General features: G+C 42.2%; 7 protein-coding genes and 1 long non-coding RNA gene across 25 annotated transcripts; 2 read left to right on the top strand and 6 right to left on the bottom strand.

Moving 5' to 3' along the window:
- Positions 1-1,794: 1,794 nt before the first annotated feature.
- Positions 1,795-2,612, bottom strand: LOC114554781 (uncharacterized). The gene is made up of 2 exons (XR_003692463.1): positions 2,555-2,612; positions 1,795-2,195 (listed from the first exon to the last, which is right to left on the bottom strand). It is a non-coding gene; the product is annotated as an uncharacterized LOC114554781 (long non-coding RNA).
- Positions 2,613-15,667: 13,055 nt separating this feature from the next.
- On the bottom strand, positions 15,668-21,672 carry LOC114554765 (potassium channel subfamily K member 15-like). The gene is made up of 2 exons (XM_028576788.1): positions 21,390-21,672; positions 15,668-16,818 (listed from the first exon to the last, which is right to left on the bottom strand). Exons 1-2 carry the CDS (start codon positions 21,670-21,672, stop codon positions 15,851-15,853), a joined length of 1,251 nt encoding a protein of 416 aa, XP_028432589.1. The 3' UTR covers positions 15,668-15,850.
- Positions 21,673-25,067: 3,395 nt separating this feature from the next.
- On the top strand, positions 25,068-28,395 carry LOC114554832 (opioid growth factor receptor). Its single transcript, XM_028576885.1, has 8 exons — positions 25,068-25,898; positions 26,219-26,281; positions 26,364-26,402; positions 26,497-26,551; positions 26,961-27,039; positions 27,119-27,185; positions 27,268-27,416; positions 27,497-28,395. The coding sequence occupies exons 1-8, from the start codon at positions 25,362-25,364 to the stop codon at positions 27,864-27,866; spliced, it is 1,359 nt and encodes a 452-aa protein (XP_028432686.1). The 5' UTR covers positions 25,068-25,361; the 3' UTR covers positions 27,867-28,395.
- A 794-nt stretch (positions 28,396-29,189) lies between these two features.
- LOC114554831 (death-inducer obliterator 1) lies at positions 29,190-46,086 on the bottom strand. 2 transcript variants are annotated; one of them, XM_028576884.1, is made up of 14 exons: positions 45,922-46,086; positions 44,826-45,207; positions 43,385-43,756; positions 40,593-40,818; positions 37,173-37,728; positions 36,894-37,053; positions 36,610-36,726; positions 36,378-36,491; positions 35,843-36,005; positions 35,288-35,753; positions 34,851-34,998; positions 34,666-34,755; positions 34,376-34,571; positions 29,190-33,163 (listed from the first exon to the last, which is right to left on the bottom strand). In XM_028576884.1, the coding sequence occupies exons 1-14, from the start codon at positions 46,071-46,073 to the stop codon at positions 29,343-29,345; spliced, it is 6,963 nt and encodes a 2,320-aa protein (XP_028432685.1). In that variant the 5' UTR covers positions 46,074-46,086; the 3' UTR covers positions 29,190-29,342. The 2 variants fall into 2 exon arrangements, with proteins under 2 accessions (XP_028432685.1, XP_028432684.1); XM_028576883.1 differs by having other exon boundaries at positions 36,330-36,491.
- LOC114554833 (death-inducer obliterator 1-like) lies at positions 46,064-51,603 on the bottom strand. Of its 3 annotated transcripts, XM_028576886.1 has the most exons (4): positions 51,455-51,602; positions 49,837-49,931; positions 47,330-47,448; positions 46,064-47,004 (listed from the first exon to the last, which is right to left on the bottom strand). In XM_028576886.1, the coding sequence occupies exons 3-4, from the start codon at positions 47,409-47,411 to the stop codon at positions 46,070-46,072; spliced, it is 1,017 nt and encodes a 338-aa protein (XP_028432687.1). In that variant the 5' UTR covers positions 47,412-47,448; positions 49,837-49,931; positions 51,455-51,602; the 3' UTR covers positions 46,064-46,069. The 3 variants fall into 3 exon arrangements, 2 of the variants coding, with proteins under 2 accessions (XP_028432687.1, XP_028432688.1); XM_028576887.1 differs by lacking the exon at positions 49,837-49,931 and having other exon boundaries at positions 51,455-51,603; XR_003692476.1 differs by lacking the exons at positions 46,064-47,004; positions 47,330-47,448 and adding an exon at positions 48,141-48,284 and having other exon boundaries at positions 51,455-51,599.
- Positions 51,604-52,639: 1,036 nt separating this feature from the next.
- On the bottom strand, positions 52,640-73,090 carry zmynd8 (zinc finger, MYND-type containing 8). 12 transcript variants are annotated; one of them, XM_028576089.1, is made up of 24 exons: positions 72,816-73,090; positions 70,120-70,176; positions 69,847-69,977; positions 69,348-69,470; positions 63,866-63,933; positions 63,461-63,612; positions 60,380-60,601; positions 59,767-59,880; positions 59,263-59,328; positions 58,977-59,069; positions 58,792-58,879; positions 58,406-58,461; positions 58,210-58,287; positions 57,218-57,333; positions 56,624-57,135; positions 56,412-56,546; positions 56,096-56,251; positions 55,333-55,866; positions 54,672-55,187; positions 54,304-54,488; positions 53,852-53,932; positions 53,686-53,764; positions 53,336-53,575; positions 52,640-53,138 (listed from the first exon to the last, which is right to left on the bottom strand). In XM_028576089.1, exons 5-24 carry the CDS (start codon positions 63,888-63,890, stop codon positions 52,963-52,965), a joined length of 3,624 nt encoding a protein of 1,207 aa, XP_028431890.1. In that variant the 5' UTR covers positions 63,891-63,933; positions 69,348-69,470; positions 69,847-69,977; positions 70,120-70,176; positions 72,816-73,090; the 3' UTR covers positions 52,640-52,962. The 12 variants fall into 12 exon arrangements, with proteins under 12 accessions (XP_028431890.1, XP_028431892.1, XP_028431891.1 ...); XM_028576091.1 differs by lacking the exon at positions 72,816-73,090 and adding an exon at positions 70,279-70,359; XM_028576090.1 differs by lacking the exon at positions 70,120-70,176.
- A 2,118-nt stretch (positions 73,091-75,208) lies between these two features.
- On the top strand, positions 75,209-113,004 carry ncoa3 (nuclear receptor coactivator 3). Of its 4 annotated transcripts, XM_028576143.1 has the most exons (24): positions 75,209-75,344; positions 97,864-97,931; positions 98,589-98,701; positions 100,519-100,614; positions 100,872-101,032; positions 102,130-102,230; positions 102,508-102,682; positions 102,851-103,042; positions 103,373-103,459; positions 103,836-103,979; positions 104,839-104,986; positions 105,101-105,645; positions 105,849-106,843; positions 106,940-107,063; positions 107,336-107,572; positions 107,734-107,940; positions 108,104-108,221; positions 108,369-108,540; positions 109,149-109,511; positions 109,709-109,999; positions 110,117-110,351; positions 110,449-110,641; positions 110,823-111,033; positions 111,189-113,004. In XM_028576143.1, the coding sequence occupies exons 4-24, from the start codon at positions 100,538-100,540 to the stop codon at positions 111,198-111,200; spliced, it is 4,788 nt and encodes a 1,595-aa protein (XP_028431944.1). In that variant the 5' UTR covers positions 75,209-75,344; positions 97,864-97,931; positions 98,589-98,701; positions 100,519-100,537; the 3' UTR covers positions 111,201-113,004. The 4 variants fall into 4 exon arrangements, with proteins under 4 accessions (XP_028431944.1, XP_028431943.1, XP_028431945.1 ...); XM_028576142.1 differs by lacking the exon at positions 98,589-98,701; XM_028576144.1 differs by lacking the exon at positions 98,589-98,701 and having other exon boundaries at positions 110,117-110,342.
- Positions 113,005-116,869: 3,865 nt separating this feature from the next.
- id1 (inhibitor of DNA binding 1, HLH protein) lies at positions 116,870-118,145 on the bottom strand. The gene is made up of 2 exons (XM_028576132.1): positions 117,648-118,145; positions 116,870-117,436 (listed from the first exon to the last, which is right to left on the bottom strand). The coding sequence occupies exons 1-2, from the start codon at positions 118,137-118,139 to the stop codon at positions 117,401-117,403; spliced, it is 528 nt and encodes a 175-aa protein (XP_028431933.1). The 5' UTR covers positions 118,140-118,145; the 3' UTR covers positions 116,870-117,400.
- Between the last annotated feature and the right edge of the window lie 24,719 nt (positions 118,146-142,864).

Here is a 142,864-nt window from a genome sequence, read left to right on the forward strand (position 1 = left end):
GAAAACAAATACACACACTCTACATAGTTAGGCCATTGATATTTCAGAGCCATGGTCTGGGCCATAGATCCTAACTTGCACAAACCTCAGTCAGAAAAAGGATCAATGAGTCAGGCAGACTCATATTTAGACTCAGACTTACATATTCAACTAAACCCTTCTGCCCTTGCACTCTCTAGGGGATGGAGAGGGGGGCTGGAGCAGGCATTTTGGTCATTTTGCTGACAAGGGGCATAGCATCCCCCTTCATCCCCCATCAAATCACTTACTTCATATAGCGTAGTAAGACAATGACATTTGAAACAACCGCAAACTACATACTTGAACAAGCTATAAACTTTAACAAAAGCCAGTCTACGTAGGCAGGTTGTAAGCCGATTTTTGTGTGTCCAGGGGGACTGAGTTCCAAAGTCTGGCAGTTACAACCTCAAAAGAGCGATTGCCTTTGATGGTCTTAAAGTCTGGAGTGTGATACATGAAACAAGCCCTGGTCAGATGACCTCACTCCTGGCGAGATACTGTACACCACCGTAGTAAGTCAATATTGTGAGAAGGAGTCAGACCATGTATAGATTCTATAGTGATAACATGGACTTTGCCGTTGTTGAATTTAATGGTGAGACAGTGTAAGAATATCAATATGTGGGATCGCAAATGTATCTGCGGAAACCATTTGTGAAGCGTGACGCTGCCACCATTTGCGACCTCTGTTTAAGCAGCGCTTGCTTTTGTGAGACAAGCCCCGGAACGAAGCCTCCCAGTAGCCCGACCACTCCAGAGATCACCTGCAGAGTCAAGTAAACAGAGCTGCAACTTAATATAAGGATAAGTGAGTTCTCGTTTGGAGCGATAATGAGCTTCATGATATTTCTCAGCTGTTAAAAACATAAGCAAATGTCCTATAATTTCACTGTGCTGCTAGTAATAAACATGGTATTCTAGTAAAAACAGTGAGCCAGTATGTGGGACGTGGGGTTGATATTAAGCAGAACAGTGACATACGTATTCTGCTGGACTCCAACAGAGAGAGACCTCTGGCTCTCAACTCTCTGTTTAATCACCTCTCCAAGGAATACACAGCTCTACTGAGCCAGTTTAGCTGCAGGTGTGACACACACACACACACACACACACACACACACACACACACACACACACATTTGAACCAAACTACACTGCGGTCAACAAAAATAAAGTGAAACTGACAACTTGAGTTCACCGTTACACTTAGGTGGTATATTCTGAAATTAAGGAACATGGCTCTTACATGGACAAATGAGTGATTGACAGTCATTAGCATTGTTTTTGGAGTTGTGTTGTCATGTCCACCTCCAATATTCACTCTCTTTTCACTCTCTACCAACTCCTAAGGAGAGTATCTGGCTCTTTAGCTGCTAAATGCACCACTGTGTTCACAAGCAGGAGGTGTATGAGAGCGGTGAGAGAATCTGAATTCCCGCTCCATATCACATCCATCCAGATCTTCAGCCATTTTTCTTCACCCCTTCACCACCTAGACTCTCATCGGGGGGATTCCTGTTCAGCTCATGGCATCAACACGTGCTTAAAATAATTAAGTCACAATGGGGTCTAATCGCCAAAGACTCCTATCAAATCTTCCACCTTTCTATTTTGCATGATGCCAAATAAATAAATAAAATTTCTCTTTAAGCCTTTTTTTAAATTAAGCAAGACACTACAGGCTAAAACTTAGTTTTTACATGCACTGGTCAATATTGAGATTTTGTCTATTTTGCATCTTCTTTCAAACTAGTGGAACAAAATCATCCAAAATACACATTTAGGGGTTTATTTCATTAAACTTTGTCTGTTTGTTTGTGTAGATTTCTCCTAAATTCACCACCAATGATCATTAGATAATGCCTAGTTTGCATATTTAAACATAATGTTTCAGAAAACACCAGACTGCATGTCTACAGTGAGTGTGAAGTTCAAGTTCCATTATGCCAAACATAAAAAACATGTATCACTTTCCCACACAGATTTAAAAACACAATCAGCATCCTCAGTCTAAATTACGAGATCTCAACTTTTTTGTGTATCTTGTGTGTTCGTCCACGTTCTTGTTAGAGAGAGCGAATGACTTAGAGAATCTCTGCAGGTGGCGGAGCTGTTTGGGGACAATGAGCGATGGTGTGTTATGGGCCCATCTTTAATTCAGATGTCTCGTGGTTCTGTGGTGGAGAGAAAACCAGAGTCTTAAGATTCAAGACTTGATGCTCAAGTGGGAGGCATGCACAGCCAGTGTGAGTCACATAGCTGAGGCATCATGCAACAAAACAAGCGGTAGATTTGCAGTTCCAACGTCATGCTATATATCGATCGACTGGGCTGTCTGGTTTGGTTGTTTTATTCATAATTCACATGAAATGTACTCAGTAAATTCAATGTTAATCTGCTCACTTTATTATGAGATGTCTTGTGTTTAAAGTTGACATTTTGAACTTATTGTTGGGGATAGTGGAAATCAGGGGTCACCAAAACTCAAAGAATCTCATTCAAAAAATCAGTGGGTGGGTATGTGGACACTTACCAACATGGTGTCTTGTATTCAGGTCTTCTTGCTGAAGTCTGGCCATCATCCAGCATTGCCTAACAGTCAAAACAAAGACATCCTTCAGAGGATAAAGGGAAGTGTAAGGAGTGGTATGAATGGAGTGGGACTACAGGTGCTTGAATTAATTGTTTGTACAGCAGTTCCCATGTTCCCCCTCAGAGACAGCCCACCTCAGAGAATCAAACACAAAGGAAGCACATAAGAAACACAAATCACAATAAAAGATTTAGTCTCATTTGCTAAACAGATTTCTGCCAGCGTCACATATGTTCACATTTTGGCAATCCCATTTAAATCCTGCTTTTTCCATGTCCATTTAAAAACTATTGTAAAAATGGATTGAACAATAATACAAGGGATATTGTGCCTATTTTAATCCTGAAACACTTTCAAAGCCACCATAAACTGATGTTTTTCTTTCAATAGATTACTGGTTAATCACTTTACCAAGCACTGTGAGGCCCCTTGTCTTAATTTTAATACAGTTTAAGATTCTCTTATGCTGCTGTTTTCTTTGATGCGCCATTGTGCCTATACTAACTACCCAGTTATTCTCTTTTATTGGAAGTAAACCACTGATGCTGCTGTTGCAAAGATAAAAATCTTCCATGAACTGGAATCATTACAATGATAAATTCATGCTATATGATATAAATATGAAGCCATTCATGATGATTATTATATAGTAGAGGAAAAGGGGTAGGATTAAATAAGCTTCCGCTTCTTCCTATTACTTTTTGGAAATGTTAAATTCATATTTTGTTTTGTTCTCTTAGTTTTTATTGTATTATTTTTTACATTTTCGAAATAAAGCATTCATTCATGCTGGGATATTGTTTGTAGTAATATTCATTTATATGATATAAAGATATAATGGAAGTACCAGGTTGGACTTGCTTTAATTCTTCATGGCATAGATTACACAAGATGCTGGAAACATTCCTCAGAGATTTTGGTCCATATTGACATGATAGCATCACACAGTTGCCACAGATTTGTCGGCTGCACATCAATGATGTGAATCTCCCATTTCACCACATCCCAAAGGTGGTCTATTGGATTGAAATGTGGTGACTATGGAGGCCATTTGATTAGTAAACTCATCGTCATGCTCAAGAAACCAGTTTAAGATGATTTGAGCTTCTGACATGGCGCGCTATCCTGCTGGAAGTAGCCATTAGAAGATGGGTAAAATGTGGTCATAAAGGGATGGACATGGTCAGCAACAATACTCATTAGGCACAGTTGTGGCGTTTAAATGTTGTCTTTCTTTCAGCTCAAACCAGGGCCGTTTCTAGCTTTTTTCCTATGTAAGATGCTGTTTGGGGGCTCCTATTTTGTCATACTACGATGGGAGGGATTCAAACCTTCAAGATGATCCGAGGAGATGCATCAATCTGTTACACTTAAGAAGGAAAACAGGCTAGATTTGTAAAAAAAACACTCAAATTCAAATTAAACATCTCAAGTTGACCCAAGCAATTTAAACCTACAGAAAATGATAATTAAAAAGTTAACTTCTCTACGTCAATAACAGGTTTATTTTAAAATGTTTCGAACAAAGAAGGCTACTTGCTAGTGGCTACAAATAAAGATTGGTAATTTTATTTATATATTGAATATAATATATTAAAGTGCTCATATTATGCTTTTGGGCTTTATCCCTTTCCTTTATTGTGTTAGAAAAAAAAAGCCCAAAGTCCACCCCAAAGGGACTCACCATCTCCAACAGAAAACACTGTTCACAAACTGCTCCAAACAGCTCTATTGTAGTCCAGACTTTATTTCCGTGACGAACGTGCATCACTTTGTAACACACGTTATAATGCTTGCCTAGCTGCTAGCGTGGCACGCCCTCATACTCTGCTTCTGATTGGCTAGTAGTCCTTACCTAGATGCTACGCATGTGTGACTCCCAACAAAGATGGAATAGAAGTTTGATGCCTCACTAAAGCTAAAACAAAGAGCTCAACACACATGAAACCATGTAAACCTGTCCTGGTACAACCTCTAAATACAATTATGAACCTGAAAATTAGCCTAATATGAGCACTTTAAGGCTGAACGGGCTGAACTTGCAGCTTAGGGGCCCCTGGTGGCTGTGGGGGCCCTATGCATCCGCATAGTCCGCCTATAGGAAGAAACGGCTCTGGATCAAACCGGTCTGGCCATTCTCCTCTGACCTCTGCCATCAACAAGGCATTTTCGCCCAGAGAACTGCCGCTCACTGTGTATTATTTTTTTTTTTTAGGTTTAAGACCTATAGTGGGGACATTTTGCAAACCTAATGATTTAAGGTATAGTTTGGATATAGGGAATAGCTGTGGTGGATTGTCTTTATAAGTAGAGAAATGCCAGTCTGTATCCACCTTTTTTTTTTTTTGTTTTGTTAAACTTCTCTTTAGCAAACCAATTTACTCCTGCCACCAGCACTCTTCATAGTTGCCTTGGAAACAAAACTTGTGAAGCCTTTCTGTTTAGTGAAAGTGAAGTAATTGATGCATTATATGCTAATCAGAAATAACAGTGTGGGTAGGATGATGTGGATGTTCACCCAGTTGGCATACCAAGCAGATGCAGATGAGTGTAAAGCTGTCTGTTTCCTGGGCAGACCTTTGATGATGAATGCCAGGCGCAGCTCTGCTGATGGAAACGTCTGCTTCCTGCTCAGCAGACCAGCAAAGACAGTCAATAGAATATTAAAATTATTATATCAGAGAATGGGAAAAAAATATAAAGTATAAGAAGCGGAAAATGGTAGTGCGATAAACAGCAGTGATTGTTCAAAAGGAACCATTTCATCTAACTGGAATTTCTCAGATGCTGCTGTGGTCATCACTGATCTTCCCAGAGCAGGTAAAATGTCTCTATTTATGCTGGACAATGACACAGTCCGCAGAAATTATAACTTGAATTGGTTGTGAGACTGAATAAAGGTCTTAAAGTGGCCATATTATGCTCATTTCAGGTTCATAATTGTATTTTGAGGTTGTACCAGAATAGGTTTACATGGTTTAATTTTCAAAAAACACCATGTTTTTGTTGTACTGCACATTGCTGCAGCTCCTCTTTTCACCCTGTGTGTTCAGGTCTCTGTTTTAGCTACAGAGTGAGGCATCGCTAGCCTGACAAGCCAGACCCACATCAAGATGTTGGGTCTGGGAACTCACCATTGACAGGGCCCAATCCGAGGGGCGGGATAAACGGTTGTCTTTCAAATTCCCTCTGCAGGCAATAGAATAGCGCTTTTGCCGTATCTGGTCGGCAAAACTCCGAACACATCTTCCTTTTTTTAAGAATGATTTCTGTGCCGTTCTTTGTTCTTTTCTCAAAGAAAGCTTGACTCCAAGTCTTCCAGCAGCAGCCATTATAAGCCCGCCCCCCGACTCTATACACGATGTGATTGGCCTGACTGCATTTTATTCTATTACTGCATTTAACCCACCCTAAGTATTAGGAACAGTGGATAGCTATACATACAGCATCCAGGGAACAACTTGGGGTTCAGTGTCTTGCTCAGGGACACTTTGACATGTGGCCAGATGACATGGGATTGATTCGCCAACCTTGTGGTTGTGGGACAACCATTTTACATCCGGGCTATAAGCCACATATGAATAAAAAGAAAATACAGCAGAGCCTCAAAATACAGTATCAATGATTTTGGCTCCTGACAATTGATAGGTAGAAAAAATATGAAAATGGAATAAAACTGAAGTGCAGTATTGTGAATTATTTAGTGCAGGGGCCGTAGCAAAGATCTGACTACTTGCTCATTTATGAAGATTAACAGATGTGGCAAATCACTCTGTTGTCAATCTTTTACAGTTCAGAGCTGAAGAACTATGAATAAATCAGATTTCATATCTCCAATGGGAACTATTCTTTATGAGTCTTTTCCTCTCTTCCCTGCACAGTATGTCTCAAAATAAAAAAAAGGATGCATTTGTCATCCAACCCGACTAAGTTGCATTTTTTTTTCTGTGGCCTTATCTTACTCATTTAAATTCTGCCCTGCCAGCAACTTCTGAATCAGTCTTTACCTACAGGAAGAGAAACATTTGTGCAATTTCTATATAGAGCTGCACATATTGAGAAAAAGATGACGCTGCTGGGCAGGAGATAAGTGTGACCTGTACGACACTGAGAGGCTACTAGCCAAAGATTTTGTAGGATAGACAATGTTTCTTCAAACTCAGCATCTATGCTGAGTACTTTTGCTGTCACGATAAGAGTCCCTCACCTAACTGAGGAGCACTCAGACCCAACTAAGGTGCTTTCACACAGACATTAATCTGCCACTGGCCACAGCCTTGATTGGGTGCAGATATACTGGAGAATGAGAACTTCACTGTGCCACCAGTTCCACCTCTCATTCTCCCATCTCTCACTCCATCTCCAAGCCACTGTTTAGACAGGAAGCAGTGTGCACAGAGAAGCTGTTGTCTTGTTAAATGGTACATCTGAGGCGGAAATGGATAACAGCCAACCTTGATCATTTTAAATCCTCTGCCTCAGACAACAGACTGAATCACTGGGAATGATTTGCCTCAAAGGCTATGCTGCCTTATTTGTTAGCACTGTCATGCATTATAAAGCTTTAACATTTAGACAACCTCAAAGTCAAAACTCAAAAGAGTCCATACCCCTGCTAGTGTCTGTGTGAGGCTAAATGCTAACATCAGCATGTTAACATTGACGATGCTAATGTGTATAGCAGGTATAATGGTTACCATGTTCACCATCTTAGTTTAAACTGTTAGCATGCTAATGTTTGCTAATTAGAACTTAACACAAAGTACAGATGAGGTTTTGAAGGTATTTGGTCGTAAACCAAAGTATTGGACGAATGTCAATTTTGAACTGATGATTCATTACATTTCATCATGAGGGGACCGTGATTATCTGTAGCAGATTTCAAGTCAATCCATCCAATAGTTATGGAGCTCAGCGCAAATTCTTTCAGGACGACTTCTTAAAGTGATGGTTCGGAGTAATTTCACCCTAGGGTCATTTGCACCATGACCTCGAGCCAAACACCCCCCCAGAAGCTTTTTTCAGCTGGGTCTAGCATTGGGAGAGTTAGCGTAGCAGCGTTATCAGCTGTAGCTTAGCGCAGGGGCTAATGGACCCACGTTTGTATCTCGTAAATGACCCCACTAATAATGCCTGAAATGATACCAAACTTCTATACTAGTACAAATAGGTTATGTACTCATAAAACGATGGATTGGAAAGTTTGTAAGTACACCAGAAGTTTATGAACACTTGCCTGCTCTCTTCTGCTCTCTGTTGCTGCTGCTGCTGCTGCTGCTGCTGCTACCTGCAGTTAGACGAGTGCTTAGGGCCGTCTACAAATTACTACACCAAAAAGAGATACAACAAAAATATTTATTAATTTAATGATTAAATAAGGTAATGTCTCCAAACTTACCTCAGTTATTACTTGTCCCCTGCTAGTTATATTACAGCACTTAGTTAAAAAAAAAAGTTAAATTAAAAAATATTTTTGTTGCATCTCTTTTCGGTGTTGTAATTTGTAGACGGCCCTAAGCACTCGTCTTACTGCCGGCAGCAGCAACAACAGCAGAGAGCAGAAGCCAGCAGGCAAGTGTTCATAAACTTCTGGTGTACTTATAAACTTTCCAATCCATCGTTTTATAAGTACCTAACCTATATGTACTACTGTAGACGTTTGGTATCATTTCGGGCATTATTAGTGGGGTCATTTACCAGATACAAACGTGGGTCCATTAGCCCCTGCGCTAAGCTATTCAGCTGATAACGCTGCTACGCTAACTCTCCCAATGCTAGACCCAGCTGAAAAAAGCTTCTGGGGGGGGTGTTTGGCTCGAGGTCATGGTGCAAAGGACCCTAGGGTGAAATTACTCCGAAACATCACTTTAAACATAATCACTTCTCACTCCCCTGAATGGATCAGCTGTAGAGGTGTTCACTTTAGTCTTAACCAATCAGAAGCGGCCGCGAAAATCACGAGCCAATCACTGCACGACATCCCTGTTTTAAACCTGTTCCCTCTCTGCTGCTCAGTTGTCATTACAGGAAGTGCACCGCCCTCCTCCTCCCCTGCTCCTCTGCTCTTCGCCCCTCTCGGCTCCCGGGTCCTCTTCCGGCTGGCCTCTACCGGCGGCTTCGGTGTTGGTCTTACGGCTCCTCACGCCACCATCAGTGTCTAGGCTCCATCGGGGGGTTCATATGTTGGCTCTACCCCTTTAAAGTTTCTCAGAATTGTTAAATGATGGTGGAGTCTAATCTCCAAAGACTGTACTGTACATTTCACGCACATGTACAATAAATCATTACATATCTGCAACTAAGTCTCTCCTGATTGAAATAGTAGTAGTGGTCTAGCAGTAGTAGGCTAGTGTCATCAGTAGGCTGACCAAACAATTGTCAAACATATCTGTAAAACACCTCGGCTTCTATTGCAATAGAACGTATATTCAGTGGGACATTTTGAATTTAAATGGAAGGACGAGGGAATGTTTGACAGTGTCTTGTTTGACCAGTAAAAGTCAAACACCCAGAGCACACTAATTTGGTTACTTGAAGGCTCAGGTCTACTACCTCTGAGGTGATGTGGACATTATGAGCAAACATTCATTTTCATTCATTGTATCATTCATTTTACTTAATTGCCAGTTTATGATTTCAATTTTTTTTTTATTGCAGAGGCCTGTTGAATAGAATCTGAATCATATGTATTACCACCATAAGTTTTCACTTGCAAGGAGTTTGCCTTGGTGTATTTAGTGCATACAGTACAATAAACATATTCAAAATACACAATAGGGCAAGGTACTGCTACAGTCACAAACATAAATACAGAATTACAAGAAAAAGTATGTAAAAAAAGACACTGTAACAAAATAACAATCATTCACAGTATAACTGTTTTTGAAAGGGAATGAAGGAAGGCTGTACGGCTTAGTGCAGGTGTGCCAAAATATTGATCAGGGGATGTGCAAAACTTCCAGTCAACACTGTGGAGTCCATCTGTTTCCTGGGCTCCATTGAAGGGTGATTAAAGACTTCATTTAAAGTGTAAGTACGGGGATCTCTTTGACACAAAATGTCAAAGAGACAGAGTGTGTCAAACACAGCTACTGATTGGAGAAGACAACCACGGAGTAAAAACAGCCTTTTCACACTGCTCTACACAAGCCCAGATTGCCTGGAAATTAAAACTAATGAGCAATTACCCCACCAATGAACTTCTATTAATGTCTGTTTTCTCAATGCTCTCCAACTGAATCCGTATTTCTACTTATTTAATCAATCTGAATAAACATGACACTTGTTTTTAGTTCCTTAATCTTTAAACTGTGTTCACTGTGAGCCACAGAGAATGTGCTTTTGCATTCTGATGCACATCCAAAACAATCAGCTCCTCCTGAAAGAATGCAGTGTACACAGACAAACATATTTCTCCATAATCAAAACCTGGCATCCACTATTGGTTCAGTTTATTTTACATTCAGAAATACTTAATTTGCATGCGGCTTCTATTGTGAACCTTTCTGTTCCTATTTCTGCCATCTAAAATGTATTATAATATACCCTTTGGAAAGAGAAGAGTTGCACTCTGCGTGAACTGACGGCTTGTTTCCGATTTAATCTGATATCCCCTACCATGCACATGAAAGACCCCTTCAACACAGGACAGTAATGACTTAACAGGGTGTGTTCGCAGAGCGAAATCTCTAACAATATAATCAATTATTCACCCTCTCACTCAGCCCTGAACAACTATGATACGGCAGAGGATCAGCATGTGTGCATTGCTTTGATGATGGAATTCAACACTGCAATCAATAAACGGTGAGGTAAACTGAAGGTTATTGTTTGCTTTTTTTATAAACTAAAGCATTGTTGTGTTGGTATTAACATTTTGAATTACAAGTTTATAGATTTGCAGTCATTTTCTCTCCAACAGTGCTGAGCATAATGTAACCTCAGCAGAGCTTATTGACGCACCTGTGTGGAGATTCATCGTTAAAGAAAACCATCACACCAAAATGACTGCACCTTCCCACAGAACTGCATTTTCGTAAACGTGAAAAGATGCTTGTGTGTGTGTGTGCGTGGAGACTGGACTCACCTGAAGAATGTGGCTGTTCAAAAAGAACTCTACTACCACCTGTAGCTTGAAGCCTGTAACAACATCCATTATATGAACATAAATTATATTTTCTTTCTTATCGTCCTCTTAGAAAACGGCTAAATGATTGCCACTCACTGAGCCACATGGGAAGCTTGAAAAAGTTTGACCTGGGTGGCCCTCTTCGCAGCAGTTGTGCATGAGATAATGTAACGGGACAAAATCAGCAAACAATGGTCTTTGTGTCGGAGAAAAGCTACTAATTCTGCATGTGCATTTCATTTTATATTAGCATTTGCCTCTTCTGTGTTATTGTATTTGTAGATAGGTCTGTGTAGATAGTTTTCAATACTTTCAGGCTCCGAGTGCTGGAGCAGCCACAGTCGCAGATATGAGGAGGCATCTGAGAATCATAACAGAATAAAGTGAAGCACCATTTGCAATATTAATGTGGTAATTATGCAAATTAGATACCAGCTTTCATCACTCACAAAATAGCGATCTTTATGTTCATTGTTCAGAATTCTCCTTTCTTGTTCATGATGTCGATAATGCTGGAAGCTATAATGTCTGTACGCTTGACTGGAAAGCTTGCGCTCGCTCATCTAGTATCTGAACATCTTTTTCCACAGAAGTAATCTGTGTCATAGTTCATGCTGACAGATCAAAAAACAAATTCCTGCTGTCAAGCTTTAATTCATGTACTACGCTGACGGCACGCAGGAGTTAAGCTCCTGTGCTGTGAAACACACACCGATAATATGCGTATGTCAGGTGTTTTTACACTAGTGTAATTCTTGAGGTTCCATAAATTCTAATTTTTAAACTTTGCCATACAAAGATTACAGCAAACATGCCTGTGTTGCAGAAGTCATCCTAATGTTTATGTAGACCAATGCTGCTCCCTAGTGTCAGAAATGGAATAAGAGGAAATTAAATGCAAGTCACCGTGGGTTACCACTAGAGGCTCCTGTTAATAATATAATATAATGCAAAACTTGAGTGATCTTTAAATTGACCCTCCACAGGGAGGTCAGAAGACAGGTCAGATACAGATTACTGAAATATTAACAGGAGGAGATAATAATTGCAAATGAAGCCATCTTGGGGAGCTGGCAGTGGGCAACCTTTTCTGACCTTTAAAATCAGCTACAGAGCAGCACTCCTGGAGCTTTAGTGTTTTTTGTCATGGGTGCTCATCAGGGTAGATGTTTCCAATGCATGACCATGGCTCCTCTGGTAAATGTACAGTCCCTAAACCACTGGTTCTTCTTCACAGTTTTTCCAAGTACAACATCAAGTGAGGCGTAAATTGGTCAATGATTTGTTTGCTGCATGCGTAATTGAGGTCAAGAATTTGAAAACGGCTGCTCTCAATACTGTGTCACCCTGCTTCAAGTAGAAATGAGAAGGAATGTGAGGCTTCAAAGGAAGATGACTACACAACCTGTTTAAATGTGTTTTACAGAGCTGAGATCAAACTATGAATGACATACTCCTCATATTCTGTATGTCTTGTGCCAGATTAAACTCTAAACTACAAGTGAAATCAGAGATTTAAAGGTGCTCTAAGCGATGTTGGGTGACGTTACTTCTTGTTAACGTTCAAAGTATTTTCAAACAAAACGGAGGCTGGGTATGTTTCGTGGGTTTGGTGGTGCAGGTCGGCCAGTTTACTTTTTGTTGCCGTTTGTGGACCCGAGGCTGTCTACAGAGACCGCGTTTTTTTTACAGTGTGTTCAGGGGACAGGCAGCGCGCTGATAGTGAGGAGATGTTTGCTGTATGTGACAAAAAAAATTGTAGCCTAAAAAACGACTGACATCGCTTAGAGCACCTTTAAAGGGTCACTCCAACAATTCAAGAAAGTCTGGTAACTCACAAAATTGAAGATGCCAAGATTTCCGATTTCCTCCCCCGAAAAATAAGTAATTTGTGCAATCAGCAATTACGACCCCTATTTAGGTTTTATTTGTTAGAAGGCGCTGCCCTCTAGTGACCGTAGGTAGCAAAGCAGGGAGTATTAGAGCGCCAGAGTCCGCATAAGGAAGTAGGGTGGGGTGGTGGGCCAAACAAACGAAGAATTTTACCCAGGAGACTGGGTTTTAACTTTGCGGAACAAATGGAACTACGTCACATGCGTAACCAGAAGTAAAGTAACAAATGATTTTAACTTTTTCTAAACTTAACTAAGAAGTTTTTGTTGTTAATCTAACCAAACTGTGACCGTTTCAAAACATGTTTCAAACCGCAACCGGTACGTTTAGATACGAAGACAGAAAACGCTCATGTGGGTCATATTTCCTACCACCACTAGGGGCACTAATTTATTAAAAGGTCCTGTGGGACATATTAGGGGTAGGAATAAATGATCTCTATTGTCGTATGATTTAGAGGACTTGTTCCAAAAACACCACAGCCTACATTTCCCATATTGCAACCAATTCCAGGCTTTCTGTTATATATTAGGCTCGTTCGAGATGATCCAGATCTGCGCAGCATCGATCGCCGCCCAATGCGTGCCGGTTAGATTTGTGTCCGACTTGATCCTGACAGCGCGGTTGCTTTTCACCGACTGCAAGACCCAGGCGGACCCAGGGCATGCTGGGAAACGCCGGCCTCTCAGCTGATCTAACATCTGATTGGTACAGAATCAACTCAACTTGATGACGCTTTATATAAACTTTTTACTGATTTTGATTTGGAGGGATTTTAATTGCTAGTTGTCTGATTTAAAGGCGTATTCTGTACAAACATTATGTGGCTGATGGTTACGTTTAGAAGTCAGAGAGACTAAATCTGTTCAGATTACAGATCATCTACAGTGTAAATCAGCAACAGATCGCATGTAGAGCATTTTGACAGCTACTCTGTTATAATAAAAACAACTGGAGACTGCGTAGGCGCTGATATATGGGTCTGATAACATTTTATTAAATCGGAATCGGACCACAGTGTTTCTGTCACTTCCTGTTCAGCCTGAAGGCTGCTGGAAACGGCTGGAAACTGTCCGACTTGACAGCGGATTTTTGTCATCGCCCCCGGCTGCTGCTGCCTGCTCTCGTCCACTTTACAGGCGAGGCGCAGTTCATCTCGAACGAGCCTATTTTCTAGTCTGAAGCCCAAGTCCCTGATGATGTCATCAGGGTAATTTTGTCAGACTTCAGAAAAGCCTCAGAGGCCATTATCCAACTGTTTTCACAGGCTGAGTAGTACTTCCTGTGACCTGTAAACTGACTTAAATGTGTAAAAGTTATATATATAATATATATATACAGTTTATTTTAGTAAATGTCTTATTTTCTACATTAATCAAATAAAAATGTTTTGATTTCAAATATTTAAAAAAGTATTTTTCTTGTCTCATGGTTAGTATGCAAATCTAATTTAAATAAATGGTGATTTAAATGTGCTGTAGGTAGGATTGTGAAGATCCAGGACTTAGCCAAAGAATTTGAAGATCAACAACTTCTCAGTCCCTCCCCCGACAAGGTAAAATTAATGTGTGTGCATGAGCAGAGATTGACACGCAGTTAGACCCCCCCCCCACCCCCCCGGTCTTGATTGGTGTAAATGAACAGGGAGCTGTGGATTTTTGCAAATCAAACTAATCATTTGCTAATTCTTTTTTTTAAATGAACTGCTTTATGTAGTTCTACTGGAACATAGGGTCAGTTTCAGCACATATGACAGAAAGTTAGTTTTATAAGGCTTACCTACTGCACCTTTAACCACACATCTTTGAAAAGGTAATTAAACACTCATTTGGAGACATTTCTAATTTGCCACTTTCTGTGCAACTGCTCATTTTCCATTCTTTGTTGACACACTCATTCATCACAGAGAACTTGCGGTGTGGACTAGATGCTGCCGTCAGACAATAACCACTCACTGTACTGTACGTGTCTGTCTCCAGTTTTCCACTGCACTAAGCAATGAGGATGGAAACGTTACCAAGGGAACCAGTCAGAGCCACGGAGTGTACGTTCCTATTAGAAGACACCGATAATTACTGACTGGAAATAACCGAAAGTCACAGAGACCCACAGTGAGTCATTCAAGTAGTTAAATTACTTTCATGCCATTTTTTGTGTAGTTAACTACAGAAACTACAAACAGTGTTTAGCCATACAATGAAAGGAGTGTTTTTATTTTTATTTTACCATTGCTTCTCTACTGTAATTGAACCCCTTTTGACCAGCACTGCACCTTTTTCTTTCATCCTCACCGCTGTGATGACAGGCCCAGGCCATGCATTCATCAGACAGCCATTTCTGTTAAGGACAGGTTTAGGTCTCAGGGGTATTACAGGAAGCTGGGATGTCAGCTCGCCTGTGAAAAGCATTTGGCTATAGTTTTTAATGTTATGAATCTGAATGTGGAAAAACTAAACTTGAATATATAAGTTGTTAATTAGTCATACATATTGGTTGCTATTTATTAACCAATGTTGAGATAAATTGCTGCATGCTATTTAAGAAGTTACCTGGCTAGTAATCCTGCTTGGTGTACTCACCCCACCTGGACTCTAGTTTCTGGAAGGCAGGTGTCTGACCAAAGGTGACATTCCTTGCACATTTCATTTATCTTTTTTTAGTGGCATTTTTTGCTGGCATGTGACTTTTTTGTTTTTATTTTATTATAATTTTCTAGTACATTTTCAATTTGATTTGTTTTTTACAAAGTAGTTTGAACTACTTGTTCTAAGTAGCTTTACTTAACCAAACTACATTTCTTTGCTGTATAGTTCAACTTCTTCCAGTGTGAAGTAATTAGTAGCTTGCAAAGCTTTCAAAGTAGCTTCCTTACAATTTTTCACATACTTCCTGTCAATGCCTTTTATATTACATGCAGTACATGCAGTATATATTGGGACAGTAATGGTCAATAACATGGGTTTATAGATATCACATACTTTAATTAGTTTTCAACATAATTCTCTTTAGCGGTAATATTTATTGTAGAAAAATACATTATAAACTGTAAAGGATGTTTATGGTATGCTACAATGTTTTTTTCCGGTAGCAAGTATTGCTACATTCATGACAAGGAAAGCACTGAGCAGCTTGTTCCACCAAGAGGAAAATCAGAGGGTTCTGTGGTGTGTAAAAAAAGTCCAAAACAAAGGCCACTAGGTCAAAGGTGCAGAGAGTTATAACGACTTCCTCCTGGTGTGACAATTGTTCTTGCCCAGACAGAGAGCTATGCTGCTGGGGGAGGCCTGTGACGACGCGGGGCAGGAGCTGCACGAGGCCTGGTCCACCCTGTAGGAGATGGAGTTGTAGAAGACGGGGTTGCTGTGGCCGCCCGCCTGGTTACGGTGAGGCGGAGAGGAGCTGTCGTAAATGTCCAGGCCACAACACATGCAGGAAAACAAGGCCCTGAGTCTGCTGGGTTCGGAAAGCTTTGAGTGCTCAGATAAAACAAGTCTGCGCTCCTCTACAGGAGAGGGGAGGAGATCCATACAGCTGGTGCCCCCCTCCATGGGAAGGCTCAGGTTGCACAGGCTGCCGTGTCCATCTCTGCGGTCTTTAAAGCTATCATCAGCACTTTCTGCTTCTGCCTCCGACACCTCCCTATCCCCCTGCATGTCCTTAGGCTGCGTTCCCAGCTCCTCTACCCTGGCCTCAGGCCTCAAGTCAGGCTCCTCAGTGCTGACAGTGAGAAACCTCAGGACCACCAGGTTAAGAAAAGCCCCGATGACTGTCAGCCCAACCAAAATGTACATGAAGCTAAATGCCACGTAGGGGGGCCGTTTCTGCAGAGCGTCTGTCTTCTGCAGAGCCACAAAATCCCCAAATCCAATGGTGGTGAGCGTGATGAAGCAGTAGTAGTAGGCATTAAAGAAGGTCCAGTCCTCAAAATGGGAGAAAGCTGCAGCTCCGATACACAGGGTGCTCGTGCACGACAGCAGACCCACCAGCACCATGTTCCCCATGGACACCTCCGTCTTCCGTAAACCCAGGCCCTGCTTTGCTCTGCGCAGGAGGCAGCGGACAAAAGTGTTGATCCTCTCGCCCAGGCTCTGGAACATGACCAGTGTCAGAGGAATGCCCAAGACAGCGTAAAACATACAGAAGGCCTTGCCAGCATCAGTGCGTGGAGCAGCGTGGCCATAACCTACAAAGTCACAGTATATTGCAGGTCACATAATGTCAAGTTTAATGTCTAGAAAGATTTACAGTCATCAAGATTACTAATGCTTAATGCTCACTAGCACCCACCGCAGAAGTCACGTCTCAAGTCTCTGGTTCTGAGTTTAAATTAGGTCTCAAACATTGGTTAAACCACAACAAAATAGGTTTACTGGTTTCCATGGTTAAACCTATGAATCAATATTTTGACATGATCATTTAATCACATGCCTCTGTTTAAAGTGAAACTGCTTATTGTGACAAAATCACTGAGAATTATCACCAAACTCTGCTGCTCTATATATCTATATACATACGCTACCGGTCAAAAGTTTGGGGTCACTTAGAAATGTCCATTCCACTCCATTCCAGACAGAATACCAGCTGAGATCAGTTGCATTGTTTTTTTAACCAGGGCAGCAGTTTTCAGATGACATTATGTGCTTACATAATTGCAATAGGGTTCTCCAATGTTTTCTCAGTTAGCCTTTTAAAATGATATCAGATTAGTAAACACAATGTGCCTTTGGAACATTGGATGAATGGTTGCTGATAATGGGCAGTGTAGATATTGCTTTAAAGATCAGCCACTTCTTTCTACAACAGTCGAGAACCCTTTTATCCCTTACTTTGGCTAATCCGACCTCTGTTCAGGTTGAAGTTGAGCAGGAATGCTGGAATTGAGGTTACCAAAAAACATAATAAAAATGAACAAATGGTGTAACCTCTCCCACCGTAAAGGTTCAGTCACGTTACACTTCCGTCCTACTAATATTTGCTCTGTCCCCATTCACTTCTGTCAAGGGAACGAGGGACTAATTCAATCAGTCATTTCCAGAGGTCACGTTCTTTTAACTTTTACTGATTGGATGTGGTAGGTTTGCCAATAGAAAAACTGATGCAAAGTGTTTGGAAAAAGTTATTTTTCTAGCATGTTTTATCACCGTGTTTAGTGCATTATCACACTCATTCGCTGTTCAGAGTTAGTGATCGATCTGATTAACATTTATTTATAATCCACATCAGAACATCACATCCTTTTTGCGTGTGGGGCAATTTCGTTGAATGGAAAGTGAAATAGTTGTATTTGGCTCAATTGTGTTGCAAACATATACGTGCCTGCTCTCAAGTTTGAAAGGGTTTTCCATGAGATGGGGAAAGTTTATTTTGCACCATATGCATATGGATGGAAAGCATAAAAGTGAAATGTATTAATGAAATATATATGAGATGTTTTGAGAAATCTTTTACTCATTTTCATGTGAAAGCTTATCACCATGAGAAATAATTGTAACTCTAACCTGAGTTCCTGTGCACATAACATTTTGGGGTTATATTAATTACTTAAAGGTCCCATGATATGGTGCTCTTTGGATGCTTTTATATAGGCCTCAGTGGTCCTCTAATACTGTATCTGAAGTCTCTTTTATATAGATCTTAGTGGTCCCCTAATACTGTATCTGAAGTCTCTTTTATATAGACCTTAGTGGTCCCCTAATACTGAATCTGAAGTCTCTTTTATATAGACCTTAGTGGTCCCCTAATACTGTATCTGAAGTCTCTTTTATATAGACCTTAGTGGTCCCCTAATACTGTATCTGAAGTCTCTTTTATATAGACCTTAGTGGTCCCCTAATACTGTATCTGAAGTCTCTTTTATATAGACCTTAGTGGTCCCCTAATACTGTATCTGAAGTCTCTTTTATATAGACCTTAGTGGTCCCCTAATACTGTATCTGAAGTCTCTTTTATATAGACCTTAGTGGTCCCCTAATACTGTATCTGAAGTCTCTTTCCCGAAATTCAGCCTTGGTGCAGAATTACAGCCACTAGAGCCAGTCCCACAATGAGCTTTCCTTAGGATGTACCATTTCTGTCTGTAGCTATTGAGGAGAGAGAGGGGGGGGCAAGGTGGAGAGTGGGGGTGTGGCCTTGACCAACTGCCACTTTGCCTGTTTGAAAGCCATGATGTCTCTCTCACATGGGTGGGCCAAATTCTCTGGGTGGGCAAAGCAGAGAAAGGGGAGGTAACCTTGCTCCTTATGACCTCATAAGGAGAAGATTCCTGATCGGCCCATCTGAGCTTTCATTTTCTCAAAGGCAGAGCAGGATACCCAGGGCTCGGGTTACACCTATCACCATTTCTAGCTACTGGGGGACCATAGGCAGGCTGGGGGAACCCATATTAATGTTTAAAAAAAAACTCATAAAGTGAAATTTTCATGCCATGGGACCTTTAAGTGTACCATACCATACAGACTTAGTAGTACTTACCATAGTTTAAATCAGTTTTTTTTTTTGTTAACCAGGTATTTTGTTGTTGTAATAAACAAGTGTCTTTTAAAGTAACAACGGCCAATAATTTGAATCCCCCTCAAATAAAAAAGTATCTAAACCAAGCCAAAGCCCTAATCTTGTTAAAAGCACCACTTTTGTGAATGTTTTAACTGGCACGCGACATGTAACAATCTAACGTCTTATTTATCAATAATCCACGCAACTAACTTTATGCACTCATAACAAAATGTTTGAGGCATGCGTGCATTTGGACTGAAAAAGGTGGTACATGATCTTGGTAAGCAATTTCAAAACATTGTAGTAAATATTTTCGGTGCATCAAAAAGCGTTCTCATTAAGGTACCAGCTAATCCAGCACAGATTAGTGCATAAAAGAGTCACTTCAAGTGGCAGGGTTAGCTCAGTTGGTAGAGCAGGTGCACATACATAGAGGTGTATGCCTCAATGCAGAAGGTCCAGGGTTTGAGTCCAACCTGGATGTTTTCCTGCATGTCTTCTGTTTCTCTCTAATTTTCTTTTTTTTTTAAAGTCACATAAAAAAGAATTTTATCCTCATAATTAAATACAAAATGAGGGAAAAACTGCAAAAAGGTCCACGTTTTGAAAACAAGAACCCCCCACACCCTACCAGTAAAGCCCGAGACACACCAGGCCGATAATCGGCCGTTGGACAGTCTGGCGAGGTCGGTGACTCGAGTCTGTTCGCTGTGTTCCGTGCTGTCGTCCGTCCGAGGGGCCGTCGGCGTTCATTTTGGCCGATTTGACATGTATAATCGGCGGGGCGGGCACTGCCGGCACTCGGACTCAAATGACCCATCTGATTGGTGGAGAGCTAACCAGGAAACGGGGAGCGGGATGAGCGTGACTAGAGTCTCTCAGAATCTGACAAAAATCTTTTAAACTGACCTTTGCTAATCTGAAATGAAGACAGATTCAGCAACTGCTCGGCCTATTTCTCTCTTTCAGAAACACGTTTCAGTGAACTATTTTAGTACAATATGAGATTGTATTCTGAACGAGCCGCCATGACAGTCTGGCTTTGAATTTCCGGAGAAACCAGACCCACGTGACGCGTTCGTCCAATCAGCTGCCGGTTTTCATTTTTATGGAGACGTATTACGTCTCGTCGCTTTGGTGTGTTCCGAGGCACTTTTTTGACCAACTCGGGGAGACTGATCAGTCCGACTGCCTTTTCTGCCTTTGGGTCGGCCGTCTGGCCCTTAACGTGTGCAACAGTTGAGTGGGCAGTCTGCTGTGAACCCAGAGAGAGTGAAGTTGGGTGTAGCCTACACTGTCTTGCCGTATTGGTGTTGATTAGCCTACAGAAGATTATTCAAACACAAAATTGTAGCTCACTTATTACCCAGACGAGAAGAATGGAGAACGCTACCAACCAAGAAAATAGGGTTACTGTATAAAATCATCTCTCTATCATCTCTTTATCAGGATGCATAGTATCCAGGATACTATGCATCCTAATAAAGTTCCCTTGGTCTTTGGAATTAAAATAGCCCCACATCATCACATACCCTTCACTATATCTAGAGATTGGCATGGTTTTATGTCGGTTAGCCTAATAGCTGGTTTGATTTGCATTGAGAGATGATTTTATGGAAAGTACCCCATGCCAATCTCTAGGTATGGTGAAGGGCATGTGATGATGTGGGGGTATGGTGAAGAGTATGTGATGATGTGGGGGTACTTTAATTCCAAAGGCCAAGGGAACTTTATCAGGATGCATAGTATTGTGGATCCATGAAATATCTGGCCTTTAAAAATAAAAATCTGCCTGCCTCTATGGGAATTTAACATAGGGGTGTACTGACTTTTGTTGCCAGCGGTTTAGACATTAATGGCTGTGTGTTGAGTTATTTTGAGGGGACAGCACATTTACACTGTTAGATGAAGGTTTTTGGTGGAATATCCCTTTAAGTGATTGTAAGTATGTCACGATGCCAGTTACTAAGTGGGCGTTTATTGTTTACAAGGTAGTTGAATGACAATGGCAAAGTTCAGTTCCCATTTGCAAAATCACACACGACAAGCATTTCCATGCAACACCACACGCTGCACCACAGCCCTGTAAAGTTCCACCTGTTCCTCTGATAAGTGACCCCAAAAGCTTTGGGGGCTATCACAGGGCAAAGCACGCCGGAACACATACACACACATGCAGTGACGCAGAATGCTGTTTGCTCCTATGTTTTTCACATAAGAAGCGGGTGTGGAGAAATCATAAAAAGTGTGTAGCCTACTTGCCAATTGTGGTGATAACAGTGATGGCGAAATAAAAAGAGCCGGCGAACTTCCACTGACTCCCGGCGCGGTGCGGCTCCGACTGGAGGACCACGCGCTCAATCTCTCTGTAGTCATCGTCGGTGAAGTCGTACTTGTTCTTCAGCTCGTTCAGCTTCTGCTCCAGCGCCCTTTCCCTTGAATTCTCGCTGTCCGACTCCAGTGCGTCAAAGACGACGGCTCCTATGAGCAGGTAGAAAAGGATGGAGAGGATGAGAGAGAGGGTCCTGATGTTCTGCGTCTTCATCCTCAACTCCGGAGTGCGCGCGGAGCGGAGGGAGGGAGGGAGGGTGCCGCCGCCGCCGCCGCCGCCGCCGCCGCTGCTCAGAGGTACGGACGCACACATGATCATCCTCCATCAACTCCATACATCTTTGGTGATGTGTTCAGGCCCCCCTTTTTAGCCTGCTAGGATTACAGCATACGACCAAAATAGGTTGTGTGCTGAAACTGTAGCCCGTTCTGTTGGCTCGTCATCAGGTGAAATGGCACCAAACCCGCGTGTCTGCACTGGTTGTAGGCCTGCCCGAGCTCAGCAGCTGGCAGCACATTGCCTTTCCACGGGACGCTAGTCTGACCTCGTTTACTGGATTTTATTTTAAGTATATCTTACAGGTGCACCCCTGTCTGCAGATGCAAATGAACTGAAGTCCCTTTCCACTCAAAAGTGTGTTTTCGCTTACTGTTACTTCACTTTGACTTCCATGATGTCTGTGCACTTTTGACACCAGGAGGCTGTTTCTACATGCATCTGCTGAAGAGGGAAGGTTTCTCTGTGCTCACTTTAAAATCTGACTTTGCACCAGCGTGATTTTGTGACATCACAACTGCCAGTCGTGATGTAATATCATCTTACACAGTGATGTCAAAACCTCCAGTGCACATACTGCTGATGAACTTTTCAGTATTATTTATGAATTTTTTTTTTTTTTTTTTTCAGGATTTGCCACCGAAGGAGGAGTACGAATTTTGAAAAGGGAATGTATAACTTTTTTTGTGGAGGGGGAGGGGGGAACATAGACACATTGTATTAGTCAGAGTAAAGGCGTTAGTTATCAGTTGTCATTGCTTTCCCTCCCTCTTTATTATCCATTTTTGTGAAGTATTTATGGTGCACACTTTCTCAGACTTACTCTCTGTTAATAACTGATTGTGTGTTTGGAGAGGTTTGGGATACAAAAGTGTCCCAAACCTAGTGTGTGCCAAGAGTGTGTGTGTGTGTGTGTGTGTGTGTGTGTGTGTGTGTGTGTGTGTGTGTGTGTGTGTGTTGTGTCTACCACAGAGCAGAAACAGCTGTGCTTTCCATACTCTACTCTCTTGATTATTTTGCCCGGTGAAGCGTTCATGTGCAGTCTATTCACAATACGCTTGGCTAAAGTATTACTCTGAGCGATGAAGCATTAGCTGGTGGCAGCGCTGACCTTTATCAAGCACACTTAGTCGCTGAGTGATCCAGCAAGCTTTCGTCATTAACTAAGTCCGCCACACAGACCGAGTGAGCGAGAGACAGTAGAGATGATCTGTGCGTCAGTGTAGCAACACAGAGGCCTGGTTCATGGAGCCTCGCGTAGGTTCCCTGTGGCATCTGCTGGGTTGTTTTTTTTTTGCTCGGTGTCATGCTAATTGGGTTCACAGCAGAGCAACCAGAAAATAGGCTGACTGCTGTATAGCTCCATACTGCAAGCTATTTCAGTTTCATATCCTTGCGTGACGTTTCCATCTATTTCAGGAGCCCATTCTAATTTGTGGGACCCATTCATGCACTAAACCAGGGCCATAAAGAGCCTGATATCTGTCATTTAAATCCACATTTATTGCCTCCATTCCATAAAGAACATATGGCTATCTCTACACCATGTTTTTATCTTCCAGAGACCGTACAGGACCTTATCCCGCTTTAGTAAGCGCAAATAACTCTATTGCTGAGCAGATGTTAACAATGTAACATGCAGACAAGTCTTGATTTTCTCCACTGGCGGTAAGAGCAATTATCTCCTTTTGAAAGGAGTCCCTGAGAGATAATAACCTTGCCAGAGTCCACCTAATGAGAGCACACAGAGCTTACAGTATTATCCAACATCAGTTCTTTATGTAGATTTCACATTGTATGTATAGGAAACAAATAACCCACAGTGCAAACAGCACTATACTGTGCAATCACTGTGAAGGACAATTGACTTCTTTCACCATGGATCCCAGGGTTTAACAACTCTCCGGCCATGAAATAATGATGCTGTATTATCTGATTTGCTCATCTCATATCTGTCTGCTCTACAGGACGCCTCCAGCATCCCTTTATCTTGCACAGGAAGACATTAAAAGCAGGATGTCCACTGACTGGAGTCGAGACACTCATCTGTCCAAGTGCCATCCCCGTAGAAAATTAGGCGGGGACATATACTGCAAACATGATGCTATCTTTACACTGATAACAAGGGGTGATGGCAGTGGAGACAAAGATGATGATCACATTACAGAGACACAGTGTATTTTGGTCCTAAAAAACAAAACTTTTTCAAAGCCGGTTTAATAAAAAAAAATAAACAAACTTTATATGAACTTGCAGGCGGGTGTCTCTTTGGTGACCTGTCATCAGTGTCACAGAGGGAAACAGGCCTGAACTTTGCAGCTAATGTGAACAGTCCTTTGAGCCTTATTAGCCAAAAGGGCACAGATGTGGTCTCTAAAATGTCACCTTCAGGGAGAGGCGCATCATTCTGGTTGACGCACCTGGTGTGAGGATAGAGTATTTTTTTTTTTTTTTTTTTTTTTTGTTATATGGATTACTGCTTTCTCAAATGATGGTAAATTGGAGCTGACTGCGGTCTTTGTTTTTTGAAATGATGGTCATTGTGTCATTTTCTGTGCAAGATCACAGAGCTAAAATAAAAAATGTCTATATTTCGGCACCTAGGTAATTTCCTCCTGTGAATGTCCTGGCGAGTAGACTACGTCGGCTTTGTCGCCCACATGTTATTGTACCAAATGAATCGGATAGGCAAAGAAAATCAAAATAAAATAAATTCAAATAGAATTCCTTTAACAAAGAACCTTGTTATTGTTATTATTTGGATATTTTGTTGATAATCTTGAAAAGATTAATTTCTGACCTGGGAATTCTTGGACGATGGATGGATGGATGGATGGATGGATGAGAAAAAGGGTACTTTGATGGCTGTCGAATACAATTAGTTACTAATTTCTTTTTACTTTTCATAAATGACACCCATGAAGTATCGTTTACATGCACACCCAAAAAAAACATTTAATAATACATAATAGACATATCTTTGAATAACATTTGGAAGGCTTGAGCCCCCCTAAAAAGGGTCTTAAATCGCCAATGGCCTACATTAAATTTACGGAATTATTCATGTGTAAATTAAAAGGAGTTTTAAGGTCTAATTATATGACAAAGCAATGAGGTCATGGCTGCTCACATTTCCTGAACTAATTGTGTTTGTTTTATCTCCCACTGTCATAACAACAATGATTTTCCATCAGGAGATGTCGGCGCTTTGAAAGGTTGCCCATTAATAGCTAACTCTTACATCCGCTCCTCCTCATGTGCTCCCTGTTTTAGACTAGGCTAGGCTGTTTTTAGCATTGACGTAACTGATGTATTAAAAAAAAAAAAAAAAAAAAGTGGGGTTAAGTTAACTTTTCAACCAAGTTTTGCCACACTTATAACCTGGAAATACCGATAACAAATTACATTGTTAAAATGTCTCTTTCAAACTTCACCCACGAGGGAGACTATTAGGTCTACGTATTTCTGTTTATTTCACTTTAGCCACAACATAAGAAAGCAGCCTGAACCGGATGATGTAGTTTGTGGGCGTTAGCTGCCGTAGAATAAGTTTCTGTTTTCTTTAAAGAGAAAATCAGAGAAAGTGAAAGTGAAACAGACGAACATGTACAGCACATAAATCGCAGATGAGGACCGTGTTGTATCCCCTCAGACGACTTGCTGTGGGTATCATGGCCAGGTTTAGCAACAACCGACCTTATTCTCTTGTTGAGTGGCTATGGCGCAAACTAGGTTTTCTATGGTGCTGTATGAGAAGAATAGTCAGATTTCTAGCGATACCTTGGCTTAAGAGCGTCGAGAGCCAAGCTGACCCTGAAAAAAGCGTAGAAGACCAACAAAATTGCCCCAAGGTGAATGTGGAGGAAAAGGTGGTGGAGGTGGTGGAGGTGGTGGAGGCGGAGCAGTCTCGCTGTATTGGTCAAAATGAGAATTCAGCCGCAGGTAAAAGGGCCGCAGACTTCAACCGAGATCTCGCCTGCAAGCGGCCGAGACTGGGCTCCGGAGATAGTGATGAGTTTGACAGCGACGACGAGGAGTATCGAGTTGAAACCACAGACGAGTTGTACTGTGGCTATGACTCAACCTGGGAGTCCGAGGGGGACAGAGAAGAGGCACAGAGGGGCACATTGATGAGGAACAGGCGACCAGCGGCTTCCAAACATGTGAGTTAAACCAGAGGCCTGCTGGCCTGTCGCCATGGGCCTGCTGCAGGCCTGCTGCTGCTGTGTGAGAGGGCCTGCATCATCACTTCTTATATTTTTTAGATTTTAGGTGTGATCTAACAGTGAATTAATTGTTGTTTATAATCTCCATCATCTCATATGGGGAATTACTTTACTGCAATTTTAAGACAGTTTTCAACATTTGTTTTGGCAAGGGTGACAATTGGCAAAAATAATTTGACCTTTTTGAAATTTAGACCTCATAACCATTAACTGTCCTGAGTTTAAATATTGACCTTCATTTATTTTCTGTGTACTAGTACAAGTTCAGCAGATTTGAAAATTCTGCAAGAGACATGCAGAACTACAGGCATGACTACCCTGTAAGTGTCACACACACACACACACACAGTCCCATGTTTTAAGCGTTAATCAAGCACACATTGTTTTTATATTTTGCAACAGAACCAGACCAGGCCGCAACGCTTCATAAATCCAGTATCTGTAAGTACACACATGACTGTGTGTTTATGTGACTTATATGATGTGATTATTATTACCAAAAATATCTTATGTGCAATTCTCTTCTCTTGAGTAGGATGACAAGCCTAATTTGAATTTCTACCTCGGATCAACGCCCTCTCTACCTGACGGTAGGCCTACAGTTACAAGCACATGGATATAAATTAAACAAGCTCTACATTGTCTTTTAATTTGTCTAATAAGTGTAAATGCAAGGATAAATCTGCATCAGAAAAAAAAGGTTTTAATTAGATTGAGGATTAATTAAAACAAAGTGATGTCTACATGTCACCCTTCATCAGAGGACGAGGAGTCCGTGAGCATGTTGACCAAAGAGTGATTTCTCACGTTTCATTTGAATAACATTTAGAGCCCTGAAGATGTGAAACTGTTTAATTTAATTTGAGGACAGCAATGACTAGAAAAGCAAGAAAAAAAAAAAGATAACTCTTATGTAGCAGAAACATTAGGCCTGGATTCATTTTAATCCGTGCAACTGTTTACAAATTGATCTACTTATGGTGTTTTTGTTGTTATCAGGTGTCTACATATACCAATTCCACAGTGAATGGTATGCAAAGTATGATCAACTGGAGTTTGTACACTCCTACATTCAATGGTAAGTAACTATAATCAAAGATGTAATTTAAAATGTTTTAGTTCCTGTTTATAACATTAGTGATTTGTTTCTCTCAAAGGTTGTTCCCACTGCAGGAACCAGGAATGAACCATGAGGCCACTACTCTGACAAAAGAAGAAATAAAGGTAAACTGCTGAAAGCTAAGGCCTTAAAAATCTTGAAAGACATTGTTACATATTGTGACAGAAGTCTTACCTTTCCTTTTAGGAGTTTTGCCAAAACCGCAACGCAAAGGCCAGTCTACTGAAGTCGTACAAGCTCATGTTGGACTTCTACGGTATCAGGTTGTGTGATGAAAACACAGGAGAAGTCAAGAGAGCATCAAACTGGAGAGACAGATTTGATAACCTCAACAGGTGATCTCTGAATTTTAATAACGTATTGTTCACTAAAAGTAATAAAAACCATCTAATGTCTGTTTGTTTGTATTCAACAGTCACACTCATAACAACCTGCGCATCACCCGCATCCTGAAGTGCCTGGGAACCCTGGGGTATCCTCACTACCAAGCCCCCCTGGTTCGCTTCTTCCTGAAGGAGACTCTCGTCCGCAAAGAACTCCCAAATGTCAAGGATAGCGTTCTAAACTACTTTGTGTTTGCCGTTCTTGATAAGAAACAACGCAGGAGTCTCCTCAAGTTTGCCTATTTCAACTATGACTGTAAAGATGAGTTTGTGTGGTGCCCGAAGAAAATTCAGATGATGTGGTCACGGCAGTTGGCGTCAAAGCCACAAAATGGCAATAAAAAGGCTTTTGAGTATTGGAGTCTGGATAAGGAAGATGAAGCCAAAGACCAGGCAAATTAAGCTGCCAAAGCATCATTTGTCACTGTGCTCCAAATCCATTCTACATACTAATGTGTACTATACTACACAGTATGTACTACATACTTATCGTCATAGTCAGGAACAGGAAATGAATGCTGTGTGAGGTTAGTTGTCAAACTGCAACTTTGTAATGCCAATGAAACTTCACAGACATCAAAATGGTGTTCCCTAAAATGTTGCACTGAGATTAGTTGGAGCTGGTAAAGCACCATCCACAATTTTTACTTTTTAAAAAAAAATTTTTTAACCGCAGTTATTTATGCAAATGTTTGTTTGTGTTCACAGTTCAGTTTTAAAACCTCTCTTCTTTTATCCAGTTTGGTTTGACTTTCAAAAACAATATTTTGAACTGGGTAAATATGTTTAAATCATAAATATGCATTTGTAATGTACTTTTTTTGGTGTGGATACATTTGGACAGATGGTGATCTTTAAGAATTGCTCATCAGTTTGACGGTCTAAAACAGTCTAAAATCTGTGGCTAAAATGTCAAATAGTTTTCATGTACCCCCCCAAGTTTGGTTTAATGTATTAACTAAAAATTACTATCTTAAAAATGTATTTCTTGTCTTTCCATGACGAGGTTTGTCCACCTTTTGCAAGGTTTGTAAAGCTACATCTGAGGTTTCACTAGTATGATTGGATTTGTGTTGAAACCCCACCTGTGCTTATATAAATGTGGATATGAACTGCAATTACACATTTTGTAGCATGACCCAGGATGCCAAAAAGCAGCTAATTATTTGAGTAACCGCAACATCATGGCCATCATGTGACTCCTTACCACGCAAAATCACCATTAGGAAATCAAGCTAAGCGTTCCACATTACTTTGGGACCAAGAGTCAATTCATATTTTAATTAACAACGGAGAAACACGCGTCATCAAATGGGTTTAATTGGTTGAGCTGAAACAAAATCAGGACATTTCATTGACAACCATTGATGGGATGTATGCTGTAGATAGTTGGAGTCTTTAAGGTCAATGCTGCTGTACATAACACACGTGTGTAAACAGTGTTTCCTCAACTTTCACATTATCCATCTCAGATATATGGCTTTTATTTTCTCTACTTAGAAAAGTATGATTAAAAACATCAGTATATACACAAATACATTCATATTTACATATTGAAAATGGTGTGTTACTCAGTTACATTATTGTTTTCTTTAAAAACTGCTTGGGCAGGAGATAGGTACATGTAATAGAACTCAGTAGCCTACTTAATACATCTTTACACAAGCAACCTACATGGACTTCAGTTTTGTTTTTTCAAATGTGATAAAACAAAGTAAGAAACTTTTTTTCTAGTACGAACACAACTGTGGAAATTTAACGAAATACTGCTCACCTACATTTACAGTGATACAACTGGATTTCAACTGGTGAAAGATTGAAGTGTCTCTCAAAATCGTAATGTAGTGTCGACAAAACAGAGCCTAGGACCTGTTCTTGTCATTTTTCTGCAGTTACATCTCTCTCCTTGGGTGTATCATGTTTACTGTCCTTTTTCTCCTCTCGCTTTTCTCTGCTTCTGCTCCTGTCCCGACGATCCCTGTCTCTGTCTCTCTCCCTCTCTCGGTCTTTGCCCCGGTCTTTCCCACGTTCTCTGTCCCTGTCTCGTTCCCTGCTTCGGGATCTGTCCCGTCTCCTTTCTCGGTCGCGTTCGCGCTCTCGATCACGATTTCTCCCTCTGTCGCGGTCGTGGTCCCTCTTGTCAGAATCCCTGCCTTTGTCTTTTTCCCTGTCTCTCTCCCGGTCTCTCCTCCTATCTGTGTCTTGATCCCTGTGCCGCTCTCCCTCCGTGTCCCTGTGCCTCTCGCCCTCCTTCCCTCTGCTGCGGTCTCTTTCTCGGATACGCTCCGGGTCGTGTTCTCTTTCTCGGGTACGTTCAGGATCGCGGTCTCTTTCTCGGCCTCGCTCCGGGTGGTGCTCTTTTTCTCGGGTATTTTCAGGATCGCGGTCCCTTTCTCGACCACTCTCCGGATCGCGGTCCCTTTCTCGTCCACGCTCCGGATCGCGGTCCCTTTCTCGTCCACGCTCCGCATCGCGGTCTCTTTCTCTGCCACGCTCCGGCTCGCGGTCTCTTTCTCTGCCACGCTCCGGCTCGCGATCTCTTTCTCGGGTACGCTCTGAATCGCGGTCTCTATCTCGACTGCGCTCCGGCTCGCGGTCTCTTTCTCTGCATCGCTCCGGATCGCGGTCTCTTTCTCGGGTACGCTCCGGATCGCGGTCTCTTTCTCGACTGCGCTCTGGATCGTGGTCCCTTTCTCTCGCTCTATCCCACTCTCGCTCTCTGCTCCACTGATTGCCCTGTCCCCTGTCCCATGAAGGCCTGCCGCCATGGGGGACTTCCCGCTCTCTTTCCCTCCGGCGGTCCTCGGACAGCTCCCTCTGTCTCTCTTCAGAGTGTTGTGAGGGACCAGAAGCAGGTTCTCGTTGCCCTCCTTCAAAGCGACTAAAGCAATCGCTACTGCGGGTTTCTGAGTCCTCTCGGGTGGTGCTGCTCCTCCTCCTCATTTCAGGAGAGTGGCGACGCCAGTGGTCGTCCCGGTGCATGTCTGGACTGTGGGCTCCCATGCGACTTGGAGGACCTATGGGAGCCTCTGGAGGAGTTGGCAGCAGCGGCCCACTGTGGCGAACAGGCCTAGCCTCATCAGAATGCCTATCGAAGCGGTACCGCTCTGATCCCCCAAAATGCTGGAAAAGGTGGGGTCTATTCTCCTGAGGGGGAGGACCTCGGTTGTCATCAAAAGATCCCCGATGTGGTGGTGAGGAGTGAGGTCTGGAGCTCCCGTACTGGTTATGTGGATTGAAGTGCTGTCCACTCATCTCGCTATTTGAAGGTGGGCCTCTTCTGTCCTCATACTGGTTAGGTGGAGGTCCCCGGTACGCTGGACCTGGCGGGGGACCCTGATTGTCTTTAAAAACATGGAGATCCACATTTAGCTTGAAAGAATTGGAATTGTCTTTGTTATAATGTTCTGCAGGGCCTCGAGGTTGGTCTACCATCAGGGGTTGAGCCCCATGGTCACCAAACTGAGACGGCGGGGGACCCCTGGGCCCTGGGAAGTGGGACGGAGGAGGAAGTCGGTTTTCAAAGTGACCAGGAGGTGGCCCCGTAAAAGGCGGAGGAGGACCTCTGTTTGCAGGGAAATTAAATGGTGGTGGAAGACCAGTGAATCTTGGTGGAGGTAAACTGTTCTGTCCATCAAAAGTAGGAGGTGGGGGAAGGCCTGTAGGGTGACCTTGCTGTCCTATGTGCTGTGGGGGAATGGAGGGATCAAACATTTGAGGAGCAGGGCCTCTCTGGGCCATTGGAGGGAATGATGGTGGTGGTCCTCTGGGTGGCATTATATTCTGGGGAGGTGGTCCAGGACGCACCTGCTGCTGCAGTGGCTGGGGGCTTGGCCACTGGTTCTGATAGGGAGGGTATGCCGTCGGAGGAGGACCATATTGCTGGCTGTTGTCACTCTGCATGGGGAGAGGACCACGTACAGGGAGAGGAACATGGATGGGTGGAGGGGGTCCCTGCATAGGAGGACCTGACATTGGAGGAAGACCCTGCATGGGTGGTGGCATAGACATCGGCGGAGGCCTCATTATCAGGCTTTGTCCCTGCATCCGATGGGGCGGAGGGAAGTTGGATGGTGGGGTAATGTCTGCTGGTGGTCTGTACTCGCTGTCAAAGCCTGGCGTTGACATGTAATGCGGCATGTGATGGGACTGAGTGTCGACCTTTGTTGTGCTCTGAGTGAGTACTGGGATTGTCGACGTTATTGTGGAGGTGTTTGCAGGCTCTTTAAAATAACTTGTGGTTGGTGCATCTTGGCTATTCTCCTCATACTCAGGGTCCTCACCAGCTTTTAAAATACTGGCAGCATTTGGCCAAATACTGTACTTGTCCATCTCGGTTTCCGCCTTGACTGGCTCAGCTTCCTCAGTTTTCACTTCTTTCTCATCCATGTAGTTGAACTCCATATCAGGTTCCACCTCCTCTCCTAATAAAGGAATTGCAACATCTGCCTCGTCTGACTGCATGAAGGGCAGCGTTTCGCTTTTCACTTCATTATGAGGCAGTGATGTCTCTGAGCCTTGTAAGGAGTCTGGGAGTTCAGTTACATTAGACAGCTGAGGCTCTTGAACCACAGGTTGTGAGGAAGGAGTAGAATCTTCCAACAAAGCAGATGTCTCCTCTTGCTCCTCAGCATCATCAGTCAGCTTCCTGCAAGCTGCAGCCTGGCGAGGATCCCTGCTCTGTCGGGGATCTCTCTTCTGGTTGATCAAGGGAGCAACCGTCGAGGACTTCACTAGTTCCTCAACCTTTTTGCCAAGCTGCAGTAGCTGAGTGTTGCCCAAAAGGGATTTGGCAGGTTGAGTTAAGAGTGTGTCCGAAAGTGTCGATGAGGCACCAAGCGTCCCTGTAGATGACATTTGCTGCTCTCCCTTTTTCTGGAATGTCTGATCCCCAATCTGTTTAAGGCTCTCCAGGATCTTTTGTGGATCAGTTACAGATTCAGTTGGAACGTTAGCTTTACCTGGTACTACAGTTTTGACCTCTTCAAAAATTGAGTCATCCTCTGGGTCATACGCTACATCATCACCTTTATTCGCAACCACCTCAGGCTGCTTAGAGATTTCAGGTTTGCTTACTACCTCTACAGGCTTCTTAGGCACATTATAGCCCCTACTGGGGTCATACTCTTCTTCTGGATCATACGGTCGGTCATCATCCTCCTCCACCAGTTTCTCTTTAGAGCTCTGTGCAAACTGCTGCACAATGGGGTCTAGCATTGTAGCGGGCGGGACGAGTAGTTCTCCACCCTGATCAGACGGAGAGTTGGAAGCTTCTGAATCATGCTTTTTCTTCCCAAAAAGAGTGTTGAGGATGGTCTGAAGAGGAGTGGCAGCTGCTGCAGAGGAAGCAACAGAGCTAGATGAGGATGGGGAGTCCTTGCCAGTGGTAGTGGATGTGGCTTTAACAGAGGACAAGAAGGAAAGGACTGAGGAGGGCGCCACAGGGCTGCTTGAGGTCTCAGAGGAGTTGGGCGGAGGCGACCCAGGAGGAGTCGTACTGAAGGGGATTTCAAGACTCTGTCGTGTGACTCTTTCTGCTCTGACTGAAGGAGATGGCTTTGGAAGGCCAGTGTCATCAACATCTTTGGTTTGAGTCTTGGATCTTTTTTCCTCAGATTCCAACGGCGCACCAGTACGCTTTCTGTCCTTCTGGCAGATCAGCAGCCCCAAGAGGAGGTTAGGACGAACTGGTTCAAGACCTGCAAGATGGACAAAACCAGCTTAGAAAACATCTGCACTAACAGAAACAATTTCACAATATAGACTGCCATTCTTCCTGCTACAGCTAAAACAAAAGATTTGATTATTTCGGACGTATGCAATGGACACAAAAAACGGGTGAAATTAGAGCCTCTAAAAACGGTCTACAATACATGCATAAAAAAACTAGTAGCACAGAAGGCTTTATCAGATATAAAAACCAAAGTTCTCCCAACTCCAAAGTGTATATTTTTATTCAACAAATGACGAAGGTAGGAATGACTGTTCAAGTTTACTTGTCTACAGTTTAGTCAGTAGTCATTAAACTTGTTTTGTGAATTAAACAAACTGACATCAGTAATTCACCAACATCACTTGACCGCAGCCAAAAATTGCCAAAACATGACGGCAAGAAAACTGCAACAGATTGTAAACTATAATATAATTCTGGTTAATCCACAGTCATTACATACATTAGGTCTTACTGAAGTTTGATTTAGGATCATTACCAGCCTGGTCACAAAAACATCATAAAAATCCAAGAAGTGTAATTTTATTTTTCTGAAGCTACTCAATAAAGGAAACACTTTTAATATCCTCTTTCTGAGGCACAATATGCAGGAATAGATCTCCTGATGCTTGAAACACTCCAAGATGTACAACCTTTATACTTCTGGAAGTTCAACTATTTCTATACTTGAAGCAATGTGGGTATTGTTAACAGTGTTGTACAATCACTGTAAAGTTTATGTAAAGTAATGTAAGTTACCATATAAACACCAGTGTGGTATACAATGGTTTCATAGCAATTTATTGATTATACAGTTGTTCAATTATGTTTATATATGAGCCAAGTTTTAACAAACAACAGGCTGAGACTGGACTCAAATGGCACCAACCTGCGAAGCAAACTTCTTCCTTTATTAGAAATGTGTGATACAAAGTCAGATACACAGCAGAGAGCACATCAGCTGTTATTGTATATGTACAGAAGTGTGTTCTGGGGGAAATTCATCAAGGAGTGTGACTGCCCTCTACAGTACAAACTCATGAATCCACAAGTTCTAATTAAATAAGTCCAAAGATGACACTAAATATACTCACCATAGGTACAAAGACAAAAAAAAACATTACAGCAAAAACATTACAATAAATGTAACTACAATCATGTCACCACAAAGGTATATTTGTGTATCCCTGTAAATGCTTACCTGGCCCATCAAACGGTAAAAGTTTGGCGGGTAATGGGTCCTTTGAGCCCAGTGGGATGAGATAGAGGTCTTTGATACGACGATTGTTGTTAGCCACCACACCAAATCGTTCCCTGCTGCTAAAGTAAGAAAAGAGAGAGACATATGCCACCTCCTCTTCCTCTGTGGCTGGGTGGAATCGGATCAGACACAGTTCCTGCAAACACAGAGCAAAAAACAGTATGTGATGCAAGGCCTTAAAATAAAGATGTTAAACACTTTGATACAAATTAATTTTTCTCCAAACCAACCTTGGAAAGCGAGGTTTTCAGTTTCCCGACGTAGTCCCACACAGTGTTTGGAGATATCCGTCCTCCAACATGAATGGTGTCTGGCAAATCCTGCACAACATTGACAACACTAAGTATGATGCTCTTGTTTATATGTATGCCCAAAGGTTTTGCATTCAGCTTAATCACCAGGCAAAATTGCTAACCTCCTTGAGGTGTTCAAAGGATCCTGACACCAAATAAGCCTTGGTCACAAACTTGGCCACAGCCTGCATGTTGATAAATCCTTTCCAAATCTTCTCTTGACCATGGAGAAAGATGGCTGTCTCACCCTCAGGAGGAGGCTCGGATGTACTGTAAAAACCAAACAGTCTTTCGTTTAGAGAAAACACAATATCCAAGTCCCAAGCCCATACACAGTTTATCATGTACACGGCATTTCTTAAAGAATAGAACAATGACACAGCCCCATCTTACTCTACTGTAGAACCACCAATCCTGTTAAAAAATAGAATTTTACACACGTTTTCTCATGCAATTTTAGCACATAACAAAAATATATTGCTAACAAATGTTAGTCTAGCACAAAAACCCAGCAAGTCCGGGAAGACCCAATTTATAAAATCGTAATGAGATTGAGCACCTTGTTTTTACTGGTTTGGACGTGGCTACTGCAGATGGTGGAGCTGGTGGCATCGGCAGTGGAGCTTTGGGTGCAATGTCTACTGGAGCACTAACAGGAGCTGGGAGTGTTTCTGCTGGGTTGCTGATGGGTTTTTCTGGAGCAGTATAGGTGACAGTCACACTGGAGCTGTGCCTGGCCATGCGTGGGTCTCTGCGGGTGATGCTGACAGAGGATACAGTGGGAGTGATAGGTGCTGGGGCCTGGGCTGGGGGTGCCAGCATATTGAGTTCCAGCTGTGGCTGTAATTCTGGGACAGCTGACTCCACGTTAGACTGGTAGGATGGAGGCATTGCGTGTTTGTAGGCTAAGGGGTCTTGGTGCTGGTAAGCTGTGGGGTCCTGTGTTTGGCTGACAGGGGAGACAGTTTCAGGCTTCTTGGTCAGTTTGGCTCTCTTAGCCGCAGGCTCGTCTTCTGTCTTCTGACCTAGAGAGCAAGATTAAAAGAGTTATCTGTTGTATAACAAATCATGTTAAATTTGCTGGATGAATATCCTTCTTCTGTGTCTCATTTACCTGTGCATATTTTACAGTTGAGGTCAAATAGATGAGTCCTGTGTTCAGAAGTTGTGTCTTTGAGCATGGTACTAAAAATGTCTGGCATGCTGCTGCCACTGTTCCCCTCCACAGCAGAGGGCTGAGCCGAAACTGAAGGAGTGGCGCTAGACTCATCTTGGTCCTGTGGACACAGAAAAGAGGACCTCCATCAACTCTTAGGTGAAAAGGAACAGTTGATGGTCATTCACATTAACACCCAGAATTTTGGATTACTATGTCTAACACTATACTTTTTGCAAAGTATATACCAGTAGGTTTAATGCCTAACAATGATGAAGAAAGACAAAGCTTTAGAAATAAAGAAATAACACTGAAGGACAGTTGGCAAAATAACTAACCAGCAATATCTTTGCAAAGGTATTTGCCAGATTTGCAACACTTTGTTAATAAGCAGGTGAAAAGGAAAAGTGTGAAAGCTAAAGAAAGACAGCATGCCACCACTTACTGCAGCAGAAGCCATGCGAGTAGATGAAGTGGTGGCAGAGATACATACATCTGTATCGGATGTTGGCGGAGCATCCTCCATATCCATGCTATGTAAGCCAGAGTCATGCCTGTTGCCTAGTTTGGAATGCTCCGAAAGGACCCTTGCACTGGGAGACTGGGCCTGCAGGAAACAACAAGACAAAGTATGCTGTAGCAATTTATGTTTAACAGTTCCAAACTCTCAACAGGGAACTCGTTGACACGTGCTTGGCGTTTAGTTAAAGATAAGTAACATTTACCTCAGGAGCAATGGGCTTCTTCCACTCGGATATCTCTTTGGAAAGCAACTCTTCAGCACTTAGTCTCACCAGTCTGAAGGGACTAACCTCGCCACCCACCACCCTGTAGAACAAGCCCTGAGACAAACATAACAGCAATTTAACACCTCAATATGAGGGATATCAGGTAAACTCAGAAAACCAAAGCTTTTCAGGCTGTAGGTACACATCTCTGTAAACACAAGGTGTACTAAAATATATATATAAATATAAAAATAAGTGCATGCATGTTTACGTTGACTCACTTTGTTTTTGGGATCCTTCAGGTTGAACATAAGGGACCTGTATTTGTTCTTGTACTTGCTGTCAGTGCTAAGGCAGAGGTTGAACATTTCCTTTTCGATGGCAACTGCCAGCCTTGCCACCTCACTCTCAGTCATTTTCAGATCATCACTGTCGCTCACCCTGGTGGTAAGGAACACAACAGATATTAGCGTTTGATGTTTAAATGGACTTAGCCAAAGATTTACAGAAAGTAGCTCAGAAACTTAAGTACTCTGAACTGGGTTCTGCAGGACTCTTACCTCTTATAGAGGATGTCCGTCAACGAGCGGCGGATGTTCGTTCTCATCTGGTTGTTGGGGGGCGGCGACATGGGGGACATAGGGGGCGCTGAAGCAGCTGGATGTGGAGGCCTGGAGGGTAAGGAGTGGCTGGAGGGAGCTGAAGAAACTGGAGATGACGGGACTCTGGAGGATGAGGATAAGTTGCTATGGGATGGAGCATCCTTTTGTTGTGGCTGCTTCTTAGGAATGGTAAAGTTGGACTTGGTGACTCTCAGTGCTCCTGTAACGTGGATCGGACCTGGAGGGAAGCGGGACGGGGTATGGACGGGCGTCGAACCTGGTTTCTTGGACTTTGCCGCAGTTTTACTCTGAGGCGTTGCAGGTTTCTTGGGTGCCTTTGAGCTGGTAGCCTGAAGAGAAGGCTTCTTGCCCTTCGGGGAAACCTTGGCCGCTTTAGTAGTTGGGGACTTCTTTGTTCCTTTGACTGGTGTTGCGGTAGCTCGAGAAGGTTTCTCAGGAGCCACGGGTGGTTCTTTCTCTTTCTTCTCACTCTGCTTCTCTTCTTTAGTGGGGGCTGTAAACCAAGAAAAAGACCAAACATTTTAAAACATGCCATAATTTACAATATCAGCAGATATGACATGTAGGGTGTATTTTACCAACACGGCAGATAATCATGATTAAGGGCTATAATTCAGACTTCATTGTGCCTGAAAAAGCTCTGCATTGTTTTGATGTGACAGTTATCAACTTCACATTTTTAAGGAGGTTAATAAAAATAAATGTCATTCACAGTTAGTGTTTGCACACTGAGTACATTACAATAAACATTCTGAAATAAACACAAAGTTCACAACTGGGCAGTTAAAAAGCCCCTCTTTATTTGTGGCAGCGGATGGTAGATACATTGTGCTGTTTATGCAGGTCCACTTGAGAAAGAAGTTTTTCTTCTCAAACATTTAGTGGTAATGGTCTTTGTACTTCCTTATAAAGCAGCTTGATTCTCAGTACCCACAGATCCAAACAGGAGAAAGGGAACTGACACACAAGTCTTGCACAAACTCTTAACGTAAACTTACTATAAAGCAGTTAATGAAAAGAAAGGACTGCAGCTATCTGATTCTCTTACTTAAATGTGAGAGACTAGCAAGATTAACAGGTTATTCACTGGCTAAAATGTTTCACTGCCTACTTAAGCATAAATCCTCCATCACATGGGATGAAGGGGATATGTTAATCAGAATTAAAAAGGAAATTATTGCGAATTAAGTTCATAATTTAACTGTTAATTTGAACATGCAGTCATGAGATCAGCTACACACCCGAACCACTACACCAGCTTATAAGGCAATGAGCTCAGACAACAAAAGTAACTAGACCTAAGTCTTGTTAATGGTTCGGTCATTTGAAGAAGTTATTCAGGTATACATGAAAAATACATTTCTTTAAAAGATATTCACATATAAAAGCTATATAAAGAAAAAGTAATATATCAACCACTTTGCACCAAGACTTATACACTTCTCAAACCTCTCCTCATTGTCAACTGCAGACGCTAGCGCATCATCTATTATGTCCAAGATGCATGTTAAACTACATTAGTATAAGCATGAACCCTACTTTAACACTCAAACTATACACCCACTAAAGCAAACCACAGAAATATTGTGCAGAGTAATAGTATTGAGACCCAAAGCAACCAGTCAACCATCTTTTGAGAGAGGTCACACCAATCTAAATTTCACTCAGGAAAATATGCACTATGAAAGAACAAATCAATGAGCCCTATCTTCCTCCTGTTAATCACAACAATCACAGGTCCTACTGATCTCCTGACCTGAGAAGATGCATTTACTTAACATTAACACTTGCTAGCTTATAAGATCCTTATGCCTTCAACGATCCCTTATAAAAGATGAAACAAACTGTCCACATTTCATTGCAAACAAATGTTGCGGTCAATATATAAATCAGATCTCATCAGGTGCAAAAATGTGTGGAAAAACTTGAGCATGGTCTCCCTCTTCTGATTCTTTGAACTCAGCCCAGGTCTTCAGCTTCTGTCTTCTGCTGTGGGCCTTCTGAACTTCACTGTAGTACCTCCAGGTGGTCTGGTCTCTGCGGTAGAGCTTCCTTCTTTTCCAGCAGTTCACCATTTGGGGGCTCTTGACGGTCACGTCTCCTTAGCCATAGTGTGTGTAGATTTATCAGTTGTATATGCTTGTCTGAGCTGAACTGGTCAGGATATCCTACAGCAAGCCAACACTGCTCACATAATCAATCAAGGCATCCTAAAATCTGTTATATCACCTTTTATTTCAAAGCCAGTTTCCCACGAGTAGTGATGCATCATATTCAATATGAATAAAAAAAAAAACTTGAGTCAGCCTGTTACCCACAAACTGAAGGGTAGAAAAAAAAATCACAACGTTGTGCGTAACAGTTGATATTATCAGCTCAATATGAGTTATGTTAGCTTTACTTGTCCACATTAACATGGGGGAATTCTTAAGACACCTACCTGCTGGAGAAAGGGGGGAGGACCTTTTTATGGGTTAACAGCTGAGGTGATGAACCCAGGAGGCGGAGAGACTTGTGCAGGTCATTTGAAATCTCATACTAGCACCAGTCCATTCATCACACCCATACATTTCATGGTAAAGCATAAGAGCTCTGATTTTGAGATTGCCCTCCTTTTATCACCTTGATACGTTTTCATCTACAGCCCTGCATTTTAACTATGCGCTATTCAAAAGCGGTACTCCAGCGATTGAGTGTTTCACTAGCAAAAGGTTGAGGGACTCAAGAAAGTCTTGAAATTTGATGGCGCAGAGGCCTGTTTCCTGACTTTTAGTCCATAGCCAAGACACCAAAAAAAATAAAAAAAAATAAAAAAGCTGGATCCTACATTTCCCATAACACATGGGCATAATTTGTTAGACCATCCCTGCCTGGTAAATGCCTACATTTCTTAAACTCCTGCCTTCAGTTTATAACACAGGCTTTCTGTTAAGAATTTAAAGTCTCCCAAGCTAAGATAACCCTGGTGACATCAAAGCCAAAGACGACTTTATATAATTGTGTTCACAGGCTAAGTACTTACTAAAATTATCTTGCTGAGTGCAACCTGTGGAGTGCCCCTTTCAAAAACATTCTGGTTATTGAATACTTACCCATAGCCACAAATAGCACTTACCTTTTTCACAGCTCCAAACATTTCATTGAGTAACAAAACCTTATCATTATCAAAATCACAACACTTTGCAAATAATGTTTTAGTCTAGCAATACAGCGGAGTTCATCTCCAGAGCACTCATGTTCATCCCCATATGTACGGATCATTTCTAAATGATGTTAGCACCACAGGATCCACATTTAAAATGGAAAAATAACAACGTGGTTTTAACAACAGCCCAAGACCTTCAAAGAGATACATACACTTTTTGTTTAACACTGTTGGTGATATGGGTGTAGTCTTTTCTGGTGTTACTGCAATGTAATTATGGTCGCTGGACCAGGATGCAGTGGCCGGCGGGGGCGGGTGTTCCTCAGCATGCTCATCTTCGTCGTCCTCATCATCATCCAGATCAGCACTATGGTCTTCTTCGCTGTCCGACTCCTCCCGGGTATTATTTGGCTTCCTTTTCCCACCAGCCACGTTCCTCTGGGGGGGGACGGAAAGAAACCCATTCAGTAACCGCACTCATCATTTGACAACATTACAGGTAAAATACAAAAATGACTTGAGCCATGTTTGCTTTTAAAAAGAGATTCCCTCAATGAAGTACTGCCAAATGCCAGGAAAATATGTGCATGGTCAACAGAATAATTAACTCTTACGTTCTTCAGTCTCCCTGCTCTCGGTTTTAGTCATTTCTAAACACATAGTACAATTCAAAGGAAATTAATAGCATTTCTACATACACCGAACTCTGCATTGGCAGCCTTTTACATTGCTCTGCATGTAACATCTAATCTTCGGTAAACCTGGACATTATTCCATCAAAGATGTACATTGCATATTAAAGCATTCTTGGCAGGTCCATTTTAGTCTGTAATTACAGACAATGGCTTGAGGAACCTGTATTCCAAAGCAAGATCAACCATATGAAAACATTTTTCCCCAATCTACACATCACTCACAAATTTTTTTTTAAAAAAAAGCCTCTTTAGCTTACGTCATGTTTACTTGCTTTCGTAGCCAGTGAAGGTTCAATCTCAAAAAAAGGTCTATTTAGGTTTTCAAAGTTATGAGACCGCAGAATCTTTGAATTAAGTGCACATGAAATAGGCAGGGTTTCTAACAAATGGCCAACCACTTCTAATAGCAGCATATGAAAAGTATTTAACACAAGAGCAGGACTGATGACTGTGGGGATTTGTTGTTGTAGAGGCAAAATTACTACATTAGGCTAATAAAAGATCGAGCATTAGCACAAAATTTAGACTATACACAAGAGTAAAAGGTAAAATACTGTCCAGTTATTATAAAGCCTGTTGAATGGTTTAGATAGATATCTATATCTATCTATAATAGGTTTTTTTTCCCCCCCATTTATTGTCACATACATGTAAGCACACAGCACATGTAGGGAGAATCAGGCCACACATTTAACATCCTATCAGGAGCAGGTGCAGGCAGTGCGAGTGAGTAAAAAAAGCTTGAAATGCATAACGACAGTCTATAACCAAAACATTGCGTTAAGTATTAGGAGCCATATTCCTTATATATTCCTTTTGTTAAATAAAACAGGCTTATCACCCACCATCTTAAAAACTGCCCTGGGAAACTGATTAACTTCTCTAGAAAACAATTTTTACTTCATGAAGTAACCACATCAGCAAACTTATTGGGCTACAACATAGCATCTTATCATCAATATATGACATAAATGACCTTGTAAAGTAAAGCACACGGTGTTCAAACACATTGCTCGATGCCTTTAAATACTTTAATATGCATGCATTGCTTTTGTCCATTTCACGATCCAGTCGGAATGATGACTCCATTGTTCACACGAGCTAAGTGGTCAGTAGACAGGCCATTTGTTCACTTTGATCTGATCCGTAGAACTCAACCTGCTCCACTGCTGGTTACCAATTAAGGCACGGATACCATTCAACATTTTAACAGCTTATTAACGTGCACTTGTTGCCCTGTGTGCACTCATCTGTTGACATTTCCGAATGCCTTCCTACAGTTGCTTAATAAAAAAGGGCTTTTCACATAAAAACATAGCCTACATGTGTTAGTAGTAGGAGAAAAAAAATAAAAAAAAGTCAGGCTCGGGCCGGCTTCGGTCACGGCTCTGTCGGAGGCCGGCCCGATCTGGACTCTATTACCAATACAGGACATATGATCACAAATTGGTTGAGCAATTTCACTTCCAAGTAGTATTTTACAGTAATAGCAAAGCTTTCTGAACCATTTTAGTCAGGCTAAGATATAACCTCTTGTGACATTATTAAAATGCAGAGGGTGCAGCCACAGCAAGGAAACTATTCGAAGACATGGTTGCAGCAGTATACTGCTTTCACGGTATGCCATGGTTATAATTCATTTTCAAAAGGGTAGACTTTTTACACATACTTCCATAAAAAAAAAAAAAAAAAAAAAATCACGAAATTGTAATCACGATTTTGGCTCCTAATGATCACAAAAACAGTTAGAAAAACAATTATTTTTGCACTTTACATTTGCAAGTAAACTCCTATTTTGTCTCATGTTCTGAATGGAAAAAAGTAAATTCAAACCGCAAAAGTATTAAGGTAAATTTCACAGTTCAAGGTGTTTTCACTGTTAATTTGTATAACCGTTTCACTGTTTAACTTCAATAAATGCAACATCTTTCCAAAAGACAATAGTAATCGTGTTAAATAATCGTGATTTCAATATTGACCAAAATAATCGTGGCTATGATTTTTTCCATAAATCAAGCAGCACTTTCAAGTTATATTCAAACCCTTCACTTTTCATTCCTAATACTAATCATATATTAAGACTGTAATAATACTTGGGTGCGTTAATATTAGGCAACAATTGACACAAATGTTTTCTGTAATGCTAATCAACAGTGAAACAAAAGAGACAGGATAGAAAAGTACTTGTGCCCAACAATGCTAACAAAACACAACCTAACATTCTAACACCACATTTTAGGAAATAGTTTCTCAAATGTGATAAAGACATATCTAAAGTCTAAATCTAAGTCTCAAATGGTCCAAGTTACCTTTGGTGTAGACTTGGTTTTTTGGGCCTTTGCTTTGTCCTTCTGCTTGGGATCTTTAACATCAGTGATGGACTTCATGGCCGCAGCAGCATGTTCCAGAATACAGTCGTTCCCACAGTACACAGAATCTGGCTGGGCATTATTTTCACAGCCAGGCCCGATACATTTGGGAAGGGAAGACTCTTCCTCAGCCTTTGGCCCGGCCTTCTCCTCTGGCACCTCCACTGTTGCGGTTGTTTTCACCTCCACGTTTGACGCCACTTTCTGCTCTGCGTCTGGTAGTGCTTTCTGCTCTGCTGTGGGTGCTGCCTTCTTTTCCATGGTTGGTGCCAATTTCGGGCCTGCTTTTGGTTGGGCTGGCTGCTGTATGGCCTGCTCCAAGTCAGTACATAATACAATTAATATATAAAAATAAAAAAAATAAAAAATACATTGGTGTCTAAGTGAATAATGTGAACATAAATCTTTGAAATTGGTCCAGTTTTAAGCGAGAACGTTGTAACCGGCAGCAGCCGTGAACCGGACTGCAATGTAATTCTATGGGCCAAACACACCAAATGCACGCCAATTTCCGTTTTTGCCACCGACAGGCGTTAGTCGTGTTGACAGCATTATGGAAAGGATCCCTACTTGGATAGACCTTTTTGTTAAAAAGTAAGATTTGTTTTTTAATCACCCCTGAAATGACAATGGCCAAATTCACAAGATTCAATTTAAATAAACAATATTTTTAGGGCGTATAGACCAGTCAGTATATTTTTACATGCAAATGGAAGAATTAAGGGTTTATTTTTAACTAAACCAGAGTGGTGATTGTTGGAACAGTGGAAAGCATGACGGCTTCTTATGGTTTTATTTTGTTTTGGTCGACTTTGTTTTACAATGATAAAATTATTGTTTATTTAAATGGTGTCTGGTGGGTTTGGCAATAGCCATTTCGGGGCAGTTTTAGGTTAAACAAAAAGGATCTTGCTCTTGGGGCCAGGTTGGAAAAGTACCGAAGTTACCCTTTAAACATTTGTTTGTCCACTTTGAGATTTATTATCTAGAGCTACTTTTTGGGGTCCTAATCTGCATTCTCTAAACACCGCAACACTACCCATGCAGACTCAAATCACACCAATAGTTTTGAGTCACGCAGCGCTGTACTCTAAACCACGGATTGGGGGATCCATAATTAAAATTTACATTTCAACCACACATTAAAGCCCTTTGACAGTAGTTATGGTAAAATGGACTTTTGAAATGGAATTTGGGCTATGTATAAACTTGGCCATGGCATCATAGTTACTTTGAAAGTTACATTATTAAGACACTTGACATGCACTATGAAGTATTGAATGGCAGAACAATAGGCACAGCAAATCAGACTGACTTTATAGCTGGACTCATAATTACACAGTAATTCAAAGCCTTTAAGTTGAGATCAATTAAAACCTACCGGCTGAAAGATCTTTATCTTCTTTTTCCCCGTTGGATTTGTAGCTTTCTCTATCCTGCCTTTGATGCCCATGTCCTCTGCCCCCTTCTCTTCAGTTCCAGTGGATGGAAGTGCCGCGACAGCGTTAACCCCACTGGTGTTAGTTTTCTCTTCAGAGGTCGCAGAAAAAGCGAGAGCAGAAGCCGGAGCCTTGGGCTTCCCAATATCTGTACTTGTAGCGAGAATAGATGTAGCAGGTCTGACGACCTGGTTTTTCTTAGCGGTGCAATTGGGGCAGATGTAGTCTTCCCCATTTCTCTCCATCAGGCGCCCGCGGGCCTCAGTGATGCCCACACAGTCTCCATGGAACCACTCCTCGCAGCGGTCACAACAGATCATGAACCTAGTGAGCACACAACATTTATAGTGCCACATTTCTTCAAATTAATGCTCAACAAAAGCTCTTTCTTTCCTCATACATTTGAGTATGGATACAACATGAAAACGTGAAATCAGACAGAGGTTGTAGCTACGAGCCCGACAACAAGGAGGGGACATAAAATGCAACTTAAAATGCAGAGTTTAAAGCGCAATGAAGAGCAAATGGTAATACATGGGTTTCCCTGGGTTTTTAAGACGCTTAGGTGTAATTGACGTCATACGCTCACTTGCCTATTGGTGTTGCATCTCAAGTATTACTACTACTCTAACGTGTGGGCTGAAGCAGCCGGTGTGTGTGCAACATGCATGGTGTGTGGCTGTGAGACTGTACTTGTTTTCTGCACATGATGGCTTGTCAAGATGCTTTCAACGTTGTTTTTACGCTCATAAGCTTATGCGGTGTGCAAAAACAAGCCGTATAATGGCAGGGAAAACTCTATAATATGTTCATTAAAACAGCACTCAAGACTAACCTTTACACTGATCAATAGTTGTCTTCATTTGCATACCCTAGTTTTGAATTGATGTCTGACCCAGACAAAAAATGATTGCATACACAAGTGTATAGTCTGTAGCCCTGCATTAAAATGTACTGCATTATTAACACTTCGAATAGGCACAACAGTTGTGATTTCAATAAGACCAATAATGGACAAAAACAATAAATGAAAGATACCTTTTGTTGTGTTTCTGGCGACAGATGCAGTAAAGTGCATTGGGATCATAACCGCCCTCGTCAGAATCAATGGAGGATGATGATGAAGATGAAGACATTGAAGAGTCATTCTCATCATCATTGTCCACTTGTGTCTGAGCCTTGTGTGTCATTCAGAAGCTTGGGTAGCTTTAGGTTTGGCCTCCCTCTTGACAGTAGTGATCTTGTTGGCAGGAGCAGGACCTTTAACAGGGGTAGTGTTCTTACTGGCTGCCCTCTTTTTATTGATGTATGTTCTTATTGGTCCACGTTTTACCAACATTGCTGCAGGCTTGTCTGACTCTGTGCTATCCTCGTCAGTCTCTTTATCAGTCTCCTTCTCCGATTCCACCTTGTCATTTTCATCTCCAGGTTTATTCTTCTCATCAAGAACCTCTTTCCTCTCCGAGTCCTGCTCTGGCTGAGGCTGTACTGTATTAGTGCAAGCTACATCTTCAGGGCGGGGATAACTCTCATCTTTTTTCTCCTCATTTTTATCTGGTAACTGGTCATTCTTGGCAGCGTCTCTGCTGTCCTCCTCATTCTCAGAGCTTCCCTCATCTTTAACTGTCACGCCAACGCGTCCTCGAGCCTGTCTGCCACCTCGACTTTTCCTTTGGGTAGGTTTCCTTGCACCACTTCTAGTCCTTCTCTCTGGGGACTCTACCTTGTCCTCTACGGCCTTGGTGTCAGCGTTACCATCAAAGCTGGCCTCTGAGGCAGTCTCATCAGTTGGGGTTTGGGAAGGAGGATCTCCGCTTTCCAGACTAGGTGGGGCGCTCTTTCTTGACCCTCTTTTGGCAGTCAAGAGGAATTCTTCTAGTTTGTCAGTACGCTTAGATTGCCTGCCACTGCGACGTACAGGACAGCGGTTATCAGGACTGTCGGTTGCTGCCTCCACTGGCATCTCTCTCTTTGCAACAGTGGACCGTCGAAAACTCCAAGTCTTTTTAACTTCACTGTTGGCCTTGGAAGATGTATCTGGCTCCTCTAGTGTCTCTTCGGCCACATTCTCGCTTTCGGTTTGAAACCGTTCTTTCTGCTCTGTATTCCCTTCTCCAAAACCTGTGAACAAACAATCAAAGAAGGCTGTGGGCAAAAAAAAGAAAAGAAAAGAAAAGAAAAAGATGGCATGCAATCACCAGAGTGCAAAATAACAATATAGCCAAGAAACTACAAATTGTTTTGTGTTGAAGCAACATTAATCAAAACAAGTAAAAAAAAAAAAAAAAAAAAAAAAAAAAAAAGATTGTTTGACCTGGATTTGACCCTTACTTAGCCTCACCCAAATTTAAAATGATTTAAAGATCATAGAACCACAATGTGCCCAGCATTACTACAACGTTCCCACCCCTTTATTGTGTGGGGAAAAGAAGCTCAGCCAAGGTACCTTGAGAGCAGCTATCCATACGGTCCTGGCTCTGCTCTGGCTCAGGAGCTAGAGAGAGCTCAGGGCTTGCATTCTCCTCCATAGATGATGGAGTCAATCACTACTTTCAAACAGAATGTCTACAATTAGGAGAAGAGCACAAGAGATCAGCTATGAGTCACTCTTTTCAATTCATAATATGGCAAATACTGATGGCTGCCAGGTTTTTAATAATTAAGCAGTGCTGGGATTGCTCCATGTCTTTTTTATTTTTTTAGAAATACTTTACATTCTCACTCCAAAATAGTGGGACAAATATAATCCGACGTTTATTTGCACCATACAATAACTTGTTACCCAGCTCTATTGAAGGCATGCAATGATGTCACTTTTTTGCAAGATACAACTATTATCATCCAAGTAGCTGAACCACCTTGTTGTGACTGCTATGAATGGGGAGCGATGCAATAATTGTGAGGGGAACACAAACTCATATCTTGAGAAACCATGAAGGCCATCAGTACATAAATCACCTGGCATGCTAAATTAGTTTATTGCAGATGATTTGAATAAGTGCACTTGTTGGCCGATAACAAGAATTGCAGGACAGAAATGCCAAGCTAGGGCTGTGTTACTTTCAAAACAGTCTCCATTACATAGTACGTCCAACAGAGAGCTCTGACAAGTTGATTTTTCAACTGTAAAATGTTGCTTAGTATCTTAGTCACAATTCTTTAAAATTAAAAATATCTAAAAGAATCCATATTAAGACAGTTGTTTAAGTAGGTTTTAAAAAAATGATTCGCTGATAATGAATATGATTAAATTTCAGTATTGGTTGGACCTCACTCTGGACTATAAAGTGTGGGCGAGTTTCTTGACACAAATACATACTGTATGCGTGTCAAGAACCAGAAGAGCATGTCTCATCCCACTATGCCCATGTCACATTTTTCAGCCTAATCAAATCTGCAAGCTATTAAGGATAGGACATTAAAAACATATTTCAGGGGGACATTTACCAATTTTTTGGGGCACTTTAAAAAACAAATAGTAATTAATGCATAAACTTGTATATTTTTTATGTGAAATAAACCCAGATTAAAATACATACAGTAATCACCACCTTGTGCCAACATGAGCAAATAAAAACTATGCTATTGCTGTTCTCAGTGCATTTATAAGCAACAGCGCTGTTTGCGTGAGTGCATGTTAGAGACGGAAATGGAAATAAAATGAATAGAATGAAAATAAAAGTATGGCTTAACGTATGATTAGGACATTGGTTTAAATTGGCAAATATATTGCTTCGAAATTTTGGGGGCAATTTTGCCCCTAGATCGTATTTTTAATCAATCTATTATTTTTAACGATGAGATTTCTTGGGGCATTTTTGACCTATGAAAAACACTACGTTACATATGTTGTGCGTGGTGTTGTATTTTGAGAGGCTTGACGATAGTGTGTGGCATGGGCGTAAAGTAGCTGAAAAATAAAAATTACCATAAAGTGTAATGTTAAAATGTCTTTTCGTTAAAATGGATTTTATAAAACTGGTATTGAAAAAAGTATTGTTCAGAAACTGGTATCAAAGTCAAGGTATCGAAAATATTTTAACAATACCCAGAACTAATTACAGATGTTAACGTTGGCTGTTTGAATAATTTTAATTTATATGCCGAAAATTGGGACGAGAACCAGAAAACCTATTTAATAGTCAGGAATTCACTAATACCAAGTCTAAAACCATATTTATTGTGGGCCAACACAAGTAAGAAATTGTTAGTGTTCGCAATTGGTGAATTCTAGGGGTGCGACGAGACACAAGATTGGGTTCATGAGTAAGAGACGAGATTTCAACACTATTTCAAAGAAAACTTAAATGATGAAATACGATATAAATTCAATCGAAAGTCACAAAATGAAAAATGAGCACTGCAAAAGGCTTTGCCACAAAATGAAATTGCTTCTCTCCTGTAACCTCTTCAAACAGTGAAGCAACATGTCCACAGATAGAAGTTGGACAGGACTGTGTGTACAACTGATTTAGTGAGACAAACATAAGACAGAAGTGCTAATAACTGTATGTTACTACAGCTTTCACAACTGTTGATGCACGGGGCATCCATGTTGGATTTTGAGCTTGGGGTACTCGGAGGTTGTCAGAGTTCCGAGCTCAGAAATCGGAGATCCGGGGGCATTTTCGACTTTGACCTCGGAAAATCCGACAACAGAGTACAAATGGGATGCGCTATGAGCCCCGGTCTCTGTAAAACATGCAGAGGAGAGAACAGAGACGCTTGCGCTTACATGCTCTCAGGTACTGAAATTTGGCAGATTGATTTAACGTGAACTGGTCTTAGGTATTACCTACCCAATTGTGCTCATGTACGGATATCGCAAGACTTTTAACCTCAACGAGAAATATTGTAACGTTTTAATCTTGTCACACCTCTAGTGAATCATTTCTGAAAATGAGAAATATTCTTTAATTTAAGGGCATATAACAATAAAGCCAATGTTTGTACCTGCACTTCAGCACTGATGAGTAAGAGAGTTGGTCTTCAAACAAAACAAAGGCCTTGCACAAGTAATCATCTGTCTTGGTAAAAGGTTAAAGGATCTGCCAGATAGAGGAAAATACAAGTTAGGATCAAAGTGCTCCGCTCCAGCTAAGATTCAACAATAAGGACTTGTTTAGATGATAAAAATAACTAATCTGGAAATGTAAGATGTTTAGTAACTGGGGTATTTAGCAATTCAACAACTGCTCAATGGAAGTTTGAACTTAATATGATCAACATAAAAATACACCAAACATAAGTGAAGTTTGAATTAATATGCCACAATGATGACTTTGCAGTAGTTATTCAAAACTGCAAATGGATAAAATATCCAAATGTGGGGCAACAATTTGTTGACAACTGACAGTAAACATTTGGTGAATAATCTAAACCTTTTGATATTTGAAAGCATTTATAAATTCTGTCTAAATGACTGCATAATAATGATATCTGATTTAAAATTGAAGCATTGGTGTAAAGACTAATAGTGATGAAACAGGATTCTTCCAATGCTGTGCCTGTGGTCACGACACCTTGCCACGTGAATTGCAGGACAACTGTTGCCATGAGAGGTGGGAGGGCCCCGGGACGAAGATTATATGTAACAATAGCGGGCAAAGTGACGAAACCAACTTTATAATATGTTCAGATACAGCGATATGACATTCTGACACAGAGATGCTCCGTTAGTAATTGCCGTGTGGCTGTCCAGTAGTGGCTGCTCGACACCGAAAGAGGGAAGCTGCACAGGGCCTTGGTGCGCATAATATAGTAACTCCTAAATTCCGGTCACAACCGTGCTTCATTATCGCATGTGATCTGTAAATATGTATGAAACAAGCAGGCCTATATCGGAAGAGTCTGAGAACAAACTACGACAACAGACTAACGATACCTGCTGCACAGCCGACTCATGCCATAGACATGGGACGCAGCCAATGATGGCCGCAAAGCAAACGTTTTGCCAAACCACTGAACAACGATCTACCGTTAGCATTAGCAAACGTTTACCAAAGCACAGTGGCACAAATTGTGTTGCATTATTGGGCGGGGCACACTCATAAACTCCATGTATAACGTTAAGCACGCCTTTATATGTTAAGGCTCTTTTTTTCGTCGCTTATCGTTCCCAAACGAGGAACTGAGCGTTGTAAAACGTGCACTTATAGCCAACATGCCTGGCTAACGGTATTAACGTTAGCCAACACGAGCATGGGCAAGCTAACGGCAAACTGAGCCTGTAGCTATTAGCTAGCTAGGCATTTATCGAACACTCCAAATTAATGCACATAACGTTAACTATCAAAAACTGAACGTGGAGAGACATTCTTACAGTAGCAATAGCCATATTCAACTAACCAATGCGAATGACATAGCTAGCTAGCTAGAATAGCGTAGTTCGGCTGTAACGTTAACGTTACACAAATTAACGTTACAGCTAGCTAGCTAGCTAACGTCAGGCGCATCAAATAGCCTAACGTTAAAACATGGGCAGGAACAAAACTGAGACACGGATGTACTTCAAACGTGTTAAACACCTCACTAACATTGCTAAAATATTAAATTGTTGCATTCTACCCACCTACGCGCTAGAAATACCGACGATTTGCCCTCGCATGTCGGTCAGTCCTCCATTTTCCATTCCCGCTGGAGCTAGCTAACTGACTGCGGCAGATGGCTGACGGTTTAGATGATACGCCCAATGTGTCTACAGCGCCCCCACTGGTCAGGAGGGACACCGAGCAGGCACGGGTAGCAGTGAAACGTTTTTTTAGCTTGAATGCGTAAATAAATGCACAGCCTTTCAGCTGCATCTGCAGCTCTACCATTTTGTGTCCAATCTCAAGCTATAGACTTTAAATACCCTAAAAAAAGCAAATATAAAGATTTACCAACTGAAAAGTTTGTGATTTATTTTATTGTAAGCAACCTTGAACTGAATTGGAATTTGCCTGAATTGTGATAAATTCAACTAGTCACCTATAGTAGACAATATACTGAACAATATCTAATTTTTAGATACTATTATACTATGGCTAAGGTCAATTTTTTTTAAATGTGTCTTTCAGGTAACCATTCATTTGCATTTGTGAGCAGAAATTTGCCAAATTCATAAAACTCAGAATTATTGACTTCTATCTGTGACTGTTCTTCTGATACTTGACACATAACTGCAGAACTTTAACCTCTAATAAGTCAGTATTTAATGTCCTCAAAAACCTCTTCTTCAGGGCTCCTGACATACGATGTCCTGAAATTTCAAAATGTGCTACAGCTGTTAAGAGTTAAGAATACAGTCAGCGTTGAGCTGACAATATATACATTTATATTTAGCAAAAATCAATCCAACACATGAACAGGTTTCTCTAAGACAACTATACGATAAAACTGTTTGTGACCAACAATTTTTCAAGATTGCATTATCTGAACTTGAGTTTTAGAAATGTTCTGTTTAAAACCAACTTACCTACACAACCTAGCGTTGTTGAAACTATGCTTATTTATTGCAGACTACTTCATAACTAATTCGACCACAGTGTAACCATAGAATCAGCTTGTTTAAAATGTTTGTATTTTGTTTTTTTTTGCAGTATACAGCAGGCAACATTAGAATAATAAATAAATTAACATATAATACAAAATAAGGAATTTACAGTCATTTCTGTCAACCGTCTAATCTAAATCTGGGTGGTCCATTAGCATGGTTTACATTTTTGCAGTCTTAAACTGTTTAACTGTTGTCCTTTACACTATGTGTATGTTGTGACACTCAGGCATGCTCTTAAGATCTGTATACTGACAGCTAGAGACTGCAAAGGAGTGCATGAATATGCAGTATACATTTTTTTAAACTGCCCCCTCTAGTGGTTACTAACTATCTGCTGTCAGTCTTGGTCTTGTTTCCACATTTAAAATGTAAAGACCACTGGGGGCAGTATGTGAGCCCTGAAAAGCAAACAAAATATATAAATTAAAATAATTTAGATTGCTCCCTTAACAGCTGCTGTGATGCAGCTAACAGATAAATGTACATAGACATATCCTTATAGTGGAATTTTTTTTTTACATTTTCAAGTATGGTAAGCTCGTTTAGGACAAAGTCACAGCAACATTGTCAGTGCTCTTCTCCATCTCACAGTCTTTGTCTGATGGTGCAGAGACCGGCATGTCTCTCAGAGAGTTCGGGCCACTGCTAGTCTGCCCTAAACCTTTGTGTGGGAGGTCTGCTGTCGACTCAGCCTCAGGTTCTTGCTGCGGGGCTGTGGCTACAAATAGAACAAAAGTGAAAAATATACATTACATCTATGAACATGTCAAGTGTAATGTGGATGATGATTATGCAGGCAAGCAAAGGACTGGAGACTTCCAGTCAGGATTGCGAGCTGCTGTGAGAAAAAAATAAATGTTATCAATTTGGGAATAGATCAATGTGAGAATGCCATCAACTGGACGGTGCCATTACCTGATTGAGTGCAGGACTTCATGTGTTCTGGCCAGTGGGCTTGCTGACAGGGGTAATCACAGTAGCTGGTGTTCCAGCAGCAGTAGAAGATGGCCTCTTTCCTGCAGTTAGCACACCACTGTTTCTTCTTTGTCTCATCCACTGCTTGCTGCTTCTCCAGCTCCATCTGTTTCTTCACCTCAGTCACCAACCTCTCTCTCTCCTGTTCCAGACTTTGCCTCATCTCTGCCATTGTCAGCTCTACATTGAAGTACGCATACACACGATGAAAACACAAGTAAAACTCATTACACAGTTTGGGGGAATGACGACTACATGCATAGTACTTTGCTGATCGATGAAGTGCTCACCAAGATTGTGCTTCATTTCTGACAACTCTTGTTGATGCAGCCACTGTAATTTTTCTATTTCGATTCTCAGTCGTCTTATCTGAATTAAAAACCCATGGGTAAGTTAAGGGCAATGTTATGATCTGAATAGTATTCAGTCGCCACAGGGCCAAGAGCAAACACCTACCTCTGCTATTGTATTTCCTGAAGTACTCTTAGAAAGGTCATTGTAGATTTCAGTCATTGTACCTTTTATTGCATCCATTATCTGAAAAAAAAAAGAGTATACCATAATATTATGATGTCTTATTCAAGAAAAAATATTTTATGGATGGATATACAGTAATTGACATATGAACTACCAATACTAATCTGGTTTCTTTGTCTTGTCATCTTCAAGTCCCATTTTATGTAAAAGTCAAACATATGTAGTTTGAAAGCTATCGAGGACTGGTATTTACTGTATCTAAGTGTATTAGACACCAGAAATTTGTACATTTCACCCCCAGAGAAATAAAACAAATTGCTCTCAGGGCTTGTTTTCATCTAGGTTATTTAGCCAAGGAATGATCAGTCAGTGCTGAAGTACAGTGGATTTGGCACCTTACAAAACAAACGTAAATGAAAAATTATACTAACTTTATTTGTGTACTTGGCAATGTCTGCAGCTGCATCCGCTGAGGCAGTGGGGATATACAGGTCGGTTGCCACTGGTGAAGATGTAGCAGCTGTGCCTAAACTCGATGCTGCAATCATGGCAACAGAAGCAGGACTACTGGATACCAGGGTGACAGCCGACGTGAATGTGTCTTTTTGTTGAACAGCTAGAATTAGAAAAAAACTATTATTCAGAAACATCATTATGGACAAACTGAATTTGTGAAATATTTAACACATTTGTTGCTGTAAAGGGTAAATTGTAATATTTTCAAAACACTATTATATGAAGGAATTTTGATATATACCGGCCCATACTGTCAAGTCATACTTGAATACTTGTCATCTACCTTTAACAGCCTGCCTGGTCTGATAGCGTGTGCTTTGTGAAGACTGCTGTGCTGACGATGAGGATCCTGCTGTCGAGCCATTCCCAGTGACTTGTGTCTGGGTCAGCGCTTGACCCTGGCTTTGCCTGGGCGACGACGCCTGCACCTGCGTGGTTGCCACAGGTTGCTGGTTCTGTTGCTGACGCTGCACCTTCTGCATGTGCCACTTCTGAGAGGAGGTCTGAAACTTGGCAGTCGGATTCCACACCACAGCTCTCTGCACCACCGGCACCGTCTCTCTGGGCAGCAGAGGACGCTGTTTTTTCAAAGCTGGTGTGGTGGAGGCTGAGGAGGATGAAGAGGGGGGTGTTGCGGTGGCACTGGACACAGTTGCAAGGCTTATGGTTGCGGGTGAGGGAGTAGTGAACGACACCATGGTGACAGGAATGGCCATAGGGGACTGTGTGGAAACACTAGAGGGTGTGGAGGGAGCTGTACTGTTTTGAGACGGGATTGTTGATGGGGTCAGGGCTTTACCTACAAGGCAAAGTACCTACATTATTTTTCAGTTCCGCCTGTATAGTTGATGATGTTTTCACATGTTACATATGCTAAAAATGGGCATTGCATGCAGTGGGTGTTTATTTCTTGTGGGATCAGCAGAGAAATGATCAACACTCACCTTCAGGTTTACCAGCAGATGACTCTTTAACAGTGGTGTTGTCTTTCCTGCTCCTCCTCCTGTTCTTGCCTCCCTGTTCCTCTCCGAGGTCAATAACCAGCTCTCTCTCTGAGTCAGAGTCCTCCACTGGCACAGGCTGCTTTGCCTCTTCTTTCACTTGAGCCTTCTCCCTGAGACCAGGTGAGGATGGAGGTGCTTTGGTCTGCTCTGGGCTCTCCTTTTCCGAATCTGTGCTCATTTTCCCTTTAGGTGAAGCATTTGATGCTGTTGCAGTGGCGTCGCCTGCTGCAGTCTCGGATGCCACGAGCAAATCAGCTTTACCCTCCTTATCTTGGCTCACGGAAGGTTGGTCTTTGACCTTACTTTTGGTAGGCTCCTTCTGGGCTTCGTCATTGGGTGCTGCATCCCGGCCATCCTTGGTCTTTTGCTCCTCATCACTGGCATACTCACTGTCACTGGAGTCAGATTTATCAGAGTCTTCTGAGTCACTGTGTTCCACACCTTTATACACATCAACAGAGATCTCATCTATACCTGCAAAACAAAGTAATAGGATGGATATATCAAACCACCATTCAATATGTTATAGGGTTCAGCTAGTAAGGACAAGCAAAACTAAGCAAGTACCTGGATCAAAATTATTCAATACCTCGCCAAAATACCACATCCCATCCCCAAAATGTGTTATGGCAATGATTCTGCTGACAATCAACAATAGCAATACTTCAGAAATTGCTATTTTTTCTATGCATACTCTACTGACCCAACTGTGCCTTGCAACTCTCAATGGTTTTGTCCAAGTTCAGCTGGAAACGGCTTTTGATCTGTCTTTTTGGAGAGGTAAGGACTGGTGTGGCTCCTTGTTTCTGCTGAACCGTTTCACTAAGCTCCTTAAGGTCCATTTCTGCTTTACTCCGATCTGGAAGCAAACAACGTAAAATAATTCCAAACAGCAAAATGTGCACCAAAAAAAGACAATTATTCCTAGCAGAATCATGTCCACTGGTGACCTGTATTTGTTCACACAGAATGTATTAAACACTTTAATGCATATTACATAATTGCCATAAAAGATTCACCTAGATTGAGGTTCAGAATGCTTCCTGTCGGTGGTGTCTTCTCCTGCTTGGGGACACCAGGAGCTTGAGAGTGGAATGGTTTAGGGCTGTCCAAGGAACTGCCTGCAGGACAAGGTCGAGGATGGGCAGGCGATGCTGTTAAGAGATACTTACTGTTAAATTAAGTCTCCACCCATTAGACACAACATACTTGTTCCTACACTTAAATGCACCTGGTGAAATACCTGTACAGTCCATGGACTCCTCTCCTGTACTGTACTGGCTGTTTGGAGCTTTTGTCTGGGACTTGTCAGCTGTGTCATGTTCCCCATCCGAACCAGTATGGGCAGAGGAGTTGGTGCTCATGGGGGAGCGAGGCATTTCATTGAGAGGGAGCCGTCGGCCTGCTGTGCTCCCTCCCACCCCAGCCCCAGACAGCATGGTCCTGGTCAAAGGGATCTTGGGTGATGCAGTCATATCAAAGCTCAGCTTAATCTTCTCCTGTTTCTCAGGTTTGATCAGGGTGGAAGAGGGGTTGGAGGGATCCAGCAGCATCTGGAAGTTGTTGTCAGGAGTGTAGGGGGTCCTGAAGGGGGCATAGTTAAATACTCCAAACTTCTTCCTCATGTTCTCCACATAGACCTCCATCTCTTGCATGGCACTGTTGAAGATGCTCTTGGTCTTCTTCACAGAGAAAGGAATCTCTTTGGACATGAGGTAGCAATTGTTTAAAGGAACCCAAGCCCTGCATGATAAAGATTCACATCATAAAGAAAGATTGACACGTGCCTGAGTAACTGAGTAACTGAAGCACTAAGAGCCGTTACCTGTCATGCTGACCAAAAAAGCGAGCATCCACTTGTCCATCTTTGTCCCGCAGAGCTTTAGCAGGCCAGAATGGAAATCCTTTCAGTTTGGCCCACACTAGAGGGTGTGGGTTACTCTGCAGACATACAGAAAAACACTGAAACTAAGGGCGCTTTCACACCTATCGTTCGGTGGACTGCGATTCGGGGGTGAAGTTGCAACATTGTTGCATTTTTCATTTGGTTCAGTTTTGCACTTTGTCAACTGCACCAAACACTGTAAACAATTGTCACGCGATCAAAACGGATGCTTGTTTATTGGACAGAATTTTGTATTCTATCCTATTTATTTATTTATTACTTTTTGTATACTCTGTACGTGTGTTGTGTGTCTGATATTTTGCTGCTGTAGCACTGAAATTTCCCAATTTGATATCAATAAAAGTCTATCTGGGCGCCCAGAGAGCTCAAGTGGTAAGGCGGGGGCCCACATATAGAGGTTTACTCCTCGACGCAGCGGGCTCGAGTTCCACTCCGACCTGCGGCCCTTTGCTGCATGTCATTCCTCCTCTCTCTCTCCTTTCATGTCTTCAGCTGTCCTGTCAATTAAAGGCCTAAAATGCAAACAAACAAAACAAATAAAAGTCTATCTATGTGGCCAGGATAGCTCAGTGTAAAGTGTGTGCAAGGTTTAAATAGTAGGCTAGTAAATGCTCTGTTTCTGGTTCACTTCCTGTATTTGGGTCGGACCGCATTCTCACCTGAAGTGAACCAAACTCTAGTTTGCTTGGAAGCAAACCGAGACCCTCGTTTTCAAGCGGACGAGATTTTGGATGAGCTTTCACGCCGGCCCAAACGAACCGGACTATCTGACCAAACGCTCCAGGGTTCATTTTAAACGGACCAAACGAGGTAGGTGTGAAAGCAACCTAAGTGACCTATCTATGTATAAAAAAGGGTAAACAACTTGGTGGAATTATCAACAGAAACTTCAAGTTACTCAACTAGCTTACACAAGGCTCACAGAACCAGTTGTCTCTCTTTTGGCAAGCAGACAGATAACACTCTGGACAAACTTCAATCTCGTTCATCTGCAATTAAAGAATCAGAAGACATATAAAATCAAGTTTCAGCTGCCACGTTTAGTGTTTTAAATCAATCAACAAATCAAAATCCCCAAATCTTCTGTTATCCAAACCACATACCCACCTCATGTTCACAGATTTTTACTATCACTTTAGCAGTAGCTGTGAGTTTGTGATTGCCTGAAACAAGGAGATACATTTATGATAAACAATTTTAATACACACTAGACAGGGTGATAATTAAATATCATTGTTACACATTATTGATAACATCATGTTATCGTTTTACAAATCCTGTTTCCAAATCAATTATTCTGAGCAAATTGTAATTAAAAACTAATAAAATGAGTAATTGACATCTGACAATCAACAGTGGAACACTGTTGATTTAAACGAACATCAATTAGACTATTTAAGGAAATAGTATATTTATATTCTTCTTAATAGCATGATATTGATTTAATCTGCTAGATTATTCTTAAATAAAAACTTCCACACAATGAAACATACCTCCATTGTATATAATACAGTTGTGCAAAATCCATTTTGCATCTGCCAAGAAGGCCTCTGTGCAGCCATACATTTTCTTTTTAATATTCTGCGGTGCAAAAAGAAAAGATGGTGCCTGACTGACAAACTTTTTAACGTTGCTACATTCATGTTATCCAAGAAAAATGTGACACATTATGGTTTACCTTCTCAAGTGTGCAAAGATCCATAGGGTGAAATATGTACTCTGCATAATCTGGATGCTGTTCGAGAGAGACAGGTTTCTGGAAGGGTTCGGTCTATAAAAGTGAGTAGACAGAAAAGAGAGTGAAGGAAAACAAACTCTCTGCACGACCTTCCCCTCTACTACACGTGAACATGCTACCACCATGCTATTACTAAAACAAATCTAAAAGCCGCTTCAAACAAAAGGAGGAAAATCAGTGGAGGAAGAAATCATGACGGGGTCTTGTTAGTGGTGTAATTGATTACCCAATTAAAAGTCTTTCTCTGCGTGGAAGCTGCATGGGGGGAGCGAGATGACAAGCGGGGATGATCCTGAAAGAGAGTGAGAGGGGCAGCTGTATCCTCACCACCAGCTAGCATGTTTACCTTCATGGTTTCCAGCCATGACAGGCCCATTATAGTACAATGACTATGATTGTTAGTTATGTTATTAGAAATAATTTGCACATGCAAATCAATAATATATCATGCTTGACTGATATGTGGACAGGTAGTACTTCAGGGTGCAGATCTTAACATCTGGCACGACTGATGGGAATATGATGGTTGCATAAGCCATCCAAAACTTAAGACTGGCCAGAAAAGAACACATGCCAATATCCAAGTGATAAATCTGGATGTACAAGTAGAAAAGGCAGAAATGAGAATATACAGTGTACCCCATCTGTAATTAGACTGTCTGCATCAAAACGATATAATCAGTTTGGTAGCATGAATTCCCTAGAAAGACAGAGGGACGAGAGTACTTACACCTGGCTGTTTCATCTTCTGAAGGGCAAACTTTAGTAGGTAAGACAGCTGCTCTATAGTTAGCATCATCATGGCTTTGCTCTGAGTCTCTATACACTCAGCAACTGTTATTTTCTGAAAGACATCAAGAGGAAAATAGTTGAAAACTTTTTTTTTCATCCCATCATTGCACAGAATGTATGTAGGCTCAACGTCAAAATTTATTGAAAGGTCTTCTGTACATTAAACAAATATTAAAACAGGTTTTGACTAAAGGCTTTGAAATATGGCTTACAACGTCCTTAAGGGGCTTTCACACCGGCGCACGATAACTCACTGCCTCCAGTCATTTCAATGAGGGGACTGCAGCAGATGGGAAGCGGTTTTGATCACGGCGGTAGGGGTATGAAGCGGTCGCCGCCCACATGAACCTGCACAGATTATCCTCTGCTGCCCAGAGTTCACCGTGCTAAACTTCTGGCTGTACTTCGGGCAGCAGGAATCACTTTTAAAAACGCGTTGCTTTTTTGGGAAACGCTCTTGCAGGTAGGCGGTTGTCAGGGCGGTTGTCAGGGCGGTTTCCGCGCGGCGGTGTGAAACCAGCTTTACACTATACACATTCCTGGGTGAGTACCTCACACTCCGGACAGAACCAGTCGCCCTCGGGCTCGGCTGGTAGTTTGAGGCACTTGGCGTGGTATACCCTGGGGCAGAGCTCACAGCAGAGCACCTGGCCCTCGCGGTGGCACAGCCAGCAGTAGAAGTCATTCCTGCCGTCCTGCGGTACAACATCAACAGGGTCTGTGGTGAGTGCTGGCTGCTTCACATAGTAAAAGGGACCATGTCTTAGTTCTGACTGGAATGCGGGCAAAAGAAAGACAAAGTTGGGGAATGTCAAAATCAGCTTAGATTAGAGTAGCCAAGCAGACATGCACAGCATCAAAAAAAGCACACTAAAGTCACTAAAGTCCAAAACACAGACTGCTGTGAGCCCTGGTAAGTACAAGTGTTAGACACTAACTGCTGGTTGATGAATTTAAAAGTCACATTTTTTCATTGTGATGGAAATGACATCAAAAGATGACAGGTCTTGTTATTTATTCTAAGTCGTGTGGCTCAGTTCTCTGGTTTAAATCTGTGTTAAAGGACAAAACCATCACCTATGTGCAGAAGGGTAAACAGTGTGGCCAGCCTTGATTAAACCGGCAAAGGCACAGATAGTTACAGTGGCTACTAGTAATCATTTACAAAGGTCAACTTAATGTGCCAAGTGTAAGATACTAGCAATCATTTACCTACTGTGCATTTGTTAAGTACTTTAAACCCAAAGGAAGCAAAGAACGCACTTTGCACTTTCTCAGACTGCAGAGAAAGCATTTGTTGAATTTAGAGGTGCACAGATAGCAATTGATCAGACCTCAGAACACTTATTAAATTACTATTACCAGTTGTATCCAATGAGATTAAAATATTACATAAAAGTGCCATCAATTTATTTTCATTTGGCAGACAATCTTAAACATAACACTGTAAAACACAGGGACATAACACGCTAATAAGCTATAGTGCATGACATAATGTTCCTAAAATACTTAAATATTTGGATCTCAGTGGAGCAGACAAGAGGTGGAAATTGCAGGTTTATTTATGATATAATAATATCACAATATGTAGCCCCTGATGGAATCAGATATCAGACTTATAACGGCTGATGTTAAACAGCATGTATCAAAGTGCAAAGTTTCAGTTACATGGAAACGTGCCATTATTCAGATGTCAACTAGCCACAATCTCGCAAACAACCAAGATACAGAACAGTTAAGAATGTCTGCAAAAAGGAAAGAAATACCTCTGCCTCAGAATCACAAGAGAATGTACCATGCCACTGATGCCAGTTTAGTAATAATATAAAGCAGGACACACTATCACTTTATCCCAACCCTAGAGCAAACTGTAGAGTGCTGGTGAAAGTTAATAGCAGAAGGGGCTCATTTAAGAGGAAATGTCTACATACACAACATCCCACTTATTTATTCTTTTTCTTTTTTTGAAGCGAGACAGGAAAGAGGAGAGAGAGGGGGGGAGCAAAGGGCCTCAGGTCAGATTTGAACCCGGGCCACTGGCAAGGACTTAGCCTACATGGGGCGCGCGCTCTATCAGTTGAGCTAGAGGCCACCACAACATCTCACTTTTTACAAGAAATTAAATTAACTTAATTGAAAGAAGTTCACCCCTATCTGCTCCAACGGAGCTGCTAATTGGCCAAGAGTTTAGATTGTGATCATACTGGGGAGCTCCCAGGTGTGTATAAGTGTAACTGTGCCTAATGTGTGTTGATGTGGAGCAGGGCAATCCTGCAAAAGAGCATTGAGTAGTGAACCTACCCTAAATAAAACTGGCCTTCACATATCGACAGAATATGAATAACTGATCACAACCAACCACTTCTTTCCCACAGCAAAAAGATTGTGTCATCAAAAGTATCTGATCTATCGCAGGAGGTTCTTAATTTCTTTTCAGCCAAAGACCCCTTACAAAACAATTAACTGGGGAAATAAATACAAATTAATATGAGCGGCTAATGGGGCAGCTTGTGATAGTTTGATTTTATTTCTGAATATTGCAGTTATATTAATAACAATAGAAAAGCATGTTTTTAGCAGTATTTTATATCCCCATACGTCCAAAATGTTCGCTGAAATAATTCAGTATTCATTGTAGTTTACAGTAAAGAAAGATGTTATCTGGCAACTACAGTTAAGAAAACACTTGCAGGCGCCCAGATAGCTCAGTTGGTAGAGCGGGCGGCCATGTGTAGAGGTTTACACCTCGACGCAGCGGACCCGGGTTCGATTCAGGCCTGCAGACCTTTGCTGCATGTCATTCCCCCTCTCTCTCCCCTTTCACTTCTTCAGCTGTCCTATAATTAAAGGCCTAAAATGCCCCAAAAAAATAATCTAAAAAAAAAAAAAAAAAAAAAAACACTTGCAGTAAAAGAAAGTGCAGATAAAATTCAAAGAAAATGAAAACTAGCAGCAGACTATGCACTAATGGCCTGCAAAGTAAGTAAAAATATAGAGCTGCAAATGTTTTCCTGAGTAAGATTTCCACACAGATATTTGTGTTATTGATGTTTTGTCAGATTTTCACAAATTGAAAGTGAAAATTAACCTTACAAACAAATATATACAGGTAAACTAATACAGGTAAACTAAAACATATTTGTAAAATGCAAAACCCAATTTGAATTTGGTGCAAAATTCATCTGGAGTTAAACCAACCCCCAAATAACAACAAATAATTTTAACTATTTCACAGTACTTAACATTATTCCGTTGTAATCACCGAAAATAACACTGACATCCTCACCAATAATACAAATATCTCATTTGAATTGAATCTTTTTGGATGATTTGAGCATCACAAAGTTGCATGTTTGATGGTGGCAACAGAAGACATCTCAGACCTTCGGCAGGTAAAACCACAACTATCCACATTGGGGGTAAGAGGCAAAATATGTTTTTAGTGATTTGGACAATTGTATACTGTATACATTGTATCCATGTATGTCATTAAGGTGCTTGACCTCATGATTATAAAAAAAGTTGTTGTCTAGTGTAAGTCTGAATATCAATAGACAGACAATCAATCAATTAATCAATCAATCAGGTTGGGAGTAATAGCAGTTTAAATCCTGTTTTGTTGTGTTTGTTACCTGGTCTTTGCTGCTGCTAACAGCACCTGGTTTCTTCTTCTTTTTCACTGGGCAGGGGGACGTTTCAGCAGAGGAGTGACCATTAGATGAGTGAGAGGGACTTGGTATCTTTCGTTTTTGGGTCATCCGTTCTGTCGACCCCGTGTCTGAAACTACAGACAAAAGGTCAAAGATTACACAAACCGGGAAGGGTACACTGATGGACACCTTGATGGAGGAAAAGAATTCCAGAAATGACGCACCACAGTTTTCCTGCACTCTCACAGTCGGGTGAGGCCAGTAAGCATGGTGAGTTATATAATAATAAACCAAGACGACTAAAACCATTTCACATTTTAATGCATAATTTCACAGATATAGAAACAGAGCTTTGCCATCCTATCCAAAAACAAAGTATGTTCTTACCTTTGGATCGTGTTGAGATCTCCATTCCTTCTGTTGTAATCTCAGTTGAATCCGCTTCCTCTGCCACACTAAGGCAGAAAAGTCAAAGGTTTACCAGTCAAACATAAGCTCTGTACAAAAATCATATACAAATGTTCAAACCACTACTTCTGACAAAGTACTATGTTTATGAAATAGGTTTCAAAGGCTTATAATGACAAGAATGATTAGGCATAAATCGGAAAATTATTATATCACCAGTAATGGGTTGCTAGATTATGTCTGTGACGGGTTTGCATTGTTGTCTGGGATGGTGAAATACCGGAAAATGACTTGTATATTCTAATTCCACCAGGTAACAGTGACAAAAACATTGTTTTCAACGTTTTCTACTCTGCTGAAGGTTACTTTTAATAAACAAACCGAAAAATGATACAAAATAGATTAACTGCGCTGCATGAGAAGATCTGGAAAGAGACTCAATAATGCCTAATGCCAGACATATACATATATGCCAGACATGATAATAATAATAATAATACATTTTATTTAAAGGCGCCTTTCTCTGCACTCAAGGACACCGTACAGGGATACATAAGATATTAAAAGCAGCAAAAAAATAAAGAATAAGAATACAACAACAATAAAAACAACAGAAAAAGGCGAATGATAAAAAGTCTGTACAGTACCTGTACTGTACAGACTTTTTACCAAAAATGAACTGCAACTACTTTCAAGACCCTTCATAACTGACAATACTGATGATAGCATAGCAATTATATCACTCAAACATTTATCGATAGTAAAAATAATGTTAATAAGGTCTAAAGTAGAAATAGTACGATGGCGTATCGGGGCCATTGTAGGTCAAAAATAATAATAATTAAGGAGCCGGGGCAAGCTGGATAATATTCTGAGAAAAAAACTTTTGAGATTAAAAGGCGTAAATTAACGAGAAAATGCATTCATTTGTGATAAATAAACGTACGTACGATAATTAGTAAGTTACGTAAGTTACGTAAGAAATCCCAGAGATCGCCTCGCGTTTCTTTTCATTACGGCGGTCGCCTGTTCAGAAGTCAGAGACGATGTAAGTTTGTACTCTTTCTATTTAGCCATTGTTGCAGCAGATGAAGCTGTTCCTGAGATGTTTCAGTCTGAAATGAGTCCTGAATGTTAATCATTTGACCCTGTGATGTGAAGCTGCTAGTTTATCTGTATTTTGCTAGCTTGCTAACTTTCCACTACAACAGTATTTGTTAATAAGTGATTAATAACCCACTGTTGTATCACATAATAGTAGTTATAACAGCTGTGACATTAATGTACCTTTTTAGGTTTATTTCAGAAACTTCCTTCATATCCCGCAATGTGCAGCTTGTTACTGCCTGTAATGCACCGTCTTAATACCAAGTAAAAAGTTAAACTCCGACAATATGATATTCAAAATGTGACTGCTTTCTTTAATAACTACATAACACAATACTTGTACTTTTACTTTTAGTACTTGAGTAGTACATTTTAAAATAAACTTCTTGCAATACTTAAGTACAAAAAATGTTGAATACTTTACTACTTCCACTTAAGTGTGGTGCTTAAAAAGCACTTCAACTTCTACTCAAGTCACTTGTTTGATAGAGCACTTGTACTTTTACTCAATTATGGGTCACTAGTACTTTATACACCTCTGTTTATTAACCAGCAGCACGGCCAGATCACAGTCAGATGCCCCCTGCCATGTGCGTCCGGAGCGTGCCAACACTTGGCAGGGCGCACCTGACTGTGATCTGGCCGCACCACTGGTCATTTCGTGGCCAGGCTTCCTTGGTGCACCTGTGGGGCACTTCGGCATGGGGAGGGATCAGAAAGAAGGCATTAATATATGTGAATCAGAGGCTGCGGCAATCATGGCTTATCACATTCACTACTTTCACCCCCTTTAATCACAGAGATATCCCGTCATGGCGTGCTGACAGTTCTGAACCCGAACAATCTCTATCACAATTGAAAAACGTGGAGCTCAAGGCAACATTTTGGCCAGCCTCGTTTACCCGACATTTAGGATGGTGACACCAAGTTCACCTGTCCATTTTAACAGGTCTGACAGCGTACATCACATAAACCATTCACATACATTGGGCATGTGCATGCCAGTGTAAACAGAAAGCAGATTGTCTGATGTTGCTCTGCGGTTGAAAATCATGAATGTATAAGTTGAAAATACAGAAAATACTAAGATAAGAACAACAATGGTGAAAAGTAAGACCAGGTATTTATTTGGTTGGACCAACAACGAGGTGAAACTGTTACTGAAAGGAATGTAAGCTTACACCTAACCGATAAGACTGACTGACATGCGTCGTCGTTTCCAAAGGTCTCCGTTTCTGCCCGCCCAGAATACAAAGCAACCCCGGAGTTTTCAAACCTTAACGGGGTCAGCAATGTTTCCAAATGTCTCAGTTTTAGGGCCTTGGAAACGCCAGAGTAGTGTGGGCGCGATGCGTAAACGTAGCAAAAGATATTTGTTTTTAAACAAAAACCTAGCCTTCAGATGGCTGTAAAGAGAGTCACCAGTGTAAAGGAAAGGCCTTAAAAATAGTAATAAGGCGCATTACAGAAGTGTTACAAAATTACACGTTAAAAATAACCCTTCCCAGCATCTGCAAAGCTAAAACTACCAAAAACAGCCCAAACTTAGATGGAGCACGCAGAATCTCTCCACGACATGACGTCATCATCCTAACCCCCCTACCCCCAATGTTTAATGCAAGTCGGTGCCTTTACTGATGCACAGAAGCTATCACCTCATCCAAATCAGTATGATGTCTTCTTCTGAAAAGGCCCAATTCACAGCAATGTATCTTCAAAGCCCGGATGCTACAAATTAATTTAATTATAATTAATTACAGGCAAAATATAAGGCAAGCAGCATTGTCTGTTGTATGTTGAGGTTGATACAACCTTGCAAAGTGAAGCGATGTGGTTCCTTGACGACAATAAAAAACTTGAATCTCAGAGAATTTCTGAATTTTCTCTTGCAAATTTATGACTTCATAATCTCAGTTAAAGACTCAATTACAGCTTAAGATAACCATACTGTAGCCATGGCAGCTCAACATGTTTGGCCATTCTCCAATCACAAATACCAGGCACCTTTCTCCACTGACTGCAGACCTATTTATTCATCGATTAGTGAACATGAAAACACAGAACAGTGAATCTGCAGTGTTCTGAGATCAAGTGAAAAGCATGCAAACAAGACTTCCATGCTGTTTTAAAACAGCCATGTAATTTTCATTGATCAAGTGACCTAATAACAAGACAGCATACCACAACGGATTACACAATCACAGGCCCAGTTCTGTTGAGAAACATTGCCTTATAATGCTGTGATCCACCTTCTATTCAAAATCTGCCCAACAGGTTTTTCTCAGAGTCAGTTTAACATGATTCACCTTGGTCTGCAGGCGCCCAGATTCTATTATTATTGCCATTTTCTCTGACGCTACAGTGGATGCCCATTTTTATTTCACATACTCCCGAGGTAAGCACCATTTGAATGTTTTGTGTGAAAAATACACACGCGCACAAAATGCTTTCATTTCAATCATCTTGTTCACCAACCTCCTACACCTCCTGCTCCTCCATCACTATAGAAGGATGAAATAGCAGACAGGAACACAGCACATCTGCAGTGACAGACAGAAGTGCAGTGAAATGGCTTTACTGGCCTCCTCATCTAACCTGTCTGGACAGCCTCAGACAATATACCCAAGCAACATCCTGTCCAGGGCAGGAAATACAGCAACAAAAGAAAAAGAGAAAGACAGGGAGGGGGACAGGTCCAAGAACAGAAATCAATGCTGCCCATCCTGACAAAAACATATTTAAAACAAACCCTAACCACAGAGCACACACCTACTGGTACAATCCTTTCCACACCCCATTGCCACAACATCCATGCTTTAATGTAGGAAATCAACAGCATACCTTTTTTCCTTACTCACATACAGATTCTTCTGCCTATTCTTTAATCTTTTTCAATTATTGAGGGCGTTGGGGGATGAGGGAAAAGATGGGTCCAGGTTTCCCAGAAGGCCTTCTCTCCCTGCTGCTGTCTCCTGCAATTGTCAATCTTTAACCTCGGCTGCAGGCTGCCGATTGGCTTGAGCACCACACGGAGAAGCCTGATTGGGTGCTCAGCTCGGTGTGCCACACAGGCTCTCTTCTCCCCGCTCTCCCCAGCTACAGTGCTGCAATGCAGAGAGGACTGCTCCTCACTGTTGCCAAAAACCTCCTGAAAACCAAGTCTCTCATTCCCTTTAAACACCATACAGACATATACCAGCCATGTGCCTTTTACCAGACATGTAAAATCTAGCTCTACAAGCATGACAGGCAGAGAATCAGATTCCCTCCCTCGATGTGTTCTCAGCCAGTGTATGTGTATGGCAGCCATTTTGAACACTCTCTCTCTCTCTCTCTCTCTCTCTCTCTCTCTCTCTCTCTGACCACTGTGCGCACCGCACACACAGCACGTACACACAACACCAGTGAAATCTGCTGTAAAAGACCACATGCAGCTTATTATGTGCCCCAGCATGTTGATATGCAGCATTGGCCTGATACTGGACACAAAGACAGGACTGAAAATGTCACAGGCCTCCCAGACAGCACGGAAGGCATAACTCCTTCCCTCCCTCTCTCTTTCTCTCTGCAATGCTTCTTCAACATTTACTGTCTCATAATTAATGTCTGCCTAGACAGTTTGAATGTGAGCAACAGGAAGCCAAAAACAACACAAATAAACAACTGAGAGCAACGCTACACATTTTCTATCTTTCTGTAAAAGGTATTTGTGTTTGATCAAATGTATGCATTTCATTTACTCAATACAGAACTTGAAAGCATGAATACAAAAATGCACAAAATTCTACAGTCAGTACAACACAAGTACAAACCATCATTCAAAACAGAAACACATCCGGGCCAAAATGTCAAGGCCAACCACATCATCTACGCAGGTCCAAGAAGGTCAACCGGTGGATATTTCAAAGACGGACACCAAACTAAATAGGCTGTGTGGGTCGGTGTAATGCAGATGTAAGTGTGCCTACAACAATTTTCACACCATAGTGGAATGAAGGGATTAAACGAATTACCAAGCACCATTCACAAAACACTGAGTGGGGGATTTTCTGTTTCAGTCAATGCAGACTGCTCCTGAACTCTGGTCAAGCAACATCATATGCGCCATTATATCCAGGCCAAAGTTCCCCTGGTTATATTTAAAACAGAGCCTTTGTCAGATATCATCCACTTATAATGACAAAACAAATATCACATATTCCACCTGGAATATATTAAATGATCAATAATAAAATAACAACATTGATAAACTGGCAAAAAATAGATACAATCAATAACTGAATTGAATCTTATTTTACCTGATTCATGCATACAGAAAACCAACAACATTATATATGAACAGAATCAATCTAACCTGGTCGACTTCAAACTGGTTTTCAAGCCTCTCTGGATGAGATGAGGTTTCTATGCAGAGCCTTTTCAGAGGAAGTCCTTCCCTTCTTCCTTCCTTCTCTCTTACATACAAATACTCAGTGTGCTTGGAGCAGAGGGACAGAAAGGGGAAGCTCTTTAAAATGGCTGACACTCGGCAGCAGAGAACACTGGGAGGCAGTGCACACCATTAGGCTAAGGCAATTTCTCCAACCCTGTGATAAATAAACTGCTAAAGGCATATTTAGTCCGTAAACAATTGAACACTGGTGAGCAGCTTACAGGATTAGGCCTGTTTATTCACCAAGTAAAAAAGGGAATTATGGTGAGGTGAACTAGGTTTTGGATGACGTGTAGAAATATTAAACAACTACACAATTTACAGTTCTTCATTGCCATGTTAGTCTGGCAAACAATTAACAACAGCCTTGCTCTCATGCCAGTTTGAGGCCTAAATTAAACTTGCTGTGCTGTCAGTTTACCATCTGTTAATTCCTCTGGGGATTCCCCTCTGCACTGCTCCCTGTCTCTCCCATCCTGCCTGGATCCCTCATCAGGCCTGCAATCTTGTCAGCATAGGCCAAGGGAAGCCACACAAAAATCCTCTTTTGATCTTGACAAAAGGAAGCAGGTTTTCTCAGTCAGTATGAATATACAATGACCTCACACTTGACCTGTGACCCTGTACTGTATGTGTCCAGACAGCCACCCAGTAAACAGAGGCAGTATGCTGTACTGTACCATGCTATGCTCACCTTCCAAGCTCCACTCCTATGCTGTGGGGTGACAAATGCTCTTTCCCCTCCCCCAGTCTGTCAGATAAACCTGTATTATTACTCAGGCACGGATCACACACAGTGGCTGGTGCCTTATCAACAGTGTTGTATATGTAAAAGAATGAAAATAAGGCTTACCTCTGTGGATGCATGGCTACAAACTCTGTGTGATATGTCAATGCTTATTAAAACATGGAGGACAGCCCTGTCAGCCCTCACCCTGCTCAGAGCACAGCCACGGCTCTCAAAGCTGTCCGACTCACTGCTCTGATATAAGGCACACTAAGACTGGCCATGCATGCCGACAGAATGTAAGGCAGCTGCTGATTGGCTAGCGCATTTCCTGGCTGCTTGTCTTTTGTTTAGCACAGGCAAGCTGAAACACAGCACTCAAGAGCAAGAGGAGCTAGGCCCAGATCAAAATAGTCAGTTTCTGCACACCTATCAGCTACCAAGAAGACTGCATACAGCAGTTGCTGTTTTATAAACTTGCTATAACGTAGGACTTTGGTGTAGCTCTGAGGGGTAGTCAGCAGATGTGTACACAAAGAACAGGCCTATGGCTGTATTCCGAAGGAGGAATTTGTCTCACTGTTCCCACCCTCAAGTTCATGGGAAAGATAAAAACTGCTATATCAATAAAAGCAATGTGTAAACACGCACTCAATTTCTTTGGCTCAATGATAAAATGATATATATAAATATACAGTTGTGATTTTCCTGACACTGGCTTTTGAAGTGGTGTCCTTACACACATAGGCCACGATTATTCTGTTAAAAAAAACATTGACTTTCGGTTTCTGTTACATTATTCCACCTTGGAGCATGATTCAAGAAGATTTTCAATGACTTACAAGAAAGTGTATGGTACCTCAAAAAACATAGCACAGTTCTCCTGCATTTGCAATTTTAATAGCTTCTTGTTTTCTTTTTTGTTTGCTTAATGTTTGCTATCTTTAGAAACACGTGATCTCATATTTATATTATTACAGCTTATGACTTTGCTTTTGTAAATTAATTTCACATAAGTCAAGGGGAGCAGCATGGTGGGCAGCAGTAGCTCAGTCCATGGGTACTCGGCTTGGGAACCGGAGGGATGCCAGTTCAAGCTAGCAGCAGGGAGGAATTTAGTGTCTTGCTAAAAAAGACAGACATGTATGCTTAATGTGTGAGGCAGTAAATCAAAGATAAAGGGATTATTCAAACTTTATAACCATAACTTTGTAATTCATGTAATATCACATGTAAATGTTAAGAACAGATTGGACATAAACTTTGTTAAAAAGTAGGAAAACAAATTAGATGACAATAGCAGTTTACATCTATTTTGCACTGCTTTTTGCACACTGTATACATTCAGTGTGGTTCGTTTTTGTACTGCTAATGGGACATGATCATTTCCCCCGGGGATGAATAAAGTATCTTTCTTCTCTAAATATAAATCTGAGAAGTGCTTATCAAAGTCATTTGGATGACGCTACCTGTAAGCATATTAGCCACTGATCTGTTTCGTATTTCTAAAAGCGTTAAGATGATCCACAATATATTGGGTTAATGTGTTTTAGAGGTAAAACGAATCATCACTTATCTGTAGGTAAAATATTATATGTACGAATATATGAAGAATTTGCCTGCACTGTTCAGTTTCCTATGGCCTCTCCTTCTACAGGAAGAAAGACAGGAGCGACCTCTTGTGGGAAAACTTTATATAGTTATATAATATATAGTTCAGTACACACTAGTGCAGAGATTCTCAAACATATTCATGAACCACCAAATACGTAAATAAGTTAATCAAGGAGCCCATTCGACAACTTTAGTCACAAAGTGTATCTTAATCATATGTGCATTGTTTATGCTGCATACTAGTACATTGAGAGCAATGAAAAAGTTAAATTCCTTGTATGTGTATACATATGTGGCTAATAAATCTGATTCTAATTCTGATTATTTTGAAAAATGCCACATGTAAGCACAATGTCAACAAGACATAAGAATATCTTAAAACTAGATATTGCAACAGGATGTGTCAGGGAGAGTTCCTGTCTAAATCCAGCTTTGCTTTGGGCATCACTGCTGGGGTTTAACAGTCTGTCCTTTCCTTTATAGTATCAGTGCAGGCCAAAAGAGATTGCTTACACAGTGACACGACAGCTTAATACAGATAGTGGATTGACGTTAAGGCATTTAACGTTACAGTCTGTTTGGCATTAAGATAAACTGAAAAAAATAGAAGTGGTGGGAAATGGCCAGTGTGGGTTTTAAGGAGGATACCAAGTACAATGTCTAATTGTTAGAATAAAGTTAAGCTAGACTTATTTGGTTTAACTTGTCTCTCCACTGCAGTTAACCAGCTAAAGTTAAATTGCAAAGTGACGCCTTAATAATAATGCAAGGTTAAGTTACTTATGACAAAATAAACTAGTAATAACTTTGCGTTTCTATAACTGACTTGTAATAACCTTAATTAGCTAACGTTAGTGAGTTAGCTTAAGATAATGTTAACTAATTAGCCATGAGCTTCTGCCCAAAACAAACTCAGGATATCTCGGCTAAAGATGTGTGAAAACAAACACTTCGCCGGTCTATTTACCAGATGATTTAACCATAAAACGTTATTACTCTGGTTACTCCGCACATAAAAATGTAGCTATAGGTTGTATATAATATGTCACCTTTGTCAGTCTCCACTGTTTACTGCTTGGAGTCCAGTCCTTGAGCTTTTCAAGTGGCCGACCATATGGTGGCCGACTAGTAACGAGCCCTGCAGTCCCCAAGATGGCGCGCTAGCTAGACTCACAGACAGTATAGAAGAAGGCTAGACTTCACTGCTCTGGTCAGTGCTTGAATAGCCTTGGATTGCGTGTTATATTTAAGGCCTTGAATATAACATGCAAATCTGGTTTTAGGACAGTCCTATCATCTTTTTTTGTTTTGTACGACTAAGTGCACACGCTCTAAATCTGGTCACTTGATGAGCTGTATTGTGATTCATCAGTAGGCTATCATTATTTACGTATTTCTCACGAAAAGCCTTGACATTTATCTGAACTGCCGTTGAAAAGGGAATTAAGTTAACCTGCAGAAAGTTATGTAACGTATACCAATAATTACACATAGGCCTATACTAACTTGTGGCTTTTGAGGTAATGTTAATGTTGCCATTTGAGGAGAAGTGAAGTGAGAAGTGTCAAATGTCACCATCAATCAATCAAACAATCAAACTATTGATTAGGCCTATATGTCACGGATCAGTTACCGACAAGAGAAATTAATTAATTACTGCTTTCCAGCACTTTATGGAGAAAAAAAAATCAGATCTCCATAGCAACTGAAAAGACAATCAATGTGTTTTACTGAACTTCAAACTTGTAAACTTTTATAGACCAACAATATTATTAGCCTGCATGTAGGCCTACACATTGTTAACCTGGATTTTATATTTTAAGCTCTTGATTGTCATCTTGTTTAGTTATATAGTTAGAAAGTTAGATAATAGTATGCAAGATGTTTTTTGTGCATAGTGTTGAGAAGTTGCGGAATGGGAGTTGGGTTGGAGCAAAGAAAGGCATGCTGTTAGCTGTTTGCAGGTAAACTGATCTGAATACATGAATGATTATGGGGCTATCTCCTGTCCTTTCAAAGTAGAGAAGCTGAGTAGGGACGGGGGATGGGATAAAGTGGCTCATGCTCATTGAGGGGGGAGGTCATTTTGACATGTATGGGGGAAGGGGAACAAACAGAGGGCCACTGGGCCCCTCTTTGGGTCTCCATGGAATGTAGGTTCTCACTCAGGCAAACATGCAAACAGACCAACATACACACAACAAAAATGCACAAGTTTATTTTTTTTATTTTATGTTATTTTTTACTGTTGCTGATTTCATCATGTTATGAGCCATTAAAAATCAGTAAACATTAGCAAACAATCTACCTAGATTCAGATTAATCTATATGTATGTAGGCCCTATGCATTTCATCAATACTGTGAATGATGTATGGATGATCCTTCTTTTCTTTGTCTGAGTAAATTTTGTGAATTGGTAGCACAACAAAGAATGCTGTGACTTTGGCAATGAACCTTCTCCTCAGCTAAGCTTTAACCAAATAAACTGTGTGAAAATTTCCATCCTGCATACACACCCTTTAATTTTTTTCACCTCAAAGTTGTTAAGTTGATTGCAGAATTATGTTTCGACAGGATAGAGCAAGTAGGGAGTAAGGGGCTAATTAACACGCGCTCTTCTCTTCTTTACTTCCCCCACCCTGTTGCCCTCCCTCCATCTTTGGCCCTTACTCCCTACTTAGTACAGTTTCATAACTATTGTTGTACTAGTGTTGTACTACTACTCTGTTTTTTCCATCATCTGTGGCTACTCAGGGGCCATGGTGGCTACCCACTCACTCCAATTAATATAACTGACACTGGACTTAGCATCTGTGGGGTATCAGGCTGCACATTATTGTTATTATACTGGAAATTATTTAGTGGCAGTTCTCACAGTCACATTAAAGGTAAAGATAGGAGTAAGAAAAGAGCATAAAGTTGGCATGTATTTAAGTGGCAGTCACTTTATAACTGACATAACTAAAAGGCCAAATGTGATGTAGCAGATGGAGTTTTCTGTTTAACAAGATAGAGACCATAAATCATGACCGCAAATTCCTGCTGTATTCAAGCCACATGTCATACATCCTATGTATTTGTAAAGTCCAAGAGAAACAATATTGGAAAAATGTCCAGCTTTTTACACTGTTCTGCTTCATTAGAAGTCAACCCTCATTCAATGTGTACATGTTTTCGTTAAAGTAATTCCAAATGCCTGCTTGTACTCTATTTACTATTTAAAAATAATGTGATACTCTACGAGTATGATAAGTCATTTGCATAAAGCTGCTTTTCTGCCAGCCTATAAATACGTTTTTTTTAAATCTCTCCCCTAATAATATCAGTGACTGCTGCTCATATAGCCTGTGGGTATTGATGTACGTTGTAGTTCGTTTGCAGAACGTGTCAGATTGTTTGATGCGGCTTGCAAAAGAAAGCAACTGCATTACCCAGAAGTCCTGTCGCTTTGCTACAAGCTGGCTCCCTCCGCTCTGGGAGTGTTTCGCATTTAAACAAACACGGTCCTGCCGAAGATGGCGGAGAGTTTGTAGAGGCGTAAAAGAAACTGCTCTATTCAATAAAAGCGTCGAAGCCGGTGAGTTTTCTACAATTAGTTTATGAATCGAGTATACCCAAGTTTTGAACACTGACGGTTGTGTGTGTTATAACGTGCACATTTGTCACAGAGACAGTTGGTGTTGCTCCGCTTCCGAGCAGGCTGTGGTTTTTAAGCTACCGTGATACAACGAACCACCTTGCCACTGTCTTATTTGTTATGGAATATCTGTTGTGATATTATTGACTCCTAAACTGTCAATACGATGGTAATTTAAGTTAAGCCTGGCTTGTTAATGTGCCATTTGTATCGGTTACGGTGTTTGTTGGTGTTTTCATTCTACGTTAGCCACAAAGTTTACGAGATACAGGCTCTCTGATTCGCCGGGGTGCAATAGCCTAACGGTAGCTCTTAATACTCCACACTGCTTATGACTAAACTCGTTTGTGTTTTCAAACCTTTGTAGAGCCACTAGGCTGTGTTAGTTGTCCACAACACAGCGAAATAGCTTCGGTCACATTAACGTTATATTGTTTTTATCAGACGTCTGACTTGCTCAGTTTCGGTTTAAACGGGGCTTTGTGCACAGCTAAGGTTAGTTTACGTTACACCGCAGTAGTTGTCTTGGGTATCAAAGTGAAAATAAAATGGTCTATTGCTCGTTTGTTACGGTTGTCTAGCCTCCACCTTGAATGCATTGGAGGGTAAACCCACTTAAACACGGTGTATTGTACATGCATTTTGTTTGTGGAATTGTTTTTGTTACCTTTTTAATTTGACACACACAAAATGCAACATCATCTAAACAAATGGCAACAAACTAATTTAGTCAAGTCATATAAAATGAGAGACGCAGTATTTGCTCGCTTTCCAGAAAATAAGTCTTATTTTGGTGTGATACATTTATGATGTTAACTAGCTTGCACGTAATTAGCCACCTTGTTTTTCACTGTCCTCTGCTCTGCTGACAAACCAAACTTGAACTGACTAAGTCAGTGTGGCTGCTCTGGAGAATCCACAGCATCTGTTATATATTTGCATGGCTGTAGTGAGATTACGTATCCGTGATTGTAATAGGTGGTATAATGGCCCATCACAATATGATACATGTTGGTTTTCACTGCTGATAAATCATATTTATGTGCATGCACAGAGAGGGGGAGGGAGAGATTGCAGGGGAGGATGATCGCTCACAGGGTTCAGGTAGAGTCCAGGTTTGCTTTCTCTGTGCTCCACAAGGTGTATGCTGAGCACAGTTTGTGAGGTGGTAAGAGGACATTCTTGAAGAGTGTGCTCATGTGTAAGCAGACAATAAGGAGGTAGGTAGTCATTCCACTAAAACAGTTGAGGTCTAGGTGTGCTGTCGCTCTCTTCGCCTGGGGCCATCCCTGCCAATACTTGCAGGTATTACAGCTCAATGCTTATTTCCTTGGAGAGTTTCTGAACAAATGTAGGTGTTTTTGTCATAATACTACATGGTCTAGCTACTAGGATGCTGCTTACTGATTAATTTTCCTGCTTATATGATTTCATGCAGGCAACTCATTAAATGTAGCTGGGAATAAACAAGCGGGAATGGTGCCATCAGATGAGCTAACTTGTCTTTATTTTGAGTCCGATGGAATGCCATTACTCGAGTCCATGTATGTGGTATTTTTCTAAGTGTTAGAATGACCACTGTGGGAACCTGTCCAACAAACTGCTTCTGCTCATATTCTTGGCAAATGGAGCCCCCTGTCCCCCATTCTCTGTCCCTTTATCTACCATTTTCTTTCTCCCTCACACAGGGTGTCAGGCTGCGTTAACAATGAATCAATCTTTGGGGGGATTCTTTGACTGCAGATGGGGTAAAGAAGTGACTGGGATGCATGGCTTTCGCTCTTTGTCTGCTGGCCCCTGTGCTCTCAATAATTCATTAACTTATCACTTTTTCTCATGGGACTGGGAGAAGTCTCTCTCTCTCGTTGCAGATTCTGTGGTTACATCATATTGCCTGATTTGATTATTGAATGAGCATACATTTAGTGTCTTTAGTGATATTTAGTTATTGCTCATAGAGGGTAATCTGATATTGAATATTTTAGCACCCAACAATACAACAATACAAAAAAAAATGTGTTTTTTGTGAGCTGGTTACCAAACAGACTTAGTAAACTAATAAATCTGGGGATCAGCTATGTCAGATAATACATCTGTGTAAAAATATACTACATTTTGGCTGTTCAAATGTATTCAGTGACATCTGAAGCTCCATGGTAAGGTTGGGAATGTTTGAATTTGATTGATTCCAGTTCTCCTTTGAGCACTATCTCCGGCCCACTGTATTGTAAACAACACCATGCAGTATGTAGATGTATGTGGAAGCACAGTACGTTAAAACTGCATTTCTGAAGTCAGTACGCTGAATTAGAATCCCGTTTCTCAATTAAGTTCTTATTGGATCTGTGTTCAAAATGTAAAGGTAGCCTATACTATGCAGTTTTTTTCTAAAAACAATGTATCTACTCTCTACAGGCTTGCCGCGGTAGTCAGTGTTTACGGTGTTACATGGTGGTTGGGCATACCGGCGCACAAGGCCCCCTTTAGTGTCCGTATGATACAAAGCAGCGGTGTTTGACGACCTGGGATGAAAACAGGTTGTTGCATCACTGTGGATTTTTTATGTGCGTCAGTGTTTCCTTTGCTCCTCGTTTCTCTCCTCTGCTGTGTGCAGAGTACTGCTCTGTGCTGTCGGTGTGTCCGATTGACCAATGGCAATGCACCTTCACGCAGGGTTGTGTGGAGGTGTGGGTGTCTTTATTTGTGGCTTTGGAATGTAACTGCTGTGAAACTATCAGAAAATAGGCTAACGTTTTATTTCTCTGATTCACTGCTTTGTTCTTGCTAAAACGTGGGGTATACTCGCCGCAGCTGACCTGTGGAGCGCCGTAACTGTTTATACTTGCTAATGAGGAAAGGCTACCGACGTTGCTCTTTCTACGGATTAGAAGAAGAAGAAAAAGGTCAACAACGGCAGAACTGGCAGGACGTCGATGCTTCGATTTGATTCGATGACCTACTTTGTCAGATCAAGTCTTTCATTCGCCGTAAAAGAACTCCTCTTAACCCAGTAACTTTACCTTGCAGTCACTCGGAGAGTCCTGGCATCCAGTTACCCTCGAGCTCGTTCATGCTTCCTGTTTCCGCTTTGTAGCGCACCGCTGAAAACAATGGAGTGGTGCACGGCCTCTCGGCAGCGAGATCTACGTCTTTTGACGTCACATTGGCGCGTGCCAGCTCGGCGACTGTAAAACGGCCTTAACTCTGCTCTCTCTCTTTGGCTTGTTGAGCTAGGGAGGAGGGGCCAACTTTGAATGCTGTGTGTTTATGAACACCAACCAACAAAAGTTACATCATACCTTCTTTAATGTTTTTAAATAATTAAAAACTTTAGGACTCTAATTTAATTTTGCTACATGATCTCCTTGGGTAAATATTTCTGCTGTGTGGTTGAATTAAATTCTAAATACTGGCTGTTATAAAAAATAAAGCTTGCCACGTTTTGATAACTGTCTCTAATCTGTCTTTGTCAAGCTGCATATTTGCATCACTGATGTCTGAATAGAAAACATTCTTTTAGTGTTTCGTCAGTCTGTCCGCCTAAGAGAGGCCAAAAGACGGAGTTATACGATTTGTTTGGAGTAACTGCCGGTCGGTAATGTGGTATGTGCTCAATTTAAGATCAGCTGTGTTTGTGAGCAGTGGCTTGGAGTAGACTCTTGATGACACACAGAGCTGAAAGGAAAGCCCGATTGTTTCCCCTAATTGAAATATGACTCCATGGTCTTAGTTCCTTTTGTTAGGCAGCAGTACAGGTAGTGTAGGGTTAGTCAGGAAAAATACCAGAGTTCCTGCCTCTGACGGATGACTTGCAACTAGTACTTGTTATTCAGGGAGAGAGTACACAATTCAATTTTCCAGTAATTGTTTTTCTTTAATGTCAAGTTCAACATTTGCCCAGGTTTGTTCGGTACCGTTTAGACTTGACGCTGACGTGTTATCAGAGGCCATTTTACAACCAACGTTTAAGAAAGCTTCCTGTGGTCAGTTTAAGCTGTGTAAAACATACTTTTTGTCCCCACATCTCAAGCTCACTCATGCAGTGACCGTGATCTGTCTTTGTGTTTGTTAAAGTGGTGTGGTAGTACTCGACAGGTAGGTCTTCCCGCCATTGTAGAGCTAAATATAGAAAACTCTGCTCAACAAGACAGTTATGTTTCCACTGCTAAAATATTTACAGCTACTTTACCCTAACAAGTGAGAGTGAGAATATGAGATGGGAGCTGCTGAAACCAGATTGTTACACACTAGTCAGAGGAAGCCAGCCCACCGAGTCCAAAGTCAAGCGGTGCAGTTTGCACTCTGACTCTATTTGAAGTCCCATCTCATTCATCCCCTCTGTCCCCTCTTCTGAGGTAATACCCAAGTGTTAGGCTAGCTGAGCCATATGTGAGCCATGCACACTTCTAAAAGCCAAACGGGCAGCCTGAAGCAATCATTGCACCCAATTCCAGTTTATAACCAGCAAGGATTTGGAACAGTTCACTCTCTGTAGTCCTCGTTGATTGGACGAAGGCAAAAGTTTATTAGGGAAGGGGGTGCCAAGAGCTTTGTCCCCCCATCCCCCCCCCCCACCCCGTCTTTACCCTTCCTCTTTAACTTCAACTCCCCCTTTAACTTTCGCTCCCCCAGCTGAAGAATGCTCGTAAAACGTGTTCACCTGAACAAGTCAGTGGGAGGGTAGCTCTCTGGCCTAGTTTTGTTACCATTGTAAAAAGTTAGCAAGACCTTGTTTGTGTTTTGTTTAGGGCCCCCTTTTATAAAAAAAATGCTTTGGGGGAGAGACAGCAAGGGTGAAAAAAAGTTTGGTTTGTGAGATAACTGCTACCAGATGCTCTCTCTCTGTCTGTTATTCTGCATAAAGAGAAGGAGAAAGAGAGGCTGGTGAAGAGGGGGAGAGAAAAGAAACGCTGTCATTTCTATAGGAACTTCTCAAATGCTACATGGACACTCTCCATCTTCTCCCTGTCTACAATTTTCTCATCCCATGTATACCCTAAAATATACACAAGTTGAAAAAGGTGTGTTAGCACAGTCAAAATAGTTATTTTGCAACCAAAACAACTAGGGGCTTTGGCCGATTTTTGACCACTGCAAAGTGCACAGGTTCTCTGTCCCAAATTTTCACAAACCTCAGTTTTACTGCCACAAATGAACAGTGTCAAATGGTTTGCGTTGTTTACATGTGTTCCTCTCTGTACATCTTCTGTATGAATGGTTTGATTTTGGACTTATGTGGCAGTGGGGTGTGGTTTCTGGGTCTGTCTGGATTGAAAGGCAGCTGTGGCTGGCACTGCAGTTGCAAGAGGATATGTACACGTATATGACCATGCAAGTAGTGACTGTTATGGGCACTGTGTGCCTACTATCTTACAGTTTACCTGCAATTCAAGAGCTCCTTTGTTTTGTTCATTAAAAGAAATAACCACAAACTGCAGTTAGTGTGCAGACATTTACTCACAGCACTGTGCTTGACAGCATTTCAATTTTCCACAAGTGTGATTTCTACTTTATTGCAGCCTTGAGTTCAAAGAAAAGTCAAGTTGTGAATGACAGAGTGCCACACACACAGTTTTAAAGGCTCCAGACTTACTACAGCATGTCAACACTGGCAATGTATGTGTCAGATAATTTATTACTATCCATTTTTTCTACAACACTCCTTTCATAATTGGACTGATTTTCTTTTTTCTCTCCTTCCTGGATAAGGTGAAAAATGTTCCTTTCACCATTACTGCTCTTCACTCTGCCTGGTGATGTCACTCCTGTGTATGTGGCTTGTCGTTAAAGTTTGACATTAGTCCGATCCAGTATTTTATATGGAGGTGGCTCTACTTTTGGCAAGGGATCACTGTGTTTCCATTCGGCTTGTGCTCTTGTGCTGCTCATATGTGCTCATCTCATTGCTACTGCCATTCTGGAGTGATTTTATATGACTGTGGTGTGATTAAAATAGGAGAAGTGAAGGTCCCTGTTCAATTAGCACCACTAATCAATATCTTAGTGGTACTATCAATATATAGCACCACTCAGTACTACTCTTGATACTACCCTGTTCCATGTGGCCACCCTTGGAAATTGGATTAAAGCTAAACATTATTTAGAGAAATCTATAAATTTGGGTTTAAGTAGAGATGGCAGAGTTTTGACAGTTGTAGGGGTCAAAAACACAGTTGATGGGGAAGTTCAGAATAAATGTGTATTGGCACAATGTGGATGAAATCAACCCGCACGATTTTATGAGCTTAAAACAATTTCCTTTGACAGAGAAGCACATATAGTAATTGCAAGTAGTGTAACAAGACAGTTAGTACGAGATAAAAGGTTTACAGGTCTGTACTTACTTTTTTTTTTTTCTTCTTTTTTTTTTTTAAATAATCAGAAGATGCCTTACTCATTCTTCAATAGGCAAATATTGTACATAACTGTTGTCTTTACGTTTTGCCACTTCATAAAATGCAAAATGTATTAAATTAATAATTGGAATATCTTAAACATTTGACCAATTACTGACTAAATTCATGTTTAGAATTGCAAGTAGATTTACAGTGTTGCGTATCGATGTCTAGTTGTTAGTACTATTTGGGCAGTACAGCCTAAATACAGTATTACTTGCTTCACAGATAAGCAGGATGTAGCTCCCATGCAACTGTCTTACACAGTCAACTGTAAAAAGTCCATCATGATAAACTTCAGAGCTGTAACATAACAGGATACTGTATTTTTCTTGTCCTGCAGATGTGATTGCAAATTTAGTGTTATGAAGGCTGCACAATTAGTTCTGTAACAGCGGTCAACAATAAGGGTTGCCCAATGGCCCGGGGCAAGTAAAACACCACGTCGGGCAAGTACAACAACCCACTCGGGCAAGTGGGTTTAAGTCTGCTCCACTGAACTCAAGCTCTCTCCCCTCTGTGTGAGCAACTGGAACAGTGACAGGATGACCTGTCAAAGTTCTAACAACAAAATAAACAACAGCGCAAGTAACGTTAACAGCATTTTCTCCTCAGGCAGAGTGACAAACGGGGACGAATGCCTCGGCGGCTGATTTCCGTAAAATATGACCTCTACAGTAGCCTTTGACTCACCGCTGCACCAGACGCGTTCCCCCGACACAATGTAACGTCTTTCATTTACTGTTTAAAACGTTTTCCAGGTTAATGGGGATGCATACCGCTCAAAACCATGTTCTCTCAGCATTTTGTTTTGTTGCTAAACTGTATGTAAAGTGAGCGGTGGCGTTAAGTCACCTCTTTCACGTAATGTTATCTTGAGCTGCCGTCTATGTGCTGGATTTTTCCTTAGCTGTGGTTTACTAGGAATTAAGCCCACTGACGGCAATGTTATTGTTCATATTTTGGCACAGTGTTTAGTTATGACAGAAGTAGTAGTCACAGTGAGTGAAAAGGTGATCTGAGATGCACATTGCAAAATGTGTTCTGTATCTGGAATAGTTAATTAGCTGTGTGTGATATCTGTAAAGCTAAATGGACTCACAGTAGTAAAACAGATTTTTTATGTGAGAGAAAGGACACAATACCCTGAAATGTGATGCTTTTGAGAAACAATTATTTGAAAATAAAGCAAACTGTTGCTAAAAAGGACCAACACACTTAAGTAATGTTACTGTTGACAACCTTTTCCAGCTTTTTCAGACCACGCTCAGGACCCATAACCCCTACAATATTTATCATCACTGTTGCCGACCTGCAGTGTAGCTACTAGTACTAGAGCTTTAGTACAAATATATAATATATAAACATACATATATAAACCACTGTTCCCTCTGGTAGGTTATTTATTGCAATTAAATTGGATAGGTTTTTTCAATTAATAGCATCCACTTTCAGTATGAACTTTAACTCATCTATGACGATGTTTATACATTGTAAATTAAGATCAAATATAACAATTTACTTGTGTTTATTTATAACCACTAATAAAAAATAAAAAAAAATGTATATGGGCCAGTAAAAATTGACTTCGGGCAAGTTTCCCTTGCCCGACTGTGCACTATAGGCTACTATGCTCGGTACAGTATTGCTGCTTTGTGTTTAGTACATATTAGGGTTCAATTTAACAGCTTTAACTGTAAACAGTAAAGTGAATACAGCGTGTTGTGTGAATAAATCTCCTGCAGTGGAGAGTGAGGCAGACAGACCGCAAGGAGATTTGGCAATACTGCTGTAAAGAAGATCCGTGTTACGCTGGCTTTGCTTTTTTTTAATTACATTTTCAAGCATTAATCATTTACAAAAATTTCTCTGGCTTGAGTCAGACCAGGTTGTTTGGAGTTACGGCAACAAGTGACAACTGCTGCTAGCATAGCTTTAGCTCAACAGTCCGCCCAATAATCTTATTATATATTATTATAACTACAATTTGGCACATCTAAAGAAAATCAACCATTACATCAACAGTCCTACCCCTCAGGACCTTAGCTAATGTTGTCAGACACTTTGTAATTTACAGATAAAAAAAATAAGAGCCCAAATCCCTGGGGAACTACGCTAGCATAATGTTAAGGAATGACGGCCATTTCCACCACAGCAGCGTAATTTACGGTAACGTTACTAATTTAACAAAGCACAACTGTAGATTAAACGCAATAGACAGACTTCCTAAAACTTGTAACGGTGCTTTGGTAAAAACAATTATGTTCGAAAGCCGACTTGACTTGCAACTGCGGGTGGGGCTCCCCTGGTAGGAATCCATAGGATTGCTACTAGGGTTGGGTACTGAAACGCGGTGCTAATAGGGCACCAGTTCCGACGTAAACAGTTTTGGTAACGAGACCAAATATTTTTTTTAGAAGCATTGCTGCACGGGACGCTATGTTACCGTTAGCTAGTAGCTGGATTAAACACAATGGTTAAAATGCTGACCGCTTACGTTAAGCGTTGTAAAGTGTGACTGTATTTCCCTGTGGAGGATTCCAACAACACAGACGGTGCATTTACTTGAAACTCAAGCATTCAAAGTTATTGTAAAATACCCTTTTCCCATCTGGTGCTTGTTTTTGTTGTTTACCAGCAATTTACTGATGAAATAAGTTATTGTTATTACATTATTAATCAATCATTTCATTTTGACCATAATTAACATTAGCAATAAACAAGCTGTTCTTTAATGTCGGTTCAGGCACCGTTTTAAAAGTATCGTTTTAGCACCAGTATTGGAAAAAAACCATACTATTCCCAACCCTAATAGCTACACTTCAGTGACAGCGTGCACGCGGGTATTGGAAACGTGTTTGATGGATCCATACAAAAATGTGACCCATCTCATTAAAAAAATGCTGTTCGACAATTATGAAGTAATTGTTACAGGCCTACATTATGCTGACCCAGTGTGTCATTTTAGATAGCATGTTGGCATTCTGGAGCAAAAGAGGCATGACGTCACTGTTTACTATTGATTTATTTGTGGCGGCCCGCCAACAATATCAACGTGATTCACTCAGCATCTCCTTGTCCCTCTCTCTCTGTACACATCCCAATCCGTCTGTGAATAGCCCTGCGGCTTCCTCCTTTCTGTGCACGACTGCTTGACCCCAGCCTCTGGCTTTACAGCATATCTACGGCAATGGCTTTCAAGAGTTCACTCCCAAACTGCAAGTGTGTTTCTCTCTGCAGTTATTTTTTCACATAGAATGTTAGCTATGATAGCTGACATTAGCTAACGCTAGGGGAGTCACAATTCTCCAAATCCTCGAATTGATTCTAAGGTCACGGTTGGATTCGATTCTCGATTTTTACATATTTTTTTTTTTTTTTTTTTTTTTTAAAGCACATGTTGCTATGCCATTATTCAAATAATATTCAAAGATTTAATGCTCAAATGCTGCCTGTTATTAATATGTTCTATACTACTCAGGCTTATGCATTGTCAATTCCACTATAAGCATGTGGTTGTTGTTATATATTCTGTCCACTAGAGGGACTTCCAACATTAGCCTAGCCCTGAAAGGGACCTACGTCACCGTGCATTGCATTTCCGACACGCCGATTTCTGTTTGTAAACATTCATTTCCCACCATGAGCACACAGCGACACAAATCAACAGAGAACTCTATAATTATGAAACATTATCTAACAAGTGTAGTGAAGCAGCTCTGTTGTAAAGGCTAACGGTGCTCGGTTAGCACAATTAGATCATTTTAGAAAGCAGAGCCGAAACGATTTGTCAAAAATTAAATTAACAAAAGTGTTAGCCACAATGCTAACTGCATTGATAACTAAGCCAAGCGGTGCTGTCACTGCAATCGAAAGTTTTCACTCACTGGAAATCTAAAATACTTCCACACCAGCGACTTCAGTGAAAGAGGAGAGGGTTCAAGTTCTATCAATGGGTCTCCTGTAAAGGTAATGGTACTTTATTTGTCACATACACGTACATGTAGCAAAATTCATTCTCTGCATTTAACCCATCCCTCAAGGGAGCAGTGGGCAACCAATGACAGCCTTGATCAAGGGCACTGCCTGGAGAACCTAGTACATGTTTTTGATGGTGGGGGAAACCGGAGCACCCGGAGGAAACCCACGCAAACATGGGGAAAACATGCAAACTCCACACAGAAAGGCCCCGGAACGACCTGGATTCGAACACAGAACCTTCTTGCTGTGAGGCCACAGTGCTAACCATTGGGCCACCATGCTGCCCAAGTTTGCCCTAGTTGCCATGCTCAGAGGAGTTGGACTCGCAGCACTTAAACACGTGTTGTTTATTTTTTTCGCTTGACAAGCCGACCGTACGTGACATGGGGGTGTGGCAGCATCGACGATTAAATTTTTTTATTCGAAGTTGGAGATTTTTGACTTCATTTTGGTCAATTTTGAATTAAAATCGAAATCGTGACACGGATCTCTGCCCAGCATCATGTCGGTTAAGTTAACTTTAACCAGTCCGGTTTTATGTGAAAAAACAGCCGAGGGAACCAACTTAACATATTTGCTGTTTGGGAGTTCCATGTGAACTCAAAAAAGACATTACCATATGCTTGCTGTTTGGTGATGCCAGACTTTGGAGTGGGCTGTAGATCCAGAAGACTGACGTTTTCTCCATGTTACAAGTAAATTCCGTTCTCCTTGCCCCCTCCCCTCTAAGCCCTCAACAGTGACAGACATTAAAGTTTAAACTGAAAAGTAAACACTGACACTAAAAGAGTGTCATGAAGGAAAAAAATCAGAAGATCACACATCAGAATACTAAAAATATCCAAATTAAAAAACATTTTTTAATGCCAACCTCCCCCACCCCTCTTTAGCTGCAACCACAAATAGACTAATTATGTGGAAAACACTGGACGTGTACAACAGCATCGTGCGTGTAGTCCCGCCCTGCCGGCTGTGCCTTTCTCACAGATGTCAATTTGACACTGTTACTACATCTGCTGCCGGCTTAACGTCGGAACAACTCTGTCCCCCCATTCCGTGTCCGTACCTTTTTTATACAGAATTGCAAGGAGGCAGAATAGCGGCGCAACATTCCCTCCTTGAACAGGCTGTATATATAAAGGGCTACAGTGTGAGGGATTAGCAGTGCAGGTTTAATCACTCAGCAGATGGGAACAGAGTGCAGTGTCACCAAGACAAAAACAAACTGTGTGTGTGTGTGTGTGTGTGTGTGTGTGTGTGTGTGTGTGTGTGTGTGTGTGTGTGTGTGTGTGTGTGAGACTGTGAGACTGTGAGACTGTGCAACTCTGATTTGATTCCTCGGTTCTTTTTCACCCATTTGCCTCCGCTGTCTGTCTTTCAACACTTGGCCCTGTATCCAGCCTGTCCTCATAAGTCATTTGTAACACATTTAATAGTGTTTACCTGCAACTGAACGACATGTGGTGGATGATGGAAAGTGAAGAAGGAAAACCAAAGAGTAGAGCACTGCACCTTATCAAATGCACAAGAATAAGGTTTATGTTCTATCTTTTTTTGTAATCGATAATTCTGTGGGTTTTATTGCACTGGAATTGAAACAAAACAAACTAAAATGGTCCCTACTTGTGAGTCAGACTGTAAAACAATCTTTGCGATTCTCTGATTTTTAGATAAATTGTGTTGTTTAGTTTTTTTTATTTTGCCATGGTTAGATGTTTGTCAACCTGGGAGATTAAAGAAAGTGAGTTTTTATAGTTTTCATGGCTGCAAAGATTAAAAACCCTAGTTCTGCTTGTGCTCTGTTACCCCTTGTACCTCATTTTTGGAATCTTTTTCACCTAGGCTCTGTCAACACATGAAATTGGCCAGTTAAAAGAAAGGAAAAGGAGTAGTAAAGGAAAAAATGAGAGTTGGGAGGGGGTGCAGTTGTGAAACTGGCGTCAGACCATCTTTGAGTGGAATTCTTTGCAGGGGTCAGAGTTCAGGCGCTGCAGTGTGGCGCTGTGATTGGCTGAGGAAAGGTGAAATGAAAACCACAGTAAACTTTTGACCCCAGCGCTGGAGCTCTGCTGGAACGCCCAGCCCCAGTTCTGGCGTGGTGGAACAGAGCCTGCTCTCTTCCTGTGTTTACTCCACCAATCCAACAGGGACGGTGGGGAGGGGGGAGGGAGCGGTGGGGAGAGGGGCGGGAGCACAGAGAGGGAGGAGAGAAAGGCAAGAGGGAGGGAGGAAGGGAAGAGAGAAAATCGTCAGAGCTGCTGCCTGAAAATGAGTGGCACACAACACACACACTGCTTATGAAAAGCAAAGTTAAAACCAAGCACAGTCTTTTCTTTTTTTTTTATATATCAACGTGAGGTCATTTAGAAAATATTGCCAAAAGTAATTACAATGGTTGACATATCTTCACACTGAATTATCTGAGGCTACATGAGATTTTTCTTCTCACTGCATCTCCATTAGTTGCTAGTGAAGATGTGTGTGTTATCAGAATGGACAGCATGGCGGTTGATCAGGCCCTGGTGCTCTGGCTTACCAGATAAAAGGCTGTTTAGTCATTGATTAATGAACTAATTTCCATAATATTAGCCTTGTGTGATCACAGCCGCCTGCATTTTGTTTGGTCAGTGTAGTCTCCTCTGGACTGCCGTGTCCTCACTCTTATCATCTTGCTATTTACACCAACATGTCACGCTTATAGAAAATGAAAGGGTTGTTAAAGATTTAGCTGGTTGGCCCTGTGCCCATGTGCACCCTTTCCTGGTTCTTTCTATTCTTTGTCCATATTAATGATGGATCATTGTGGGAGATGCATGTGTGACACACACAGACACAGACACACACACACACACACACACACACACACACACACACAGACAGTAGAATATGCCATCTCTTTGTTTCCACCTTCATTTATTTTCCCTGTTTTTTTTACACCGTAGTTTTTTGTGAGAAAAATGGGGAGATTCACACACTGACTGAGATCTGTGTGTGTTGTGTGCCATGGGTACGGGTGGAGGATATTTTTTTCTATGGGAAAAAGCAATCCTATGGAGGCAGTTTCTCTGTACCAGTCACGGCGCCAGGATTCCAGTTTTGGATGGGCCAGACCAATTGTGGGTGGGCCTTAAATTAAAAACGTTATCAAATCCCTGTTTAACCTAATACAAATGACTGGCTAATATACTGTTATATTATATATATTATATGTGCTTACATAATAAAGATTGTAATAGCTTGATGCTATTTATATGTTGTTGCATTGTAAAAAGTTTCGTGCAAAGGACGGACCTATCATGATCGCTCTCCTTGGTTCTGCCCAAAAGAAGAGAGCTTTGGACTCTCCATTACGCACCATACCTGGCTGTGCTATAGCGCATCTCTCCTAACCTAAGGCCTATAGACTGTAAAAGTGGTCAGGAATCTAATATTTCCCCAAAACATAGTTTAGTTCTGCTCGTATAACATGAGGCCGAATATTTCACAATCTTTTCAATAGTTTTCAACAATGTACAGATCAACAACACTGCCCAACAGTTTCAATCAATAGCTACTCGACCACAGAACGTGTTCATTGACAACGTCATCTGTCATGTAAAACAAGACTCAAGTTATTTCCTTACTTTAGTGTGATGATTCATGTTATAAACATGTTTAACAAAAATAAATAAATCGCATTAACAAGCCCTAAAGCATTATTGGCCATAACAAGAGAAAACCATGAGGGAAAAACAACTTGACAACAGTAACAAGCTGTTATAGAAATAGAACTGCGCCTGCAGCTTCTGTAGCGGGTTATGAATTGATTATTTTAATCCACATCTCATATAACGACATAATACAATACAGGCAGAGTAGCCTTCACATACCTTACTGTTATCCTCTGGCGGTCCTACACAATTAAACTCCCTAAAGAAGAAAGTACCGGATACTTTAGCACTGGTTGAGTTGCGGGCTCATCCACGGAAGACCGATCCACAGGGCTATATCCATAGGGGCTATATCATCCACTCGCGAGGCAGAGGCAAAGGAACTATAGCACCGGCGCTAGCCGCGCTAGCATTCTGCGGTGGCCGAAACAAAGATGTGCTCGGCGTTGTGGATCTCAGCTCTCCTTCATCTCCTGGTTGCAGCGATGACTCTGAGACCGTTTGTGCACGTTTAAGGTACCTAAACAACGACTGTTGCAACCTTTTCCTTTACTGGAAATGATTTTCACACTCTCAGATCACTGGGAGCTAGCCTAGCATACAGACAAGCTACATCCGATCCGAACCTCACTGTCTGCTGAACTTGCGCAGAAACATAAAAATAGACATTTTTTTAGTTTTTTTTTAACTGTTTTTGAAAGCTAAACATTTAGACAATTTTAGCACAAATTATGAGATTATTTGCCGATTTTTAATAATTCTTCAACAAATTATTATATATTAATTAATTAATGTTTTTTGAGGAAATGTTTTGGGTGGGCCTGTTGAAAAGTGTGTGGGCCTAGGCCCGTCAGGCCCACCCATAACGCCGTGCCTGCTCTGTACGTTGAACTATCTTTTCTCTATCACCACATTAATAAATGGGCATCATGTATACTACAAGTTTAAGGCAAAAGCCACTAGGGCTGTTGGAACGAATACCGAAAGTCGAATATAATTCGAATAGTAAAAAAAAAAATCAATACTATTTGAATGCTGAAATTACTATTCAAATGTGACTTTTTTTATAAATATTCTGGCTAACGTTAGCTAATCTCCCTCTTCTCCCCTTGACCTACCCACATTTACCCATTTATGAACTATAAGTTAGCGGGAGTGAGATGCACAAGGCATTGTGAGTTCTAAGCTAACGTTAGCTACGTACCGGGTAACGTTAGTACAACATCATGGCTGCAGCTGGAAATCGTAAGTAGGACGGGAAATAATTTATACATGACTTTAAAATCGACATCCACCGAGCCAAATTGCTTATATGCGAGTTATAGTAACGTTAGCTTAGCTGGGTGCATCATGGAGACAGCTAAAGTTAACGTTGGCTGCCCTACAGCTGTCATAATTAGCATCGACTTCATATATTACGTTCTAATAGCTGTATTCTCAGTAACGTGACAATCTGCAAGAAACAGATTGCTTATAAATCACTAAAATAGTAAGTTACTAACTGCACCCTTTGGCTTAGTTATTAATGCCGTTGGTGTCGTAGCTAACACTATTGTTACTTAGCTAGTTTATGACAAATCGTTTCGGCTGTGCTTTCTAACGTGATGTAATTGTGCTAACTGAGCACCGTTGGCCTTTACAACCGAGCCGCTTCACTACACTTGTTAGATAATGTTTCATTACAGAGTTCTCTGTTTATTTGTGTTTGTAGCTGCGGGCTCGTGGTGGAAAATTAATGTAAACAAACGTTAACGTGAGTTAGCTAGCTAACGCCAACGTTAGCTTGCTAATTCCACCTGGCACTGGGCAACCCTGGTTAAAGATATAAGTAATAAGCCAAACAAAGTTGTCAGTCATCTGGCGAGAGCACTGTGCTTTCCTACGCTGTGACAAGAGTGTGTGAATGAATCATTACGTTGATAATTCTTTTTTGACATAGGTCAATCGGAAGAAAAAGCTAGTTGTAGAGTTACTTCCGTCATTCTTCCCATTCTTCTACGCTCATGTATACGGGAAGAACTAGCATAACCCGTTATTCACTTAACCTGGGTAAGACCATACCCTGGTTACCACTGTGCATATAAATGCACTGACTACCATGGTTTTGAAAGGTGTGCTTTATTCCACTGTGAAGTGCTCCTTGTGTGACTTTAACTCTAAATCAGTCAAACTTGTTAAGGCTTTCCATTTGAAAAATGTATCTTAAGTGAGTGATTTTTGGGCAAACAGAAATTAAACAAATTTGTGTTTGTTTTATTTTTTGGCAGTGTTCGTTTGCAACTCAGACATGGTTTGAATGGATCATAAAGGTATGCAGAGGAAAGAAGAGACATAATTGTTTTGTTCTATCACCCAGACAAACTACAGACAAACGCAGAGACAAAGCCTGTGTTTTCATTCTGGTTTTTAAGCCTTACTGGAATTTCACAGCTGCCTCGGCACCTAAATGGAGGCTTTCTATGAACAATTTACAGCTTCACTTTTAAAAAATCTAAAACACTTGTACGCACATGCTTGACATATGTCCTCCTCATCCCTATCCCTGAATATCATTGTGTGGCGGCACTGTCCATCTTTCCATCAAACCCTCTGGCTCCAGTTTAGTCCCAACAGCCCATGTTAAAATAAAAAAATAAAATAAAATCATGTGTAATGTTGGCAGGAAAATGGCTAATAAGCAATCTTTACCAACAAGGGTGCATTTGTGCAAAATGTTTGCTTCTGGACGTTATCTTTACTCAAAATTAAGGGGGAATCCCCAAAATGTCTAGATAATGGATGGCTCCTAAAGAAAGTGAAATATTGTTCTAAATTATATGAAGCAAGAGCAGAATTGTCATTCAATGGTTTGCTTTTTCTCCCATCTGCATCTCGCAAGGATGCCTTGAGTATTGTACTTTTGGTACAGATCTCTCACATATCTCACCATTATGGGGCTCACTGAAGTAAAGACATAAAAAAGACAATTTGCTAATGATACTTTGCTAAACCTTTCCCCTGAACATTGATTGTACAATCATAGCTTATTGTATGCCTCTCTGAAAGCTTTAACAGTGAGTTTGCCTACTCTAAATTAAGCTGCTTATGTCAGCATGCAAAGCTTACTAGCTTGTGATTGTTTGATTTCTCATTACAATTGTGTTTAGTTCCCTTTCTGTGTCATGGCCTTAGAGCTTGGTCATGGCAGCTTGATACCTACTTCCAAAGCCAAACGGGAACATAACATTAGTGTGCCCCTTACATATTACACAATATGCCACATCCTCATAAATCCATTGTGAAAATGTTGGGATTTATTAAGGTTGGTGCATGTGGGCGTGGCCTTTTTAGTATTATATGCTTAATGATGCCTTTTCTTAAGTTGCTGTGAAGTGCCAAGGCTTCCCATAAAATACGATGCCATTTGGCCTGATGGTGGCACTATAACTTAAGGCCAAAACTTTGAAAGACCACGCCCCTCACACAATGAGTCTTTTACACTTAACTTTGAGATTAACTTGACAGTGGCCATAACTCAAGTTCTTCTTGTGCATCCTTCTAAAACTCAATGGAGACATCTGGCATTAAGACCTGAACGTACGTACCAATTTTTGTTAAATTGCAATAAAGGGGGGGGCAAATGGCGGGACTTATTGAAATGCATTGTAGTGATGAAACAGGTGTGTGCTTGGTCTTACCCCTTTTACTACAGAATTAAACCAGCTGGGGGCGCCTAGGTAGCTCACCTGGTTGACCATGCACCCCATGTACTAAGGCTTAGGCTCAATCCCAATTCTGTCTTACCCATTCCCCTTAGTTTTGCGCGTTTACATGATTTACAATTTACAAAATTCTCATTTTGATTGAGGGGTAGGGCTAAGAGGGAGGGGTAGATAACCCTTAAACGGTATCTTAAACCCAAGCACTTTCGCGAGCTTACTTGAAACCAGGGGGTACCCAGAATACACTGTGCAACCAGCAACAGTGGCGCAGTCCTTACCGCAGCGGATCGATTCCAACCTGCAGCCCTTTGCTGCATGTCCTTCCCCCTCTCTCTCCCTTTCCTGTCCTAAGCTGTAATGTCAATAAAGGCTTAAAAATGCCCAAAAATCTATCTTTAAAAAAAACAAACAGCTGAAGTGACTTTGCTCAGCTTTGTGAAGACCGAAACCTGTTAAATGCTGCTTGTGGCTTTGACTTTGGCAATTGGGCTTCTTCTTTCTGTTGGCCGAGAAAGGGTTTGAACCCGGAATTGCTCAGCCTGCTATACATCAAACCAGTTATAAAGGCAGCCCATCCTATAATGTGGACAGAGAGCTAAACTGTAGCTCACACAACAACAGGCTGGGTAGCTTGAGGGGTCTAGATCTCCAATTTGCTTTTCTCTTCTTCTCTTTCTTCATACATGCAAGCTTCAAATCAAAACTATGTGATGGTGTAAAAGGGTTCCTATCTTTCAGGTTTGACAAAAATATTTTAGTTTTGAAATCACACCCACGGAAAGTGTGCAGACCTGATGATTCAATAACCAATATGTAAATTCTCAGAGATTTATCTCATCACGTTTCTTTGGAAGTGAGACAATTCACACTTGTCGTCCACATACAGTATACTAATAAACTAAAACATTTTTATTTGTATCTTTTTCATTTTTTTTTTTTTCATTGTTATTTAGTTGTATTCATGACTGAAGTCCATGAGGGCCCAGTTTGCAAGACTAAAGGCTTGACAATTGGATTCAGCAAACCATGGCTTCAGAATTACCCATTTGATCTTGAACAAAACCATTGAGTCTGGGGTTTGTGCGAGCTCCAGTTGCACTTAACCCAGTAGCTGGTTGTATGCTCAGCAGGAGGTGAAGAAGTTATTTGAAGAAAAACAGGAAGTCAGTCTTTTTGTTTCTTTTTTGCTCTTGATGTCCCAAACCAAGGGGGTAAGCCTCTCGGCACAACCCGTACCTCCTATGGCGCCATTTCGATGCTAACAAGCACTCACCCACTGTTAGCATCCCATTGACTGCCATTCATTTTGACGTCACTTTGACAGCGAATAACTTTACATCTGAAGCGTTAAAAGACTCCATTTGTCCATTTTTTATTTCTAAAGAAACACGACAATGTATAAAAGTCTTACCTTACCTTGTTATCTCACATTATGGCCCCGTAGTAGACATTTTTGTAAAAATAGGCTAACGATTGTGTCATAACCACGCGACTTACTGTTGCATAGTACAGGAATTACCGTATAGTACAGGAGAAGCTGTTTAAGTTTAATTACTAATGTTAACTAGCATTTTAGTTAGCAATAATTAGCGCCGATGTTATCTCCTTACATATACCTACGCTCTTTGTCTCTGCAAGATTCAGAATGATTGAGATTTCTCTTGGCACAGCTACCAGAAGACTTCCAACTTTCAGACAGGTTGCTCGCGTGCGTGCATGCGTGCGTGCATGTTTTTAATTCTTGGTCTGTGTAACCCCTCTCTTTTTGATACATTTATAATAAAGACGGTTTGTGCTTTAGATGTGTTTTTGGGGGTTTGTAATTGCGTGCTCCACTTTGTCTGATCTTTGTTTTGGGTGTTTATTGTTGGCCCTGCCACTCATTGTCTCAGGGAGCTCGGATTGCAGGCTTTATTTCAGGCTGAGCAGGAATGTCCTCCTTACTATTCTGGTCCTGACTGACTGACACTGCTGCCATTCTGGCCTCTAGCCAAAATGCCTGTGTATCAAAATAATGTACTTTTATAATACTAATTAAAATCCTTTAATATTACAAAAAATGCAGTGTCATGAGTACCAAGATTCTTTCAAAGTTGTTAGATCGTTGTACTGTTCCGACTACACAACTTGTTGTCTTGTAATCAGGAGTCTTGAAGTCGCTGTTGCCGGTCAGTCACACTACAATGTTCATGTTTAGTTTCCAATCAATGCGAGAAGTGACACAGGATATGACGTAATACCATGCGAGAGACAGTTTGGATGTCCGCCAGAAACGAACTCCAAGTTTTTGGTTCACTGATTTGCAGCGATTCAAAAGAAATGAATGGTAAGGGGGTGTCTTCGTTGACGCACGTGTTCACAAAATAGCCTGCCGTATTGTACAGACTTAAGATAAAATCTTTGTTTGGTACAGATCCTCGCAAAAATCACACCATGATCAGAATATTCTTCAATGAAAATGAGAATAATGATGCAAAAATCATTCCTTCTAATCTTGTGAATCTAATATTGCAATTGCAATATCAATCAAAACAAATCACTAATAAATATTTTCCTCATATCATGCAGCCCTACTTTGGGGCAACCACCTTCACTTTAATCAGCAGGTAGCAAGCAAGACATGGCTTGGGTCTTGAGGAGTTGTAGCATTTATTCACCGACAAATAGCCTAAACTGTACACACACTGCACTGCTATGTTTACAGCTATAACTTTACTTAAACTGCATACTCACAATCACATACATTCTCTCTCTCTCTCTCTCTCTCTCTCTCTCTCTCTCTCTCTCTCTCTCTCTCTCTCTCTCTCTCTCTCTCGACCACACACTCGCTAACAGAGTTAATGCTAATGGAGTTGAAACTAATGGAGTTCACCATTTGTATAACACATTTTTAGTTTAAAACACATGTCAAAAATAAATTTTAAATCTCAAAATCCCATTGACACCTCTTTCCTCTGCACATCTCACTATTTGAAACTGCCTCTGAAAACTGGCAAATCTCAACGAACCACCAGAGTCAACTCGGCGAGAAATCAACTGTGTAGAGGTCAAATATGGGTCGTTTTACGAAAATGCATGGCTAATTGCAAATTTTGTCTGACTGTATGTCGGAGTTCAGCGGCCGGTGTTGCCTGTGTTGCTGCTTCGCCGCCCGGCTTCCCCGGCCCGCTGTGAGCTAGATGGATCTCCGTCACGGCCAGCAGCCCGTGGTGCTCCATACCCGCGCAAAGTCACCGTTTCTGAGTTATCTAACAAGACTCCTCAAATTCACAAAAATGCCTTAAATTGAAATCGGACAAAAGCGTTAGCTTTGTAAGACCTTAAGGTAGCTGTGATATACATGCCATACATTTTCGTAAAACGGCCCATATTTGAGCTTTATATAGTTGATTTCTCGCATAAAAAAGTCTCAAGAGTGAATTTAATGACAAAATAGCAGACAAACAATGTATAACATTGCAGTGTCTGAAATATGAGACCTGCTGTCTCATCTCAAATGTATGGTTATGTGGTTCGCTCAACCAATCAGCGCACAGCTCATCTAAATATTCATGAGCATACCATGTTTGGAAGAAAAGCTCTTGTTTCAAATAACCATATTCACAGGGTAGTTTAGGACCCATAGAATAGCACTCGGGCCATTTTCAGCCCAACCAATGTTAAATACCCTATTAGGAGACCTTAAGGAACAGTGTGAAATACCCTATATAATCATTCTGTCACCCCTTTAACAAAGTTTAACAATAATAGGGGACATGAATGAGAGTTGAGGATACAACACAACTATAACTAAAAGATGTTCAAACATATTCACATGTTGCTTTCTTACTCTAGTTTCTGTGAATTGTTTTATTTGTTGTTTTGGTGTTTGTAAATTTGACTCAGAATTATTAAACCATTTGGACAGTTGAAATAAAGGGACACCTTTCTCTATTTCTCTGTGTTAAATTATTCAGATGCAACATTAGCTCAGTAGCAGCCCTGCCTTTAGGACTGATGTGATCAATGGTCTGTAGTGGAGGATCACACACACACGCACCGTACCGTACTGAAGGTTATAAAAGCTTTACAGTTGCTAATACATGTGTAATTTCTGACAAATTCTTCTCAAAAGTTATAAGAATTGTGTATATAAAAGAAATGGTAGAAAAGAAAGGTGACGTAGCATCTTGGTTACCATAAATAATGACGTAGCAACAAATAAAAACACGACCTGCTTAGTTATGTGCACATTGAGGAAAGCTTTTTGACTAACCAGTTTAAATTTAGTATTAGCAACCATCTGATCATTTTGCATGATTTTTCTGACCTTTGTTCGTATGGTTTAATTTCCACACTTGTCTTGTTGTCTTAATGCTGAGTTTTTGGAAAGCCTCTGATGGCCAGTAGCAATCCTACAAAGTGTGAGTAGGAATCTGGACGACAGGGGTCCAGCCTGATAAACCGAATATGTAAATAGGGTGGGTTAGTGGCCACATTTCCAGGAAAGGGAAGTGATGACGCAGTGGAACGGGCTGAGGGGAGGATGCAAACAGGATGCTATCTGCTGTGGCTTCCTGTGCAATTTTAGAAATAATTTTTTCCCCATGAATTTCTGTGAAAGCAAAACATATAAAGAGCTCATGTTATTTTCATAGGGAGCATTGCCACTATGAAGTCATGTTGAGACGTCTAGACATTCAGAGGACACCACAGTTTTTGAACTTTTTTGTTTTTCTCTTTCTGTTTTCAGGAGATGTTAAGACATTGAAACGGCACTAGACCCTGAATGGAGCTTGACTGGGGCTTGTACTGGTCAAGGTGAGCATGTGGTGTATGTAGAAACACACACACACACACACACACACACACACACACACACACACACACACACACCAGGTGGACAATCTGTTAAGGATTCAGACCCATTTTATGTTTAGCTATAAGATGTTGTATTTCTCACATTGGCAGGTGCTTTTTGTTTACTTGATGGTCTGTGCAACATATCTCATCTTTTCCCTTGAGCAAGTTCCACATTCTCAAAAAACGAAGCTGATTTAGGTCAGTGGCATACTGCCAGGCCTGTTGAGACTCATCAGTGGTTTTGGTGGGCTGCTGCTCACAGTCTCTCACTCTGCTGTTTTCAGTCATGTCAAAACTTTTAGGAAAGTTCAAAATGTCGACCTTAGTGAACTTGTGATACATACTATTATGAACATAGAAATCACTGTAAATTGTGTCATGCAGTTTAAATCCCATGACAACATTGTTGTTTTGGTGAAGTTTTATTTAACAAGGAGACTCAGAAGCTCAAAAGTTTTCAACTTGGTGTCCCCATGACCAAATTAGAAACTGTGCTACGCCGCCATGCATTCCCTGTTCTCCGAGAGACCCCCAGCAGCCCCCAGCTCTGTTGTTTGTCCGTTTCAGGATATGAGGCTGACTGAGGGCTGATGTCATTTTTCTCCACTGCTGCAGAGGTGAGCCTTAGGACAGAAACCAGGGAGGAAGGAAGGAAGAGAGAGAGAAGGGACAGCCGTGAGAGTCACAGCCGTAGCAGGACAGGCAGATTTGGAGAGGGGTGGTGAAAGGTAGACCGACAAGAAGCATGCAATGCAGATTTATGGCGCTGAGTGCGTGTCTGAGACTTGGTTCTCCAGTAGGAGTAGTGGTGGTGGGGGACTGGGCTGCATGTCCTAGCCTGCAGTTGCGAAGCAGGAGTTGCATAATGGCTCCCATCCGTTCTATACTTTTCCACTCTGGAATGAGCTCACTCTGTGTTTAAGAGTTGTTTGTGCACATACACGTATGCAGACACAGAGTCGAGGATAGAGTAGTAGAACAATCTGGTTGTGCAGCCGCACGCTACGGCTTTGTGTGTGTTTCTGGGTGGGAATAGGAAAGAGCAGTGACCTTAGGGGCTGGCTACAGAGGTTTCCTCTAACATGAACTCTAAGGGGGTCAGACATAGGGCAATGTCAGACCAAGAAAACAAGTCCACAGCCCAGTACTGCTACACCCATGGTGGGAGGGGAAGAAGGGAGGAGTTTTCTGAAGATGGCATGGGGGAAAACAGCAGTTAAAACCTATTGAAAGAAAGAGGATGTAGCCCAGTATGGAGAATGTGGAAGGATTATTCTTACTAGTCCTTAATGGCAGTTACACACCAACCAGACGCCCAATCGTCGGCAGAAAAGGTAGTCGGACTGATCAGTCTCCCCGAGTTGGTCCAAAAAGTGCCTCAGAACACACCGAAGAGATGAGACATAATACGTCTCCATAACAGCAGGTGGCGCTAATCTGTATTGTTGCCCAAAAAATGAAAACTGGCAGCTGATTGGACGAACGCGTCACATGGGTTTGTTTTCTCTGGAAATTCAGAATACGATCTCATATTGTACTAAAATAGTTCACTGAAACGTGTTTTTGAAAACATTTTAAGCGAGACATAGGCCGAGCAGTTGCTGAATCTGTCTTCATTTCAGATCAACAAAGTTCAGTTTAAAAACTTTCGTCAGATTTTGCGAGACTCTAGTCACGCTCCTTCCACTCCCCATTTCCGGGTGAGTCCCGACTGCCCTGTCTCCGACTGAACATGTCAGGTCGGCCAAAATGAAGGCCGACAGCCCTTTGGACGGACGACGGCACGGAACACACTGAACATACTCGAGTCACCGACCTCGCCAGACTGTCCAACGGCCGATTATCGGGTTAGTGTGTCAGCGCTTTTAAAAAGCACTGTGGAGCCTTGACTGGATTGTTTCTGGGCTCAAGAGGCAGGCTGGTGAATATGTGCCTTGCTGGGACAGTAGCTACTAGCTCCGATCTCTCTTACAGCTGCGACATGCCTAAACATGCAAGTGTTCTGGAAACAGTTTGTATATGCAGTGTGTTGCCGCTGCTAGCAGAGTGATATCATTCTAGCGGGCAGCCTGGCTGAACGCAGGATGACCCATCTCCCCCGGGGCTCCATATCACTACATCATCATCAGTCGCTCCTCGCAGTGGAACAGATGAGATTTCACTCCCATCAAGCACTAAGAAGGAACCAAGGCTGCTTTACTATATGGATAGTCTACCCTCATAAATCTGTAGGAATCTACAACCCGCTTTATCCTTTGGAAGCCACTTCATTTATAACCTAAATAGCTTGAGGATTTTGTTGATTTTTTTTCTGCATAACTAAACACTAAGCTTTCAAGGTTTGCCTGAATTTGGCATAATTTCTGAGTGAACTTTGCAAAGAAACGACAGCTGATGGCACTTTCCAATCAGCACTTATCCTTTGATTAGATTGTACCACACATATATGAGCATATAAAACCCCACACTCTGTTTATTCCCTCTGATTATGTTGCTGTGTGTGTGTATATACATGTATATATGATGTGCAATTATATGCTTTCAGGGGCTGATATGCGCTGAAGATGAGTGGCGTAGGAGACAACTCGTTGGAGCCGCTGCGCAAACGTAAACTGTCCACCTGTGACACACCAGGTTTGGGGTGAGTGCTCTAACTTCTTTTAAGTGTCAATCACATATCAATCCAGTTTGTCCGTGTCTGCTGCTGTTTTTGGTGTGAATATCAGCAAGTGCACAAGGTCGCTTCCTTCCCCCTGGCCTCCTGCAAACAAGATTGTGTCTGCTGCTTGCAAAATGTCTGAAGCATCTGAGCCAAAGCCGTATGGCCTGCATATGAACAGGGCATAGGGAGGTGGGGTTGTCATGACAACATGTCTAATCCCCATGGCGCCCCGGCAGGTGTGACAAGCGTCGGAGGGAACAGGAAAGCAAGTACATCGAGGAGCTAGCTGAGCTCATCTCTGCCAACCTCTCCAACATTGACAGCTTCAACGTCAAGCCTGACAAATGTGCCATCCTCAAGGAGACCGTGAGACAGATCAGACAAATCAAAGAGCAAGGTACCACCACTGTGCAAAGTACACCCATACATTCCTGGTCTTGATGAACAAAGCACCATATCATTACTGTTATTACTAAAATTATTGTTGTTATTATTATAACTTGTTATTATAAATAGAATATATTTGTTATGGCGAGTAAACAGTGAATTAAGTTAGACCGAATCTTGTCAAGTACCCTGCTGCAGGACAGATGATGCCAGTGATGAAGTGGTGTGTTTGGTTCATGGCCAGGCTGCTTCAGCCTGACAGCCAGTTTGGCTGTTTGTATTGCTGGGGGAAAACGAACACCAGTAATTGAGACCAATACTTGGTGGTCATGGCTCAAGGCTGTCAGTGACAGTGTGTATTTGTTAGTGCCAAACCGTGCTTCTCTCTGGGAGACAAATTATACTGGTGACTCAGAAATCGGACCTTAGGCCACTTTCCAATCGTTTTGCAGATTTTACATGATTGGATACGCAAAAGAGGATATTTTCTTCCTCCTGTTTAAGATTGGTTGAGATTAGATCTGGGAGGTTAAGTGGGTAAGGAAAAGAGAAAGCAATCATATTGGAATCTACCCAGAGGGTCACAGCTGGCTACTGCTGGCCCTGGTGTTATGCAGCTAGGTTGCCATAGTTACAGGATGGGAATGATTGATTTGTTTTTTCTCTTTTCTGTCTGTTGTCCATTTAAACACCTTTTCCCTCCTCCTGTTTACACATCTTTGCTCTTTGCAATCGCTTTCTCTGGTGTCTCCTTTTTTATGTCAATTACTTCTGCTCATGAGGCTAGTTTGGTTAGAAATTTAATTAAATCCAGTGTCGTACTATTTGTCATCTTGCTTAGTGTCTCGGACACATGCTGCTTTTAAAAATAGAAAGGCATGCAAATTATTCATCCGTGACTCATGCTGCCACCTGCTGGCCAGAAATAACTATTTCATTGTATTAATGAAGCAGCTCCCACAGCTAACTGGACATCATAGAATGGTTGCTGTGAAATTCTGATGATTTGCAATATGTAAAGTAACAAATAAAAAGATCCAGAAGCATAGATACCTGTGACAATTCTCACACTTCATCAGTAGTGCAATGTGCTTTATTTGTCCTCAGGTAAGAGGTCATGCAGCGATGACGATGTCCAGAAGGCCGATGTATCTTCCACTGGTCAAGGGGTCATTGACAAGGACCATCTGGGACCCCTGCTCCTACAGGTCAGTTTTGGGAAAATCACTAGGGGGCAAAAGAACAACCCTAATTAGCTGCCGTTCCATATGCTGGACCAGTGCTTTGCTATCACTGCTCACTTAAAGTCGATAAAAATGTTTTTTTAGAGGGGCAAAAATACTAACTAAAAAGGTGGATAGATAGATAGATAGATAGATAGATAGATAGATAGATAGATAGATAGATAGATAGATGTAATGTAATGTCCATTGATCAAGTCTCCCTCCATTTAACTTTCCATTTTTGTGGCCCTGCTGTTCTCAGGCCTTGGATGGCTTTCTGTTTGTGGTTAACCGAGACGGCAGCATTGTATTTGTGTCGGACAACGTGACGCAGTACCTGCAGTACAAGCAGGAGGAGCTAATCAACACCAGTGTGTACAACATAATCCATGACGATGACAGGGAGGAGTTTCACAAGAACCTACCTAAGTCTAATGGTGAGACATGGGTTTATACATGATTATTCAAGATCCCACAAACTTAAATGTACGCTCAAACACAGTCACTTACTCAAACACGTGTATAACTGATTGAACATCTGAATGCTCTTGGACACATGTAGAATCATGGTCATCTGTTCACCGGTTGCCTATTTCTCTTCATAGCACTAAATGGGGCAACGTGGGGTGGAGATGCACCCCGGCAGAAGAGCCACACCTTCAACTGCCGCATGCTGGTGAACTTTGTTCACGGTCAGAGTCATGGGTTGTCAGAAGAGAGGCCTGGGGGCCATCGCTATGAGACTATGCAGTGTTTTGCCCTCACTCAGCCCCGGGCCATGATGGAGGAGGGAGAAGGTAAAAGTCATTGTTTGCTTTGAATATATATATTTTTTAAATTTTCAAATTAAAGCAATGGGAAAATACAACAGTTAAACATGTGACAACAGTTAACATTTACACTTATTCATGCAGAGAATATTATTTAACTAGCAGCCACAAAGTAGGATTCGTTTACCCAGCCACTTTCTTGGCTTACACGTAGTGTGTAGCTACACCTTCTATCGTATTTATTGGTCAATCTGCTTAAATGTTGCAAATAATACTATAGCTACAAGATTTGAGTGTCCAGTTTCTCCTCCGGTGATGTCAAATGAGGACTTAACATTGCTCTGTCTCTTTATTAAGATTTGCAGTCATGTATGATCTGTGTGGCACGACGCATCATTGCAGTAGAGAGGACTGAGAGGTTTAGCACACGCCATGAACTGTCAGGTAAGTTACCACTGTGTTATTTCTGATAGTGTATATACTGTGTAGTATATACCAATGCAAGTTCTTTCCCCATTTTGTACACATGTGACATGACCTTTGGAAATGTTTTTGTTAGGCACACCAGTTTACAAAGGCCTTAGTCAAACTAAGTAAGGTTATATATATATACTGCGTTAGATGGCATTAATTGATGCAGTGTACTTTTTTTAGATGCCCCACTTATAACTTGTACTGCTATGACAATGACCCTTCAAGCCATGTCATTGTAGATATTTAGAGATGTACACCGTATTGTATTAGGCATATAAACTACATGTAAAGTTCATCACTAGCCATTATCCTTTGTGTAATCCCATTGGTGCATCCTATATTGCAGGTAAGCTGATTGAAATTGAACAGCAGGCCTCTCTTCACACCACTATGCGTCCAGGCTGGGAGGACCTGGTGAGGCGCTGCATGCAGATGTTCCTCCATCGAAGTGAGGGACAACCTTGGTCCTACAAACGGCACTATCAAGATGGTATATAATACTGCACCTCCCTAGAAGTTAACCTCCCGTGTCACCATCACTCAGTCGCTTCCACAAAAAGCCTAGAATTTGCGCATCTGCTGCTACATTTGTAGGTGTATGCAAAAGACTGGATTACTTAGAAAGACAACATGGTCACAGACATTGGCAAAGAAATGAGCCATTATTATTGGCAATTATTGCCAATAAATGGCATCAGGTTTGACCATTGGCATGAAGGCTGCAAAAGTATACAAGGAATGTACCATTCATCTCATTAAAATGTTTGGTATGTGGGACACGGCTCTTGCTAGATAAATAAGAGGCTAAAATCATGAATGAGTCATCTTCAGTACAACTGGAGACAATACCGGATCGAATAACACTCTTGACTTTATGGAGTGGTAGGAATTTTTTAAATCTCTATATTGAATTTTCAGTACCGTTATTCCACTATTTCTTCTTCTTACTAATCTAACAGACCGCAGCCTCCGATCCTCTTCGTCAAACTATCACAGCTGTAATTGCTGTTAATTCAGTCAGCTTCACATTAAAAGCAGTAATCACTGGAATGCTTTTAATTGTGGAGCAGCTACAGGGCAGTTTGATTTGTTACCAGTGTTAGTGACTGATTGTTGAGCAAAATGGTTTACCGTGCCTTTGTGTCGTGTGGAAAAAACATCTGTGTAGAGATCAGTACTCACAGTACAGAACAGCAAGCGTGTATCAACTATCTGGACATTTTATCTTAAGTCCCCGCCACAACCTGTGACAGCTGTTTATTAGCGTTTTCTTTTCACGTTGGTGTGTGCATGCTTTGTCCCGTTATCAGCTATTGTGGGGGGTGTTAATTCTCCTTTTTCTACTCTAGCTTTCCATAATGGCCATGCGGAGACTCCACTCTACCGCTTCTCGCTCGCTGATGGCACCCCAGTCACAGCCCAGACCAGGAGTGACCTCTGCAGGAATCCCAACACCAATGAGCCACACTCTTTCCTCTCCACACACTTGCTACAAAGGTGCAAATTTGGAACTAGCAAGAATTATTTCTTCCAAATTTTGGCGAATGTCTCACTATGTTTTATGTGCTTTGTTCTGTTTTAAATTTTTGCTATTTACTGTATTCCCTTTAGGGAGCAAAATAGTTATCGTGGAAACCAGGGTGGAGGTATGAGGCCTCAACACATGGGTGCGAACAACCCCAACCAACAGATGAACATGGGCCCAGGAGGGAGCATGGGCATGAACAGGGGCTACGGCATGGCTGAACAGGGCAACATGCCACAAAGGGGAGTGCCTCCATACACTGGGGGCAACCGCATAAATCCCATGAACCAGATGAATCCCATGCATCAGATGAATCCCATGCATCAGATAAACAACATGGGGCAAATGAATCCAGTGAATCAAATGAATTCCATGCATCCAATGAACTCCTCCATGAACCAAATGGGTCCCATGAATCAGATGGGCCACCATGGCATGCATCAGCATCAGCACCAACATCAGCAGATGAGTCAGTTCCATGGAGGTGGACCTGGAGGTGGAGGGTACGGGATGGGAATAACCAGTCCCCCCCAGGCCAGTCCAGGGATTAATGGCCCCCCACACAACGTCATGGGTTCACCCAGAGTCAGAGGAAGCCCCAAGATGGGTGCGAGTCCTTTCTCTCCTGGAGGTATGAACCAAACCTTTGTAGAACTCTCCAGAACTTAAATGAAAAATCACAACTTCTTAACTCACATTTTGTTACACTTGTGTTATTAACTTCATGGAAGGTACCCTCACAGTCTGAGTGAAACAATATATACAATATTTTCCCTTGCAGGATTAATAAATCTTCTTCTTCTGATAACATGTCTCTGGTTGTGTACTCTGCAGGTATGATCTCTCCCATAAGCTCCAGTCACCCTGGTAACTCTGGAGGCGGCGGCGGCGGCGGAGGAGGAGGGACCACCTTCTCCAGCAGCTCCTTGAATGCCCTCCAAGCCATTAGTGAGGGAGTGGGTAATCCGATGCCCTCCCCCCTCACCTCTCCTCACCCTCACAAGCCTGACAGCTCCCCGAGCATCAACTCCACAAACCAGGCAGCAGGGGGACCCTGTAAACTAAGCCTCCCAGCCTACTCTGACTCCAAGAGCCCAGGGAGCTCACTGGGGGCTGGAGGAGAGCAGCAGTCCCAGCAGCATCCACACACCCCCACCAGCGAGGGCCCTCCTGACAAGCCAGACAGCCAGGCTGGCAGAGAGGCGGGTCCAGCCGGGGGAGAATCCAACCGGCGGGTCCCTGACACCAAGTGCCACAAGAAGCTTCTGCAGCTCCTCACCTCCCCTACAGATGAGCTGGTGCCACTTAGTCAAACACCTAGCTCTGGGCCCAGCTCCACACCTGAGGCTAAAGACGGAACAGCCGGCGTCACCAGCCCGTCCTCAACAGGAGTGTCCTCCTCAACGGGCGGGAATCACAGCGCTGTGTCCTCTTCAGGCGGCACAGGACATTTAACAAGTCAGTCGCTGCAGGAGAAGCACAAGATCCTCCACAAGCTTCTGCAGAATGGGCACACCCCCGACGAGGTGGCTCGCATCACAGCCGAGGCCACTGGGAAGAGCAGCCTGGATTCGGGGGCATCGGAGCCTGAACCTGCAGCCGCTGGAGGGGTTAGGGGATCAGAATCAAAGCAGGAGCAGCACAGCCCTAAGAAGGAGAAACCCCATGCCCTCCTTCACTACCTCCTCAATAAGGATGACTCTAAAGAAGGTGGTGATATCAAGCCAAAACTTGAGGAGCTTGAGGGGAGAGGAGCTCATGGGACAGGGGTCACCAGCTCTGACCCCCACTGCATGGATGGGAAGGTCAAGTTGGAGCCATCTGATGAGGTAAGGGTTTTGCCCAGGATAACAATTTGTTAGATGTAGTTTAAAATACCCAGTAGAGCATTGTTGTCTAATCATTCTTGTGTCTCGATGGTTCAGGCGGAGACCCTGGAGACCATTCTGGGTGTCCCAAGGAACAACTCTGGCTTCTACCCTGAACCAGAAACCAGAGCAGGGAAGGAAGTGGGAAACAAACTGGGAAATATGCCTGATAGTTTACATGGTAAGTCAGTCAGTATTGAGTATTTTGATCAAATCTAACACTGGACAGCAAAAAGGTTCTTGCTCTATGGAAAACACAAAATCGCATGCATGGCTGAGATTTTACAGCCATAGAAGCCTTGGCATATAGCATGTCAATTACTTTTTTAGGTCTTTCATGAGGTATCACAGTGTAGCTGCTTCCTTGTCAGTGGTAGTCTTAATCTTAGAATCTTGGAATTTCCTAAATGTGTGAGGGTATGTAATCTAACTCTAGTATTGTGTGTGTTTCAGATGGGGAGAGAGGTCCCATGCCAGCTCAGCGTAGTGCCTATCAAAGAGCCTTGTCCATGGATGCCAAGCCCATGGGTGGAGAGGGAGCAGTAGGAGGCGGGCTAGCCGGGAGACGAAACGTGCCATGTCCCACATTGGTCAAACAGGAGAAGATAGATGCTCCGATTCGACCTGGGCCCATTCCCAATGGTTTTCCAGGAGGCATGGGTGTGTGTCCACCACGGGGCAATCCAACAAGTAACTTAAACATTTATTTCTTAGCATACCCAAGACAGCCCTGCTTTCTATGAAGAACTGGGTCCCACAGAGTAGACCGCATGGGGATATTTATTTTCTCAATACTACTTTTTTATTTTATTTTGCTAACACTCAATGTTTGTGGTCCGTGTGTTGATCAGGAGGTATGGGCAGAGGAATGGGAATGCCTCAGCGGCCTCCCATTTCAGGTGACTGGGGGATGGCAAGGTCCAGCAGCAGCCCTGTGACTGGACCAGGACACCCTGGCATGGGTCGCTCTGGTCCAATGGGAGGACCCATGATCAACCGGTCCAACAGTGTACCTGGAAAAACCAGGTCCATGCTGCAGCAGCAACTCATGGATATGGGTATGTCGCATGTTGTGTGTGTTAAACTGTAACTAGGGAATGTTTGGTGCTTGTACTTAATTGGTACGTACTTAATTGGCAATATAATAAAGTAATGTAAATGTCTGTGTTGTGTTTCCACTCTATATTAATCATCATACACTACCCATTTTTACCTCTGCAGGCACCAATGAAGCCAATATGGGTATGAGCCCATTTGGTGGACATGGGCCTCCTCCTCGGTCCCCCTCCTGGCCAGACTCTGCTATGGGAATGGAAAGACCACAGAATAACTCAAACCGGTAAAGCTTTTGCACTGGTTCACGAGCTATGAATCTTTTCCAAATTAGACCTTAAGTTAAATTCAGAAGGTGGTGTTAATGGTGTCTGTGATTGCAGTCTCCTTTTCTTGAAGTGATTCATTCATTTCCTGTCATTTGTTGTGTTAGGGAGCAGTTTGGGCACCCCCTGGAGCAGCTGCTGGGGCCCCTGGCCAACAGCGAGGGCCCGAGTGATGAACGGGCACTTCTTGACCAGTTGGACTCTCTGCTCAATACCACTGATGTCATTGCTCTGCAGGAGATAGACCGAGCCCTAGGCATCCCTGAAATAGTAGGCCAGGTACAGGACTCACTACAGTATACTGTATATAATATACTGCATATACTCTATACTCTTTTTTTTTTTTAACAGGAGATTTTGGCACCAATGGGGCATGGACCCAAATTAACTTGTGTTCTAAAAGTAATTCTAATTTATAGTGATTATTGAATAAAACAGAACGGGTTTAGTTCATTGTAATTAAGAATAGGAATTAATTAGTGCAATCAATGCACATTTTAAATTAATAGTTATCCATTAAATGTGATGGCATGAAGTGGACAACTTGTTGCACTCTTAATTCAAGTAAATATGGAATTGAGATGAATTTTATATTGTCCTCTCTGCTGTTCTAATTAGACAATTGAATGTGGGGTCTCAATCCTCAACCTAATGCTAGCTTGCAGTAAATGTTATTAAGTTCCCAATGTTTTGTAGCTTCTGGTTGTGCAGGCCATCTGTAACCTGTTGTGATACTTGTGATTGTTATGCAGCTGTTTGATGAACATGTGTTTTTATGTCTGTGCTCTGTAAGTAGTTTAATCACATAAATACCCATATCCAGCTTTGTGTAGATATTGCAGAAAAGTTCGCAAACTAGAATGACATGCTACGTCCCTTTTCCCCAGACCCACGGACCTGAAGGCCACCAACCGGGCCAGAATCGCGGTCAGGGTCGGTGCCCGCCGTCAGAGCCTTTCCCGGGGCCAGCCTCCTCCTTAGGCATGGACCAAAAACCCATGTATAACCAAGGCTACGCTGGGCCCCCAGTGCCCTCCTCTATGGGCATGCAGTCTGGTTATGGTGGCAACACAATGCAAGGCCAGTCTCCTGGAGGCTTCAACCCCATGATGAATCAAGTGGGCCAGACAGGGAGCTTCCCTGGCATGGCGGGTATGGGCAACCCCCGTGCAAACATGATGCGACCTCGCATGATGACTGCCCCCAAGCCTCTCCGACTGCAGCTACAGCAGAGACTGCAAGGACAGCAGGTGATCTCACACACACACACACACACACACACACACACACACACACACACATATCATATCATTATATTAAAGATACAGCAGGTCAACTTGTGTCTTATGAGAAATTGGTGGCTTCTTGGCTGCTATGTTAATAGTGAACACAATAAAACAAACAAACTGGCCTATTTAACTCGTCTTTGTCTTGTCTCATCTGGCAGTTTATGAATCAGACCCGACAGGGCATGAAGATGGAGCATGCCCCCGGAGGAAACTCTCCCATGCATTCAGGCATGCAGCCTGGCATCCAGCCAGCCATGCAGCCTGGCATCCAGCCTGGCATGCAACCTGGCATCCAGCCTGGCATGCAACCTGGCATCCAGCCTGGCATGCAACCTGGCATCCAGCCTGGCATCCAACCTGGCATGCAGCCTGGCATCCAACCTGGCATGCAGCCTGGCATCCAGCCTGGCATGCAACCTGGCATGCAACCTGCAAGCATGGGTAGTCAGGTATGTAGTCAGCACTTCCTCACATCTAATGTAGTATGCATTCACTTGCCACTTTTTAAACCTCAGGCAAGTCACCATTTGTAGAATTAAGGTCAAAGTATTGATGTTTGTCTGCAGCCTGGTTTCCTGAACGCCCAGATGATGGCCCAGCGCAGCAGGGAGATGATGACCTTGCAGATGAGGAGGCAGCGGATGCTGTTGCTGATGCAGCAACAGCAGCAGGGGCAGGGGGCAGCAAGAGGCTTCAGCCCTCCTCCAAATGTCACAGCACCAGGAGGCATGGACAGCCCCATCGGAGCCCCCCCTATGAACCAGCCTGGACAGCAGGGCTTTAACTATGGAGGTAACTATGGTGAGTTGACTGAGACAGAGCTCTGCATCATTTCCTCCTGGATATTCAAGTTTCACACTGATGACTCTCTCGGTTGTTTTGGTTGCTGTACTTGCAGGGATAAACCAGCAGGGGGACCCATCATTCATGGCTCCAGGTAGCAGCCCACCAGCAAACATGATGCAAGGACGAATGGGAGGTCCTCCTCAGAACACCATGATGCCAGGGATGCAAGGCAATCCACAGGGAGGGCCCATGTACCAGTCTGGAGACATGAAAGGCTGGCCACAGGCTGGCATGTCACGCAGCAAGTATGTAGCATTAGGCTCCCTTGAGCAAAATGATTTAGAGTCACCAATTATTCAAGTGTTTGTAGTTAATTATCACCATTTAAGCACCATACTGAAAAGGCTTTTCCTTGGGTAATGATTCTATAAGTTGCAGGGGTAAATTACTTGTGTCAAAACTTATTTTATTTTTCTGGTCTTCCAGCACATACCCCCAGCAACAGTTTCCCCAGCAGGGCAACCAGAGCCAGTTTGGACCCATGATGATGAACACCTCAATGGGTGGACCTGGGCCAGTCAGTGGGGCCGGTGCAGGACAGATGGGCCAAATACCAGGACAGAGGCAGGGCCAGATGCAGGGCCAAATAGGCATGAACCCCATGGCAATGGGCAGAATGCCAATGGGACCTGATCAGGTAGGCAATACATTGACACATTCAGAGTACAGTGGCCTTACATGAAGGTCAGCTGATGCTTTAAAACACAGTTGAGATATCAGACATGTAAAGGGAAATTCTCTATTTTCAACCCCTAGAAAAGTTTGCACATCTCACTGTTTCTCTCTCTGCAGAAGTATTGCTGAGGACCTGTGGTTGATAGCAGAGTCTGGAGCCTTTCAGCTGTGGCAGAGCGATCTGAGCCCCTAGAGCTGGACCTACACAAAAACACACACAAACACACACATAGTAGAAGTTCTCCAGCATAAAACTTGACGCAGTAGACTTGGCACAACACACTGCTACTCCTGGAGGAAGTGGGCTACAAGGACAAACATTGGGCTTCATCCCCAACTGAAGCCTCACATCTTGTAACCCTGTTAAATTGATGCACAAACAGAAAAATATCAGTGCATGTGGGTGAGCTAATGTTTGTGTGTGTTCACGTGAACGACCTGGAGCTGTCGGGCAGTATTCAGGGTCAGAGCCATGCTACAGAACAAGACTATGGTACAACTAGCTGTGGCTGCACTTTACCTGGAAGCTTCTGTGTAACAAAGATTGATGCAATATTTTTTCATCATTACAGCCTTACTAGAGATTTAATGCCTTCACAACAAAGGGTTTCTTTTTTTTCTTCTTATCCTTTGGATGCGCCTCATTCTTGAAGTCATCAGAAGCTATAAGCACAGTTAACTGTTATGCAGATTGGAGCAATAACTCTATGCTTTAGACTGTAACTGAGCATCATAACACCTGTTATAAGCAAACAAATGGTACTGCAGTATTAGATGTCTCAAATGTCCTCTGTGAATATGAATTGTAAATATTCTACAAAATATATCAAACTTTTTAAAGGCCCATTATTGCACAAAGTATGAGACCTGGTTGTATTTTTGTGTCCCATAGGTCAATTCTGATTTGGTTAATTTGCTTCTTCTTTTTTTTTACGCCCTTGCAAATATTGCAGGTGTGTTTGGGGTTTCTTCCCCTTGTTTGTCATTTTCTGAATGCTGTATTTTTAATTTTTTCCGAAAAGTCATGTATTCCATGTTTTAGCAAAGCACTTTTACTTGTGATGAGTATCTGATGAGTTGAAGGTTTGAGCTTTCACACTGTCAGAGGTTTTATTGGAAGGTGGTGGGGGGTGAATTCTGTCAGGACAGTCGATGATTTTGTTGGGTTCTGTGTGAGATGAGCTGTATAGATTTTGTCTGCAGTACAGTGAAGACATGAAACAGGCACTCCTCCATGTACCAACAAGCCTGGTTCTTGGGATGGTCTCTTCCCCCCCCTCCCACCAGCTCTGTCTGTCAAGTGTATTTTTATTCACACTATCTTCTTTTGACTGTTATTCTCAACTTGCTCAATCTACCTTTTTAACATGCGCAATCCAAAGATATTTTTCCACATCTCTGTATAGTTTCTGAAATTTCTGGTGTACATTTTTTTTATGATATGCGTTATAATAGTCTGATAGTAAATGGGTACACCTCATGGATCTGTAAAAGCAATTGATGGTTTTGTACTGTAAGCATAAGGAGCATGGAGCTAAGTTGTTCCACAGTGGCGGGGGCCGGGGGGCTGGCTAGGTGCAGTGTGCCGAGGACTGGAAACTCTCAACCCCACAGCAGAAAGTTTTTACATCCAGAAAAAAAGCATGTTTTGCTGTGAAAGAGAAATACCAATGGAATGAAATCCACTTCAAGACATATCAATATCTCTTCTATCTTTCAGGAAACAACTTCATTTTATGTCCAGATTTTGTTACTTCAGGAAAAAAAGGAACTTTGTAGAGTTTGAATGAAGTGCAAAAATAAGAAGCAAGAGATCATTTGGTTTTTTTGTTCTTTATTTGGAGGTAAGATAAGCTGTCATCTTACAGGATGTATATTACAGATTTTTTTCTGTTGTTGATATTGATGTAAATACAAATTTATATTTAAACACTCTTGACTCTGGTTCTCTGATCATCTACTGACTGCAATTTACTAAATCTGACTCTAGTAACAGTAATTATCAGCCAGTGTACTGCATTGGCAAACAAAGCTGATGAGGGCTGCCACTGTCAGGTTATTGCAAATTGTTAATGAAGAATGTATCCATTCCCAGGTTTGTGTGTAATCTTCTGTCAGAAAAAAACTTTGAATTTCAATATTACACTCCGCTTAGTATTGTAATGTGGAAAACTTGCCTATTCAGCCTATTATAAAGCCTATACAGTGTAATGCACTAACCTCCAACCAGCATACACACAGACAGTGGTGGAAGAAGCAAGTAAAACTAATGATAGAGCCGTATATAAATGGAAGAGATGTGATAGATGGAGGCAGAGTGGTGGAAAAAGTATTGGGATCTTTTATTTAGTAAATAAAAGTAAGTGAAGTAAGTAAAAGTAGCAATACCACATTGTAAAAATACTCCATTACAAGTAAGAGTCCTGTATTTATTGCCAAGTAGATTTTTCACTAAGTAGGAATTTGCCTATGTGTTTGGTGCATGCATAAACATAATAAAAGGAAATAAACAATAAAGCAAAGTACTGCAACAGATAAGAACATAAATATAGACTAGAAATATTACAATAAACAATATGTAAAAGACACTTTAACAAGTGAAAGGGAAAATACAGATGTATTATTAGCAACCAATAGAAGTAGTCAATCTGCAGAAAAATGCCTCCTGTGACTGATATAATTTGACATTATTAGATTGTTAATACTAATCACCATCAGTAGCATTTAGATACATTTTTTATTATTTTTATATTTTTGAACATACAGAACACGCGGTCTCGAGGAAAACAAAAACAAACCAATAAGCAGCAGATAGCTGGTTGAGGTGAAGCTAGTTTGACAGTTTAATCTGGTAATTCCCAAAGGTTGGCCAGTATACATATCCCAGGATGCATTTGGGGGTCGTGAGATGATTATCAATGGAGTTGGAAAGAAGATAAAACAAAGTGCTGACACGTTTAGAGGGGAAATCTTTCTGAGGTGGAACTGCTAACAACTCATTTGAAACATTAATTAATTAAAAAGCAATATATATAAACACTCAAGAAACGCATTGTAGTTAAGTGTAGTACTTAAGTAGACATTTTAATGACATTTTTAATATTAAATTATCAAGAAATATTTTTAAGTCAGCAGGAAGACACCAGCACCATATTACAGTTTTTTTTCTAACTGCTTACACACGTTTTCAAAACTGTCTCCTCTACACACAATTCCCAAAACTGCACACACAAAATGCAAAATGCCTCACATCTCCTTCACAACGAAACACTGCATTCAAAATGCCATAAACACGTCTCAAAATGAAGCATTTGCATCAAACGGCAAACTCCTTTTTGTTTGTTTTTTAAGATCAATTTTCTTTTCATTTTAAACATCAGAACAGACAAACACACTTGAACAGGAACAGCCCCCCCGTCCGCGGTCTCGATGAAAAGAAAGAAAAAACAAGACAAACAAACAAATAAACAAAAGCAAAAACAGGAATCCCACCTTGCCTGTTCGCCCCCTCCTCTACTTCCTGTGACGCTGAGGTCATTAGGACTGATATTTGTCCATAGGTCTATAGTAGATGACCTGGCCGCGGTAATTTTTGGATATACCATGTACACACTGTTGTGCTAAATCTAAAGTTCCCAGTTTTGTCTTTCATAGGCTAATATCTACATCTGGCCCTGATCTCATCAGAGATGGCTCTCCTCCTCCTCCTCCTCCTCCTCCTCCTCCTCCCTGTTGTCATCCCCTATCTCTCCCTCCTCCTCCCTTTGCTCTCTGTCTATTGTTAGCATCCATTGTTCAAAACAGGTAATCTGACCTTTGACCTATGTATAGGCCTATACTAAAGCAGTGAAGCAGTGATTGGTTAGTGTTCAGTTAAGCATAATGTGTTTGCACATGTAAGGAGTGTGTGTGTGTGTGTGTGTGTGTGCGCGCGCGCGCCCTAGGAAAGCAAGTCACTTCCTTTTTGTGTGTCTTAGGTAGAGAATTATGTGTAGTGTTTTGGAAAAAGTGGCTGAGAACTAGCTTATGTTTTTTGGAGATTTGGTGTGTAGTTTTGCACTTTGAGTGAGAGGTTTAACAAAATCGTGCGACATGAAAAGATTTTGTGTGGAAGCAGTTGGAAAAAAACTCTAACAGAGCTTTTCACGTCACAGTTGCCAGAAGGGGGCGCTGCTGTCTGCTAACGTCCTCTCCAACTATCTACTGCCACACACAGCAGCTCGTTTATCCTGCAGTTCATTCCATGCTCGCAAGAGGGCGCTAACTAGAGGAGCGTTGAAGGAAGGGACATGAGGTTTGATTCATGTTTATAGGCTGACGTATTAAAATAAGAAGAAGAATTAAGAATTAAGCCCATATAAAAGCCAACACACGGGCCTAATTGGATTTAATGTAATAAAATATTGAGTATACAGACGTATTATGGGGACCACAATAGCCTGGTCTTTATTTTCTCCACTGCTCAACCAGATTACGTAAAAGGGATTTGTATCTGCAATGTAGATAATTATATGTGATCACCGATTACAAATTCAGAGCTATAACTGTTTCAGTATAAAAAAAAAAAAAAAACATTAAAGAATTGTATATGTTAAACAATTCTGATCAACTACTTATGGACACTTCTCTAACAGCCCAAGCAGTGTGTGTTTAAAAAAAGAAAAAGTGTATATATTAATAGCAAATTTAGAACATATGACTGTGCTGTGGAATCTCTCTCTCTCTCTCTCTCTCTCTCTCTCTCTCTCTCTCTCTCTCTCTGTTGGCTTGGTTCCCGGCCCATCTGCGGCCTGGCCCGTGGATTACTGTTTGTTAATGTTTCAATCAGCTGTGTGTTGAGGAATGTGGAGCTATTTAACCTGAACTTCCCCAGGTGTGCCGAGGCGCCGCTCAGTCTGGGCCCCGCCGCCCTCCCCTGCCCTTGGCACAAAGCTATCACACAAACACAATCACACACTGGCCACGCCGGGGCTGCAGCTGTGCGCATCGCACCGCAGGGAAATGGGAAAAACATTGCACCAGGGAGACAGAATAAATCTTATAACAAATCGCCTCGCCAAAGCCATTTTAACCCCTGCAGTGCCGAGAGCGACTAAAAAACTGCTGATTTACACGATAACATCTTGAAACACCACATTTAAATGGATGTTTTATGGAGTCAGACAAACTTTAACCTTATTTATTCGTTTGTTTCGTTCTTAATAAACCACCTTACATCGCTTGATATTTGTCAGGGAGTTTGTCAAATACGTGTCGAATCTTAAATCATCTTGGGGGGGAATACATTTGTCATGACTGCGATGATTTTATTCAATACTAAACTTCAAACTGCCTCAATTTGTCAAGATGTTTAGACTTGACGATTTAACATGATACTTCCTCTTGTAATGTGATACGGTAATGACCCATAGAGAGGCAAATTACCAATTTAACTGGCTATGAGCCATTATGTTGACCACCAGCTTTAGTTTTATGTTACCTGATTGACTTAACAGCCTCTTCTAGGTGTAGCATTTTTTTTATTTTTATTGACAACCACTTTACACCCCCTAGTACTCAGATCAGCAACGAGATAAGCTATTCAGATGAATGTGAGTAGGCCAACGATAATAAGGCTATAACAGCACACAATAATCACCATAGTGTCATATTTCACAACTATGGTTCTAGTTTTTGCAAAGAAAGATAATGAAACTCTCCAGGTGGACCTGTATGATATGATATAGCACCTAATATACTGTTCTTTCTCACACACACACACACACACACACACACACACACACAATGACACAGAAGAATTCTTGTTGAAAAATAATTTGTCTTGTTTTAATAAAAACACAAATAAGGTACATTGTAAGAAAACAATATCTGCACATAGTGTGGCATTGTAATATACAATACAGTTTGTCGCTCAGTAATCTGAGAAATGTATTTTTTTCCTTTTACAAAATGTTGAATATCTCTATAAAGTTTACACAAGATACAAAGAGCGTAACAGAAACATTAGCTTTCTTTAGAAACTCTACAAGCAACGAGCGATGCTGGTTGCACTGAACTGGTCTTGGTCCCCCTGCTAACCCAGTCTATCTGGACACCACCGGTCTTCTTCTTCTCTCAGGGCCCTCTGATCAATCGAGAGCCTTGGGTGACAGAGATCCTCGCCACCGGACGATGTCCACGCAACGTTTTTCTAGCATTGGGAGTTTTAAACGTCCCTACACAGTTTAAGGTTTTTTTTTTATAGATGTGGTCGAGAAGTCACATCAAATAGCCTTGTTTGTTCTTCGCGGTGCTCGCTGTGGGGTGATGGTGCGAAGCTCCACGAGCTCTTAACGACACATAATCCTGTCATCTGAGCATCCATTCTGCGGGGAAAGAGAAAAGAAGGTTGATTAGTACATCTGCGTTACATGGATATAAAGCAATCGCAAGCCAATCTTGTGCGCAAAAGAGACTTTCACGCACGGATTTAGCAACTTTACGCACGCGTACTGACGTTTTAAAAACATATGTTACAGTGGTGCAGGGAGCCTCTGTGGTACACCGATTCTGCGGTATATGTGATGAGATATTTACCTCCACTGCTATGCTAGCGATCTCTGCGTTCAGGGTGGTCAGCGGTGTGCGGGTGACGCTGTTGGCGGAGTGCTGGCGGCTCTTCTCCGGCTCGTCCAGCTCGACCTGCAGGTCCCAGATGTAGTCGATGACGTGCTGCAGGATTTCCACTTTGCTGGCCTTCTTGTTGGTTGGCAGGGTGGGCACGAGCTCCTTCAACTTGCTGTAGCAGCTGTTCATGTCGTGAAGGAAGGCGCTCATCTGCTCGTCCAGCAGCGGAATCTTGCACTTGGAGATGGTCAAGCTCTGCTCGGACAAGCAGCGCACCATGTCCTCGCTGCCGACCTTGCTCTTCAGGGCGCAGGTAGATCCGACAACTTTCATCTTGATTAGTGTAGGAGGTGTAGTTTCCAAAAAGTGACGAGGGATTAAGGTAAAGTAGTTGAGCAATGAGGCTTCTCCTCCTCTCAGAGATCTCGGCAATGCTATGTTGACAGTTTGCAACATCCACATGGGCAAACCTCCTCGGCTTTATAGTCGAGAAGGAGCCGGGGGCGTGCCAGAGTCGTCCTGTTTGAAGACAGTAAACCAATGAGACGGCTGCGTTTGAATTGATGGGTCGGTCCACAACAGTACTTTCAGCCAATGACTACTCTTGCCTGGTTATCGGATTTACAATCTGTTTGAGGGATGGCGTTACAAATGGAAACAAATGTGTGTCTTTTATGGGTAATATGTGGGAATCCAGCTGTCCATGGCTTGGGGACTCTGCAGGTGTAGATTGCCTGGGGACAGTTAAGGGGTGGTGAATGCCTGGGTATGCACTGTGAGAATGTGTGTGGGATGGGACAGGATGAATACGATGAATGGCTAATGATAATTAGGCTACCACAGTGCCCTAGATTTCCCTCTCACAATTGCTGATGGCACTGCAGATGTGGATGACAATAGTACAGTAAAGTAAGACAATGGATGGCACAGAGTGGCCAAACAATTCTGGGAAAAGATTTCACTTATTGTTCACTTTAATTAGTTCAGGATAATGAAGTTAGTTCGAGTGTGGAATGCAGTCACTAAAGAGATTAGCCGTTTATTGAATTTATCTGATTAGTTAAATAACATTACTAATTCTGCGCACAACTTAGTTTTTGAAAATCTACTGCACACTCATTCCCACACCACGTCTCCCTGCTTTTTTAAACCTCAAAGCTTCCTTTATGCTCACAAACTGGACTTTCCTCGCCTTTCCCTGCTCGCTGTGCTGAAGGAAGCCCAGTGTGAGCAGCCGCTCCGCGGATTCCTTCACATGTTTCTGCAGTGTGTGCTCAGCCTTGTGTGTGCACACTCAGATCGCATCGCTCTGTTCTGAATCTTCCCCCCAGATTGTCCAAACAAGCCCGAGCAGACTGGCAGGCGCCAGCGCGGTGACGTCACCCATTCATTCGAGCCTTGACGCCTGTCAGCCTGGCGCCGATCGGGCGGTCTCCATGGAGACGTCAAACAAGAGAGCTCGCACTCCGCACTCCTCCATTCACCTGCGAGGCGCGCAGGAACCCTGAGAACAAGCCGGCTCCGGAGCTTTGTCGTTCATTTATCACCTAAAGCAGCGGGGTGAGATTACCGCCCAGCGCACCTGCAGAGCCGAGGCTGTCAGAGAGGAGGAGGGGTGGGGTGGGTGGGTGGGGGGGGGACTCGGCATTATGTTGTTACTGCATTTTAACACAAAATAACGGCTGCATTCCTGCACACAGCCCAATGGTCTTCTGTGGTTACTTTAAAACCTTTTATAATTCATTTATTTCATGCATTTTATTTTGCAAGAATTCAGCTCCTCTCTCGTCAATGATGACAGTTTGTTATGTCAAAAAGTGTCGACTACAACATGCATCAAACTAATTTAGGTAATATAAATGTAATTCTATATTCTTTTAAGGAATAACACAAAGAGTTTTGTTTTATTTAATTTTCTGACTTATTACTTCATGTAGCTGTTTTACTATTTTCCACTTCAATGTTACAGAAACTACTTTAGTAACATAAAACTAATAAGTGGAAGTATTCACATCCTCCATGGATTGTTTTTTCAATCAGCATTTCTACTTTTATTTAAGTAGAAATGCTGATTGAAAAAATAATTCATTACAAGTTGCCTGCATTCCAATGCTCACTTAAGTAAAACTGAGTATTATCAGTACCCATTCATTAAGCAAAACAATGGCCCCTTTCAGTGTCATATTATTGTATGTTATATTATTGGAGTATCATCACTGATCTATTAATGTGTACACGTAATGTATTTTAATATTGTGTGGATGTGAATCTATTTCGCATACTGTTGGATAGTTTAATCTTTAGCCATGCATCACAGTTTATTTGCAGATCATATTTTATATGGGATATCAGAATATGTCAAATAACCAGTAACTTTAGCTGTAAAATACAGTAGAACAATATTTGCCTGCTGAAATGTAATGGAGTAGAAATATAATATAAATAACATATATCATAGCATGAAATAGAAATAGAAATAATCAAGTAAAGTTCAAGTACCTCAAAATTATACTTGCATTCCACCACTGTATGATACCATATGCTATGCTTATAAATGAAGGTATTTTATTTGACTAGGACCTGCAACATATAATAGTTTATAAATGCATGTTTTTGCAAATTTAAGATGTTACTTAGAATATCATTAATATTCTGGTAATTGCACGGACTGACACGCTGCACAGTTTTTCATCAAGTTTGAAAGGAATTTGCATATTGAAGGAATTAAAACAGCTTGTTCTCTTCACATTTTAACATAAATGCTATTTAAAGAGGCACAGCTTATATGTGCACAGATGTTGTAGCCGACCGAGGATAACATCAGTATTTCTGTGCTGTCTTGTAACAAAGTTAACTACCACTGGGCCTGTTTCTTCTAGCTGTTGCAGTAGCCTGTAAAAACTTTTTAAGAAACTTTCTTTTTTTCCTTTTCTTTTTTTGCCCTCTGTCCTAGGTCACAGCTGACAGGGCGGTGGGAGGGCCGGGTGGGCAGAACAATGGGAGTGCGGTGCAAGGATTGTGGGAGAGAATCTAGGCTGGAGCCACAGTGTCTGGAGCGCCCCTCCACTCCCCTCATCCAGCTTTTGTTCAGCTGCAAAAGCTATCAGCACTTCCTACTGACACCAACAATAACTCCACACAGCTGGGCCCTTTTTAGCCTGTTTACAGCACATCAAGGCGAGGGGAGAGAGAAGACAGAGGGAAGAGGCAGAGGAGGGGAAAGAAAAGTGAAACATATTAGCTCCTGATTTTAACTGACAGAATGGCAGTGCCCTCTCCCAGCTCTCCTTCCCTCCTTCACCGCTGACACAGAATTAATTTCCCAGCGGACACTTAACATGTGAGCCGATTATCGCTTGGTGTTTTATTTCCATGACAGGCTACTGTTTGTGTCAGTGCTGTTGCAACATCCTGCATCCATGAAACAGCAGAAAGGCAACACTTTTTTTCAGGACATTGTGTATCTCGGCTATATTTATGCCAGCACACAAACCGTTTCCCGGTAGCTTTTTTCAAGATAAATTGTTCCATTTGGTGGAGGGGAAACATATTAGCTAATACGCCCTTTATCGCTACAGCAAATAAATCTACAAAAGCACACACTACAGGAAGCAAGAAGGGGAAAAGTTAGTGCAGGAATTCATTCAGAGGAAATAGGACATTCCAGCAATGCTTTGACACTTTTGCTGCTGTTATTATAGCAGCGGGGACAATAAGTAGTGTGCGTACTACTTCCTGAAACATGAAAGTGACCAAACCACAATAATGGCAGAGAAGAAAAAAAAAAAGTTTCTTAGACAGAGGATTTACTTTAGTATGATTATTGAGATACATTGTTGAAGATAAATGTGCAGGAATTTGATTATGAGAGGAGAAGTTTTCAACATTTTTTTTTTTACTCACTAACACAAACACACACAGAGGTCATCTCCTCGCAGCTGTGGGATTAGTTTCCAGTTCCCAGTCACGCTCTTCCTGTTTGCTTGATAATGATCACACCTGTGTGCAGGTGTGTGGAGAGGCTCACATGGGACAGGGAGGGGTAAGTGTGGTGTCAGATACAAACATTTTTTTAACACACCGCATTGTCAAATCTTTCCCCAAGCTGAGTGATGATTGAGCGGTGGCAAGTGGAGGAAGTTTGTTCTGAATGTGAACGTTTGTAATACTGTGTGTCATGGCTTCTGTGGGTGTGTGTTATGTATGTTTCTGCCTGGATTCCTGGTATGTCCTGGCGTGGCCTGGCACCTCCCTGGGCAGCCAAGCCTATGTAATGACTGAGGACCCGTGGTTGGGAGTCACTTCCTGTGGGAGTCCTGGTCAGAGATGTGTCATCAACAGCGCAGACCGGTTGGAGCCTCGCCGCCTGTTGGCTGTTTTTCCTGTGTGCAGGCAGCAGACTGGGTGGGTGGATGGATGCCCTTCCTAGAGAGCCAGGGGCAACTTGTAGGAACACAATCTCCAACTGATAGTTGAGGTGAAGCCTCACGGAGATCCTTGAAGCCCCACAGGTGTCCTCTGCTTTGTGTCCTTGGCCCCGGGAGGACTCGCAGGGACAGCTTGGTCTCTCTCTCTATCTCTTTCTCTCTTGTGTGTACATGTGTATGTGTGTGCATTCACCGGACCCAAAGCTCACCCCTCCTTTACACCCCTGTGGCCATCTCCCTCCGCCCGGTTCCCACACACACTATCAAAGCTCTTAAATGGCTTCTAATTAGCTCCCCATCTGCTGGTGACAGCGCACTGGTGGCATGCTAAAGCACCCATTGAGAGTACAGGCATTGTACTCTGGAATACTTTCCACTCCAGTGGCAATTGCCTGGAGAGAGAGCTTTAGCTGGGGGGTGTGGGGGGTGCTGGGGTGGGGCTGGGTGAGGAGGGGGTGAGAGGGAGGAGGAGGAGGAGGAGGAGGAGGGGATGCTGGGTAGTGTTCTCTACAGTCAGGGGCTTGGGGGAGGGCAGGGGTGGAGGGACAGACAATGAGAGACAGTGTTACGGCTTGTTGCAAATCTAATAACGCCAGAGTCCCTTTTCCGTCCACTGGTCATCACCCCCCCCCCACACACACACACACACACACACCACCACCACCACCACCACCAGCAACAACTATTTCCCAATCCCACCTCACCCCTCCCTTTACTTATTTCACTATAGCAACAGTTTGTCGCTGACATCACACAGAGGATGGTCAGTGACTTAAATCTGACTTCGTGCTAAGGCCACGGTGAGACTGGAAACATCCTGATGAGGTACTCCATTGGCCTGAGAAGCCTCATGGCTATTGCTCCCCTCTTGAACCAAAACAATAGATGCACCTCTATAGAAACTGTAAATGTAGCCTAATGAGGCCTCTTCATTAGCAGAACCTGTCTATGTGTGAATGCAGCCTGTTTGTCAGATCCTATGAGGCCTTGTCCTTTCCAGGACTTCCAGCAGGGCTCAGGTCCACTGGTAGCAGAAGGGGGGACCAGCTGTTCACAGCTGGTAGCCAGAAGATGCCTATGGGGGACAGGCCTGCATGCTGCTGGCCAGCTGCCCCCTGCTATAGGAGGGAGATGAAGAACAAACAAATAATTGCTCCTGGGAAATCATCAGAAACCATGGTTTGCTTATTTACACATTACATCTAATTTGATTGCGACATTTGGCTGACTAATCTAGCGTAAGAAATCAAACTAGAGGTCGTCATCAACACCCAACATAAATAAGGTCCAACGTCACCAACAAATGGCCCTGAGAGTGTTCCTCTGATTTTGTCAAATCGATTAAGAAGAGCAATGAAATTAAGAGCCATGTATTGTTTACCAAAAAAAAATATATTAACCTAAATAAGAAACTGAACTAACATATTAAAGACAGGAATTCATTCTGGTGTTTTTAAGATTCCATGGCAACTGAATGCACTGCTTTGAAATGACAAGTAAAGCCACATATTTGTGTGTGTCTGTGTGAGTATGAGACAAATGGTCTGTCACCTAACCTCTCTCTCCATCCTGCACACACACACACACACACACACACACACACACACACACACACACACACACACACACACACACACACACACACACACACACACAAACCCGCACATCCCCACAGCTGCACAGAGGCGTCCAGTCAGCACGGCCAGGGGACATGGGAGCCAAAGCCCAAAGATGGAGCATGGACAGTGGCAGCTGGGGAGCTGACAAAGCCCCATTCAAAGGGCCCAGGCCTGGGGACAATGGCTGGGCCAGGCTGAGCCCTCTCCTCCACTCTTCCACCCAAAGATTAATACTTCAGATGGGCTTCCCGGTGGCAGGCAGGGCTAAAAGGAGAGCCCTCCTGTTTGTCACTGGGCATTGTGCGAGTCGCCTGAGAACCAACCTCTTGGATGGGCTTGACAAATGAGAGCCGCCATTGACAGTGAACAGATTGGGCCTGCCACTTTTGTTTTGATTGTGGAGCGGGTATAATCAAGTTATTTGGGCCTCGGGGAGTTTTTGTTTCTTTCTCCTGATGCTCTTGACACTAAAGTCTCACCTTAACAGTCTCTGCTGGTTCAGCTGTGATCTGAGCCTGCTCAAGTTTCGCCTCTTGTTTGTTGTTTTATTTATCAAAGCTGAATAGAGGGCAGAGCAGCAAGAGGAAGTTAATTTACATGGGTGTGGGAATCTGGCTATCTATTCATGTGCCATAGAGAAGGAAGTGCAGGTGCAACAGGTGTAGGTGCGTGTATTCTTGTCACAATAGGGCTACAGTGCAGAGTTATTGTAATGTTTTCTATGCAGATGTCCCCTGTACACCTGACCTGAATAGTGTGTTAAAAGACCAGCTATAAGAACATTCTACAGTAACCAGAGACCCTGTCAGGTAGGGGGTAAACACAGGCAGCTCAGGTGTAACACCCCCCCCCCACACACACACACACACACACACACACACACACACACACACACACACACTCCCCCCTTACCTTTTCTCTGCAACCCTGTGAGTGCAGTGCAGGTGTTTAGCCCCCAGCAAGGTAGCATTTCAGGTTAAACCGTAGAAACGCTGCCCCGCCTATAACACCAGGAACTACAAGTGGCTGCAGAGTACACAGCATCACACCTGTGCAACCAGTCAGTGTGTGTGTGTGTGTGTGTGTGTGTGTGTGTGTGTGTGTGTGTGTGTGTTTTGCTACTGTGTGATCACAACAGGAAAAACTTTACCACAGAGTCTTGTGAGCGAAGAGACCACTCATTCAGTCAGCGTGTTATATGCAAATGTCATTTTAAGCCCAGTAGCTAAATTAAACAGACCTGAAATTTATTTCCCCCCACCACTCAACATTTGACTGTTTGATAAAGCAAACAAGCAAAGATTGAACTTTTGTTTTCATGCGCTGTGGCTACAGTAAGGGAGGCCTGGGGCCATCTGCCCTGTCTGTCTCTGTGTTATTGCTGTGCATCGACCAGCCATTCTCACGATAAAGGAATGTGCCCTTCTTGTAAACATGCATCTACCCCCCGCAAAAGCCACTCTTCCCTCCTCTCACGCGCCCGGGTGTCCTCTCATCCACCCCAGTCTCCATCAGCCTCTCATCCAACCCCCCGGGTCCTTCTACTGCCAGTCTCCCAGTCCCCTCAGCCGCCCAGGAAAGATCCTCCCCTGGTTCCCATGTAGAATTGAGAGACACGCAGCTAAGACAAGTGCCCTGCTTTTCACCCAGGGCCCACTTCCAGGAATCTGCTTGTGTGAAACTTTGATGCAGCAGAAGGTGCCCTACTTTTAAACTTCATTCTTCTCCCTGGGATTGTTTCAGGGGGTTTAACAAAAGGCGAGAGAGACTGTGTGCGGGTCAGCAAGGGTGTGTGCGTATGTGCATCTAGGTTATACTCGGGTGAATGTGTTCGTGTGCACGCCTGTGTTTATGCAACAGTGTGTATGTGTGTGTGCACGTGAGGGGAGGGCTGGAGGATTATAAAGAGGAAGTGAATGGGAAGTACACACTCAGTGACAAAATAAGAGGGAGACATTCCTTTGCTGCCCCTCCCCTCCTCCTCCCTGCTCCCTCTTTCTCTCCTCTCCCTTCACTGTGGCAGGGCCCTGGGAAAATCAAACAGGTGGTTTGGGCCTGGCAGGAAAGCTGGCTGGGCCCGGGGTGGGCAGGCCTACAGGCTGCTGGGGGCTATCAAAAGCTCTTAGGCCCAGCTTTAGGCCAGCACTCTGAATGGCCCCGGGCTTCATTATCATGTGAATTCTGGGAACTGCCCCGGGCCCCCAGTAACACCAGTGAGCTGCCCATATGGCGTTCGCTTGGCAACTAGGGAGACCCAGCACCCCCCCCCCCCCACACACACACACACACGCTCTCCCTTCCAGTGCTACTCCTCCATTCCAGCACTCCTAATATCAAAGGAGGAGAGGGAAGCCCCCCCCCCCCTCTCAGCCATAGCCTTCTCCTGGGGGGGCTGGACCACACATAGCAGCACTGGACAGTCCTTAGGGACCCAGGATAACACCGCTGCCCTACAGGGCACTACAGCAAGGCCGGCTCCGGGTGGATTTAGCCATTGAATTAGCATTAAAGACACATTCTAAAGCTGTCAATTTAGCATCAGAGCCACAGCTTTGACAGATAAAGATGTTGGCATGTCTCTTCACTTCATGAGGGTGCTCCTCCTTCCACCATACCATTTCTCACTGAGGACTTTAGAGAGTGAATACTTCCTGAACAATCAATATTAAAGGAGAAATCCAGCGAAAAATGAACCTAGGGGTTAATAACACATGATTACCGAGTCGACCGTTCTCTGGGATATGTTTTCATGCTAATCGAATGTGAGCAGTTTTAGCCCAAACCGCTAATTAGCTTATTATTATTATACTTTATTAGTCCCATCACTGGGAAATTTGTCTTGGACACCGTGCATAGTCATGCAAAGCAACACGATCAAAGTACATAAAAACACATAATCAAATACGTAAAAACACAATAATAATAAATCATTCACACAATACAGCATCCATTAAAAAAAAAAAAAAAAAAAAAAAAAATAGGACAAGAAGGCAGTTCACAGTATTTCATTTCTATTTAGCGCCTTGATTGCATTAGGAACAAAGGAGTTTTTTAGTCGATTGGACCTGCACATCAAGACCCTGTACCTCCTTCCCGAAGGTAATAATTTAAAATTGTCATTCAAGATATGTGTATCGTCTCTCACAATTTTCTTGGCATGATTTAGAATTGAAGCATCAAATAGCTCTTGGGGTGATCGTTCCCCACACCCCTATAATTTTAAAAGCCATGTGCACCAATCGTCCCAACCTTGATTTTAATTGGACAGTCAAATTACCATACCATGCCGTAATACCATATCTAATCAAACTCTCAAAAATAGACTGGTAGAACAAATACATAATTCTCTGATTTACTCCGAACGCTTTTAACCTTCGTAAAAAATATAGCCTCTGCTGTAACCTGGAACAAAGATTGTTGACATGAGAAGACCAACATAGTGCATTATCTATATAAACTCCCAAGTACTTATGTGAAGGTACCTGTGCAATGATATTACCATATATCATTACCGGACTATGGTCTCTTACACTTCTAGGATCAAAAATGATCTCTACAGTCTTGGCTCCATTCAGTATAATGCTAGTCGTCGCTTGCTTGTCAATGCTTTGGTTTACGTTTATGTAGGGACCCTCGTTATGCTACCGTGGAAGTGTGGTGCTATTTTGAGCCTTGTTAGTGGTATAGAAATAGCGATTTCTTTTTACTTTACCCTCTGCCCCGACGACTAGCGTTATAAGATAATTAGCGGTTTGGGCTAAAACTGGTCACATTCGATTAGCATGAAAACATATCCAAGAGAACGCTCGACTCGGTAGTCATGTGTTATTAACCCCTAGGTTCATTTTGTGCCGGATTTCTCCTTTAAGGTTCAATCACACTAGAAAGTGGCAGCAAAATGAATTTGAAACATGTTGTTCTATTAGTTTGGTAACCTCTTTTACACAGAGGTTCCGCAGTGCTAATGTAAAGAATTACACCTGCTTTGCTTTTTTAAACAACACCAGCATAACGTGGCACCAGTGTGTGATTTAAGATAGTATGCTGAAAGCAAAAGAGCCGAGATGTGTAACACAACAGTGTCTAGTGTGTGTTTGCTTGTAGTCCCGCCATGCTGGCTGTGCGTTTTACACAGATGTCAATTCCGCTCTATTACTACCTCCGCTGCCAGCTAAAGGGCTGCTGAACAACTCTGTCACCCCATTCCGTCTCCATAACTTTTTTTTTTTTTTTTTTTTACAGAATGGCAAGGCAGAATAACAGCGCAACATTCCCACCTTTAACAGGCTGTGTGAAAGGGCCTAGTGACTACTCACAGGGCTAGCTGGTAAACTGCACGCTGCTAGCCAGCAGGTAACATGCTAGCACAAGACAATCACAATAGCAACATTATGCCATTTTAAATGCTGGTGTGACCAGGCCTTTTGTGAGCCGTAGCAGCTAAAACGCTCACAATAACATACATCTGCAGCAATATTCTGTAGGTGTATACTGGCCCAAAGCCACTCAGCATTCCAGATACATTAGCAGTGACAAAAAAAATCTCAATGAGATCCATCTGAGGTAAATAACCTTGTGAGTCATCTGATTTTCCTGGATGAGGATAAGGACACTTCTACAGAGGAGATGTCACTTAACAACAGAGCAGGAATGCTGCTCAGGCTGCTGCAGTCAGCCACCTGCGTTATAGTGCAGTGGGGGGAGGAGGAGCAGGAGGAGGAAGTGTGTGAGCGATGTGTGTTATATGTGACACATGATCTCATGCTGATGAAGAGACTTTGGATGGCTCCAACATTGTTCATTGTGATTACTGAGGTGTGTGTGTGTGTGTGTGTGTGTGTGTGTGTGTGTGTGTGTGTGTGTGTGTGTGTGTGTGTGTGTGTGTGTGTGTGTGTGCGTGTGCGTGTGCGCGCAAGGCTTTGGGATTTGGGTGTGATCATATATTGCATTTGTGGATAATATAGTCAGCTTACTTCACTGCTTGCACCTGTGATAAAGAAGGCAAAGTATGGAAAACAGAAGAGAGAAAAACAGGGAGGGAGGAGTGTGTGAGAGGTACAGAAAGAATCAGAGAGAGAGAGAGAGAGAGAGAGAGGGAGAGAGAGAGCTGAAAGTGTGATCTGACTTCTGAGGAACTCTACTGGTGATTCATGCTGTTACACATGGAGCGATTCACTCCCTCTGCAGCTGTGCGGGCCACATGCACAATATGATTTCACAACATCTTGCCTGTACTTGGAAATTCCTTTTTTTCGTACAGCCCTCTCACCCCCTTCCCTCCTGTCAGTGTGCTGGCTGTGTTACCCTGACAGAGAGGCAGGTGCACGACTTAGTCATTCTTTTCTTCCCTGTGGCTGGCTCTGTGGCTCTGTGCTTCACTGAGGCTTTAGGCAGCTAGAAGGGCTTGACCAAAAAGCCCTGTCAGAGTCATGTGTTTATCACACCGTAGGCTTCACAGTGCTGCTGGTGAGCGTGATGTTGTTATCACTAGGCTCATCACTCTTCCCTTCGATGTCATCAGCCAGCTTGCACCATTTGCAAAACTTCAGTGACTCAGCATTTCTAGGTTTCGGTTCCTGCCTTTTGCCCTACAGTGTATGTTTGTTTAACTTTACAGTATCACTCTCTCTTTTTTGACGATACAATCCACTCCATGGCCAATTGTGACCCAGGGGTGGTATCACACCCCTGGGTGTGACGCACGCGCGCGTGTATGTGTGTTGGTGCTGTGATTCATCCCACAGCTGACCCCCTTGACCTGCTCCAGCTCTGCAGGAGCAACGCAGCCAACGTTCAGACTGTTTACAACAAACCTGAAAGCTGCTTTCGCACTTGGAAGCCACAATGATGCCATGTTTAATTACCCAGGTAACATGATTGTTCTGGATAGATTAGTTTGCGCTCATGTGAGACTTGGCACCTGCAAAGCTTGATTTTGTCAAAGCTTTGTTGTTGTTCCATGGTAATGCACTTCAATGCAGAAACTAAACATCATATGGATTGGATAAGCAACTCTCCTGCTCTCAGCTAATCTAAATTTCATAGCATTTTAAATTGAAAAGGCTAAGAAATTAACATTATTTTTCCTGTGACATTCTTGGTTGCATACATACAGTGAATGCAATAAAGATTGTTATCAACTGCGACACTGACCTTAATAAGCTGATCTCGTATCAATCATGACATAAAGTTTATTTTGTTTATGCTATCAGTTCACCATTCATTCAGTCCCAGCCGGACACCCACTCCGTTGTAAGGTATCGGATCAGTACTTGGTGTCAACAGATAGCATGAGTTAAAGCATCAGAATCAGTATCGGAAAAGAAAAGAAAAGATTGTATCTGTGCATCCCTGGAATGCAATTCTGTTGGACTTGCAAGTGTTGAACATCAGCTTCCCACCAACATGCAACATTTTTGAGTTTCCACTGAAGGTCTCCACTTGTAAAATCTATGATATCAAAGAACATTATAACCTTCTGAGTGCTCTAAAGAGTGCTTCAACAGTGAATCTATTGTGGTTCCAGCGACCACACGACACAAACAATAAAAGCTGCCATAAGTAAGGTTAAGTTGTATGTGTGGGAACACACCTTAAACTCGGAGCCATCACCTGTCAAACAGTTGAAGTGATTTTTCCACATTTAAATTGGGGTGGTTGATTAGCACTGGCCTGTGTTACTGACTACTTAGCAACACAGTTAGTGGTGACAGTAAAGCCAGTGATATGTAATAGAAATGAAAGAAAAACAACAAATGACTTTCATTCACTTTAAAATGAATCAACCAGCACTGAGTCACAGGAAGGCTAGGAACAAGTTTGCCAATGTTGCAGGCAAAATAGGCTGTCACCATTGATTTAAGGAAATGGAAAAGTAAAATAACAAGTATTTTAACAAATACTCATTGCTCTCAGGGAGAAATGAAAAGTCCTGATATGGTATTAAACCTCAAAACGTTTTTGGTGTCGCCTGGAATGCATGCATGCATTATCAAAAGCTGGCATTAAATGTCAGCTGTGATTTGTAACCTTGTTTAATTATTCCCTGATCTGATACTTGATTTAGATCAAAATGTTGTCCATTGTAGACAATTTTATCTTGTGTGGTGTTTGTGTGTAGACAATTCTGTATTTAACAGTAGAGGACATTTGAGTCTATTGAAAAGAGGATTCTGTAGCACACGTTTGTATTCCTTGAACAAGGTATCGGTATAGTATAGGTATCGAAACCCAGGTAACATATTGACGTGAGTATTGGAATTTTCGAATAATACTCGGCCCCAGTCATGACATTACCTTCAGGATGGTTTTGTAAAATATGATTACTTGCTGTAAACTTTAAATGACATCTTCATGTAAGCTCACATTCTCTTGGTTACATCACTTGGACGGTGTCTTTAATAATTGGCCTTTAATGAATATAACTGGTTTGATATAAATGCATAGTATCTGGTAAGAGCTATATTCATTGTTTCATGAAGCATTTCAATTCCTAATCCCCCTCTCCACCCACCCACGCACAAACATACACCTCTTATCCCTCTTCGTGCCAAAAGAGCCAGCAGGAGAAACTAAAAGAAAAGAAAATGGGCCTTCGAATGGCGAGGAATGAGAGTTGAGTTGAGGAACAAGTGAGTGAGTTAGAGAATGAGAAAATGAGAGGGAGAGACAGCATGGATTCTTTTCTTTGGAGCCTTAAAGACATGTTTCCCTCAGATGTTGGCTCTTCTTCAGATGCTAATGGTTCACTCTTATTCCCAAGCTGGGCCTTAGCATAACAATGCAGTGGAAGTGAAAGAGCTAAACCGCTGCTTTCTTTAAGAAGCCAAAGCTGGGCTTTTCTTGTGGACTAACGCCCCTCTCTCTCTTTGTACTCCCAGTGAAAGGCCTGTGGAACGCAAAGGCAAGGTGATCACAGAGTTTACTGAAAATGAGACTGAAACAACACATGGGCCCAGGGCTGAAATTGCAATTGGTGAAGTCATTTTAAGTCAGGCTAAATGACCAAATATAGAGCAGTGAGTTAGCTGGCCCTGAGCCACAGTATTCACTCTCTTGAGTATGATGACAGCAGTCATTTTGAATATTATCAGCTTTTGCTTTTAAAGCTGTGCTGAATTATGTCTGTTGGAAGACTCCAACCCAATTGTTATGACTGTGCGTCCCGTGCTGACTCCAAGACGCCAGATTCCCATCTGAAAGGCAGTTGCAAGCCAGAAGGGTTTTTGGATGACCTTGATGGGGCCCTAGGACATGCTGATGCGGCTCTGATAGCCTCTGATAGCAAAAGGACAACATATGTTTTTCTGCTTTATCATTCCTTGGGGAAGAATGAACAGGATCAGAGGTAAAGAACATGCAGGAGGACACAGAGACACAGGTTGCACTGGCTGTGCATGACGACTTCAACTTATCCATGTTTGTGTGAAGTCAAAGTTATTATTCGTCATTACATTTTCTGCTTAGAAGTTCTTAGAAATTTGGAAAGATCACAAAGGGCACATTTTAAGATACAATTTCAAGGCTGGCTGGAATTTTACGACAGCATGTTCATAACATAGACCCATATGAAAAATATTGTATGCTGAAAATATATCTACATGGCATCCAGAGGGAATTTACACTTTTAAAGGAGCAGTCTGCAATTGTTTAAACAGTTCATACTACACTGGAAATTAGTTATGATTAAGGATAAAATAAACTTGATTGATCCCATGCAGGGAAAATGCCAAGTGTGCCACAGCAGCCAACAGAAGTTTAAAAACAGATGCCTTTGTATAGATAAAGAGAGAAAGTTAAACCTAATTGCCATAAAGCACAAACAATACAGGTACTGCAAAAGCACAAAACTGTAGTTAGAGAAAGAAAAGAAAGTGTTGGGACGAGGACCAGTAACTGATAGGAGTTAAAAGGCATCTGTGCTTAAAGTGACGCGTGAACTCTAAGAAATCTCAATGAGTCTTCATCTGTTGCCCCTCAGGCCTCACGATGACAATAGTCGCCTAAGTACCCCCCAATTACCAGGTTTTAACCCATTAACACCTCTGATGCTCTCCCTCTTCCTCTCTCTGTCGTTGCAGCTCTCCTTCACTCCCCCTCTCTTTATGCAGATGAGCAGTCGGCCAGGTGCAACACAGAGGAAGATAGCATCTCCCCAGCACAGCGACACACTATTTACATGCAAAACACTGGGCTTAGTCAGAAAATGTGTGAACACAGGTGTGTGTGACTGGGACGTGGTGGCGATGTTGTCACGGGAGCCACTAATCTTTGTTTGCTGTGATAATGTTGAATCACGGTTTTGTGTAATTAGATGATTTGTGGAAACATTTTTTCCATTTTCTATTCTAGGAAGGATAGAAGAAACTGAATATGCCTCTGACAAATACAAGCCTTTACTTGTGCTGAGTTGGGCTTTTTTTTGCTCTTTCATTTGTCTGCGTGTATATGTGTGTGTAGGCTGAAAGGAAGTCGGTGGTGGCACCCAGTGTCATTTGAAGCGGAGCGCCTGGCGCCACAGCATCAGGAACATCACTCCCTGGTGCCAGGCTCATTTTTTTATAAGCACTCCCTAAATGACACACAGCTGGCGGCATGGAGACAGCTGTCACTGCCGTCACTACGCCCAAACTTGTCTCTCCCTTCCTGTATATGTCTTTCCCTCTCTTTTCCTACTCTCTCACACTCTAGTGTTCAGCTGGGCTGCCTCCTTTCCTCCTCCCCCCCTCCCTCCCTTCAGGGTCCAGACTTTGTGGAGCCGAAGCTGCAAAAACTCACTTCCTGTTGCTGGTGCTCACTTCCTTTCCTTTTTGTGGGACTTCCTGCGCTGCCTCTGTGATCAGGCTGGTCGGAGCTGACTCTCTGGGAGAGACTTCCTGATGCACAGACAGCTGGGGAGATAATCCCCTCTTTCTGCCTTTGTCAGGATTTTTTTTCTATCTCTCTTTCTGTGTCTCCAGAGTACTTCTCTTCCCTCTGTACTGTTTTTCCATTTACTTGGCTAAGCTGCAGGTTTATTTTGATACGAAGCAAAGCAAATCTGATCCCCCAGACAGGAATCATCTTCTGAAAAGGCAGACTTATAAAGGACAACATCACAGGAAAATGATGTGATATCATACAGCCTAATGATATCAGACCGAGGCACAAAGCGCAGTTCATACCTGCTGATCGGGAGAAAATATCCTGCAATATCATGGCAGGCTGTCCCATCCATTAGGACTGATGTTCACCTTACCCAGCACCTCACCCTCCCCTTTGGCTGCAAGTGGAGGAATGTAGTGGGTGTGGGCCCTGGTAGCGAGCAGAGACTGGCTCTAGTCGGTACGCCAAGCCTGAGAACAGGCTCCTGTGATGGGGCAGGCAGGACAGAGCATGGACAACCTGCAAGGAGGAGGCCTCAGAGTGTGAGCAAGCAAAGGCCTACAGAGAGAGAGAAAGGGAGCAACAGATAGGAAAGAAGCTGAAGCAGTGTGTAGGAGAGAAAATAGTTTGAACATAGACCCCTTTCTGTCTGAGCTCCTGGTTTATCCCATCCTGCAACACATCACCCATCATCCATAAATGTTGTTTTATCGCTGCAACATTTTTATCTCTCATATTATGCGTGTTGCCAAAATAGAAACAAATGGACTTCCTGGCAAAAGCACCCACCTCTTTTTCAGCAGCATATGTTCACCTTATGCCGCTTCCTCTCTGTATGTCCATGTGACCACCTGGGCCACTGGTGACAGCAGGGTGGGCAGCAGGGAGCAGCACTAGCCTGGGGATAGAGTAAAATAGTAAGGTCCTGGGCTGCTGAGAGCCAGTATGCCACCTCAGCTTCCCCCTACACAGAGGCCAAACTGTGAGAGCCTCCTTTGAGGGATGTCGCTCACACATGGGCTCCTTACAGACAGAACACGTTGTGTGTCAGCAGGCTCTATGCTTTGAGCAACAGACAAATGGGTTTAGTGTGTTGCTCCTCTGTTTGCAAGGCTGCTCTCACATGTTTGAGGTCCTCTGAGGGGAATGACCTGGCAGGGGCAATAAATAGTTGGACTGGATAACTAGTGTTGTTTCACCTGAACACTCAAGCTGTAGTTAAACAAGCCCAATGGATACCTATTGAAGTGTACAGCTGCTAAAGGTTTAAATTGCCTCAATTATCCACACATATAGTATCAAGGTGTCTAGAATCTGAACTATCCTAACAGAGCTAAAAACACACAAGTGATCATGAACAAGTAATGGTGCCTTGGAGAGATAGCAGTGTTTTGTAGCGATCTTTGGCATTTCATTTTCCTGATAGGGAAAAAGAAACAGCAGCAGAGATCCAATCTTATTCTCAATCCATCATAATTAAAGTGATGTAGTAGTTTTTGGGACTCATCCTCGGGGATATGGGTTTGGAGGGAGGGAAGGCTGAGCAGTGGCTCATGCCCAGGACGAGGACTGTGCTCTGGGCATGTTCCAACGGGATCCCCCCATCTCTGCCATGCTCTGGCCCTGGTCCGACCTGGCTGGCTGTTCCCTGGAGTGCTGAGTGACAGGAGAACACAACGGCCTCTCCACACGTCCTCCGCTTCCTGAGCTACTGCTGGGCTTGACAGCCCTCGGGAGCTCCACATGGCAGCAGGCTAAGTACACACACAGGAAGAGGTGACATCTGAAACAGCAAATGCTGCAATAGTTTGTTTGTCGTCTCTTTAAACTGGTGAAAGTTGTGTGCGTGTGCATTGTATCCCTGGCCCATCTCATCACACTGGAGCATCTTGCCAAATAACAATATCCAACATTTTACGTTATTTCATGAAACAGCAGTAAAACACTTGTGAATTCCATTTGTTCATAATTTATTTGACACTTCATAAGAAAACACTATGACAAATGATTTTTTATTAAAAAGAATATAAAGCATTACCAGCTGGCCTCATTTTCTAAATGAGTAAAAGAGCAAAGAATTCTATAAGTTACATTTTCAGCTGGGAAACAAATGTGTCAACAAATGTGCACCAAAACTGTTTTTGCTTAAAATCATTAAACTTGCTAATAATAAATCTAATAATGAACTCAAACACTTCCAATGTATTAACCAGCTTAGTCCAGAATGTTTTTTTTTCAAATGAAAGGGGAGGCTTTAGGAGAGCTCAGGGATGAATGTGTAATGAGCTCGAAATAACCTAAAGCTCTTTTCTCTCTCTTTTTCTCTTCTCTCTGTGTCTTCCCTCCCTCCTCCCTTCCCTGTCTTTTTTCTCCTCTTTTGGGAAACATGCCTTTCCCAGCTGCACAGCCCCCACAGCGCGAGGCCAGGCCAGGAGCACAGCTGGCCAGACTTGGTGGAGCCAGTCGACAGGCGCATGGAGCGCAGCCCGCCCAGGGCCCGCTTCCTTCGCAAACATGCCCAGGTGTGGGGCCTCTGAGCTGGGCTTCTGATCTCCACCAAACAGCACTGTGTGTGTGTGTGTGTGTGCGTGTGTGTGTGTGTGTGTATGTGTAGGGAGGGACGGTGGGATAAGGGATCAAGAAGGCAAAAGGAGGGAGGACGAGGAGAGTGTGTGTGTGTCTGTGGAGGGGGGGGGGAGGGTAGAAGGGGGTGTCCCTGCTGAAGCTGTGTCAACATTGTGTGTTAATGTGTGTGAGTATGTGCATCTGTATCTGCATGTGTTTGTGTTTCGGGAAGTGAGGGGTCACCCCTGGGGGAGACAGTGAGCAACAACAATTTCTGCAGCATTGTAGCTAAATTGTGTCTGAATTGTTTGTCCCTGCCCACAGCCTCCCAGTGCCAGGAGAGAAAAGCTTAGAGTGGGTACGTAATTACTGTGCAGTGGCTCATTTGAAAAAGACAACACTGCTTATTAGCATATAATGGAAAATAAATGATCCCCTGCAGGATGAGTACACACTCATGCAAAGCTCCGAGGGCTGACGAAGAATATAATTCTGTAGAGATTACTGATTACCTTCCACATATAACAATATAACAATATCTGACTACTTTCTGTTAACTCTAGGTTTCTGTTGTGCTGGTTGTGCTGCGGTCTTAACACACTTAAACAAAAACACACAGCCTGAACATACCCAGCTCAGGCCACAGAGCTCGCCTGAGTAACTTTCCCATAAATCACTTCATAAATCTCTGCAAAAATGCACGCTTAAATGATTTCAGATTGCCTCGTAACAATGACATTACCTGTGGTTGATTTGATGCGCAACCCCCTCCACTACCCCCTTTTTTTACTGTGTTATAACTGATGGTGACCTCACACTGGCCTGGTTGACATCCAATCCAAGCATTTAACATTATAACCAGATTCCAACACACACAAGGACCTTAACTTGCATGGAAACAAACACACACACACACACACACACACACACACACACACACACACACACACACACACCCACACAACTTCCACACACTGCACCAGATGAAACATAATGTAACAGGAGGCGTATGAGCTGGGGTCAGATCAGATAAGGCGAGGCCAGACAGCCTCAGATAAGCTCTTTGAACGGCACTATCTGCAGCGTCAGGGAGACGTTCTCCCCTCCAGCCGTTTCACATGAGGACTGTGGGCCAGGCTGCTGCTGCCGGCCTGTTTGTGGCCTAGCCCTGCTACTAATTAACTGGGAGAGCCCAGGGCCCTCTGACTGACTGCCTTGTCTCCTGCAATCCCCCCACTCAGGATAGCTCATGCATGCATTCTAACAGACATCCAGGCAAATACACACACATACAAGCACAGACTTCTATCTGTTGTGGACCCCAGGAGGATCTAAGATGGTGTAGATGGCCCTCTTGTGGTACAAAATGAAGGCTGTGGAGGATAGTATGGGAGTCCCGAGTAATCCTCTCAGTTGCTGTCTGTCTGAAAAAGCTTCCTAAAAGCTAACAAGTAAATAAATAATACAAGTATAATACATTTAGGCTTAATTATAATGAGTTTGTACATGCTACACTGGTATCTAGGGCTGCAACTGACGATCACTTTCATTAGCCTATCGTTATTATTAGGATAAGCAATTGTTGTTTAGTCCAGTGATTCCAACCAACGTTAAATGTACATTAACACTATGTGTTGCAATTGCCTATTGACAAGCAAGCAGAGAGTCTAAATATAATGAGTAAACAGTCAAAATAGTTAGCTAAAAGTATTAGATAGATGGAAAAGCTACTGGATAAATAGCAAAAGTAGTTACAACTTGAAATAGTTAAAACAGTTAGCTGAAAGTAATGGATAAATTGAAAAGCAAAACGTTTTCAACCATTTTAAAGCTATTTCAACAGTTGAAATAGCTTGAAGTTACCGTAACTAAAGTTAGCATAAAGTAATGGATAAACAGTTGAATAGCTAATAGGTAGAAAGATAAATGGTTGAAACAGCCAAAAGGGATAGATATATAGATAATGGATTACCATTTGAAATGGTTAGCTAAAAGTACTGGATAAATAAAAAAGCTAAAAGTTAAGCTATTTCAATTGTTGAAGTAGCTTAAAGTTAGCTTAAAGTAATGTCACTCCAAGTGGTAGTAGTACAAATGCAAACTTGACCAAACTGACGTAAAGATTGACAGTTCAATTGTATGAAACAATGTCCACTTTTTCTTAATCAATAGTGTTAAATCGCATCACCTTAAACCTGAAGGGTGGTGTCAATGAAGGGGTTCTTCAGTTTATCTGATAGGTTGGAAAGCATTGGTTTCAGTCGATAATTTACCAGTCTAACCCAGATTTTCCACCAGGCTGAGTTCAAGCTGCGCTGCGGTTTTTTTGTTACTATACCACACCGGCAGATTTTATTGTCTCTACATGCACTTTAAAAAACAATCGCGTGTTTATTACTGTAAGCTAGTATCTACCCTCCACTACAAGTACTCCTGCAATTACGTAAACTCCATGCCGTCTCTTTTCTGGCGTTGTCCTAATAAAAAAGGATACGTGATGTCTATTATGTTTTTCCACCACCAAGGTAAATCTCTCGTCGTCCACGGTGTTGTAGAGGAGACATATATACGATATTGGCGGGTGTCTTTTGGTAAATTGACTGGATGCTCTCGCCGTTTCACTTCATGCACGGCTGTTCGAACGTCCAGCGACTTGCGTGTAAGTAGACCTAGCACGTATCTTTAGCGGAATATCGCTGTGCCGATCAGCTGATAATCCCGCCTACACTGAGGGGGTACCGCAGTGGAAAACGGAAAAGAGAAAAGTACTGGTACCAAAACCGAGTCGAGTCAAGCTGAACCGTGCAGTGGAAATGAGGCATAAGATGACGTCTTCAAATTGCTTCTTTTGTCCGACCAACAGCCCCAAAACCAAAGATAAATGACTTAAAAATACATTAATTCCTGTAAATTATACATATCAAATCATCACTTCAGGACACCTACTAACTCATAAACACCCCCGCTTTTTATCTCTGTGTGTTTTATTATGTCAAGGTATACCGTAGGTTTTAACCAAACAACATTGACTATAAATCTCACAGTACTCATATCGTTGAGCCTTGTACACTTCATTGTCTAATGTAAGCTTTGATGACAGTCTAGTTGGAGGTCTGTATTGTGTTTTAGCAGCGCTCCCCTCCCTCGGTGTAGAGGTTAAAACCCAGTTAACCTCATATGTCCAGGAGCATTCCAAAGGCTGTCAGCTGTTTTATCCTGCAGCGTCCCATGCAGGGTCTGGGCCCTGATGCTGGGAAACCTCCCTCTGAATCCCTACAACAAGAAACAACACCATCAAGGTGTTTGAACAACCACAAAGTGCAAACATACACTCACATAAGGACACAGGAGGAGGCTGTGTAAGTGCTGCTGCTACTGGAATCTCACCATTAGCTAGCATAGAAATGTTTAAGGGGATCAGCTGTGTGTGTGTGTGTGTGGCTGTGTGTGTGTGTGTGTGTGTGTGTGTGTGTGTGTGAATAGGTGTATTTGTGTGGTTCAGTTACTGTGTTTGTGTTTACTAGTTGGACAAAAAATGGTCGGTTGCTCACCTGTTCACACACAGTGGAGTCACGGCTGAGTGTACACACACACACACACACACACACACACACGCTGACCTCCACATTTTCCCCTGCACTCACCTATTTGTTCAGAGGATGTCTGCAGCCTGATCAACTAAAACAGAGCTCCAATGTTTCCACGCTACCTGTTTGAACAGCTGAGTGAAGCGTTGACTTTAGCACTTTGCACAATAGCATGGGATTGGGTTGGAAACACACACAGGCCTCCTCCTCCTCCTGTGCTCCTTCTGCTCGCCTGGACTTGGATGTGTTAAAAGGCTGCACGGTGACCCACTGAAAGACTTTTTTTCCCCCCTTTAAAATAGCTCACTCTGGTCTGATGGAGTACAATAAGAAATTTGGTTTTAAGCGCATGTTTGTGGTCTGCATTGCTTACTATATATGGGCCAGGCCTCCCAGTCCAACATCTAATTATGTGTTGAGCACTGATGGGAAAGGATTACACACACACACACACACACACACACACACACACACATACACACTCAGTCACTCACATCTGTAATTGTGTGAATGTTCTCTGTAGATGTTGGAGTGGATGTGAAGTATGGGAAGCAGTGTGCTATTGAAGGAATGCCCTGGTGCCAGTGAGACTAGGGAGCAGAGCAGCAGACGAGCTGTGGTGGATCTAAATAAGAGAGACGGCAGAGTTTATGACACCGAGCTGCATTCCTCCCTGGTCTATAGGTAGCTGTACCCTGATGCTGTACCTCATCTGCATTTAGAGAAAACCTTAAAACATGCACGCAAACAAACACTTTAAAAAAACAAGAGGCGCAAAAAAGTTGCAGAAGGAAAAGGGTGGTAATTCTTAAAGCTTGGAGCCAACTCTAGCTCATTTAGGCAACGAGGGAGACTATTACAGGCTTAACGCGGCACAGTGGGCTCATCGGCGTCCGTCTGTCGCTGGCCAGCCTGTTTTGGGGGTCCGGGCGGAGGGGTTTTGTGGCTGCGGTGCTGCCTGAGGCATGGCTGGGCTGATTTACAGGCGGCGTGGGGACATGTGCGGGGGATACTCCCAGAGCAGCCTGGTGGGGGCCAAAACAGCCACACTGCTGCTGCCTGCACATCTGGAGTCTAGACTGAGTGGCTCTGCCGAGCGCCTCACTCCCTCCCTTCTTTCCTCTCCACATCCACATCCATCCATCCATCCATCCTTCTGCCTCAGCTGCTGCGTCTCAACCCCTCCCACCTTCATCCACTATTTGTGTAGCTGCCGGGGCTCAATTGAAATTTTAGATCAGCTCTCACTTTTTCCTCTCTCCCACTCACTTTCCTTCACCCTTGTCTCTCTCTTTCTCCTCTCTCTCCTTCTTGACCAACCTCCAACACATCTGATGAAGGACAAAATAGTCAGAAAGAAATTGAGTGCGCGTCATGGAGCGCATGTGGAAGACATCAGAGAGGCAATTGTTATTCCTCTCCCTCTGAAAGTCAAAGCCTAAGTGTTCACAGGGGAACCTTCTAGTGATCTTTCAAGAAATTGTGGATCAGGCTCCTGAGCCAAAGAGTGGTCATATAAACATATTGGCTCTGACATACATAATAAACAGCAGTGCGATAAACATGATACCTCCCATCGTCACTCTCTCACACACAGCCTCGTTTTAATGGCGGCTCCTGTTGGTTGCTGTCAGGATAAATGTTCTGTGTTCTGCTGAAGAGATTGCAAAGACGACGACTCCTGTCTTTTGACACTCCTGCTCTCCTTATCGTCCATTCCTTTACCTCTAAAACACACACACACACACACACACACACACACACACACGCACACACACACACCATTTATCTCACACAAAGAGGTAAAGCTTCTAATGCTGATGTTGCTTTTTTCTTAGCTTAGTCACATATACCTCACATAAGGGAGCCCTGTTGCCTTTGTATGGAAGCCCTCAATGTGTAAACAGAGACATATGTGTTATCTCTCATTACTCGGACATAATGGATGAAGCACACAGCTCCATAAGATAAATATGTTTTGGCAGGTCAGATAGTTTAGGGAGGCAGTTAGAAACTTCTACTTTCTAGCTGAGACATGCGTTGTTATGCAAATTATTAATTATTCATAACAGTGGGTGTTTAATTTGTATAACTGCTCCTCCAGTAAACAGCATGCATCAGGGTTTCCCCTTGGCACATGAGCACAATCACAATAGTGTCTCCCTCTTACAGTAAACAGTGGAAAGTTGTTGACGAAACAATTTATGTCAGTGGATCCAGAGGGGCAGGCGTCAGTGTAGTTTACTGCAGAAAAACAGGGAGCTCTCTTTCTTTCCATGTAGCCTGATTTTCTCTCCCAATAATGAACATGAACATTTTTTTTTTTTTTTACTGCCGTGTTCACCCTATCTCATTCACACCGTGTCATATACCCTGGGATAAATGGCTGCGTTCAACTCTCGGGTGTTAAACAAGTCGTAAAAGGCGGCTACATGATACTCTTCCAACAAGGCCTGAACCTGTGAGGCTGCTCGCCTGACTGTCGCCTGCTTGCCCCCCCCCCCCCCACCTCTCCCCTCAAATGGAACAAATTATCCAGCTACTTGGGTAAAACAAGGTAATATTCATTTAAGAAAGAAAGACGTAAAGAAAGAAAGAAAAAAACATCTGGATAGCACTGGTTGCTGTTTGCCTTCTCTGGAAGCCATTAGAACAAACAGTGTTCCTGGTCTATCTTAATGGTCTTCTCCCACTCTCACGTTTCACTCTGGTTGAACCTTGCACATCCTCTCACCACCTGTATCAGCTCTGGTTCCCACCCTTGTCACGGGACAGATACTGAGGGTGAGAGAATGGAGAGAGAACACCAGATACAACAGAGGGAGGGAGTTTTTGTGAAAGTGAAAGAGAACAAGTAGTCGGAAGGGATAGAGGTGACCTATCACGGTTTCCGATCACAGGTGCAATGCAAACCATCTGCTCAGCTCTCACGGGCAATGAGAATGCGGGGCTTGAGTATCACACATGACAAAGCTCGAGCTGACAGGTTTTCCCAGAGAGTACAAATACCTTCTATTGGTCACTTACAAAAGCTAAAACACTTACAGTAATAGCAGTGGTCAAAACGCTGCTGACATATCTATTCTTTCCCCCACTGACAGCCACAAATAGACCTTAATGCCTAG

The sequence above is a fragment of the Perca flavescens genome, chromosome 4 (genome assembly GCF_004354835.1).
Source record: "Perca flavescens isolate YP-PL-M2 chromosome 4, PFLA_1.0, whole genome shotgun sequence".
In the NCBI taxonomy this organism is placed as follows: Eukaryota; Metazoa; Chordata; class Actinopteri; order Perciformes; family Percidae; genus Perca; species Perca flavescens.

Excerpts from the sequence above, each read along its gene's own strand:
- LOC114554831 (XM_028576883.1), bottom strand. The coding sequence starts at position 46,073 with ATGACACACAAGGCTCAGACACAAGTGGACAATGATGATGAGAATGAC. Across the intron at positions 43,757-44,825 it reads AGATAAAGATCTTTCAGCCG|GCCATACAGCAGCCAGCCCA; the intron begins GTAGGTTTTAAT and ends GACTTGGAGCAG. Across the intron at positions 33,164-34,375 it reads TTTACCGTTTGATGGGCCAG|GTCTTGAACCAGTTCGTCCT; the intron begins GTAAGCATTTAC and ends TCCATCTTGCAG.
- LOC114554833 (XM_028576887.1), bottom strand. The coding sequence starts at position 47,411 with ATGGAGGAGAATGCAAGCCCTGAGCTCTCTCTAGCTCCTGAGCCAGAG. Across the intron at positions 47,005-47,329 it reads TATGGATAGCTGCTCTCAAG|GTTTTGGAGAAGGGAATACA; the intron begins GTACCTTGGCTG and ends GTTTGTTCACAG.
- id1 (XM_028576132.1), bottom strand. The coding sequence starts at position 118,139 with ATGTGGATGTTGCAAACTGTCAACATAGCATTGCCGAGATCTCTGAGA. Across the intron at positions 117,437-117,647 it reads TCGCTAGCATAGCAGTGGAG|AATGGATGCTCAGATGACAG; the intron begins GTAAATATCTCA and ends CTTTCCCCGCAG.
- zmynd8 (XM_028576085.1), bottom strand. Across the intron at positions 57,334-58,209 it reads ACTGGTTCTGTGAGCCTTGT|AGTAACCCACACCCTCTAGT; the intron begins GTAAGCTAGTTG and ends GTATGTCTGCAG. Across the intron at positions 53,576-53,685 it reads AGAAATGAAGCACAATCTTG|AGCTGACAATGGCAGAGATG; the intron begins GTGAGCACTTCA and ends ACTTCAATGTAG.
- LOC114554832 (XM_028576885.1), top strand. The coding sequence starts at position 25,362 with ATGAGGACCGTGTTGTATCCCCTCAGACGACTTGCTGTGGGTATCATG. Across the intron at positions 26,282-26,363 it reads ACTACAGGCATGACTACCCT|AACCAGACCAGGCCGCAACG; the intron begins GTAAGTGTCACA and ends ATTTTGCAACAG. Across the intron at positions 26,403-26,496 it reads GCTTCATAAATCCAGTATCT|GATGACAAGCCTAATTTGAA; the intron begins GTAAGTACACAC and ends TCTCTTGAGTAG.
- ncoa3 (XM_028576143.1), top strand. The coding sequence starts at position 100,538 with ATGAGTGGCGTAGGAGACAACTCGTTGGAGCCGCTGCGCAAACGTAAA. Across the intron at positions 105,646-105,848 it reads GAGTCCTTTCTCTCCTGGAG|GTATGATCTCTCCCATAAGC; the intron begins GTATGAACCAAA and ends TGTACTCTGCAG. Across the intron at positions 110,352-110,448 it reads TAACTATGGAGGTAACTATG|GGATAAACCAGCAGGGGGAC; the intron begins GTGAGTTGACTG and ends CTGTACTTGCAG.
- LOC114554765 (XM_028576788.1), bottom strand. The coding sequence starts at position 21,672 with ATGAAGACGCAGAACATCAGGACCCTCTCTCTCATCCTCTCCATCCTT. Across the intron at positions 16,819-21,389 it reads CACTGTTATCACCACAATTG|GTTATGGCCACGCTGCTCCA; the intron begins GCAAGTAGGCTA and ends GTGACTTTGTAG.